We start from the raw sequence: 128,596 nt of genomic DNA, 5'->3' as shown, positions 1-128,596 counted from the left end.
ATGAAGTACGGATATTTGTTGTTACATTTATACAAACTTTACCCAAACTCAGAGAAAATGTAAATACAGAAAATATTTCAAAAACAGTTGAAGTACTTAATGTCTTGGACAAACACTGACAGTAGCTCAGATTTGAATGGTTATTTGGCCGGCTTATTCTTTCATGGAACATAATCTCTCTTCTGATCTGACTTGTAGAAGACATGTGCTTATGCACAAGTACAATTTTTTTTATTATGGAGCTTAAATATTTGTAAGGCATGCCCTGCATGGATTCTAGTTCTTACCACCATCACCATAGTCTCCCATCAAACACTAAAAGACATAGGAACTGCTAAAGCAACTTATCCTAAAATAACTGGCTTCTAAACATTTACAGCTGTAGTAAGTTAATGGTATCTTAGTATCTTAATAAAATCAGCATGTGCTGATAAGGTACATCTTTGAGCTTGCTATTCTTGTCTAATATATGTCACATAATATGCTATCGCCAACTTCAAATTTCCACTGTTCATTGCAGTTATCTCCAATGGATAAAGTACATTATAAGAATCTAGTTCATACATAAATCTATTGGTCACCAGAGGGCATTTCCTGACTAGAGAGAAAAATGTGGTTTCCCAAGAGGACTGTGATTTGAGAGTCCCAGAAAAGATCAAGTGGACCTCAATGCAGGTGACAGGTTTGCCACTGATTCTGGCAGTTCCTCAAAGCCTTCCTCATTGGCAAGGATCACTTTTAATTCCTCAGTGTCAAGGTGATCGTGCCACCTTTCTGAGTGCATTGCCTTTTCACCCAAGAGAGGCACAGCTGGAGTGTTTCCACAGACATCAGGAGACTCCTTTTATCAACAAGGCAATGACTCAGGATTTGTTATAATTCCTAACTTTTCTGTTACAGAAGATGATAGCGCAGTGCCCTATGAGACCAGAGCCCACCTCTGATGCAGTACTGTGAGAGAATTAAGTCCTTCTCTCTTAATTAACCAAGAGGGACAGAAACAGGTGAGAGATTCTGCCCTAAAAGACACAGCTCCCCGCTCCTCCACAAGCTGGGGCATGTGGCTGTCTCCAGTATGAGAGCCCTGGTGAGAAAACGTGAGTTATATGAAAACGACATCCTTAGGTAAGGCATACCCAGATGAAGAAATGCTCCCAGCTTCTGTGGGCATTTCCCATCCCACTTACAGGCTGAAGAGGAAGCACAGGATTAGGCAATGTACTCACTCCAGCTCAGGCGATGTACTCACTCCAGCTCATCTTTCAGTGCTGAAATTCCTGGTCCGTCTTCCCTGTATGAGGAAGGCCTGGCTGTTGCAGAAGCTCTTGAATCCAGTACCTCTCCACATGTGCTGAAGCTGTGTTTCCATTGCCATGTTGACTTCAAGCCTCGTGACCCATTGTGTAATCTGAAGCCGTGCGCATGGCAGCCAATCTTGCCCTATATACAGTGCATTGTCATTGGGAATATGAAGTGATAGCCTTTCCAGGCCACCTGGTATGTCGTATAAGCAGTACTTAACAAAGCCAGGCTCTGTTGGGAGTCACACAGACATCCCTCAAAGCTGCAGTTTGTGCTATCTGAGCTATCACCCATGCCTCATACTAGCTGCTCATGGAACTTGGTCTCAATGATGCTACATACCTGACTCCATATGGATACAAAAAAGCAATTCCATTTCTCAGGGTGTCCAAAAGGCTTCACAGTTGTCTGTGGAGCCAAGTATAGGAGAACTTAGGGCTGGTAGGCAAAAGAGTCTCACTGTCATTCCACAAGCTCCCACTGAATAAAATACAAACCTGTGCAGGAATCTAGCGTGGCCACTTACTCACAAAAGAGCTGATCACAAAGATTAAATTATGTGAGCAGCTCCACATGGAAAGACTTTAAAGAAACAGTTGCAAAACATCTTAAGGAAGTGTTTCAGTGTGTAAGGAAAGAAGTATTCTCCAGGAGATCGAGATAGGCAACTATGTAAGTACATCCTATTACATGCTAAATTAAATCACCATTGCAACATGATACTGTGCTGAAACTCACAGACATCAAAGACAAACGTGACTCTTAGGTCAGGTCAAGAAAACACAGATTAAAGAAAGACAAATTTGTAGTGGCAAACGTTGCTGAATATCCATTATAATAAATGTAAGGGAGACACATGTTACTAAAGCAGCTATTGCATGCAACTCTCACATAGTTTTGATATTTTGATCCCATGTGATGCAACGACTGAAACCTACACAGATCACATTGCACAGATACAACATGAAAAGAAAATGAATTATTCCCTGTATTTCCACAAGTCCAAAGCAATTATAAGCTCAGTCTGGCTGCTGGTAAATAAACTTGTGATTGACAAGGAGAAATCTCTATTGCTTTGGAGGCTAAACATTGCAGCTTCATGCTAAAAAACAGTGGGAAAGGTCAGGAAGAGCTAAAAGATGTCTCTGAAGATGTAACAATTTGTTCTGCTGCAGGTGAGGAAATCTCAGTGTTACAATATGAGCTTTCCCAGTTTTGCTATTTTGGCTGAAAAACCTAGACTTTTGCAGAGTTAATAAGAAGGCAGCAGCTGGATGTGAAATGCACAGTACATGGGAAAATAGAAAATATAAGGCTTTCAACATAAACCAAAATTTAAAGAATATAGAAAAAAAATAATTTCCAAGAGTGACATTAGGAAGCATATCTATACATATATATATGTGCAAATATAAAAGAAATGTATATGAGTTGAAAGAAAAATGCTATCAAAGGTCTGGACTTAATTACTTCATATAGAAAGAAAAATAATTACTAATTATGCTGCTAAGGTAGGAATGTTAATAAAACATTTTTATTCCATATTCAGAAAGAAACCACTTTACGTTTCATCAACGAATATGAACTGCTTTACAATGCATAGTCATATAACACATATTAAGACTGAACAGAGATCATTCTTACCAATTAGTGCCTAAAGTACAATCTAAGATTTTTGACTGTCTATGGTTCAGATATTTTAATTCTTGGGTTACCACATAACTGCAGAAAGACAAAAGAAAGTGAATATTGTGCCAATTTTCAAAAGTAGTAAGAGGAATATGGTAATGTGCCAGTAGTTTGTTTACCCTGGCTGCCATTGTCATAATGGGCCCAATATGTGACTAATTAAAAACCAGTTATCATATATTACCACTCCTGGTTCTCTTCTATTTCTCAAAATGTGGGCTGGCAGTCACACACACCAAATGCTCCATCATTCCTGAAGTAGTTAATAGCAATACTTATTTTAAGTCAAGAGTTTTTTCGAGTTGAACACATTCTTAGCATTTATGTTTCATACATTTTGTACAGCATTTGTTAATATGCATGTTTATATTACATATAGCTTTCAGCATACATAGCAATTATACACTGAAAACTGCACTCAGGGAGTATTTTCCCAAAAAAAGACTGTTGATATGTAATTACTTGGCCTTAGGCCAGTCATTAACTAGTACAATTTAATGTCTGGACAGCAGGTGGTTCCACCCAGACTAATTCCATATATGTATGTGTTATGTGTGTGTGTGTGTGTATAAAAACACCAGGGGAGATTTGAAGCAAAGATTTTATGTCTGAAACCTTTGCACGAAGGCAGAAATGAGGTACACACCTCACTTGCATATGAACTGAATGCCTAGCCATATGGTTCAGTAAAGAGCTTAATAAACATGGAAAATTTTTAAAAGAGCAGGGAAAAAGGACAGGAAAGCTGTTAGAAGTTGATATTAATAAATACAGATATAATTGTGTCTTTCTTTTTATTTTCCTTTTTTTTTTTTAATCTATTTCTATTAAGCTTTGGGAAAGTCTTACTTATATCTGGATTATGCACAGAAATTCTTCTTTACTTATCTTAGTATATGTTGTAGAGGTGATGCTAGCGTGCTGCCAAAACTGATGTGTGGTGTCCTATGAATGTACATTTCATCTTGCAAAGCAGAGTACTGAATCTGCCTCTAAGTGACCGGAGTGCAATGAAGCTGCAAAAGATGTCAAAGCAATTACAGGAAGTTCTACCAGTAAGGTGCATGGGATAGTAAAATCTTGATGCAAGGTAACTGCATGGAAAAGAAATCTTTCTGGAGTTAGCATTAGCCAGAGGTTCCCTGAAAAGTGATGAGCAATTTTGGTAAGCCCTGAACCATCTCTGGAAGCCAGTCAGTAGAAAGTAGTGTTTTTCAAGACAAAGAAGGAAATTTTGTTCTATCCTGCAATAGTAGATTTTTTTACTAATAGTCTATTGTGCAAAGATAGTAAGATTTTGTTATGCAAAGATTGAAAAGAAAGTATATATTACTAAGGTTAAGAATTTGTTTTCTAACTGATTTCAGAATTAGTTCTCAGTGAGAAAGATGTCTGAAAAAAGTTTTCTTCTGAGGAATTTTTAAGAGTTTACCAGTCTCAAACTCTATCTGTTTTTGTGAGTGTTTTAGACATAAACAAGGCACTCTGACTGCCAGATTTGCAGTAGAACAAAGATTGATGGAGTAATACTGTGGACAGGGCAATTATAGAGAACGATCTGACCTGCTTGATAAACTGGCCTGATTAACCATGGTAAAATCTAATGCACTGAAGTGCAAAGTTATGATTAAAGAAACGTCAAATGTATGTTACAATTACTCCCCCTTACAAAAGAGAAGAGTGTACTGTGGAAAACACTAATTCACCAGCTTATGGAAGGCAAACAACTTGTCAGAAGTCTCTAAAGGTAAATGAGGACAACTGGATTCTGTATATAGAAACTAGTAACTCATATGTGAGAACAGAAGAATAACAAAGCAATGTTGATCTCAGTGTATAGCAGTAGTGGAAAGGGTACTGAAGTCTACAGTTGATAAAGGGACAATGAAGAGTTGAAGGGAGTGCAAAAACAGAAATATAGCTGGATATAGCAAATAAAAGGATTTTTGTAATCAGAACATGAATGGTTGAATCTACTGGTTTGACAAAAAGAAAACTGTGATATAAGGTTGGTATATTTTATAAAATTGATCCTAATGAAGAAACAGTCATTATGAGATAGCTTTTAAATTACTAGGAAAATATGTAACATATGCTAATGTCTGGGCTCTGGCTAAATTAAATGAGGATGGAAACAAGGTGCATACTTACTGCTGGCACTACAATGTACCTCCATAAAATGTGGTGACTTCACCATTTCTGATATTTGTAGAAGAAGAGGGATCCATTTTCTTCAAGATAGTCTTTGGTCAGCCACAGGTGATCAGGATTAACATTTAAGTAGCTGCATGGCAGGTAACAGGTCTGACATCTAGCAAGTCTGACAAGATGATCTGATGGTAATTCTGGACTTTATAAGTCATGGAAAGAAATAAGATACATGTATAATCTAGTGCAAATACAAAACTGCATTTGCTATTTTACTTTGTTCTTCCATGGCATAGTAGGAGCTAATCAGAGCTAAACAGTTCAAGAGCTCTGTGCTATAAAACAGACTTACTAAAGAAGTGCAAGGTGGTAGGACCATTTAGCAAGCAAGACTGGGAAAGCCCAGAAAACTGTCCCCCAACATTTTGCTAAAGGCTTATCATGTACTTGCAAACAAGGAGTGCAAAGGCAAAGGATGCAAAAACCTAAATATCACTCTAGGCTTAGTTTTAGCCTGCAAAAGCTTTGAAGGCCTTCTTCACATCTCCTAAGACCTTTCAACCTTATTTATTGCCTTATTTCAACTTGTTGAAATTCCTCTTTGGGTTTCACATGTGAAAGGTGTAAAAAGCCTCCTTCGAGCTTGTTGAATCTTGAGATAAGCCTAACTGAGCAATACCGTGCCCCAGAAAATGTCTAAAATGACACATTTTTAAAATTACCAGAGTGGTTTCAAAAAGCCTATCCATTTCGGGGGAGGGAGGGGGCGGGGAGAGTAGGATCCTAGAAGAAAAGGTAAGCACAGAACCACAGGGGAGATACCCAGCTCCCCATTGGCATGTGAAGGGCTGAAGCATGAGTGATACTCTGCAAGGAAATTACATCTGACATGCTTGTAGTTGTAAGAACCATTCTTTGAGATGTGCACACTTACTGTGCAAAGAAAGTGAACTGGTCATGAGAAGATCAGTCCAGCCTGACTACCAGAAGATCAATTCTTAGACTTTAATTCTGGGAGAATAAATGTAAAGTAAAGAAGAGCTGAGAGCCAGAACCTGTTTGTAATCCACAAAAAATATCTTTAGAGAATCTACGCTGGATGAACCACACTGTTATATCTGCAACTTGTCAGCAGGACAGAAATAAAAGCATAACTATATCCAGAGAGCTCCCTTTCAGGAACAAGGCAGACATTTCCCAGACACCCCTCCCAACCACTGACACTTCTTCCCTGTAGTCCAAAACAGAGAGGTGCACAGAGCACTATTGTCCTTGGCTGGTGTGTCGTTGCAGAAACACTGTCCCACTCCCTCTGCCAGACTGATGATGCTATTTAAAGCTTCAGAGTGAAACGACTCAGCCAAGCACACTGTGGATATCTTCATCTTTTTGTTGGGAAAGTAGAGGTACATTTCTCCACGTTAACCTGACCCTCTGTTTTCTCTTCTTCTCTAGTCTGAACAATCCAAGTGACCTCAGCCACTTCTCATATGGCTTCCCCTCAAGACCCTTCACCATCTTTTAGCCCTCTTTTGGACACTTTCTAATAGCTTCATATCTTTCTTACATTGTGGCGTCCAAAATTGCTCACAGTGCTCAATGTGAAGCCACCCCAGTGCACAACAGAGCAGAACAATCACCTCCATCGACTGGCTGGTAATGCTTTGCCTGATGCCCCCCAGGACATGGTTGGCCCTCCTGACTGCCAGGGCACTGCTGACTCATATTCAACTTGCTGTTGACCAGGACCCCCAGGTCCCTTTCCACAATGCTGCTCTCCATCTGGCCTGTGCCTTTCTTTCTCTAAGCATTTGCATGCAATGTGCCATGCTGTTTGTCTCACCACCACCTTGCAAACGCAAAACACAAGCCGAGTTCATAAAGTATGCATTTAATGTGGTCTGCCCTGAGCACATTAAACTTAAACATTTAAAGCTCTTCTTCAAGGCAACTAGCACCATGTTTATTATCATCTTAGCACCTTCTTCTTTGTGGCTGCCCATCCTCTGTACCGTACAATGACACATACTCCACGGTTGTCGCTGAATTGCAATGAATTACTGCAGTGAAATTCTTTGGAGAAAAAAGTTTTTCTTCAGTCTCTTTTTTGTTCATCTGAGATTACCATTTAATAAGGTTGAGCAGGAATCCTTTGCAGCCTGCTGGCTAATAGTAAGAGAGCTTCAGTCTCTCTGCAAGTTAAGGGACATAAAAGCATCCCCGCCTTGTCTGACATTACTTCTTTATCTGCCTTTTCCGTGCCACTGCTGTGCGCAAGGCCTGCATAATGAGGTCTTCATTATTCAGGATGTTGTATTCACTCAGCTGAACCAGACGGTCATACGCCTTCTCAGTGTATTGAATTGAATATGTTGAATAAGGGGAACAGCAGCCATAGAGATCAACTTTGCCATCTTCCATCTCTGACTCTGAGCGTTTCTGACCTAGGAGGAAGGAGCGAGAATCACTGCTGAGAGAAGGGAGTTACTCTGCTCATAAAAAAGTATACTCTTAACAGAGGAGGGAAAGAAGATTTCTCTCCAAAGAGAGAGTTCGCAATCTAAATTACTCATTTATGTTTAATTTAGAAAAACCCCACCAAATAATTCTTATTAAAATTGACAGTTCAGTCCCCGGATAAGGTGAATATCAGCTGCTTCACATGAGGGGAAAGAAAATGGTGATTATTACTCTTACACATGTCTACCCAAGACTTACATGGGTACATCAAAGTTATCTGCAAACTAATTACTTGCAAGCTAAATAGCTTAGGGACTGAAACAGCATAGCCCTGGCATTGAATCTGACATGGTAAAAAAAGTAACTTTTAGCAGCAGAGAGGTTTGATGTACTGAAAAGAGCCAACAGTGAAGTTCAAGAGTTGGAATATTAAATACATTCCTTTTAATAGACTGTCCATGTTTTTTAATATGTTTGATTACTTACCTGGTGCTTTGTATTTTTGGAAAGTATCATTAATTAGTGGGAAAAATAACAGTATTGGTGCTCCTGGAGTCTCAGCACCATCAAAGAGGTAACACTCCTTCAGCTTTTTCCTGTCTTCTTCACTCAAGTCCACCCTGGGAAAAAGGATTCCCTGCTCAGAGCAGTACTTGCAGGTCTGGTCCAAAGGCTGAATGAAGGAATAAAGCAGTATTAAGACTTACAATAGGATTACAGGGCTTGGAGTACAGCAACAAAGCAGACACTTTCCAAACTTGTGTGAAAGCTCTGAAACCCCTATTGGAAAGCACTGTGTAACTGGAGAGAAGGCTTTTGATTTTTCTGAGTCTTAGCACAATACAGTTGTATCATACAAGAAAAAAGAGAATATATACAGCCTATAAATGATATATCACACTGCAGCATTAGGCTAAAAATGTTGGTGGTTAAGACTTTTAGTAAGAGCAATATAGAAAGCACCTAAGTGTTAAAAAATTTTAGGTATACACATGTTGAAGAAGAAATAAGGACTGCTTCAATTACTCTCACCTGTATCTGGGATCCTGCACTATAATTTAAATGCAGGATGACGTCCACCTTTCTCTCTGGTTTTAAAAGTGGCATTATGCTTGTATTGATGAAAAATCCAGTATCCACCAGAGACAGGAATTCATCTGATTGTGTCAGCTGGTTGGGAAATGTGTCTAACACAGTATCTAAAAGGAAAGATTTTTCTTGCTGTAAGTGCAATAGTGAAAAACTAGTTAGCCTGTTTTCTACCCTTACACCATGGCCACAGAGCCCTAACTTGTTACCATCTTTGGGGAAGGGAGATTTGCCAGATCCCTTCTCTTCTGCCCTCTCAGCTCCAGTCACATGCAGTTCTGGACAGTAGCAACATTCATGAAGGAGGTTTATTATGCTTCTCCACTGAGTGCATCTTTGAACAGAGGAAAGGAGACCCACTAGCAGGACCTGGTGGCCCAGCCTGAGGAGGTGTGCCACCAGTAAACCATTGGCATGTAGCTCAACACTACACCATATTAAGTCCTGAAACATGGCCAATCACAGATTGGTCTAATAGTGATTCTGCCCAAATCTGCCCTCTAATCTTAATATCAAATTTGATGTTTTCTTTTATTCACTTTGTTTATTCTCTCTCTAGGCACACAGGTCTACATTTACCTTTCCATCTGCAGAAGTGCGTGTTGTCCAGGTAGTCATTATGGATATGGAAACCCTTTAGGAAGTTGTGCTCCTGGGAAATGCAGAGGCGGTCAGTGAGAGCACTACGAAGAGTGTTGCCGAGGGGGCCCGGAGGGGTGAACAGACGAGTCTGCAGCTCGTGCGGCTTCAGTGGTAGGAGAGGTTCCTCCTCTGCACAGGAAAAAGCTGTTAAGTTCTATCTGCCTAGAGCAAAGTCATGACTCAAGAAGTCAGGGTAAGTAATAAAACCTAGTGCTTTCTCTATTTAAAAGACCTAGGATGAAAAGAATAACAAGCACAAATGACCAAATGAAAAAGAAAATAAAAAGCTACTCTTACTACTCAAATAACTTCCTTACACAATCCAGACTTGGATAAAAAACAAGATCTGGTATCAGGCAGCAATGAAAATCTGCTCCAGACATACACACATTCGTGGAACAGAATGAATTCAGGCTTTGGAAAAGGACAACTGATGTCCTTCTTTGTACTACCACAGCTCCTACTCGAAGCAGTCAAAATCATTTTGCTTTATTAATAATTAACAGACTAATCTTATTATTTCTGAACATTTTAATAATCTACCAACATAAGTGTTGAGCCCCATCTCCAGATCACAGGGCTGGAGATTTTTAAATTTTTCAATTGTGCTTTGCAGTATGAGACATCTAACATCAAGTCCATCTAGCAATAAATACACAGTAAGGAAAAAGTATGATCATTTACCTATATTGTCAATTTGGTCCCGGGTCCACCTGTGCCAGAAGTCTTCTGACGAATGGGACAAATTCCAGATATACAACACATTGAATGAAAACAAACTACTCCACATGCCTGTAAAAGGAAAGAGCTTTCTAATTCAAACATTCACATACCACGAATCTCAAAACTGTTATAGTGAATCTCAAAACTGTTACCATGAGATGAAATTTGTGAAGTTTATGCTTTTCCATAGTTTATTTTAAAAGGATGAGGTGTAATTTTTATTTGGCTGCTGATTGTTAAACCTTTTTTTTGATATCCAGATTTTGTTTTATGGTACTTAGGGCTGGAGATCTTTTTGAAATAATATATTTAAAGTTTTTAGGAAAAAAATCCAAGTATCATGAGGCTTTTATAAAAAAAAATAGATGAAAGGTTGCAATCTGAGAGATTTGATGAGAAATTATATTGATAAGGGCTAATGATCTTGTAGCCTCTAAGTTTGTAGGATTCTCTTTTTGAGAATAAGCCTGTTAACACATCGAGGCATCAGTTTTGACTGTGTATTTTTGAGCTTGAGAAGCAATTTCTTTGGTTACCCCTTAGGGTACAAGTTCTTGCTGTTTTTTGACTCAGCAAGTGCAAATGTATGCACACGCAGTACAGACTGAGGCTAAAATAGTACAGTACATACTCCTTCCTGCTAAGTGAAATGGCCAGTCAAAGAGAAGTTTGCATCTCAAATCAGTCACAAGCTGACAGCTTCTCTCTTTGACTGGAAAACACATATCCACACTCCACTTAAGTCGACAGCAGAAATGTTTTGAGTATGGCTGTGCCGTTTTCCCTCCAGTCTTGCCTGGGCAGTGTGGAAACTAGAGGCAGTGACATGCGGCCAAAAGACTCTCTGGACCAGAGGGGGCCTGGTATGCCCAAACACATCCCAATGCAGTGGAGAATCAACATGAAGGCTATGGAAAATGTCTATAGGGAGCATATGAAATACTGACTTATTGTTAGACTGGAAACAATACTTCATTATTATTCAAAACTTACTTTAAAAATGTAAATAACTATTTGACTGTCATTTTGAATTTTCTTTTTTACTGTAAACTGAATCCATTACAGTAAATATTAATTCAGCAATGAGATATTTATCCTCTCTGGTAAAACTGCCCTGTTATTCATGCACCAATATTTTATTAGTGCTTAGTTTATATAGCTCAAAAATAAAAAACAAAACCCCCCCAACAAAACAAACAATAAAATCATTTGATGTTTTTGATAGCTTACCTTCCAAGAAGCAGATCCTGGATTCAGGGACCTTCTTCATCAATCGTCCCATGAAGAACTCACTTCCAAAATCCTCAGTGCGAACAAAAACTCCATATTTTTGCAATCCCACCTCATATGGGGTGAACTCCACCCATTCTGTGAAAAAAGAACACAAAGAAGGGAGCAATGCTCTACTACAGCCCTCAAAATAATTTTTGTAGTTAATTCTAATATTTCAGATCTATAGCAATGAGTTGTAAGCAAGGTACAAATGAAAACTCACGAACCTGAAAAGGCTTTGGAATGTTTTTGAGTCTGTTGCACAGGCAGTCACATTTTACCTGACCACAAGGACATTATATGAACACGCATCAGCCAAGGTTCTGGTCTTTAAATGAGGGGGGAGGGTTTAGGCTATCTAAAAAGACAGTCTCAGGATTTATCACCTTAAATACAAAGACAAATGACTCTCAGAAGTGTCTTAATTACCTTTGAAATCCAGAGTGCTATAGTTGTTCTTGACATTGACTGCAGTATAGATTGGAAGTGGGTTCTGACCATGATCAATGGCCCGTTGCTGATCAGAGAGTCTATGGTTGTCTTTCTGTGATTCCAGAAATATGGTTAAACCGAGACAAAAATTAGCATGGGAACATTTTCTCTGCATCTAAGCTTGTAGGGCAGAAAAATTTGTGCCTCTAATGTATAATACGTGCTGGGCTTATATTCTGAAATGTTCCATATTTTTCAAAATTCCCATAAGCATCTGAAATATCTGCAGACATGCAATTTGATGACAGATTATTTGATGATTCATTAAGATGAAAGTGAAGGGAAATAATGAAGAGCAGAAAGCAATACTTTTGGTATAAAACATCTTAATTCATTATGCTGCAAGTTTATGTAAGACCTCTCACATCTTTCAAAAGTCTGCAGGTCTGTTTTTTAACACCTTTCATGGGTGTGCATAAAGTCTGCGGTTTTGTTATTTCTAAATAACTAATTTGCAGAATACGAAAAAAAATTAAATTATAATATTTTTTTCAGAATGTTAGTCTTGGAGTTTTCTCAGAAAAACACATCCAAAATCTCACAAGCAAGAATGTTGATTTCCACCGTGGGTGAGTATATAAAAGGCTGGCACCAAATGTTTTGGAAATGGCCATGCATTTGTATACACACAGTCTCGTAACGAACTACTGCTCTCAGAGGAAACAGAAAAATATCTTCTCCAGAAACAAATTTTCCAAAAATTGTAAGCCCTGTAAATGCTGCTTTATGACATACTGTACCCCATCATGCAACAAAGACTCCAGGACAAGACCCCAGAGGTCTATAAAAGTTGTTCTGCGGCCCTCTCTTTTCCGTTGGCACAGCTGCTTTTTGTAATACTTCAAATACTCCAAGGAAAGGGAATTTATTTTGCATTTTGTCATATGTTTTCGAGCCTCACTGATTTGCTTGTCGAGATCCTTTTGTGACCAGTCAGCATCTCTGTACAAGTTTGACATGGTCCTAGGAAGAGGAAATACATATTGAAGAGAGGAAAAAAGCACACCAAGGTTTGAAATAAGCAGTAGCCACATTTTATGTTTCTATTTCAAGTTCTTAATTTGAAATTAAGCTTTCCTGTCTTCAGTTCCCTAAGAAACTGTCATGTTCCCTTTGAAGTTACAGTCATCATCCCTGTCAGAACAGCTTGAGTGATTTTCCATAAACTGTTCTTAGAAGAAGGCTTGTTTTTATATTTTTGCAAACTATGTGACTTTCCCCCACGATAAGACTTTAATCTGCCAATTTTGGAAGAAGATCAGAAAAGTAGGACTGGTGAGAAGATATTATAGATAGACTCCTGTACATCAGCCCCAGCCTACTTCAGCACATCGGAGTCATGAGGAAGACTCTGGCCAAGAGCTGCCCAGTCCTACTTACCATGTAGTACCAGACAAGCCAGTCAGGTACGTGGCACAGTCCAAGACACCGAGTTTCTTGAGTCCCCGCAGGCTGCCATACAGTGCTGTTAAGGACCTCATCCCTCCTCCTGTAGTCATGATGGCCACCACTGGGGTCTGTGCAACACATGGACAGAAAGGGCTAGTACAGTGATCTGCAGCTGACTGGGGCTCTCAGCAGAGACCTCATGATACATAAAGCCTGACACCACCACACATGCCCAGACACAGATTTCCTTCTAAATGATTTCTACTGAAATATAGGCTACCATTCATTTCATAAAGGAGAACAGGAATAAAAGCAATGACAATTTTTGCTGAGGTATCTGACACTTGTCTCCAATGTGTTCAACATAGATGTTTGGTAAAAAACAAACAAAAATGCATTAATTCTAACCAAAAAAGAGACAGTGAGGGAAAAAAAAAAAAGCAGTTGAAAAGGCAGGAATTAAAAAGAAATCTCACAGGTTGAAGAGAGGAGAAGGATTATCAAAAAGAAAGACAGTCATAGGGTAGTGATGTGGAAGAGGCCATTTCTATATAAGGAATATCTAGCCAGGCTTGCAATGAAGGGGTAGAAGGAGAAGGGTTAAAATCAGGATAGCAATAGCAAGGGGCACAAACAGCAGGATGATTTCAGAGGTATGGCATTATTGAAGGTGTACATAAGTTTTAAGATGAGGAAAGACCAGGAAAAAAATTAGCTGGGAAGAAAGAGAGGTCATATTATGCCATTATGCCCTCTCTGCTAAGCACTCATCAGAGGTTTTGAATATTTGCATGACAGACCTCATGGTTCAGCAGATCCTGTTGCAGCTGCAGGACTTTCTTCAGAGCAGGAGCAACGTAATTCCACCTTTTGCATAGAAAGTCTTGTTCCTGCATGCAGAGATCAAACCCTAAACGCACATCAAGGTGGTCTGGGCTGGAGCAGAGATCAGAAAAAAGGAATATTCTGTTCTACTATTGGTAGACAAGCTCAGAGTTTCCAGTACAATAAAATAAATCAGATCCACAAAGCACCACATTTGCAGGAGAACCCTTTTCTAAATTCCAAAGCAGGTATAAAATGCAGCATGAAAGAATCACAGAAAAAGGGACTACTAAATTTCTCAGCAGCTATCAAAAGAAAACCTAAGGAAAGACATTTCTGCAGCTAATTTCTGAGACATCTGCTGTCTGTATTATCTCATATTTTAGCCTGTACTGAGAGCTGCTAGTAAAAACTTCTGATATTTGTCTTGAATTTGGCAGAAAAGTTTACATACTTCATGATCAACAGTGCTAGGTGATCAGCCATGCTCTTGCACAGTGTAGAAATGGTGAAAGACTATGCTGAGCATAACACTGGGTAGCATGATTGGCTTGTAATATTATTTTTTCTATTTTATGCATCTTTTTCATTATTCATGTCTCAGTATGGGTTATCTGCATGTATTACATTACATTACATATAGTTGCTTTCAGCTTATGTGAACATCACATCATTTGATCACATAACCTATTGTCCTACTGTGAGTTCCTCCTCCTCATTAGTAAAGAGCCAAGGGTGAGATGAGTTCAGCAAAGTACAAGTTAATCTCCAAGAGTGGCCAAGTCTCTTACCAGTCTTCTGCCTTCGCATATAAATCAAATCCTTTATCCTGGAAAGCAAGAATGTGAACAATGTGAGTGTTACAACCTGCTTTAGCACTTCACCTCTGCAGCCTCAGGAGGAATTTTAGCTTGTGCCATTCTAGCAATGCATAATTGAATAATCCAGCAGTGTATGTGAATTGACTGTAGTGTTTTACCAAAAGGGAGGCTGTTAAGTAATTCCTAATGTTTTCTAGTAAATGTAACATCTGAGGATAACTGCTGCTTACAGAGTAATGATAATACACACCTTACCCATTTTTACTAACAGTACCTCTCTTAGGCAGACAGTCAGGCTGCAGCCACAACACCATTCTACACAGCAGCATTTGCTTCTCCCTTTCTGTGGCTTGTACCCCAGAACAGCCGTGGTCCTTTCATTCTATACGGATTTTTTTTAACCATGAGTCTAAAAGTGGTTTTGCAAAGCATGGTCAGAATCAGCAGGAGACTGAAGCTACCTCAGACAGTTCAGGTGCCCCATGGGTGTGTTTTTCTCAAAACAGAGCCTCAAAATTTAGCGTGAAGTAAGATCAGGGTGTAGTAACAAGATGCCCCATATTCCCACATCCATTCAAATAGAACGAGGCACAAGCTGAACGAATTGCCAAAAGATCTACCACTGTTTGGTTGTGTCATTTTTGTCTGCAGGCTTTCATTGTCAGAATCAGCCCCCTGGTAATCATTAGGGGGCTGCAGACTTTCACATCCAGGTTTCTCAGCCTCTCCTACACAAAAGCAGGCACTCACCTCTGCTAAGATCATGTTTTCTCCACTTGGAATGGAATGAAGTTCCACGTTTGGAGAGCCTGTATCATAAACACGTGAGCACTGACAAAATACAAATACATTGAAGTTTATATTGTAAGGAATGTTACTATCTGTCCACAATGCCAATTAATGTTACTATATATGGCTCTTGATATTTTACATGCCATTATTATGTTTTATAAAGCTCAGTTGTAACATACTAAGGAGGGAGGTCGTTTCTTCCCTGGTAGTGTAACATCCAGCGTTGGCTGCTTGTATCTTGCATAGTGGAATTTGGCAGGAGAGGAGGAGCTGAAGACCAGATCAGATCCCAGCATAATGTCTTGGGTGCCCTCGTAAGAGCCTTGCACTCTAAAGGAGAATCGTTTCTCTAAGGAAGCAACATAAAAGCAGACACAGAGTAGTTTTATCATCAAAATTGGTAACAAAGATTCATGCAGAGACTATCACAAGGCTGTTATCATATTTTGGATTTATTGGGGTTTTTTTCATTCTTACATTAATCCAACTGTCTTCACAATATTAGCACATCAGCTAAAAATAGCTGCTGGAGAAATAACCTTACTTGATAAAGACTTTTTCTCCTTTTTCTTCTTCTTCTCAACCACCTGAACTTCTAAGCAGCAGATTTTACGAGACTGTAAGAGATATGAACAATAAAATACCTTATGACAGAGAATTTTCCAGTCTGACATTCTGTTTCCTAATCTAAATGGGATACAACCAGGACAAGGTAGGGGTGCAGGGTGGATGAATATGGCTTACAGAAGGGAGAAGATAAGGGCAAAATGAAAAACAGCACTCTGAGGATCCCAACAGAGATTCAGAAGACTGATCTAGACAGAAATAATGAGGAAGCAAAGCTAATAAATGAGCAAATGTCATGGTTGGAAAGTCCTTGTGTAAGAACCACAGTTATGAAGGCAGGAAATGACGTGTGCCATCGCTTTGGCAATATGGGAATTTCAGGAAGAATTCTTCTAAGGAAGAATTCACTGCTGCACTGATGTCTCAGATCTAAACCACTTCCATGTGCCGCCCTTGCAACAGCAACGGGATGTTGGCATGGGGATCTCCCTGCTATTCCAGCCTCAGCCTCTCCAGCAGTGCCTTCCACAAGGATGTGTTGTGATGAAGTGGGAAATGGCAGTGTTTCGGTGCTGGGTTTGCTCAGTCAACGGGTATGTTGTACTATGACTGTGAGTCAAGTGAAACAAGTGTGGCAACAGGACAAGAAAGATTATGAAATACAACACTCACCACTAGTACTCCATTAGTAATGATGGTTTCAGGAGGACCTGAACTAGGAAACAGAAAAATACATTTATAATAACTCACTAAAATTGCAGTATAGTTCATGAGCCACACCCTTCTCCTGATCTTCCTCTTGTTTATTTTTAGCTGCACATTGGATTTGAAAGAAAAGTCCCAGGAGAGTCATGGTACAAATTTTCTCACTCTACTCTGTCAAGGCACAATTGTCATCCTACTGGCTCATCCAGTCCTGGAGTCAAGCAAAAAAAAAACAAAACCCCAAAGGTTCTGCAAGGCCAAACCATGTAGGGATTTTATACAAAGCCCAAGCTGAGTCCATGGATGGTTTCATGGAATCCATTTTTTTAAAAAATTACAGTTTGTGGGAGGATGGGACAGTAAAAGCTATAAATCAGAAATCCAGTGCATTATTCCATGTTGTGCTTCAAGGGAGGTGAACCCTCACGCTGATCTCAAACACAAATGCATAACAAATCAGCAATATTTTGGTCTTAAATAATATTCACTGCACTAGACAAAGAAAAGGTATTAGGATGCTTTTCCTGTCTCCCTGAAGTTCATGGGAGGTCATCCTGGCATGCACTGATTTGTTACACAGCTCATAACACAGATTCCTTTGGAAACCATGTTCATCAACAGCATCATCAAGGAATGATGCACTGCAGACAATTAGACTAGATTATTTCATGCCTCTAAATTGTTGATTCTTTTTGCTACGGGTTATGTTGCATTTCAGGTTTACTCACATATTATCCAAGGCAAATCCCACCTCTAACTCCTCTTGTCTCTGGAAAATGAAGAAAGAAAAATGTTTTTGGCACTAGTTTACTGGAAGTCTTCATAATGCAAGTTCTCATTCTCATTGTATAGGTATGCATGCATTATATGTGACTGGTAGAGCATTTAAAATAGAAGCACCTACCACTTCACATCTGTGTGTCTTGAGCCTCAAGATTCTTTATTGATAGGAAGTTTGTGGATGGCTGTGATAGCTGTTTTTAACAAAGAAAATGTTTGGCTTGCCTGCTTCTGTGGAGCACAAGGGACAGACCTAGGCAGAGATGCTGTCTCTGAGAGAAAAAGGGGATCGGCCGAAGGGACCGATCAGTCTGGGGAAGAGAAATGGTGACATGCAAAGCAGCTATGGAAGAGGAAAATCACTTTGTTTGGCAACATGTTGAGGGCTTTGGGTCAGAGGTAAATCTGACATTAAGGCCTGAACTGTGGAGTGGTAGAAAAGAGTATGATCCCTAGGGGGAAGAAAGTACAGGCAAGAGGAAAACGAAAGTGAAGGCAAAGAGATGATGAACAGTGAAGTGAGATCATACTATGGGTTACTTAGTTGCTCAAATTACCCATTGAATTAAAGACAACAAAAAGTTAATAATACAGGAAAAAAAAATTTACAAAGGCTTGAAGTGTATGAGCTCTTACTGCTGTAGCTGTGTGAATACTATAACAAAAGGCTTGAATATGGCGCCTGTAACCACTTAAATAGTAATTAGGTGGGTTACAGCTAGCCAGAATTTTAACTTTACCAAGGGTTAGTGGAAGTCCACACACTACCCCTCTGGTATTTTGCAAAGAAAGAAATTCTCAAATAAGGTATTTAAAGACAATGAACTACCGGGTGGAGTTCGGGTGCACGTAGATAAGGTAATTCCTCAACTGAATGGTGCATGACACGCACAAGAGACTAGGAGAAAACTGGAAAAGGAGAATGATAGACAGAACATACAGGGAGGCGAGATGTACAACTTTCAGTCTCCCTGGACATTCAAAATAGGATTTTTTCTTGCTGCCAAGCTGAGAGGCATGGCTTAGAAACCTTATTTAAACACCCATGCCACAGTCCATAATCAGGAACTAGTCTGGTTTGACACTTAGCTCTGATCACAGAGTTATTACTTCCTAATTACTAGGTTAAGTAATATGGTATGAGAAAAGCATCAAGTACTGGCATGGACACCCTCCTCAATCCTCAGCTGGGGCAATCTTAGCAAAGTGAGAATTTTGCCAAGACACCTGAAATTCATGAGCCTCTGTAGCCAATATCAAACCCTTCAGTGTGCCTACAGATTCAAGCGTGAAGAAGTTTTCTCATGTCAGACTGAAAAGCAACTTCCTTTATGTGGCTGGGCAGCCCATATACAAAAAGAAAAAAAGAGAAATTTTACAAACAACATTCTAGACAGAAAAGCAGACAAACATTCTTGCCAAGCAATTCCATTTCTTATTTCAGACCTCACCTGTGAATCACACTTGAAGTGCATGAAGACTTCCTCTCCAAGGGAAAGTTTGGCTATATCAAAGTACACTGTGAAGAGATGGTCATCTTGAGTAATGACATCCTTATCATAGAGCGCCAGCTCCAGCACATTCTGGGAAAGGAAAGGAAGGACTTTAGAAATGTGTAAGGTTTTATTAGAAGCAGGAGGTCCTGGGGACAACTGTTTTAAGAGTTGTGAGGCATGAGAGGACATAAAAAGGACAAGAAGGGAAGGAGATGGAGAGGAGATCAACTCCATGTTGGCATCAGCCTATGAGGTGGAATGAGATGAAATCACAGACATCTCAGATGCCATATTCTACCCATGGCTGAGAGAAACAATCGTCTTTCATGTCATGGAAAAACCATCATAAGGACACGTCTTATTCTCACATCTTTCTGCATCCCTCCTTGCCTCTTTAGAAAATTTCTTACATCCCCTTTGCAGAAGGACAAAACCTGGCAGTTGCTCTCTAGGTCACAGCAATAGGGAAGTCCCAGTTCAGTACCTTGACCTGACTCTGGATCCTGAAGTAGAAGGTTTCGTTCCAGACTGGATCTTTGCAATTCTTGATGGTTTTAGTCTGAAATTTGTCATTTGAAGCGGTTGGCAGCCACACGCTCACATAGCAATCAGTCTGGCTTACTGTATGTTAAAAAACAAAAACACACCCAAAATGAGGATTTGCTCTAGAAGAAAGAACTAATTGAACCACATAAAGTTTTGTTTTCAAAGCAGGGCACTATGATACATGATGGTATATTTTTCCAACATAAACATTGAAATTCAGGTAATAGGAATGGAGGGAAAACAGAGTGACATGATTCTTCTCTGAATAAATGTGATCAGAGATATAATAAATATGTTAAAATCAAAGGGGTTTCTCCGTCTTCTATGTAATCAAGCAATCACTTGATCAATCAAGCAATCAATAATCCAGGACAAACGCAACAAGGGTTAAAGAAACAAAGTGATAGTTTCTCTTTTAGCCAAACAGAATGTTAAAAAAAACCCCAAACAAAACACTATAAAAAAGCTTCCTGATTTCTGCATAAGTCAAGATACAATCTTCTCATATATTTTAGTTGCAGGTCAGCATAACAGAAGTTACAAAATATAACAACACCTGATGGGCTTTTGTCTGGGAAAGCTGGCACATGGGGAATTGTGGTATTACTTAGCACTGAGGAAGCTTTGAGGACAAACTAAATTTGAAATAAGGCTACTCAATTTTCAGTATTTACTCCATTATCCCAACTATTTTGTCTTCTTTGTTCCATAAATATACTCCAGAGGATAACATGGGAGATCTTTCTGCATTTCTTGCTTTCAAGAGACTGCAGAGCTTTCACTGCTTCCTTTAGGGACACAGAGAAATATGTGCAATAGGCACAGTTGTGACCTTATAGAGTTACTTCTGCACAGAACAAGGGCTGATGCAAAGAAGAGCTGGAACCAGCACACCAATGAGAGGACTTTCTCTGTCCATGGAAGAAATCTAGAAAGCACTTTTTCTTGAAGCAGGACTAGCTAGTAGCCTGTGAAGGTGAATGGGACCCTATAGAGCACTACAGATACTTACAGACATCTGCCTGGTGGATATTTCTTGCTCGTATGACTCTTACAGTCAGTAAGTAACACAGAGATGATTCTATCTGCAGGAACAAAACCAAACATACAAAAAACAGGAATGAATGCTAAAGTAGGTAGCATTTAGAAAACAGAAGTGATCAAGAGAGATAAACACCCAACTCATGAACAACTTATTTGAATTTTCTATGCAGCTATGAAATGGCCAGTAGGTTTATTCCTGCTAATTTCTATATCAAGTACTAGACAGAAAGACTTCCCTACATCTATAGCATGATATGAGGATTTGTCTTATTAGAGAATTTATTTGCTTCTTATCTATAATCTAGCTGTATAAAGTGACAAAATTCAGACCCAGCTTGGGAGAAGATTTACTTTTGACATTTCCAGCGTGGAAAAGATGCCTTAGCCTTTTTGCAAGTGATAAAATTATCATAATGGTAATTACCTCCTATCCAATTATTACACATATTTGGTCTTCTGGGCTATGGGACATGATTTTCTCATATCCCTGCTCTTTTAAATGTACCATACTCCCAGAGTGAAATGCTGGCCTCTGATCCCCCAACTGATTTTAAGGTCAGAGAAAGAGATTGTTGCTTTGCTTTGCTTTTCCACCATGCTATGCACTGTGTATGTGTTTTTCATTTACAGTGTTATAACTGCCCTCTGGAGCTAAGGTCACCTCTGATTTTCTCTCGTGAGAAGTTTATCTCTAGTTATGAACCTCATAAACTCTTCACGTCTGGAGTTTCTTTGCACTGTTTTGCATAAGAAATGCAAACAGTGTTTTACACCTGATAGGAAACTCTTGTTTCTTCCCTTTGGCTTTCCTCTTTCATATTAGCCCATGTCTCTGACCTCATGACCTGCATGACTTCTTAGCCTCTCATATTGCTGCTCTGATCTCATATTGGAGTCCAAACATGAGTTCATATCTCTTCTCCTTTTACCATAAAATAAACAAATAAATAATTTCCACTCAACCTTTCATTTCTACTGTCACATACAGGAGGAAAGACACAACATGCTGGAATATAAATCAGCAGAAAAAATTTGCTCCAAAAGACCTAAAAGGCATTTATCACAACTACAGGACCATGCACAGGTAGTGACTCCACCTATACTCCTCCTATACTGCAAAATTACTATAAAAGACAACTGCCTGTCCTGAAGTGGCATTAGCATGACACTGACCTCATTAGACCCATCGAGAAAGGTGTGTGACACAGGTACTGCAGGAAAGGAGAGCAGGACTTTTGCTCTAGTTGGTCTGAGCAGAGCAATTTGGTATGTACTCTGTTAATAATGTGCTAGGCTTACCATTCGTAAAAAGTGAAGAGCATCAGTGTTCATAGCCTTTGTGGAATATATGTCCATTTGATGTCTCTCAAAATGTTTAACCTAAATGTATTAACGCATGCAACTGGGGCTAATGAATATATGTTGTTGAGATTGGGGGCAGTTAGCAAGTAAACTAATGAAAAAACAGGAAAAATCAGCCTCTAGGCAACTAAAGTATTCCCTTCTAGGAAAAATCACCAATGACACTCATGCTGTTCAGCTGCACAGCAGGTCACTGTTTGTGTAAATCAAGGATGTCAAACCACTGCCAAGAGTCCAAAGAGTAGCTGTGGATCAGACCATCAAGGGCACTTGTATTCATGTCTAAAACCTAAGGCACAGAAGTGAGGCAGGTACAGAAGGTGTTCAGTAATTACAGAGCCTATAACTGATGCTGCCAGTGGCTGGCTTTGGAGAAGGCAGTTCTTGGAAAGGCTTAACTCGGTGTCATGGTTCAGATCCCTTGCACCCACCTTCATGCTATGTGATGAGTCCAAAGTGCCAAGAAGGCAGTACAGACTGAACAAAATACTCAGGCTTGTCAATGTGCCCTGTCATGACCAGGGAGCCTTAGCTTAGACATCACAGAGCTATAAATAACAAATGGCCAAAATCCCTTCAGCATTGTGAGTTTTGCCTAAAAAATTTTAGATGTTTGATGCCTTCTTCTGAACCTATGACCCCAGACGTATAGAGATTTGCATTTTAAGGTGTATTTTCTCATCTTTGGGTTTTCCATTCAACTAATGAACAGAAAGTGTTGGCTGTTCCTTAAATTGTAAGCACAGTTGCTCAGCAAATTAACTCATCGCAAAACAGAACAAGGGGGAGTTCCTAGTTATTACTAAATGGCCTCGAACTAGAGAGAAGGACAAAAAACTTTTCTAGCATATCTAGTCCTCTGATTTCCTAGAGGAAAGATGTCACGTCTGAAGTCTCCTTGAAAACTACTAGTTTTTTGTGGAAGCCAGAGAATGGATCAAATTGAGGAAATCAGCTGTTGAAAATCCACTTCAACATTCTGCCATAGTCTTTGTGAGAATAAATGGCATAATTTCCCAGCTATTACAATCTACACTGGCAGTAATTTTGCCCTTGGGCCTTAACAAGACATATGTAGAGAAAGCCTATTCAAACTCATCCTTTAAAAGATATTAGTCTTGTTAAAACAGAAGTTGTTTCCCATGTGCCAAGGACAGGAAACCGCATTATGACTTTAACATGAAGCAAGATTATGTAAGTGGAGTGATCAAAATGATAAGCAGGACTTTGTTTCATGGAGGGAACTGGATGGGTTAGAGTAGCTAATTAGACTGTTTGGCAGATGCTGAACCCTGTTTTCACCCAGACTCCACCCAGCTGGAAAGTCCCTTTTATAGTTTCCTTTTGAAATTCTCCTTTGTGGTACCTTTGTCAGAGAAGTCCACTGTTCCCCTTCAGAATTCAGCCACATAGTTCTGTCTCCTGGCCGAGAGGTTTGAGAGATCAGGTCCTGCAACCAGAAGGGCCAATGTTATCTCTGGAAAAACCATCCTGTCTCTTAATGGTAATCCTCATTGGGAATTGAGAACTTCAGAACCCCAGTGACAGGGAGCCCATGATCAGTGCTGGCTGTAGAGCCTTGGCAGGTACAGGGGTTTCCAGCAGTGCCTGGTGCCACTGCCTATGCTGTGCTTGCCCCAGTAAGCCTGAGCAGAGGCGTAGCAGCCAGCTAAGGTCCACCCTTTGCATGACACACGGGGAGGGGAAGCAGCTCCTGGCTCCGGCTGTTAAAGGAACAGCAAACCTGTCTCCCATAAACACACCCTGCCATTAATCTTTCACCTTGAAGTACACCTCCATGTTATTTAATACTTATTCTAAGGTTGCATATATTACATATCCAAAATTAAGAAAACCCCTAAATTTTCAAAATGCTCCCTTTGTAAATAAGTTCTTATTCCCCAAGGAGTTTTCACTTCCTTCCTATGGTTTACTATAATTTTTAAATTTTCAATATTGAGATCTTGAAGCACTGACTTTCTTCATCCTATGCAGAATTATTATAGTCAATGGTATCCCAAGAAAGTAGTATCATCTTTGCAGTGTAACCAGTTGAGATCCCAGATACCTTGCTTTGCTCTGTACCTTTCTTACCTGAGACAAAAGGCCATCTTGTTCCATTGTGGTTGCAGTCACATACAAGTCCTGTGTTATCTGCAGCAATGCAATTTCACATCTCTCAGCTTCCACAAACACCAGTAGTTCAAATGTCTCATATGCAGGTGAGCAACTATTTTATAAACTGACTCAGAGCCCCACCTCTGACTGGTTTCTTAAAGCCAGTTAAACCCTCCCATTTTCTTATGGTAGGAAGATGAATCCTGTGGTCAAATAAGTAGGAAAAAATACTTTTGCCTATATAGCGTGTGGAAGTATGGTATTTGAGTCACTTTGCTCCATACTGGTCAATGGCAGGTTTATAACTAATGGTAAAAGAAGGATGCCCTTTTATCTGAGCACTGAACTTTCAAGTGAGCAAGACCTCAAAGTCTACAGAAGTACATACTCTATAATAAGATACAGCAAAGTACATAAATTGAATTTAGGTTGTCTGTGACAGTAAGCAGATAGAATAAAACATCTAATGAAAAAAAAGAGACACAACACTATTGCTCTGAGCCTAAACAGGTTACTGCAAAAACCAGTTTAAGACTTTCTGAACCATATGCCCCTACAACCCCAGGTCTAGGCATGCAGGACAGATACACTTGCATGGTGGTTTATATCTACTCAACCTAGGTTCAGCAGGGCTGGGTCTATCCTAAAGTCACTGTATTCCTTCCCTCTTCTTTCTTATGGCATGTTATTATTACTTACATGCTTAGATGTAGAGTCCTGAAGCAATTACTTTCCTCAGCTTAGCTTCACCCCCATGAATATTTCTGCATCACTTTCCAGCTCAGACTGACTCCAGCTGCAAACTAGCTACATTTAAGTGCCCACATCTGACCCAATGAAATCTGCCAGCCAGAGGCAAAACTCAGCACTGACCCTGTGCTGCCTTCCTAAAAGTCCTCATCACACCTGTGAAACCACTGCCAGAACAGTACACCTGCCCCTGTGAGCACCCAGCTGACTCCTATGCCACCAAAACTGGCGTGACTCCCAACTCACCAGAAGAAGATTAAAAAAGACAGCCAAATACTGTTGCATCTACAACAGGTCAAAACAGGACAAAATCTCTGAGGGAGGAGCTTCCTTTGTTTCCCTGCTCCCCCAGTACATCGTCTATGAGCAAAAAGTGCTCATTCTCTGAGTATTCTTCAGCTTACTGGTTAAATGCTGCCACCAGCCAGTTCCCCTTTGCATATTCCCCTACAAAATAACATCAACAGTCATCGCAGTCAACTTGGTAGCATAAATTTTTGACATAGGCTATGGTATTTCATAACACCACAGAGGGTTGTGTCTACATATATGGCATGTTTCATTTGTGTGCCAGTTGCAATGATGTAGCTTGATGAAATGCATTTTTCATTAGGTCACAGAAAACCCTTGGCAACATCAGCATCTTTCAGTCATAGTTAAAGATGGTGCTTTATAATGACACTTCCTTGGAGGGCAAAGCTATAAACCAAACTGTCCTCCAGGACTGGGAGTCTGAGGCTGTAACTCCCACAGTGCCAGGGGTCAAAAAGCTCTCATTTTCATGAATAGTGTTTGCAATCCACATTAGAGACAGCCCCTACAGGAGGGAGGGACCATGGCTCACTGTGTACCCCTGCAAACTGTCTCTGATACATTCCTTTATCCACAATGCTCACAGTAAATATTTTGTGTGCTCTTTGCAGAGATAACAACAGTTTTGTTTTCCAGGAACAAGGAACATACTGTGAACCTGGAGCACATTATTGAAATGTCTGAATATGTGGAGCAAGGCAGAATTTTCATTTTGCAAACAAGCCTTTATTGTCTGGTACTGTATACACAAAGTATTTTCATGTAAATAACATTTAGTCTGAACTGGAGGTGGCATGAGTTTATGGCTAAAAACTGTGTTTATATTTTCACAACAGGATTTTCAAGTAAAAATGGAGGCAATTCCCAGAGTTATATGCAGAACACATAGCATCCTATTTCTGATTATGACTAGTGAAACTACCATAGAACAAAAAAGATACCAGCAGAAGTTCAGAGTCATTCAAAACCTAAAGTTTTGAACGTTAATATTTATCCTGTGATCTTTAGGCTTGTAACATTAGGCTAAAGTTGCACAAAAACATAAGGTTCGGTTTGACATCATGAATGACAAAAGTGTTGGCAAAAGTCATTGTGAACCAATTTGTAAGATAATTTTTCATTGCTTCTTGCCAAAACAAAAATCCTCAGAGAGTCATTTTGAAACAAGCCAAATATATTATTTGGCTGTAAATGAAACCTGTTATTTTCAGGTTGGGTTCCCTGGGCTGACGAGGTAGGCAGTCTATTAAAAAGAACTTATGTTTCAAAACAAAGATGTTTTGTAAAATATCAGCATGAAATGTTTCAACTTACCTAAGCATTTTACCTGGTTTATTTTAGCCACAGATTATAACATCTAGTTGATAGATTTTTTTTTTTTACTGAAGAGACTCTTTGTTCAAAATTTTTGCAGTTGTTGCTAGGACAACAAAGTGTATTTTTAATTTTACTTGCTCCTGGAATGCGAAAGTTATTATGGATTTATAGTTTTTACACTCTCAGCACAGTTCAGAACAGTTCAAAAAAGATACTTTCCATAAAAGGAAAGAGGAAGAAAGTTTAAAAATGCAAAACTACAACAAATATTATTTATGATCTTGTGCTAGATCCCATGGATGGTTTGTGCAGATTAAGATGGTCTTAGTTGCTGCAGACTACTGATTCACTCCCACACAGTTTGTACAGGCAGAATTGAACAAATAAGTAGTCTTGTTGATAGGCATATGTCCGAAACTGTTTGCATTGAGTAAGACAACAGAGTTTTCATTATCTATTGGAAGTAAAATATTTTCAAGCACCTTTTCTTTTTAATTTAAGAAGGGTATTTTAATATGAGATGTAATTCAACTGGGAAAAAAAATTAAGGGTGTTTTATTTTGAAAACTTTGAAATAAAATGTTGAGATTTTATATACTGTCTCGGTACAAAACAAAACTGACATAAATTCACAGGAAATTTTGATGTGCCCAAATTACACCCTTTGCTGTAAAAAAAATTGTATGAAAAGTGTTATGCCACTTCCTCCTAAGTTGCTCCTTCCCATCACATATGATTCATTCACAGCCCAAGAGAGCCCAGGATGTGGATGCAATTCATAGGGCTGTCTGTGTTCACACATTCGTCCCTCCTTCCTCCTTCCAACCTCTGTGGTTGCTCTTTGGGATGCTCGCAAAACAGAGTTGACCCAGGGATCCAACGCTAGCTTCCAGTTGTGTCTCAGGTTCTCTTTGTTTTCCAGGTTGTACCTTATGTTCCAAGAAGAAGAATTGTGGGAGCAGAAGTTTATACTCCCTTCTTAGGGCCTGTAGGTGTGTTGGCTGCATTGCATAACTGCAGCACTCTGGTGGTAAAAAATTATTTTCCTTTATGTCACATGCTATAATCAGTTAGGCCTAAAACACTCTATTTTTAAAATCTAACAAGTATTTTCAATAAAGAATGTTCTACAGACAATCTTACTTCAGAGAACAGAACATATGTAAAAATTTCTCAGGCAATATCTTTGCCTATAGATGCCACTTCTTGGAATAAAAAAAACTCTCAACAAACCACTGCACCACCTGGGGTAGTTTCTTTCTGTGGTGCAGAATGGCCAGTGTTGAAAAAGCTATGAAAAACCCCTCTGAGAAGATAAGGGCAGTTGGATGGGTGATCAGCACATCTTCTGCCTTCTCCTTTGCATTGCTATCTGCAAGGCCTGCATAATCATCTGAGAGTTGTTCAGGATATTGTATTCGCTGAGATTCAGCAGCTTGCGGTAATTGTCATCGGTGTACCTGACCGAGAACATGCAGTAAGGGGAACAGCAGCTGGTCAAATCAAGTTGTCCTCCCTCCATCTCTGAGCAACAGCGCTTGACACCTGGAGAGAAAGAGTTGTTGTTGCTGTAACATAATGTTCATCTCAGTCAGTGTCAGGCTGCCCACAAAAACTCAGAGGGGACTTTTCTCCAGAAGAAAATTCATAGGGTTTAAATGCACAAACAATGTAAGTCATGTATACCCACCCCTAGTCAAGAGAATGTTGTGGGCCTGAAGTGAGGGCAGAAGGGAGAAGTGAGGGATTGCATTGTAATGGTTATCTACAGCTTACTCCTAAACATCTGTCTCGTTAAAGCCATGGATCCAGCAAGGATGTCAGCCTGAAAGGGCACTTCAAAAACCACTCCTGGTGCACTTCAGGTCTTATTCTGAGCAGCTGGGATTTCTATGAAGCTCAACTGAGGAAGAAGTTGCTAGCAAGAGAATAGAATTTAAATAAGAAAGGATCAATAGAAACATATGGAAACTTAGAGTTCCTGTGATCCCAAATGTGGTTGGATGGATGCCAGCAGGATCCATCTTTTTCTTTCCATTTCCTGTGTTGCCCGAATTCCACAAAAGCAGAATTTTAGACTTAACCTCCCTGCTGCCAAGGAACAGAACAAATGCATTCTAGTAATCCGTGCTAAAGAAGAGGAATGCAAAGCAGGTGGCCTGGAAGAAAAAGAGTGACAGGCCCCCCATTAACCCAGTCAGTAAAGATAGCCAGCAACAAAGAAAAAGGCTCCGTGTGAGTCAGGGAAGCAGGCAGTGTTGTCTTTTTTTTTTAATGCTTTGCCACTACTTGTAACTTACCAGGTGCTTTGTACTCTTGGAAAGTATCATTCACGAGGGGAAGAAAAATCACAATCGGACATCCTGGCAAATCTGAATCATGGAAGAGGTAGCACTCCTTCAGATTTTTCTTATCTTCGTCAGTCAAAGAAATTTTTGGGAATGGGATTTTCTGCTCTGAGTAGTATTTACACGCCTTATCTAGAGACTGGAGGATCACAGACATGGTCAGCAATGAAATTCAACTTTGTTGTCTAAAGGCCCCAAATTGTCATCTAGTATTAAGGTTTAGTGACTCAGATCCATTGGGTGAGCTCTTTCTTATCAAAAGTTATTCCATACATAAGTACAGAAGATAGTAACAACATTTCTAATCACAAGATGTAAACAAAACTTCAGAGTTGGAGAATTCATCAAGGACAATGCTTTTTTCAAAAAATTGAAGCAATTTGCAGACGTTTAGGGTAAAGCATGAGTTTTAGCAAATAAAAGAGCCTATGTTTAATATATTGTATAGAATTAACTAGAAAAGAAAATGACAGCAAGAAAATCTTTTAGGCATCTTATTATGTACCTGGAAGCCAGAAGATCAGAAAGTTAATTTTAAATGCGCAATTATGTCTCTGCCTGTGCAGGCACAGTGTTAATTGAGATTGACAGTTTACTGAGAAAGTCTGAAGTTCTAGGCTATACTGTATCTTTTCCCTGAAATGTTTAGTAAAATACCACGTCCTAATATGTACTGTGTTATTTACTCTGCACCATCTAATAGTGGACACTATCAAGCAGAAAAATTTTCTCCTAAAATGTTTAAAACTCTAGCAAACTTTCTTCCTAAATTTTATCTGACAATGAATGAGATTGAAATTAAACTTCATTAATTATATGTCTCATGCAACATACAGCTTATTAGGGGTAGTGCAGCTGTTCTCATTCAGAAAAAGAAATTCCATTTAGGTAGGCCAAGATGGCTAATAATGAGTTTCCAATTAACCTCAGTTTCTGACATATAAAGGCCCAAACTTCTTTACTGCAAGCCCTTATGGATAGCTAATTTACTTCATCTCCATGAAACTGGGGTTTCTGCAGGAAGATGCTTGTCACTGAATTTTACTTGTAGCATCTTCTTTGTCAGCTCAGAAATTATCTGCTTCTGATATCCATTTAACCCTTTTTATATTCTAATTTAAGTCAGAAGAAATCACTTCCTCATCTTTATGAATATTCCTGTGCAGGGTCTGGAAACCTGCTTGAGTCAGCATAAAACAGAAGAGGCTCTTTCCATCATCTGGAAGAGACCATGCTGATGTTCTCTTGAATAATTTGATGTATTCATAAACCAGAAAGAAGGATTCCAGGAGTGACAGGAAGAAATAAGAACATTAATCCCTACGGTGAAAAACAGGGGAATGCAGACATCAAAAACTGAAGAGTTGAAATAACCAGCAGTTCTAAATGTTACAGGCTGGACATTTACAAGTAAAAGGAAACACAACACATGGTAACAAGAATGTCCTCACCGATGTATGTGATCCAGTTGTATAACTTAGATATATGATGACATCTACTTCCCTCTGTGGCCTTAAAAGGGGTGCACTGCTGGTATTGATGAAAAATCCAGCATCTATCATGCCCAGTTGATCAGGATTTTGCACCAGCTGGTTGGGACGTGAGTCTAGCACAGTGTCTAAAAGGAAAATATTTCTCAGAATAAGAATTGATCTGCAGGTATTTTGACTGGAAAAAAAAAAAGTGTAAAGTGGAACTGACCATCCCAGAGGCCTGGTTCAATTTAATTGCCATACTACTGGACTGTCAAACAAGTGCAAGTAGGACTGCAAAATGCCTAAACTCCTGTTCTAAAAAATCTTCTGTGTTGAGTTTCCAGGCAATATATTCCACTAGCATGTCATACTCGTTAGTGCAAGTAAGCTACATCTAATGATTAACCTAAATCTGCCTTGCTTAATTTCAATCATTGTTTCATCTCTTATCTATCACTGATTTGGAGAACACAATATTCTCAATCCTTTGTACATTTGGATTTGTGCCTCCCCCTCAGTCCCCTCTTCTTTGGACTACGAAGTCCCATTCCTTTCTCGCTTTCTCTCGTAGGTGACATTTTCTTGGATATTCCAGTTGCATTTGAAGTTAGAGGCATAGTCTTGCCAAATTAAGCTTTCTCCCATGTTCACTCTGCTCTCTGCCACTTTAAATTTGATTCTGCCAGCCGCAAGCCTACCCTATCAGTCTGGACTGCAAAGGGCTCAGCCAAGCAAATAAACACATACGTTTAAAAAGAGTGGCAACACTGAAGCCTTAGTATCTTATTTCTGTTCAGAAAATAAGCATTCTCTCAGGAGGTTCTTTTCCACTGCCAAGCCTGACAGGCTTCTTTCCTAAATTGTCCACCCTGAAATTACCCGAAAATTATGCCAGTCCCCATCACCTTTCCATTGACAAAAGTGCTCATTCTCCATGTAGTTGTTATGCAGCTGGTAGCCCTTCAGGAAATTGTGGTGCTGGGCGACGGAGAAACGATCTGTCAATGCTCCCCGTAGGGCACTGGACAAGGGGCCAGGAGGAGTGTACATGCGAGTCCTCAGCTCATGGGGCCTTGTGGGCAACACGGGGTCTTCATCTAGAGGAGGGCAGAAAAGCTGGTGAAGTGCTTGTTAAATAATGTTCATTTCTGGCTGCCCTGGTGTACAAGGTCTGTTCTGGGATGATTCACTGCATACACACAACCTATTCCAAAGGAAAGGAGTGGCTGCTGAACAAAGCTCTGCTGATGGTCTTAAGCTTTGGCCTAAAGACAGTTCATCAGAAACAGTCTTTTGTCCTGGAAAAGAGACACCTTGGGAACTAAGAAATTCAGAGAATGTTCTGTCAGAAGGAAAGTTACATGTCCTCACAGGAAGGTATCAGAATCAAAGGTAAGCATGGAGAAAATGGGGCTGACGCATATGCTACTCCTCAGTCAGATGGGCAACAACAGGGTCTATTGCAACAGTGACAGCTGCTACCTGATATTCACTCCGGGCAGCATGAGCATGTGCTTAATCAGCAGAGTGAGAGCAGGAAAACCTGGGGCATGCATTCATATCCAGAAACTATGTCTAATTTTTAGGGTGGGTACCTGTCGTACTTCAGCAAGAGGTGTGGTTTTTTGAAATCACAACCTGCTTTGCTGGACCAAGAGGCTGACAATGCAGCAGGAGAGACTTGGTGGTTTCTATGATTGCACAGATGTATTTCTGTATTTTTCAGGATGTCTGTAATTATAGTTACTAACATATTAAATGATTTAGCAATAAAATCATGGTTTCTATATTGCTTCGGAAAATACCCTCTGGGCCTTATTTATCTTTGTGCCCGGATGAATCCAATGCACTAATTACTCTACTGAATAATAAAATAAAAACCCAGGAAATATTATTTACACCAATTGATATTCAGGTTTATTTTCTGCACAGGCAGTAAAAATAACCATATTTTCTGCCACTGGTTCTTGGTTCTGTATAGCTGAGAGTGGACAATGCCAAAACACTTCTTGAGAAATGTCTGACCCCTCTAAAACTTCTTTTTAAGGAATCAGTAGAGCTTTAGTAAGTCTTTTGATTACAGGAGCCTTTCTCTCATTACCCCCTATTAGTCTATAAAGCATGAGGAGAAGTTGCTATCTCTTAGGAAGATCCTATGATACTAGGTTCAACATAGTTGAAACGATGATGCCAAAAGTTATCCAGAAGAGTAAATGCCTAAATGTCCATAAATGAAAGGCTTAATAATTTCTCACCAACTTCTTCTATTCTGTCTTGTGTCCATCTCTTCCAGAAGTCCTCTGAACTGTGGGAAAGTCCCCATATTTGTAACAGGTTCACAGAAAATATACTGCTCCACATACCTGTAAAAGGAATTAGTGAACACAAGGACACATTCTAACAAGAAAATGCATTTTTCCTTCTATTTTGACCTCCTGGCTTCATTTTTGAATGGGCTTAATACAAATATATCTGAAGTTTCACACTGTTAAATTCCTCTTTCTATGGCATTATTCCAGGTCATGCTACCATTAGCTTTGAGCCTAACCAACTGCATGGTTCTGCTACATGGTAAAGAGAGAAAAGAATGTGAGACAAGTAAAGGAGAAAAGACATGACTCACTCAAGAGACAAAATAAAAGTTTATATGACACAAACATCACAAACATATCCTTTCCATTCCTATCTTTCTTACTCCAGTTTTTTTTTTCTTCGCATATTTTGATCACCTTCCACACACCCTGAATTTTTTCAAAGTGGAATGAACTGGGTCTTCAGATGTTTGGTTTATATGACAAGATCTCACACCGCAGCTTGTAAAGGCTCACAGATGCAGTGGACTCTAGCTCCACTGTGCACTCTTTTCTCCACCCAGGATTGCCCCTCTCTGCTTCCCCACTGGGGCACTGGTGGCTTTATTGACAAAACACAGTGCCATCATTTCATCTGTCATTTTAAATTTAAATCTGACTACCACAATTGGTCTTAAGTTGGAGTGCATTCAGAGAGGAATCAGAAGAATAACCAAAGAAGTGGGAAATATTCCTTACAAGGAAAGAATTTAGGAGCCTCATCTATTCCATCTCAAAGACACAGATATCTCATCTACCAAGACAGTGACAAGAAACTGAAATAAGACTTCAGGTTTTTTACTGTACTTTTTTGGACAGACTACCGTTCCCATTTCCTAGCAGGCAATATCATAGCAGTCCTCAGTATGTTAGAACAGAAATATCTACCCTCTGGTTAACAGCGTTGCATCCCTCCAAAGTGCTTCTGTGACAGGACAATGCAATACATTACCTTGAAGGTAGCAGATGCGGGATTCAGGGAGCTTTTTTAACAAGCGTCCCATGAAGAACTCACTTCCAAAATTCTCTGTGCGAACGAATGCGCCGTACTTCAGAAGTCCCACCTCATAGGGGGTGAACTCCACCCATTCTGTAATGCAGCCACAATGGGACACTTAGAGGGCTCCCACATGGGTGTGGAGAGAGGGGCAGCTAGGGTATAAGTTGATTACTATGCATTTACTGTGTGTTTACTATGTTGAATTTTCAAAGCCTCATTTATAAATGACCCTCTCCAGGACAGGCAGCTGAGCTCAGACTCAGTGGCAATGGGGAGGCAGGAGCAGTTTACTGTTAATGATGGTGTTGCCTAAGGCAAAAAGTGCACACTGGAAGCAAGGCAAGTCTCCAGATCTTACACATTCTGTGGGTTTTCCAGCATGTACAAGGTTTTGCTCTGCCTTTCCATACACCACATCTAGGTGACAGTACTTCCACTGTTACCGATACAGTCAATTTAACTTCCTTTAAATAATTTGTTTAGGTACAAAGACAGGTACTCAGCTCTTCAGAAACTGTATTTTTATAAGAGACCAATTCTACTCTTTATGTGCTGTACCAAGGAAGAGGAAACTAGTCCTTGACTTTATTGGATATCCTCTCCAAATGAAGCGCAGTTGTCCGATATAACTGCAGTGTGAATGAAAACAGGGACAGAAATGGCGTAGACCATAATTTCCTTTTCATTCAGAAGTGGTTCAATTTTTCACCTCAACCATAACAAAATTTGATCTTAATTTTTGTTCTGCTTCTTCTCCTCATCTATTTCCCCTCATGGAAAAAATAATAGCCAAAACAAGGAGAGAAGAAACAGATTTAGTAGGGAGTAGGTTGGAAACCTTCCCAAACTTTATCATAACTATGTGGTCATTATTCATATCGAAACTATAACTGGGAATTAAGAAAAAACAATTCTCAGATAATTCCAATAGTCCTCATTCTAGGTAGGTCCAATAATATTTCAAAAATGGCATTTCTGGCAGAATTTCTACAGTGTATGTCTAGACAGTGAATGTTGCTCCCCAAACCCCTTGTATTAAAACTGTAAGGCATGGAAGTGAAGGTTATTTTCTCCAAAAAGCAGAAGAACACACCACAATTGTTTTCTCCAAGTGCTACCAAGCAGAGAAGAGGAAATCACAGGAACTGAGATGCCAGTTTTAGCCTCACATAGTCTGAACCACCATCCTTACCTTTGAAATCATTGGTGCTGTAACTGTCCCGGACGCTGACTGCCACATAGATGGGCAGTGGGTTCTGGCCATCACAGAGTGCTTCTTGCTGCTCTGAGAGTTTGTGAGGGTCTTTCTAGTTTTGAAAGGTAAAAAAGAGGAGAGAGAAAACTATTTCTGCATACGTCTGTACATCCTAGAAAGTATTTCCCTGACAAGTAGGAGGAGAGGTAAGCTGCTCCTTAGGCTGAGGAGTGTAGTAAGCCATCCTTGTTCTTCTGAATCTGAAAGAAGCCCTTGAATATGTTGATATTTCAGTTTCCTTTCTTACTACACAACAGCAATCTCAATCCAACCTTGCAAGGGGACTGGAATTTGGCATTATTTGCATCCCACTCAGCTTCTTTTCTGAAAAAGCATATTCTCATTGAAGAGGTTTATAGAAAACATATGTCATGAACTACTGAAAAATTTAAGAGCAGCTAGTTTTGGAAGATTAGCGAGAGGTTAATGGTTACACACCTATAGTAAGCACTGTTCAAAGGGAAAAATGCTTGGCTAGATTGTGAGGGGGATCTCATCTAGCTGAGAGTAAAAGGGAGGCATCTATCTAGCTTATACTTTTGTTTGATACCAAGTGTTCCTCTCTGTAGGTATTTTTCTGTTTACATATATATAATGCTATATATGTGCTTATATAAAAATAAATAAACAAACACAAATGAATGGTTGAATGACTGCAGCATTTCTGCCTCCACTGGAGGACACTACTGCCCAATCCTCAACCACTCACCTTTTTTCAATTTCCAACTGCCAAAGCACATATCTTTGAATTGTGATCCAGATAGGAAGAAGAGAGAGTGGACTGTTGTTACCGTAATGGTAGAAACCACTTCCAGTTACAGAAAAGCAAATTTGTAATTACTTCTAAAAATTAGTATCACTTAAACCATATGAATAGTGCTTCTCAGTAAAAGCAAAATATGTACTTGCCTCCAGTGTACTTGCAGATCAAGTTACCTGCCAGTGTATGCAGTTCACCAAGAACTCCAGTTGTTTCAGACTTGTATTTTGAACTCTTTCTGCACGAGTAATTTGCATCTTAGACAGACTTCCTGAAATTGCCTTCACTTCTAATTAAATATCAGCCAGAGTTCAAATGGCTGCATCCAGAACCTAATTTATTAACATATAGAATGCATTTATCCCTAGGTAAACTAATAAAGGAAATCAAAAAATCTGGTATTTCTTTAACGTGGAGAATGATACTATATTGAGGTACATTCTCTGAAATGATGGACTAGTTTCCTCTCTATCCACTAAGGGAAAAACACATGATTGAAATGAATATGCATCATACCCCATCATTTAGTAAGTACTCAATCATGAGACCCCAAAGATCTATAAATGATGTCCTGTATCCCTCTTCTTTCCGCTGACAAAGCTGCTTGTTGTAGTACTTCATGCGATCCATAGAGAAACAGCCCATCTTGCATTTAGTTGCTTGTTTCTGGGCTTCACCAATATGCGAGTCCAGGTCCTTCTGTGACCAGTAGGCATCTCTGTATAAGTTGGCCATGGTCCTGGAGAAAGATAATACAGACAGCAAAAGTCAAAAGGAACAGAGGTTTACATTCAGGGATTCACTCCTGCTTGTACATACTCTGTTTTTGCTGCTCCATCTAGCAGAATGAACATTCTAGAGTTTCTGTGACTGTTTTTAAAGATGGTCCTGAAGAATAAGGTGTGTTTTTTTATATTCTTGACCTGTTTTTTAAGTAGAACTGGCAGAAGCCACCAGCTGCTCTCTCTTGGCTTTGATTCACTTAGTGTTAATCTTATGATACCTTATGATATCGCTATCCTTTATAAACACTGTCCTCTATTTTACCAGCCTCCTTTGTATGAGATAATCACATATTAGGCAGCTGTAGGTCCTATGAGCAGGGAATAACACTGCCCAGGAGAATCTAGTCCTTTCACAAACTGGCAGGTTGCACTGATAAGTGTGCACTATCCTGCCGTTTTTTCCACATGACTAGCTAGAAGTCAGGACAAGTCTCAGAAGTTAATGGGAACCATAACAGCTGGGACATCAGTGGAGAAATGAAGAGGCATGATGCTATGGCCATCCACAGTTACACCCACGGTAACTACTTAATTAGAAAACACTTTTACAAGTGTAGTTGTCATATGCACATTTAACTGCTGCAAACATGGAGTTGATAAGTGCAGTAAAGAACTCTTTATAAAAACAAGAGTTCATCAAATCAAGGTAATATTTAATGGCCTGTTACTGAGAAACAGCTTGTTTCTATGATGTTTGAAGAAAATCTGATCTTGTCCACTTTTAAAGCTACTCTCTGCAGCAGTGCCACCCTCAAACGGCCTGGTCAAGCCTCCTGCTTGAGTTGGTTTACCATGTGGTGCCGGACAGCCCACTGATATATGTTACACAGTCCAAGAGATTTAATTTCTTGAGTCCCATGAGGCTGCCATACAATCCTGTCATTGACTTCAGTCCTCCACCTGTCGTGATGATAGCCACAACGGGGACCTGTAGGGCAGAGGGAGGATGGGACATTCACACTAACAGCATTCAACATTGCATCCCAAACTGCACTGAGGCCTGGTCACCACACTCCACCCAGGTCCTGATCACAGAGCCCAGATGCATTTTCAAAGGATGGACTCCAAAACCAAGCAATGACTGCTACTGTTGCTTCCCTTTGGATAAACATGGGTTCGGATATTAACCCAAATCTGGGTTCTTGCCCATCTCTAGGGCAAACAGGGGCACAGATTAATAAGAAGAAACCCTTCTGTAGAAGGAACAATGTATTTTCTCTACATCTCCCACTCCTTCACCACTTTTTTTCTTATTTCACACATTGACTACTACTGTATGAAAATCTCCATTCCAATCCCATGAAGAAATACACTCTGTTCACAGCCACTGTTGTTATGTTACCCTCTTCAATGTCGTTATTCTTCAGTATCATGAAGTTACTCTCAAATAAATTATATTTATTTTAAGAAATTTCAAAACTGCAAGATATAAGAAGATATAAGAAGCGCTCAGAGATGTTTGCCCTAAACTCCTACAAACTAGTGAAATTTGAACAAGGGAAGAAATCTTTGCTGTGTGATATATTCAGCCTTTCTGAACCAAGCCAGTAATAGCATAGCATGGCAGGAACGAACACACCTCAAATATGACAAATTCCAAATTGACGGTAATGAAGGATGAAATTACTGCAACTAGTGATTCTTGCAATAACAAACCTCAGCAGTACAAGTAAAATGTACTTAAGACATATGGACAACCTGGTACCTGCATAACAGATGCATGCGGCCCATTTTGCTGATCACTCATTTAGAAGCGTACATGAAGGCACTAGGGATTCAAGTTCTACCCCCTCAACACAAACATACCTCTTGATCCTGCAGTTCCTGTGGTAGGTGAAACACAGTTTTGAGGGCACTTGCTACATATCTCTTTCTTTTCCCCAGGAAAGCCCTCTCTTCTGAACACAAGTCAAACCCAAAGCGCATGTCCAGGTCTTGGTGGCATGAACAATTACTAAGATAAAACCAGACATATATATTAAGTATTAACACACATCAATCGTAGGACTTTCACTAAAGATGGACTACATCACCCTTCTCTTCAAACAGGGTGATGCAACTTGACAGGAGTAAGAGAGATTATTCTCAATTTTTTTTTTTTAATTAAGAAACTTATATCAATTAGTAAGCCTAACTAGTAACATTATACTCCGTTATTACTAAATGATGAAGAAACAATGTACAATACTTACGAATAAAACAAAATATTACAATAAATATTCTAAAACTAAAACAGTGACAAGTTTAGAAAATCTATTCCAGTGGTCAAAAGGGAGTGTATTGATTCCCATTTCACATGTTATTTTCTCATTTTAAATCTAAAATAAATCCCAATTTTCAAATGTTGGCGTTTCCAACGCGAAGGAAAATTCTCCTTTTAAATAACCGTAGTGGGAACACTTCCCCCTCTAGCGGTGAGCATCGCTAGGAACAGTGGCTGCGGAACTTGGCTTGCTGAAGGAGCCTCGGTGACATCCAGCCCCCGGATGAGCGTAGGCGGGTCACTGAGTTTAGTGGGGCAGCATTTCACGCTCGATACTCTGTTGTGTCCGCACTTGCACAAACTGTGTCACAGGTCAGTGCTGGAAGTTCTATTTCACATCAACCTTGACTCAAGGCACAATATTTCTCAGAGGAGATTTCATTGGTGTCTCTTCTGAAATTTAGTTAGTCATTCCTCAACTCCCCACTGTTGCAGTTTATTTTCCTGGGCATTTGTGCTCTTCCTCTCCTGCACCTACAAGCCATCAACGGGCAAGATATGGGGTTATGGTCAGGTCAGAGCTACCCATGGACTGACTGGCTGGCCAGCTAGCCCTGGCCAGGCACTGTCAAATGGCAGGGGCTTTCTTTTTCTTTCAGTGCCAGAATTATCACTTCTACTGTGTCCATAATTCCAATTAAACTAGTAATGAGTTTTCTTCACCATCAGATTTGGATAAAATCAGCCAGATTATTATAACCTTATCTGTAAATGAAGATATACAAGGGGAATTGAGTTAGGTGGAGCTGCAAAAGCCTTTCTCCATTGTAAATCAAGATGCAAACAAATTGTTTTTAAAGTTCTCTGAAAGTAAAATAAATCAGCAGGAAGTGTTTTTCCTGTCCTGGAACAACACTGGTTTTCCTGTTGTCATTGATCACTTGCCTTTCTGAAACAAATGGTAGAAAACACTGTTTGAATTCAAAATTAGCTCATTTTCCCCTTTTATTTCTTAAACAGGCACACACAGAGAAACATCCGTTTGCCCAGTTCTGTGTGTTACAAGAAATATCTTCATGTTTACTGATGAGTATTAATGAGCACATCTATAGATGTCAAATCACAATCCGTATTGTTTACCTTATCATTATATAGTATAACTGGACATAACAGAATACAAGGTTTGTTGCTACTGAATATTGACAGTTAAGCAAAAAACAATTCATAATTTCTTATCAAGTTAAATGTTTACTCATGTCTATTCTTGTTTGGGTTTTTCAGATTGCTTTGTTCTTTTTGTGAATTTCAGAGACTGACATTGACCAAAAACAATATTTTGTGGTCAGAAGGAGAGGGATAATGCTAAAATAAACACATGCTTATCAATGTTTATTGACTAACACCAAATCTTCCTAAGGCTAATTATGTATAATATATTGTGCATGTATTTTATGTTTTATTATAACCTCATTCTAGTTTTCAGACTGAGAGTGCTGGCTTCTGTCATTTCTATGTGGCTAAAACAATAACAAAATTGATGAACCAAGTCTTTAAAAATAGGAGATCTCTTACCAGGTTTGTGCTGTCACATTTAAGTCAAATCTTTTCTCCTGGAAAACAAGAGCATGTACTGTAATTTTTTAATTTTAATAAGACAGAAATTTCTTTTATCCCTTTCTGTCTTGGGGTCAGAGCTTGATTTATACCCCAGCAAGTCTGGCAATCACAAAGCTAAACGTCTGAGCTCTCGGCATATATTTCCAAAAGCATTCACTTACCCTTAGTGTAATATCCCTACCTACAAATCCCAAATCCCTCCAGGATGCAGAAACCATTAACAATCCTAGTATAGGAGGTTACCCAGACTCATGCAGAAGGTCCCATTTCATGTGTTACTCGTAAGCTTTTTGCAGCATCCCAAATTACCATTTTTTGTGTGTTTCTTGTTCTTTATGTTTTAATACACAGCATATGTTTGACATCCTGGCCATAGTCTCACAGTTAAGAGATTGCAAGTCTGCATTTGCTTCTGCCAAGGCTTCATCCTGTCTTAAAATCATTATTGCAATCTTCATATTAACTGACAAAAAAGTGCTTTGTTCCGAGAACGTGTTTTAATGATCCTATTCAAGAATTATTCTCATTATGTTCTTTAAAATCCATGCTCTGCCTGATATTTTCAGTATATTTTAATATATTGTCATTTGAAGTACATGGTTGTCTAAGGGCAGGTTTATTGACATTTTCCTAGCTTGTGCTCAAGGAGCAGCTTTCAGTTTGGACCCTAGGCAAAAGAGGAATCAGTGAGTTTTTGGGTAAGCTGAGAGATGTACTGAACGAAGCATCTTATTTTCTGACATCCTTGTTGGTCTCCATATGCACTACTGGCACATAATGGAGAGTAGTAGAGTAGTAAAGAGTAGCCTCTGTGGAGAAAACATCTGGAGAAACAAAGCTCCTGTTTGTTCAAATTCCAAGAAAAAATCGGAATGCTCTTAGCAGCTACCTGGGACAACATTATGGGGAATGGTTTCTACTTGCATGACCTTTTATTCCCAACAGCTAGAAGTGATGCTTACCTCTGCAATGGTCGTTTTCCTTCCCATGGGCAGTGAATTCAGCATCACGACTGGGGAGCCCGTCTCTGTACTGAACTTACAGGACAACTGGAAAAACAACATGCTTTAGGACAAAACCAGTAATGAGTTTACCCTCTCTTCCCACTCCCACTTCCTTGAGAGACACTCATAATCACTCCATCACTGAGGCCACTCAAACTTACTGGGTGGTAGCGCCTCTTCTTTGGCAACATGACATCCAGTGTTGGCTCCGCATACTTGATGTAGTGGAACTTGGTGGGACATGATGGGTTGACCACTCCGTTGGGGCCCAGCGTGATATCCTGTGTCCCCTCAAAGGAGCCCTTCACAGTGAGGGAAAGTTCTTTCTCTAAAGTAGCAAAACAGGTTGTGAGAAATGTTAATATGATTTTACCAGAAAATTGCGCTGGTTTGATTAAAAGTGGGGTGCAGGTAGCAGAGCCGTAGAATTTGGACCAATTGGGAAGCCCTCTAAAGGGAATGCTGGCAGGAGAGGGAAAGGAGCAAAGCAGATGTTATTTTCATAGAAAGGTGACTCTGAATGTTCTCACTGTGATATGGAACCAGTATTTCAACTTCAATGCAGATCTAATAGGCCTAATTGACATATATCTAGATGCAGTCACTGGAGTCTATAACAACTTAATGTGTTTACCTGGCATTAACTTCACTGAATACTGTAAGTACTATTTATTCCACTAATACATTATATGAAAGGGGCATTTCCTTATCACTAAGCATGCAATTATTGGTAAATAGATAATAAAACAATAACTTTACTTGATTTTTGCTTCATCTTCTCTGCCACTTCAACTTCCAAGCAGCAAAGTTCACGACACTGTGAAAGACAGAGTGCAGGAATCTGTGAGAAAGATCACATCTCACTCTCATTATGGAGAGCTATGAATCCCTGAGCTTTTGGCCATGTCTAGTCACCTGAAATTCTTGATTTCCTGACATTTCTGGGCTTTTTTCCCATGAGCCACTAAGGAAACGGAAAAGCTTTGGAGGGAGATGTATGCATCCTCCAGTGACAAGGACACAGTGAGAGGAATTTACAAAGGAAGAAAATCAGGAGCATTTTCAGGATAGTAGCATAAATCCAATGGGTTAAACTGGGAAAAAATGTAGAAGAAAGATGTGTTGCTGAGAGATCAAGAGTCAGTAGTAGAGGGAGGGCTTTCTGAAGAAGGATTGCTATTAATGTTTTGTGTTGGTTTCTTTTTTGTTTATGACACTCACTCTTCTTTAACATAATACAATTATGATCGGTTAATATTTAGTGCAGAATTTACCCACAGAGCTTGGCTCATCTGCAAGTGTAGGAAAGGGCAAGAGAGGTTGTCAATAAGTGGCTGCACAGCATTTTTACCATTGTTCTCTGATAGACAGCAGTACCTATTTTGAAGTACCGGCACAAGAGGAAAAGTCTGTGGTGTGTAGAAGTATACAATAAATAGGAAATAATGGAATATCACCAACAAACAGGTAAATTAAATACTCCATTCTCAAAGTATCTAAATAGGAAGAGGGAAGAAAGAGGAAGAAGGGGTTTCTCTAACCCCCACCCTGCCTTCCCCTTTATGTTCAGGAATCACTTAAGGAAAATATCTTAGGAAAGACACGTACCACCAGCACTCCGTTGGTAGCAATGGTTTCATGGGGACCAGAACTGAGAAACAAAATGAAAAACATGTATTTTTTAGATCAAACAAATTCCACTCATCCTTGCCCAGGATGTTGCCCTTTCTTCCCTCTTAGAAGAATGACAGAGAGACCCCAGTAGGTATGTAACAAGCAGGACCCCAGCAGGTGTGTAACAAGCTCCTTTCCATGCTTGCTTGGACTGACCACTGCTCTGAGGGGACTCATCTCTGTACCAAAGCTGAGCAATATGTATCATGGCTATCTTTTTGCAATTCAATCTCATGATCACCAAACATGGAATCTGCAGTTAGGCAGTCAAATTCTTCTCATTATAACATGTAAAATAAATGTATTTCAGCTGTAACATGCTAATACACCAGCATATTCCTGATGGGAAACCAGTTATATGTATTTGCTGGTATGTAAATTATAGAATCATAGAATATACTGAGTTGGAAGGGACACACAAGGATCACTGAGTCCAACTCCTGGCACTGCACTGCCCCAAGAATCCCACCATGTGCCTAAGTGCATTGTCCAAACACTTCTTGAACTCTGGCAGGTTTGGTGATGTGACCACTTCCTTGGGGAACTTGTTTCAAAGGGGCACAGGACAACGGGTACCAATTACATGGGGGGGAAAAAAGCTTTCCAAATCATTCAGGTGAAGTCAGGAGATGGTGTGGAGTGACTTGACTTCTGGCCTTGGCTCTCTGCTAGTATGAGGGAGCCATGCCTTATTTATCTTGTTGTAACATAGAGACAAAAATACTCATTCAAATGGATGGCAGGCTGACCATGCTGGAGGAAAGGCCTTACACTAGAGTTTCCAACATATTGTCATTATGTTGGGCAGAAAGAAAACAGAATTACTAGGTCCCAAACAGTGCTGCAAGGGAAAATTGAAGGAATCAGAGATACACTGGAAACCTAACCGGAATGGTTCAACACTAAGAGTCTGTACTATACATAACCTGAAACAGGCAAAGAAAAATTGATAGACATTAATGCTCACACACTCAGAAAGCATTCTGTCCACAGGTAGACAAATCAAAAAATTATAGAATGGTTTGGGTTGGAAGAGACCTTAAATATCACATAGTACCAACCGCCCTGCCATGGGCAGGGACACCCACTAGACCAGGTTGCTCAAAGTTCCATCCAGCCTGGCCTTGAACACTTCTAGAGACAGGACATCCACAACCTCTCTGCGTAACTGGTAGGTGTGTCTTTGAAAGCAGCTAAGCTACAGAACAAGCTAATCAGTCAGTTGTTGGGGACTGCAGTAATGATGTAGGAGAAGGGTGGCACATTTTTACAGAAATACCACAAAGCATGACTTCTAACACTGTTTCTTTATCATATAATGATTTTTGCATTTTTAAAATAATATCTATATCACTTACGCGGGCTCCAATTTGAATTCAACCTCTAGCTCCTCCTTTGCCTGAAAGCAAGAACAAGATATTAAATGAAATAGCTACATATTGTTTTTCCTTTGTCTAAACCCAGGTCCCTGATGGGCAATATTGAAGTGATTGGTTGCAGTGCATAGCCTCTGATATATATTTCAGACTGAGTGGTCTGAATCAATATTTCAGCCAGATAGTTTAAGGATTCCTTCCTCACCTCCTTCCTTCCTTGAGGCATCATCAAAACAACCTGTAGTTCTATTTCTTAGTGTGAAGCTGCTGCAGAAAGACAATTTGTAGCTTCCTTTATATTCTGAATTCTATCTTTTTCTGCCAACTATTCCTGGCACTGTCCTGCCATGACTTACTGTACTTGCTATTATCTTGGAAATTTAAGATATTTTACACCCATCACTTTAACCTAATAAACAGAGACTGGTAATAGTGAGTGATTCAGAGTTAGTGTTGTGTAACCTCCCATAAGGCAGTGTTGAACTGCATGAGTTGGTTGTGAATGACCTAGATTGGTTACTGGAAGCAATTTGTACATGGTAGCAAGAAGTTACATGCGAGATATTTTGCTTATCTCATCCTTAGATCTCAAAGGGAATCAAGATTCTTTTCCCCATTTTATAGATGGTAAACTGAGAAACAGAGTGAATCAGCCTTTCAGTGTGGGATGCACAGCATGGCAACTTCATCTTTGCTTTTTGGGGTGAAAGTAGATACAAGAAAAGGGGCAGTGGTACTGATTATGAATTACATGGGGAAAAAAATTACAGATTATTCAGCCTTCAACAGTTGCATAGCCTTGGTCTTGCTCAGAGGTAGCTCACAGTAACAGCTCCCCTACCTACCACACTGTTTCAGTCTTATGGTCTTTAATAATTTATAAAAATATTTGGAAGAGTGTCTCAGGCTCTCATTTTTTACAACGTTTTTTGTGCTTATATTTTGAATGGCAATTCAAGTACTCATTATTGGGATAAGTCATCTATGGCAGGTTCAGAAATATTTTTAAGTGTTGTAAAACTCTCCACTGGTTTCTTGATTGCTTTAGTTGTTTAATTGCTCTCACATTTGGGCTAGGCTTAAAGTACAGGACCACCGTTCTTTCAATCGGAAGTTTAGCTGTATCAAAGAGTGCACAGAGGAGATGGTCATCTGGAGTAGCAAAATCCTCATCATACACTGTCAGCTCCAGCACATTCTGGAAAAAGAGAGAGAAGGTTTTTTTATAGTTTCTACAGTCTGGACATCATTGGCTCTAGGTAAGAAATATTGTTGAGGATGTTCTTGAGAAGAAAGTTAAGAAATTAAGTATCATCCTCCTTTGCAAAAATGTACTTTAAGTAGAATATTCATTCTTGCCTGGTTCATTTTAATTGCTGTACCATACTATATTGGCTATAGCTCTAAAACAACTTAGTTAACTCCTGGATTCTGAATCTATCTTGCTCTGACTCATACAAGTCTCTGGTTTCCCTAAAACTTCAGTACTGAGCTCAGTTTCTGGCCCTCCTGAGCAGAAGCATCGATCAGACATAAGAATTTGGTTATCTCTGTTGTTATACAGTTTGAAAAGTCCTTTATCATGAGTCATCCCTTAAACAATTCCTGGGAACAGTTTAGAGCATAGATACACAAAGTCTTCAGGTTGCATCAGGCAGATGACTTTAGATCCTTACCTTGACCTGACTCTGGATTCGGAAGTAGAAGGTTTCATTCCACACTGGATTGTTGGAGTTTCTCACAGTTTTAGTGCGTGACTTTTCACATGTCGCAGTTGGCAGCCACAATGAGACATAGCAATCAGCCTGGCTTACTGGATAGGGAAGAGACAAAATAGTTGGGAATGTGGCTAAGTCGGAAGTGCTGCTTGACACTGGAAAGGTTACTCTATGGTACCAACAACAAGAAAAAGTTATTTAAAGACAAAAATGCCTGTTATAACGTCACTCTTTTCAAGATTTCCTTCTGTAATGGAAAAAGTACAGACCATAAGATGACCTAGAACAGAAGGTGCTTTCTATTCTTCCTTGCGTGAGTTGCAGACAACGGTGATATTGTATATAAAAGAAAAGGGTGAGAATTTCCTCTTCTAGTCAGCCATTTCAGTTTCTCAGCCAACAAGATTTCCTGTGCTCACATGTGCATGCACACACACTCCACTGCTGTCTGATAATAGGGGCCTGGGACCCTCCTCCACCTTTTGAGAGCAACTGCAAAAAGTCTCCATCTCTGCTTTGCCTCCAGTCATTTTCTTGGTGAGGGTTTGTGAAAGCAGCTGCAGAACCACCGCTGCTCTATGAGATGTCAGAGGCTTCCTCCAGAAGGAGCTCATTGAATTAGGCATTATATGGTAAATAATTGCCACGTGCAGGAAGAGAGGGACTCTCCCAAAATGCACTGATAGAGGGTTAATAAAGGATTTTACATCCCATTTCTCAAAGGCACCTAAATTAAGGTATATCTCAAACAGGTCTAGCCAAAAATGCCATGTACTCTGTGCTGGGGGAATGCAATGTTTCTTCATACAGGCTATGCAAAGTACTTCAGTGCCTTGAAAACCTCTCTTACACCGTTCTTAACAGTAATTAACGTGAAAATAAAAAAGATGATGATGATTAAGATGATGAAAAAATTATCAGATTCAAGTTGTGGAGAAATCAATATATTCCTACATAGTCAAAAAAATATTCCTCTGACGGAAAAGTTTGTTTCCAAAATATTCAGTAAGTGCTAGCCTTCTCCCTCTCCTGCCCTTTTCCACATTCCGTATCTTATTTTGGATTAAAAAAAAAAGGTTCTGACAGCAGTTTCACTTTACTTGTCTAGAGTCATATTATCTGCTTTAGTTCTACCTTCCCACCACTTTTATCTCTTGGTCTCCTTCCCTCTACTTTCTTCCTGATTGTATTAATTGAGCAGACATTTCACCTCCAGTATTCAGGTTTCCTCCTCTCCTCTTCCCCTCCCCTCATCTCCCCTCTCTTCCCCTTTCTGCTCTTCCCTTCCCTTCTCCTCCCCTTCCCTCCCCTCCAAACCAAGTCCCAAAAGGAAGGAAAAGGCTGCCTTCCTGCTGTGTTCAAGCCCACAGGTAGAAACAACAGAAATTGCCCCAATAGCATTTGTTATCCCTCACACAGATTGTATGGTGTGCTTTGCAGACTGATTACCTGAGAATCGTGATTCCCAGGCGTGTCTTTTCACTTCAGACACCCATGCCCACTTTGCACATAGGTCTGGGAGACACAGCCACGTTTTACCACTGCTGTGGTACAGATAAACAACAAGCAGCATCAAAAGACCCACATTTTAAGAAGAAGGAGGTGAAAGTCCTTGAATGCATTCAGAGGAGGGCAACAAAGCTGGTGAATGGGCTGGAATGAATGTCCTGTGAGGAGCAGCTGAGGACTCGGGGATTGTCTAGTTTGGTGAAAAGGAGGCTGAGGAATGACTTCATTGCTTTCTACAGCTTTCTGCAGAGGGGACACAGAGAGGGAGGTGCTGAGCTCTTCTCCCTGGGGTCCAGGGGCAGGGTGTATGGGAATGGTCAAAAGCAGCACCAGGGGAGGTTTAGACTGGACATTAGGAAGCATTTCTTTACTGAGAGGGTGGTCAAACACCGCAGCAGGCTTCCTAGAGGGGTGGTCAATGTTCCAAGCCTGTCAGTGTTGAAGATGTATTTTGACAATGCCTCTAGTAATATGCTTTAATTTGGTCAGCCCTGAATTGGTCAGGCAGTTTGATTAGGTGATTGTTGTAGATTCCTTTCAACTGAAATAGTCTCTTCTATTCACAACAGCAAAGAAACAGTGCAATGCACAGGTGATGCATGTTGCTACAGGTTACCAGCAGGAGACTGCTAACCATTGAAAACATGGTCTGCTTATACCAAACATCTCCCCAGTAAGGGTAGGTCTAGACAGCCTGACAAGTCTGGCTGCCTTACATAGTTTGCCTTGTTTAGGCACACCAGAAAGAGGAACACAGAGTCTCACTTGCACCTTCTCCCTGCAAAGGAAGTTACTTGCCTTTATGTCATTTATAGACCGAGTTGATTTAAGAACAACATTTAAGGCTGCCCTCCTTCTGTCTTAAGAAAGCACTTGTAACTGCCTGCTACTTGTGAAATTCCAAAATTAAGTCTACACATTTCCAGGAATATGTCTCTCTCAAACTGGGAAGTCTCATTTGGAAGTGTTTAGCTTTTATCCAGAGATGAGACAGAAGAAAAAGAATGAGGTCTTTTCACATTTAAAAAGAAATTCTTAATCACTTCACTGCCAGGTAATAGCCCTTGTACACCTTGCTCCAGAGAAGAAAAAAAGGTAATTCTAGAGCAGTACTGCACCTGATCCACCCTCCATCTTTCAGGGAGATCCTTACTTTGGCATTTCCAAACAAGAGTTTTCATTTTGAATACCATGTTTAATAACCCTTGCTAGACTTATGTTCCATGAATAATTTCTTGTTGAACATACATATTTTAGCATCCACAAATTCCTGTGGAGGTAAGTTCCATAGTTTCCTTGTATGTTATTTATTTTATACTTGCTGTTTGATACTTTCATGAGCACTCACATTTATTCTCACATTGTGAAAAACAGGGAAAGATTGCTCCTTATTCACCTTCTTTCCCTATTTCTTTTTGAAGAAACAGCTCCCATGACCGCCTCAATAATTTTGCTTCTAGTCTTTAGGACTGTAGCCTACTTAGTCCCTCTGGATGTAAAAGTTGTTTCAGATCTGTCATTGTATTTGGTCCCTTTCTACAGCTCCTTTTGTTACTCCATTTCCTCAAGTGTTTTTATTTATTTTTTTCAATCTGTGAAATTCCATGCAGATAATAATGCTTTGAAGAAATTTGAAACTGCAAAAATAGGTATTGGAACGTATTTGGAGAACCTAGAAGTAATGCTACTAATTTTAAAATTCATTAAAAGTAATTTTGTATAACTACCATGACTTTAGATTTATCCTTGGAGATCAATGACTGTTGCCTGCTTGGCTGGCAAAGCACTCTGTTCTACTGGTGTGATTCATCATTGCTGCATCTTAATTGTACTTTGAGATACAGAGCATATCAAGCAATCCTTAATTATATGAGTAGATGCAGCCAAACTAGTCAGCTGTGTATTTAATGCAATATTGCCTCAGTTCTGCTTGCTCAATCTCTTTCTACAACCTCATTATTTGTCTTGTTGCCTGACACACAGAAGATGAGACCTTGAAGAGACCTTTCTGTGCTGTCGCTTCATCACACATGTCCCACCGCCATGGACAAGGAGGGAGGTGCAGAGACTGTGACCCAGTGATATGACCTCAGATACAGTTGATATCTCTCTTACTCGAAGCTGTGACATGGGGAAGTCCTCTGATGCATCTTTCAGAAAAACATGTGATAATCACAGGGTAAGATGGGAATGGTACTGCATAGTAAATCCGGACCTTCATCTTTCAGAAAATCTTCCTTGATTTTTCCTGTGCAAGAGACTATGGAACCAATTATTGCTGCTTACAGTGAAACAGGAGAAACAAAAGGATCAAGAGATAATTTCAACATCCTTTCATCCAGGTGGTCACATAGTTGTATTCACTCAAACAAAACAAACAGTTAATTTGTCTATTTTGTGTAAAACCCCTCTCCGCGCAAGAGGATAGTCCATGTTCTTCAGTGGTGTTTTCCTTTCCTGCTTACTCACTTCCCACCACTTTCCTGCCATGTGACTCACAGTCTTGCTCAACTGCAAGGCTGCTGTATTAGTGTTAGAAGGAACAAAGCATCCAGCTCTCAGTCAGCACAGTTTGTTTGACTGTCATTTCAGGGTAATTAATAATGGCTTAGCCTGGTGGTAATGATTGTAGAAACCTTCTTTCTGTTCATTTCATCTTTGTCAGAACCAAGATTGAGGGGGATGAAAAGATTTTCTCCTTCCAGACACATTTCCCAAGGTGCTACAAAGCATTACCAGAATCACCTCTTGTTTTTGAAAACACACAGGGTGGTCTTTTTCATCTACCTGTAGCAGAAACTCTCCTTTCTTTGAGAGAAAGTACTTATCCTCAGAAAGACATTCAAATCTTGAAACCAGTCAGAAAGCACAGACATAACACTCAAAAAGACAGCAGCAAGCAGCACAGACTGACTGGTTTGTAACAATTTGTTTACATAAACAGTAGGTTATTTCAGAAACAATAAGAAAAGGTTGCTATACAATTATAAAAAATATTATGTTGCCTGTATCCCAAGACACCACTAAGAATGGAGATACTTACAGGCATCCACTCGCTGGAGATTTCTCATCCGGATGATCCTTACGGTCAACAGGTAGCAGGGAGAGGATTCTATCTGTAGAAGAACAGTACAAAATGGAGTCTGAATAAGCCTTTGGTAGGAAAAAAGTTTCAAAAGTGCAAACTAACCGGATGCTACAATAATACAGTTAGTAAAATTTGGGTTTAGCATCTCACTATTCTGCAGAAGAAAATCTGCAACATAAGCTTCTGCTGATAAAGAAATCAACATTTTTTATATTTCACTGTCTTTTTGCTTTGTTGTTTTGAGTGTGTATTGCTCATCAGAGCAGAAAAGAAAGGGATAAATCACTGAAAACTCATACAGCCTGTGAGATGCTTGCAAAACCTCTTGCTCTGAAACTGCTGAGTTTAGCTCCACAACATAGCTACAGTAAGTCTCCTGAACAGAGTAAATGCACTGGTAAGAACCATGGTGGAGTTGTCAAAATACTGTCAGTCTTACTCAAAGTTACAGTCAATCCTCTTAGTAACCACCCATGAGGTGCCATCGCATAGAAAAAAGTCCTGTGGAGAATATCTGTTGTCCTGGACTCCCATGGGATAAACCTGAAGTACCAGTCTTTAAGAGGTGCTTTTGCCTTCTGCTTCAAAAACATAGATTTCTTTGTTTTTCCATTTACAGTTGTAGGAGAAAATGAGTAACAATAATCTGAGCTTTTGTAAATCATAACTGTGAGATAAACCAATGGCTGAAAATCGTTTCCAGAGGATTTAGAGGGCAAAGAGTTAGGTACGGGTTGCCGTTGGGGAAAAATAAAAAACACTACCTTCCTCCAAAAAATCTTGAAGATTGAAAGTGCCTAAATTCCTTTGTTCCCTTTGAATGTCTCAACCTTAATCTTCTATAAAACAAGTCTCTCAAAATTTTGTGATTGCAGAGATCTCTTCCTATTTATTATTGGAAGATAAATGTGATTTCCTTCTTCTAAGGAATGCGATTTCCTGCTGGCTCATTACATAAACCTGTCTCTAGCTCAGACTTATCTGCAAAAGGCTTTTCTGACCAAGGCAATAAATAAATCAGCATTTCCCGTGGCTGTGACACACAGTCATTTCCTCACACTCCTAGAAACATTTCCACCTGCATAAGTGGTTACAACAGTCCTCCAAATCATTCTTTTTGACAACTGTCATTTTTAACAACTGATTTCCTCTCATTTAGGAGCATCCTTCTATTTCTACAGCGCTTCAGAGACTTCCTATAATGACTATAAACAAGCAGACAAAATAGATGTTAAGGCAGATAAAGATGGAAGAACCTCACTTAAAACAATATAAGTAATGTGGCCAATTTTTTTTCAAGAGAACAGAGCAAAAGGGCCTTATTTTCAGATGGAAAGACAATTATGCCTCCTTTGTGACAAAAAATTACTTTTTCAGTGTGTAATTAAAATCCTCTCTTCTCTCTAACACGTCATGTTATGCTAAAATTTCTTTGCTGAGCTCTTGAAAAGCATTCCTGCTTCCACCCATCTTATATGTGCCTCAACAGTTCTTTGGGTTTTTTTCCTTTTTCAGTGCTTCTTTATGATTCAAACTAAGAAATCCATCCACTTTTTATTTCAAGTGTTCTCAAAGGAGAAAAAGCCTAACAGAAGCTGCAAAATTTGCAAACTACTGATGAAAGGGTATGTCCTCAGAGCTACCCCATACAAGGACACTGGTTCACATTTCAGATACAGTATAGCCAATATAATACAGTTCTACACCCGGTTATTAACCCTTCTTCTCAGCTGGGTAATTAGCAAAAGTGGATCACCACACTCACATGTTAGGAATGAGCTTGGGCACCTCAGCATATGTCCTAGAAGGGACAAACTCATTGTTTCTTAGGATCTGAATAAGCACAGGGGAAATTCTTGCAGGCATTTATCTCTAGGGATTGCGCAAGGTGCTGCCAGCTCCTGGATCAGCTCCAGATATGCTTCCTCTGACAAGTGGCATTGCTTGAGTGAGAATCAATGAATTCAATATTTGCAAAGCAGTTTGAGATTCTTAGATAGGAGAAAAGGTGGGGGTTTTAAATGATTTTTACATGGTTTCTGCCATCTGATCACCTTCCTCCTGGTTCCCATGTAATGACTTTCTAATATGTTAGCCAGAGTTCCCCATCTGCCATGGGGAAATAAATTCTCAGAGATGCGGGTTTCACAAAAAGACTTGTTGAAATTTCACCAAAAAAAAAAATAAATCAGTGGCTTAAATCTACAGAAATCAGGACCTGTGCTTGCACTAGGGGACAAGTACATGCCACCAGCCAGTTACCTGAGGAAAAGGCAGCAGCCAGGCAGCAGCTGTCCTGGCAGTCCTCGCATGTGCCAGTGGGAGTAGCAAAGACAACCGGGAGAGTAGAAATCACCTGGTGATCAGGCCTTGCTAGTTATTCTGCTCACAGGAGGATTTGCTATTTTAATTAATTCCAGTAACATCTTAAACAAAAGAAATGTATTTAAATAGCAACTGTGACAAGCATAACATGATGTACTAGGATCTAGTTATAGAGACAAAGAAAATAGCAGTCGTATTTATGAAACAAAAGACAGAAGTTCTGTTATTCTGTTTACTTAACTTGTATTATGATCACTTAAAAAAAAAAAAAGAAAAAAAAGGCTGCTGTTGTACAATGGTATTCCACATATGGAGAGGTTTCCACCACAGCCTTTAATGGTGCTAGTCTCCAAGCAGCATCCTGCCCTCATGTGTAGTGACATACTAAAGCCATTTAGCACTGTCACATAGCAAGTTTGCTTTTCATGACTCATGTAGTCACCCTGTGACTGTTTCACTGATTCTCAATTTGTCAGCTTGTCCTCAGTTTTGTGCTTTTCAAACTGTGCTCATGTGTGTATAGCACAGCTGCACGCAGTAGAGCACTGTGCTATGCCAGTGCATGAGCAGGGTAGGCATTGTTAGTTTCTCTGAACCCCCAGGGAAATTAAGTTTTACTGGGATTTTGCAAACAGCAGCTCCAACTGACCTCGTAGTCTCCAGAGCAGACTTCCTGATCTCTTCTTCCTATTTTTCAGTGCTTCTTGTAAAAAACAAATCACTATATTGGTAAGGGATTCCTCGGTCATGTGAATTATTCCAGCTTTCTTCCACCAGATGAGTAAGAATTTGAGAACAGAATTTCTCTGTCATGAGCACTCTGGTGATGCAGGCTGTCTGCATTCCTGGCAGATTTGTGCCTCCATAGGTCTCTCTCAGCCCTCTTTAAAGTCATGCTTATATTAAGATGTAGGTATGTGTGGCATGCATCCATCTTCAGAGCCACTGCTGTAAATTACTCCACTAGTTTAGCTGTATAATATATCCTGTCACATCACAAGTGGTTTTAGAGCTCTGAAATGGCAGTACTCCTTACTGAGGCAATAGTTTATGAGACCAGAGAAAGGCTATACTTCTTCACCATTTTTTACTTGCTTTTCTCTCAGTACTTTTCTTGATTCAGCCTTTAGGGTTCTTCATCTAACAGACTCTTGAACCCTCAGATTCAGCCAACACATTCTCAGACTTGACTGTTGCTTTTAGATTGGCATTTATTTCAAAGCAATCATAAACTAGCAAAAAAAAAATAATGCAGATCATGGAATTCGTATTCCATTTGTGTGTGTGAAAACCATATCATCATCAAAAAGCATCCAAGCAGGTGCTTTTCTACATGAAATGTGGAATGTCTTCCATCTGGTCTCATGAGTGGGTGGCCTTTGTCATGCTTGGGGAAAAATGGTGATGAGGAAGCAGAGAAAACTATGTGTCACAGTGTGCTGGTACTATTACCTATTTAAGTACAACTGCACCACACACTACCCCACAAACCACCCTGCAAAGATCAGACAAGATTTAAAAATATCTTCAGTACAATTAGTTTACTTTTACAATGGCTGAAAAAGGCCATTTCTACAGACCAACCTGAAACAATGTGTGTTAGCTACGTAAATCACGAAAAGAACTTCCTCTCTATCCACACATTCCCGGCAATCACTGAGTAATAATGCCTCTATCTGTTTCTATGTGATCTACTAGCACAGCAACCTTTCCTGGCAAAGATAGTTCCTTGCCTTGACTAAGGTACCGCTGCATTCCTGGCCCTGAGCAGCATTCTGTTGAGATGAAATCACTCCCAGGATGTTACAGGACACTCCTTTTTTCATCTCCAGGTGCTAACTTAACTAGATGGTAGCCAGGGACCAAATCAAAAGAATGAAAATACTTCACTGCTGATGGTGCTAGAACTGGTATCTTGAGCTGACTGAGAGTCAAGTCTCCTTAAAGAGTGTGCATCCTTAAGTTTTTTACAGTTGCAGGTGAAATGCTGCAGGCTGTGAACATCACTCAGCCAAGCCCTTCCCCAGCCTGCTAGAACCTATCTCCCACTGTTGTCGGATGTTCCAGGGGTCCCCTGTGGCATGCTGCCCAGGCTGAGCGCGGTTGGCTGCTGCATTTGGCCACGTCTCTTCCTTGTTCTTGACAGTCTCAGACTCCACAATTGCAAAGCAGATGCTCTAATTGCTTCCTTCCTTCACCTCCTCCAGGCACTGGGGCTGGGCATCTCAACAGAGGGCTGTGGGGCTGTGTGGGTGCTGGGAGTGCTGATGATCACTGCTGCCACAGTGGTAGTTTTCACAAGTTGTGTGTTTCCTGGTTTTTATTAATAATATATCTTCTAATAAGACCACCTTTTCACCAGAATTATAGGAAGTCTGGGTTGGATATTGGTGAACTAAAAACTCCCACATCTGGACAGAAAAGCCCCTTTCATGCATACAGCCACAGTAATCCTGATTGTAGCAGGGAAAATTTATCTGTGTTCACAGGAGCATGACAGGCGTATGCAAGGTCACAAGAATTTTTTTCAATTATGGATCGACACAACATGAATACTCTCAGGGCACAGTGATCCCATCAATGCAGAGATTTGAAATTAATTTATTTCTATTTAACAAATAAACAAATTATGTATTTATTATTTCTATTACTTAGTATATAAATCTGCAGAGATTTATGATTTGATTGATAATTCAGGCTAGCTGCATAGCTGTTTCAGTACTGTCAACATTGCCTTCTATCTTTTAGTGTTTACAGATGTTTAATAATCAGACTTTTTCAGGTTTTGAAAAATAGGTCTATTTAAAAACTTAGAGCATTCAGCTGCATGTTCAAAATTATTTCCATATATAGAACTGTAGCCAGGGGAATATGATAGTCCATCTTAAAAAAAAACCAGTGCCCTTTTATAGTGCTTTGCCCTTCCCAAGCAGAACAAACCCAAGAGAAAGAAATTAGACTGAGCATTAACCATCTGAGGATTGAGATTCTTTACACCTAATTCCAGATAGCTTTAAAATAAGTGTTTACATCTGACACCTGTTGAGCATTTCTGGATTCTCATCCTAGGGTAAACATTACCACAGGACATGAGTCGTATTCTGAAAATGTCTATTTCAGAGAATCACCCTACTGATTCTCAAGGGTGTATAGAGGTCTATCTAAGACACAGATGTTCTTAATTTTTTATGTCAAACCATATTTCAAACTTATGAGCTGATGGAAGTGGCCTCATTTGACTTTATGAGGTTCATTTTTTAAGTGGGAGGTGTGCTGGAACATGTAATTTCAGTAGTCTGTATTTTAGGCATCTCCATACCACCACTCAGGGTGGCAGGAGAGGCACCTGGGCTCAGAACAACTTCTGCAGCTGAGCAGAGCTGCCGCTGGTGTCATGTTCCTGCAAGCACCATGGGGCTGGGAGTAGCTCAGGAGATGTTGACTCTTTTCTTCCTAGTTGCTGTTGAGCTTGGAGCTGGAACTGCTCCTGACCGGAGGCTCTTGTCCTTGTGGGACTCAAGGAGCCCATGCTTGGCGCCAGCAGGGACCCAGCCCTCCTGCCTGCCTCAGCCCCTGGTTCACATTACAGAGTCTGACCTGTAGTAGAAGCAAATGTCAAAACTTGCTCCTAAACTTGCTATGCAACATGGCAGCTCCTCATTCTTCTCATGATCTCAATAACTACTTCCAGCTTCCAAAACCCAGCAGAAGCCAGAACTCCTACTTTGTACAAGGGTGAGAGCTTAACCTGCCCCTCTTCTGTTAATGGGCTGCTGTTCTCCCAGCTGCACAAACCCTGCAAAAACAAGGAGCCCTTGCCTGGCAGGGACATGAGGTATGACTTGACCTGAGATGCAGTGCATCTTACTCTTGTTAAAACATGGCTTATGCTGAATTCAGAACTAGGTATCCAATTGTTCCCCTTACCTTCCCTCACATGCCTTATTATATGAGACCTCCTGCAATCCTTATGTATTTTAATATAAACACTGATTTTGGATATACCAGAGCTGGCCTTGCCTGCTGCTTTTATCATGGGGCAAAGTACCAGCCAAGGCCCGAATAATTCAGATTTCTTAATGTAGATAAAAATCAGCATGTTGGCAGAAAGGCACATGGAGTTGCTGGAATATGTTGTCATACATTTCTAACAGGCAATCCCTTTTAGCAGGCAGAGACCTTCATATCTAAGTCTTCTAGAAGTTTCAGTGATGAAAAATTTGCATTTGAGAAAAACAGAGCAGAAAAGTGTGTATGTGTTCTTCACATGAACATATGATACATTGCAGTAATCAAGTAATGATCATGCATGTGCATAGGATAGATCCCAATATTCTGCTCAAGGATGAAAACACAAGGTCTCTGTAACCAGATGCAAGAACAACAATTCAGTCCCTCACCAATGCATTCTCATGAATTTTTGGGATTTTGAAATGGAAAAACTAATCTAACAGTGTGAGACAGGGGCAATATAGTGGTCCAGAAGAATGTTATGGTCCCACACTCATCAGAAGATTCTTTTGGTCCACTACTGTCACCCCTGCCCCCTCGAAATTTCATGACCCTTAAATGTCTTTGATCTAAATCTATATCCTGAGCACATAATGGAAAAACAAACACATTGCTGTGTGGGATTAAGAAATGGAGACAAGAAGTTACTTGTCATAAGTATAATTATGATAAATAATTATAACCCAGGAGTTCAAAACTTTTTTCTTTCTCTCATCATGATTTTAGGTTCCTTACCCCTTGTAAGGAGCAGACATTAAACCAAAAACTGATCAATAATTTTTTTTCAGTTTTTACTGCCTACAAAATTCTTCATCCTATACATGGTCCAGAATTTCAGTATCCTACCAAGCTGAAGATACCAGATATCATAAGCTAAATACTTGCAGGATGAAATGCCACAAAGACCCCAGACTAATAGAGTATATCCTGTGAAAATACAGTATAATCTTTTAGTAACAGTGATTTTTATTTTATTAATAATAATCCTAATATTGGGCAAACACAAAAGCTAAACTTTGAAACGTGCACGTGAAAAAACCAAAAATACTGTGAATATGAATTCGTTTAAATTTCTTGGTGCCTGAATTCTACCAGGACTACCTGGTAAGCAACTTATCACAAAGCTCACGTCTGCCTGTTCACACTATTACTTCAGTTTTCAGATAAAGCTCCTTTTCATCTTGATTTTGGCTCAGCAGAACTTGTCTGCATGAATTATAGTTCAAATTGCACAGAATTATCTGCTTCGGAAGCAGATATTTTGTGGGACAACATTGTAATACCAATCACACTTAAACTTCTCTGATCTTGACATATAGGAAACAAAGCTTATATTTACTGCACAAACAACAAAGTAGCAGAATGAGAACCCCAATCAAAATCAGTAATGTCTAACAAAAATAAATCTATGACTGATACTCGAGCACAAGAAATAGCCCTACTACATTCAAGCATCATTCCTTTTACAGAATCACTTGTTAGTTTTTTCCTGATGGAGCAAGGAAGTGCTGAAGCCTTTACAGCAGAACATGCATCACAGTTACTTTTTACTCTTTCAATTACAAAACATATTGTGGAACAGAAAGCTTATCAATGGATTTCTTTTACAAGTAACTGAGGGATTAAGTAGTAGATATTCTGCCTGCTCCAAATAAAATGTAACAGAGAAATACAACAAGTAATTATGAAAACTGAGCCACCTGGTCTGGTTGAAGGTGTCCCTGCTCATTGCAGGGATTTGGAACTACATGACCTTTAAAGGTCCCTTTCAACCCAAGCCATTCTATGATTCTATGAAAATCATAAATATAAGTAGAATAAAATGATACAACTATAGACTTAAGGGTGTTTCGCTTGTAACACACAAACTACTGTCATCATTATTTGTCTACCTGAGCCTTTTCCCCATTTGGTTCTAAATTCTCTTTTTTATAATACCTTGAAATCACCTTTGTCTGGCACAGAAGTTTCATCTTTCTGTTCTTGAGGTCCACCATCTCTCAAAGAACCGAAGTCTGAGTCTTCATCCTGAAGAAAGAAAGAAATTATAAGCAATAGCGTTAAAACAACAGCAGAAGTATTATCAGGGTAGATAATTAATTTCTACTTGCAATAATTTATGCTGAAACCTCGATTAGAACACCTGTTGGTTACACCCAGTTGAGTTACTGCTTTCAGATTAATGAACAAACCACCACATAGTTTGGCACACACTGGCACAAAATCTGTATCAGGGGTACCCTTTCAACAAGTCAATGAAGGAAGAGCCATCACAGCTGTGAGATAACCTAAACGTGTCTCTGTAATTATTCTGTGAATAAAGGTTTGCTTTTTGTTTCGAATATTATCTTTTGGCAATCTGCTCCTGCTCTTAGCTGTGTTAAACCTCAGTTTGAAATATCCCAGAACATATTCTCTGGGTTCAAACACAGAGTGTGAAACTTGTTGCAGTTGCAAAATTTTAAATTTAATGTTTCTGTTTTTTTCAGGAAATGAAAGTTCAAAAATAATTCTACAATGTAGGGTGCCTCCTTTTGAAACACTTTGTAGAACACTATTAAAGGACAGTTCCTACCAAAAAATTTTGAAAATATTCTGTTTCTGTTTCCAGAGTACTTCCTGAAGTGATGTGCCTCCATTCAGTCAGGGAGCAAACAGAACAATGCATAATGTACTACTAGTTTAAACTAAAGGCAGATCTTGAAATGATGAAGAGAATGCAAAGCAAAATGGAAAAGTCAGAACTAAAAAGGGAATGTGTAAATAAAATTCAGTTCTCTATTCCTGGTCTCTATCCTGTCCTTATCCCATTTTTAATAACAAAAAATATGGGTTGGAGACATTATTATACATGTAAAAATTTTGTTATTGATACACAAATATGAAGTTTTTAATAAAAGTAGCATTCAATTACAAAAGAAAAAAGGCATTTTAAGTCTGGGTCTGGGTTCAGGCTGGTAATTCAGCCCCTAAAGAATGTTTCCTTCCCTGTTCATTTTTTCCACTTTCTCATCTTTTAATGTCCCCTTAAGACCCTGACTTCTCTCATTTTTTCTATGAAGATGAGTTTTTTGGTTCCTGTGGATTCAGGAGGACTTTTGCCGCTGAGAGCCTTTCAGGGAATATTTCACCTTAAATTCCTTAAGGCAGAGACATTGCTGCCTAGTCCCATCAGACAGCAACTTTGTACACTAGTTTGAATACAAACATGCTCACAAAGCAGGATTTTGTTTTCTGTCAAATGCAGAGGACCTGAAGCAAATTTTTGAAGCCATTTTCTTACCTCTAGTCCTTTTGTCTTTGATGACATCATGGTCTTCCCTGGATTCATGTAATAGAGTGTTTCTGGCACCTCTATGGGCAGCAATTCTTGGGACACATTTTCAGCATTTACTTCTGGCACCTCTACAGGTAGGAATTCTTTAGACAAGTTTTCAGGATTTACTTCTGTCACCTCTACGGATAGGAATTCTTTAGACATATTTTCAGGATATACTCCTGGCATCTCCATAGGCAGCAGTTCTAGGGACATCTTTTCAGGATATACTCCTGATATCTCCATAGGCAGTAGTTCTAGAGATGTCTTTTCAGGATATACTCCTGGCAACTCCAAGGGCAGCGGTTCTAGAGATGTCTTTTCAGAATATACTCCTGGCAACTCCACGGGCAGCGGTTCTAGAGATGTCTTTTCAGGATATACTCCTGGCAACTCCATGGGCAGCGGTTCTAGAGACGTCTTTTCAGGATATACCCCTGGCAACTCCATGGGCAGCGGTTCTACAGACATCTTTTCGGGATATACTTCTGGCAACTCCATGGGCAGCGGTTCTAGAGACAGGTTTTCAGGATCTACTCCTGGCACCTCCACAGGCAGCACTTCCCAAGACATGTTTGCAGGATGTACTCCTGTGGGAGTCAATGACAAGTTATTTTATAAAATGACCTGAGGCCCCACCCATCTCATCTCTATAAGTAAAGGACTCCCCTCCCACTGCCGAAGACAGTGGCGTGCCAAGGATAGACTGCTCCAGGGAAGGACCTTGCAGCACAAGCACAACAGCCAAAAGGAACATGGTATCTTCCTCTGGCTGGGAACCTCTCCCAACCTGTGCCTGCCCCATGGGTCCTGCACTGCTGCCATCCTTTTGCTGTGGTTAGCAGAGTCATGGGCTGTCCTGCCAAGCAGGGGAGAAGCACAGAGAGCACCACCTCTGAGACCTGCTCCTTCAAAGCCATTTCTTCCCCACTGTGGCGTAGGGACTGTCCTGAGCAGAGACAGCTCCTGTATGGGGGACATTGAACCCTGAAAAAGGCCTCTGAGTGTAAATAGCTACCACTGACTTACCTGTGTGCAGGCACACGCCTGTGCACTTTAGTCAAACCTCCCCATAGGTGGGGGGACCTGAAAAGAGATCCTGCTGCCTGGAAAGAGGCATTGCCCTCTGCCACACAGTAACCCCCTGGAAGAGGGCCACCCCCACTGCCTGACAGATCACTGCATGGACCTGCACCTCCCAGCTCCTCCTGGGCTGCTCCCATTTCTTCTTCCCAGGGGAGCAAGGCTAGGGTGTGGGCACAGGGCTGGGTCAGTTTGCAGAGGTGAGCTATAGGTAGAGGAGGTGAGTGAGGAGCATGGAGTAGCAGTATCAGATTGCGTGTGATAGGACAGTGGGGGAGAAGGTGTTAACAAAGGTCTTAAAGTCATGCAAGCATGAGCCAGGATTACTGCTTCATCTGGCAGTACCTTAAATACAACCAAAAAAAGCAAGGAAATCTGTAATAGCTGTGAAAAGCTGGTAGAAGTTATGCTTTCATAAATTTTCCAGAGAAAGGCAATTGAACTTCACATGACAACTGCAGAAAATCTCTGTCAAGATGAATGGAATATATTATCCAGTGGTTAAGTTCTATTAGTTTTATTTTTACAGAGATTTTGTTCAACTAAAGAGCATGAACGAACAAAAGAGCACATGAACATCTCCAGGCATACCCAGTGAAAATTATCATCTTCAAAGACAGAAAAACAAATAAATAACAAACTAGCAGCTCCAGTAACTGTAGGTTGTGTCATAGCATCTGCATTTGCAGCATGAAAAGTAGTTCTGCCCACACTGGAAGTTCAAGAGCATCTTTTGGCCTCAGGTCATGGACACACTCTGCTGCATCCTGGAGAACTCCTTTTGCAGCTTAATTTAAAGAACAGCAATCATCTTTTTTTTTTTTTTTTTAACCTGATCAGAAAAGACCTGGTTGACCTTGGAAGACCTGTCATGGGACACTAAAAATACCATGATACTGTTATTAGAGCAGGCCAACTTTGCCCAGGTTGATTAGTTCAGAGAATCATTAGCATAAGTGATGTAACAGAAACCCCTCTAAAACTGATGAACCTTACAAAAGTTGAGATTCCTTGTCCTCAAGAAAACCTGTGGAGAAGAAAGATGGATTTTGTGTAGAGGCTTCCATATCTGCAGAGTGAATTCCTCATAATACGCATGCTTAGCTATCTAGAATGATCTTGCGACCTTCAGCTAAATCAAGTGCTGAAGTCACTACTCTGAGTGACTCCACAGGCAATGCCATAAAGAAAGAAAACTCCAAGGCTCTCATGAACAACTGAATGAGTGTTATCTCATTTAAAATCTGAATTTACAAAGCTGGATGGTTTCAACTTGTAGAATGAAAAGCAGAGTCTTCAAGTGGAATGATTTTATTTATTCACATTTCATATTTCAGTAATTTAAGGATAGATTAAGCAAAATAACCCACCTGTTTCAAAGATTTAAATGTAGTTGCCCTGGCAGCAAACCACACACTACTCCTTTAGTGTAGTACTTATCACAGTTTTATCTTGCTTATCACACAGAATGTGCCAAAACCAGTACAACCTTGTACATCCTCTACTGCTTAGTTTTCTTACTCGCACTACAATGCAGTTTGTAGAAGCATCACTAACTTGGCAGAGATACCTATATTACATCTGACTGCAGAGACAAGCTGTGGAGAAACGGTAGCTCCATGACAAACATGTTTTTCAACATGTTCAGATGTAGCTTTGTGATTTCTTTTGTCATAATCTTGGACTACTTTGAAACTGCTGATAGCCAGGTCCCCCTAAATGCCTTTCAACAGTATATGCTTGCCTAGCTTTCAAACAGGCCAGGCAAAGTGAGCCTGAGGTTATTCTGACAAGGTGGAAACACAACCAAGACTGGCTGTGACCATCTCACTATTCTCTGACATATAGATATTTCTGCACTGGAGAGCAGAGTCAGATGGACATTCTGGCTCAGCTACATGCTCTTTCTGCAGGAGGAGTGGTGTCTTAGGCCATCAGTTTAGCAGTTAGCGAAGGAAGGAGATGTGGAGCAGGAGAGAAAATTCGCAGGATACAGGGGCACTACTGCTGTTTGTTATCTTAGCCATGTAACAAGTAAGACAGAATCTTCTGGAAAATTATTTTAAAGTAAGTTTAAAAGTGCTGGAATATATCCTAGTTAAGAGACAGTGACCATACTGAGAAAAGCATGGCACTTTATATCCATTATACAAATGCAGCAGCATTTGTATACATGGAGCATATAACTAGAACACAGCTTCGATACTGAGAGTTATTACTTTCCCAGTAGAGATACTAACACCATTAATGACTTTGTACATCACTGCACTCTCAGTTAAATAGTCTTTATGTTTCTTTCATGCTACAGTTACTGATGCACTGAATAAAGCCCAGAACTTACCATACCAGTCTTAGAGCTGCCTAATTGAAGTGTAAATTTATGCTCCATTTTATCTCTCTCAGTTTTTATGCATGGTGCATATCTACAGTCCTCAATGGTTACCTGTACAGTGAGAAAGTCCTCTGCACCTGGAGTTCTCTCACTGTGGGATGTTTTTCTATACTTGGAGAAAGTTTCCCAGGACTGCAGTAAACTAGATGAGCAGTTCCCAAAGTTTTTTGAATCACTGTTGACTCTCAACATTTCTGCAGGCTTACATGCAAGTTTATCATATCCTCATGAGATGGAAACCAGCAATATGACCAGTATAATGCTTCCGCCCACTGTGGGTTACAGACCATCAGTTCCTGCACCTGCAGAGATCATGGACTAGAGATTAAGAGTGACCAGGAATATGAAGGATTTTCTGAATACTTATCTGTATGTGGGAACAAAAGATTTAACCTTTAACAAATTCTAGGATATCTCAAAACCAAATTACGTCATATTTGGGTTAGTAGATACTAAGCCAAAAGAAATGCAGCTTGAGGAGGAATTCGGAGTATGATTTTCTTTTAAGACTGGGTGACATCCAATTGAATAGCAGAAATTGCAAAATTAAAGAAACAACTGTCAATTGCACAAGATTTAGAAGCACATATTAACTTATGTAGAAACTTGCAGCTCCTTACCTGATAGTTATCAGCCTCTGAGGATACTCCATTACCTCAGCAGAAGAAAGGAAATAGAAGGGGAGCAAACTAATTTACAGATTATTAGCTGAGGGAGAGAAGGGTGGAATAAGCAGCAGCTGGCAGGAAAAGTCAGTCTGCTAGAGGGCAAGGCACCATCTTTTCCCAGTGTTTAAAGGCAGAAAAAAAGAAGAGAGAGCTGGGAGCTAGGAAGCGCTCACAGTGTGCATATCAGGTGTCTGTAAAACCAAATGATCAGAACCCCAGCAGTGAGATTTAATGCTATGACATTTTCTGGATTAGAGATTTTAGTTGCTATTCTTTTTAAAGGACCAGTCTACCAAGACTGCTTTGAAGAAACTAGAGTATCTCCATTTAAAATGTTTGTCTTCACCACCTTTTGTTCCTGATTTCCTCTTTTGTTTCTTCTTTCCATTCCTTGACACCTTTTCTTTACCATTGACTTCTTAGATTTCCAAAATATATATTTCCTTCCTTTGTCCATCTCAATACCACATAGCTATAATTCAATTTTTCACTTTTTCTTGAGTATTATAGGTTTTTTCCTTTCTCTCCTTTCTCCTTCCTTGCTTTTTATACCCTCTGTTTTCTTAATCTTTCCCCTTTGTCTCACATGTCTCCTACATACTGTAATTGTACCTCTGTAAGCTTCAAGTTTAAATGATGAAGGTTTGGTCATATTTGGAATAAGCATGAATACTACAAGAATTGGGGCAGCTGGAATCAGACTGTGACATCTGGATAAGCAATAGTGGGTTGAAGTGAATATAAAGGAGACCTCAGGGCCCCGGGAGGAAGCAACTGAAGACATGACAGGACATCCTAGAGTTTTGATATCATCGGATAGAGGGGTGAGAGAAGTGCTTTATGAACACTGGGCTTCAACTGGAACCCTGCAAGGGACAGACTTTCAGGAGGAACTCAAAGGTACAAAATTTGAATGGCATGAAGGACACACAGCTGTCAGCCATTGCTAACTGCTGACCAGCATACCATGGCCAGGTATGGTATGCATGAGGTATGGTATTCTTCCATGAGGAAATGAGGCCCTGATGGCCTCCTCTGCAGCATTACCACTCTAGAAGACAGTGAGATATTGTACACACATAGCAGAGCTATACATGTAAACAAGTTTTGGCACAGGGTTTCTCAGAAGGGAGTCCTCTACCATCCATGTTCTCCTTTATCTGCTGTGGCAAACACATTTCCCATCACTCATGTGGTGCAACCCGTAGTCACAAATGAATAGATCACTTCACTTAGAATGTTTGCAGTAATCTCATTTGATCACTTTTTGTGTTACAGAACAGTGTAAAATGCTTCTGCTTCCTAAGTGGCGCTCACCCAATAAGACTGTTCAAATTCTCACATGCCTTGTGAGGGGTTAAAGAATCCCACTGCTGCTTTCCTTAGGTTCCTATGGTCTGAGTCACCCCACCGAGCTGCCCAGTTCTTCATGCACCTTAGTGACAATTGGAAGGGCTGGGGCAAATGTGCAATTGCATGCTAATCCCTTCACTTACTTGTAGATAATGAATAGGTAAGAAGGAAAAGCCAGACACAGAAAAGATGCAAAACATATTAATTACAAGTAAGGAGGTCAGCGTGTTAGTTTGTAGTTCCTATTACCACATCTACCAAGAGTTTTATCTTCTAAAACATTTAGGAAAAAAAAAGTTAACTCCTCCTGATGCTAACACCATGATACAGCGTGGGCTTAGATTTTTGCATTGCTTCTCTCCCCTCTATTGTATTTCCTCTCTTGAAGGGATAATTCCATGAAGACACTCCTTTTTCCTGTAAAAGGGGACACTCCCAACCTGCAAAACCCAAAAGGGCTTTTAAATGCCCATATTTACAGCTGTTACCTACATTCTTTCAGTGCCTCAGTACAGCCGAGAGACAGAGCACAGGAAACGTACCCCATTAGCAGCTGAACCAGAACAAAAAATGCCAGCAGACAAAGCCACACTGGCCATGCTGGCCTGAAAGAACAGATTTCTGCAAGTGTTCTGTGCAATTAGTTAATAAATGCAATGATAAAAAGCAAGCTGAACCCACCAAATTAACCAACTCTCTAAGTCACAAACAAAGCACATCTACTAAACATGGACCGGGAGTGCTGATAGATGGTAGTCAGGAGAACAGGCCACTGCTGAGGAGCAATCACCTGGAGACACTTCTACAGTATCTCAGAGAAGAAGAAAACAACTGTAGATGACATGACGGGGCTGGTGTCTTTCCCCTCTGCTCAAGGGGTTGCTACGTATCGCTGGGTGAAGGCACCTGGTGCCCCAGGAAAAGGCTGTCTGGGTGCAGGCTTGAGCCAGACCTTTTTAAGGGTCTAGCAATGCAGGACATGAAGGTATTTTCAGGGTAACAAGCAAAGGCTTTGCTTGTAACTCAGGTGACTGTGGGTTTATCTGAAAGAAGAAAGGCATGGATGTTTCAGGATTGCAGGGGGGAGAATTGACAAGAAGATCCAGTTATGGTCTAAGAGCTTTTCCCACACTGTGAGCATCACTAGGAGCTATCATGTGGGCCTAGTCAAACTGCTGGGAGGTGGGACAGACTTAGGCACTGGCAGGTGCAGCAGTGGCACACTGGGAATAAATGGGACCTCCCTCTTTTAAACTAGCTGTTGCTGGTTTAACAGAAGACATCAAGGGAAACAAAAGGGTATAGTTAAATGCAGAGATGGGAAGAGAGAGGCAGGCTTCTTGAAATTTGATGTCATCAAAGGACTTGGATGTTCAGGGCAGGAACTTCATTTGCAGACCTTTAGGATGCCCGAAACCTCAGCTCCAAGATGGGCTGCTGAAAGAAGTAACAAACACATGTGTCACACCAAATGGGTTTGTCATAATGATACTCACGGAAGCCTGGGAGGGAGTTAGAGCTGGGACAGAGGAGAGGCGATGCCCAGAGGGACCAGATGACTCAGCAACAGAGATCACAAAGTGGGGAGCCCTTGATGAGCACGAGCAAGTAAACAGCCATTTCAGCACACTAGAGGTTTGAACCAGGACTGCAAATTGGACAGAGGTGTGAGGGCCTGGAAAATCAGCTGGGGTAAGGACACAGCACACCCAAGGGTCTGAGGTCATCAGAGGTGAGACTAAAGTCAACAAAGGCTAGAGGAAGACATGGCATAAAGGAATGCTTGAAGGAAGAGAGACAGATTAGGACAGCAAGAGGGAAGAGAAATTTTCAGCCTTTTTGAATAAAAAATTTACTTTCTATTTTGGTTTAGATACAAGATATTCATAGCTCTGTGTTTGCCATTACATGTTACTTCAGCACAGACAAGTTGCTGCATTTCATTTAAATTTTAAGTAATTAAGGGCTGACTGCAGCATGAAATTCTTTTTTTTATTAGGTTAGTATCTGTTCTAATGAAACAGGTTTACATAGCATTTTTGTTACTAAAATCCTTCATAAAGCAAATAATTATTTTGGTTTTCACTTAAAAAATAAGCCGTTTCAACAAATTACCTTGTGTTATTTATAGTAGTTGCACAGATCCTGTGTTGCTTGTAGACAGTCAGGGATTGACAATGTCATTACCCAGGAATTACCCATGGATATCAGTGTAAAGCATTTAACTTGCCTTCTGACCACAAAATCTGTCTCTCAGTTTTTGATGTTTTAATTCTCACAGCATCCCATCCCATAATAACAAGAAATACTACAAAAACTCTTGAAATTAATGGGATGTGGATACTGGGCTGAATCCTCTAAATACCACGACTATTCAGTGAAAAGCAGAACCCTGGATTAGGCACTTACGCCTGCACTAGAAGAGCTGATCCTGACTCACAGTACAGTTTGAAACAGTAATTCCAAGAGATTTTCAAAAACTAAATACTGCTGATGTAATAAAGCTTCTACATTTAGAAGTATAGAAAATCTGAAATCTCACATTATGTTTAGCTTGCGCATTATTTCTAACAAAATTTCTTACTGACACTATGGAAAATATAGTTTTCATGTTCTTTGAAATTGTCCAAATGTATTATGTATTTTTCTGTTGCGCTAGATTTGTAATAAATTAAATATCTGTAGCTAATTTGTTTTCACTTTGCACATAACTTCTGGCAGTGTAGCGAATTTTGAAAGAATTTGTACTGCTGTCCCAGATTCATGCATTTAAAAAGTTGCCAATAAACCCTATATTTCCTAATCTTTAATTTACTGCATATACACATATATGCATGGAAAAAAAGTTCACCAGCAGTGAAATCCAAGATAAATAAAGCACAAGCCTAATCATTGTTTTGTTTGATTGGTTTATCTAGGATTGCCATGTGGTAGAGAGAAACCACAAGTCTGTAAGTTTCCAAAGTTTATTGTGCTCATTCACAGACAGGTCTTGATTCTTTTGCAAGAAGAAAAAAAATCATGCAGATATTTTTGTGGAACTCAGGAGAGTGTTTATTTTTTGCGCTGTCGTTTCTGCTCTATGGCGGAATTCAAAGCCTGAAGGATCAGGTGTTGGTTGTTCCGAATATTGTAGCTGGTCAGTTCTATCAGCTTGTCAAAGTCCTCCCCTGTGTAGGTAAAGCTGTTTAAGCAGTATGGGGAAAAAATGGTAGAAACATCGACGTTGCCCTGTGCCATCTCAGCAGGGCTGCGCTCCACACCTAACAAATAAAGAAAGGTTGTCAGTGGGGTAGAGATTTGGGCCCACCTCCCACTTTCCAGGTGGAGCACAAGTTACTCTTCGCTGCCTTGACAATTGCATTTCTCTCCCATGGGAAGGACAGCAGGGGAGGGAGGAGACCACACTAGACCATGTGCCCCATCCCAACACAGCCAAAGGGCAGGCAGGTGGTGGGAGGACCACCTCTGTCCCATTTGCTTACCTGGCTCTTTGTATTTTCTGAAAGAGTCATTCACCAGTGGGAAAAACACCACTGTCGGTGCCTCTGGGGTCTCTGTGTCTTCAAAGATGTAGCACTCCTTCAGATTTTTCTTTTCTTCTTCACTCATATGGATTTTGGGAAATGGGATTCCCTGTTTTTGGAAGTACTTGGAGGCTTCTTCCAAAGGCTGAATTCAGAAAAAAAAAAGAAAAGGTCAGAAATTCTGCCACACCCCACCACTTTTCCTAGTGCACAATGCATCCATCAAAAGATTTTCAAAAAGATATAGAAGCAGGGTTTGCTGTCATTATTTCTTCTGTCCTTGTCTCTTACGTGAGATATTAAGTACCAGTTATTAACAGAACAACAGTTCAAGGCTCAGCCTCCAGCTTGCACTCCTGATGGTTGTTCTACCTCACCCTCCTCAACAGCCTTAACCTACAACATAGGTAAGATGTTCAAGGCTGTGGGAAGGGTGGCCTAGAAGCTTAGGACACAGAAACACACCTCTCTTGGAGAAAATCCTAAAATGAGTAGAACGGACAGGAATCTGAAATAGCATGGTTTTTAAACGCAGATTCAGAGAAATACAAACACTTTTTTGACTCAGTATAAAAATATTTAAAAGCCTCTGTCTTAGATGCCTTAGGATAGTTCTGAAAAGTGATGTAAGCAAAGAGTGATCTGGGAACAAATACCATCTAAATGTTAATCTTGCAGTAATTTTTGAAAATAGGATTCTTGTTTCTGAGTCTGGTTGGCATGTATGAAAATTTTAATCTTCAAGAACTTCTGTCTTATCCATATTTAGTAACAGGAATTATATACCAGATTATTAGCTGGTATTTGAAACAGCAGATATGGTGTCAAAGGACAATTCTTTTCCATAATTTAGAATAACAACAAAAAAATCAGTTACTGTTCTAAAGACAACTGGACAAATTACTTCTAATTATACTGTATGTGGATAACTTCAGATGAATATCACAAGACAACCAAAATGAGTTAATCAGTGGTGGTACTAGTACCAGATAAGCACTCCATGTGAAGTTTTGTCTTGATAGACATATCAAGATCACAGGAGCACACACGTTTAGGAGATAGCATTTAGCTATTAGAGGGTTAATTCAAATGAAATATTTAGAAGAACTGATACAACTTCTGTTCTCTTTAGGAGATTTTCCATGTTTTACCAGCACCACTTGAGACACCTAAGCATCTGCATAATGGAATCTGCAGACCAAGAATCCTTCTCTCCCATCAGTTTATTCTACGTAAATTATTCTGAATTCTCAGAACATAAGGAGGGCTAAGAGGACTAAAAGGCAGCAGTCATTATAAAAAAAAATAGAGTGGTCATCGCACCAATGTCTGTGATCCAGAAGAATAGTTTAAGTGCAGGACAACATCCACTTTCCTCTCCGACCTCATGAGTGGTGGATAGCTAATATCGATGTATCCTGCCGTGTCTGCCAGGCACATGAACTCTGCTGTTTCTGTCAGCTGGTTGGGGAAATGCTCTAGTACAGTATCTAAAAGGAAATATTTTTTACAATGAGCGATTCACTGAAGTAATATCTCTGTTGTTTGACTAATAAGGGAGGAAAAATTACTCTTGACTCCCCACTACATTTTCTTTCCAAGATCCTGGCACACTACAGAAGCTCAAACTTGACACAGAAAAGAGAGACCTGTTCAAGGTAAAAAGACAAGGCTCTTTCAATTCTCTTGTTGCTCTTCTTTCACTCCGATGAGCAGTAATTTCCTGGAATCAAGGGAATTCCTGAAGCTGATTTAGCTGGATGAAATTTAAATAGTTATCTTGAAATATTTGTTTTCAAATGTTCATCCTCTGCCTTCCCTGATGAAGACACCAACCATTTAAGAAGGTAATAAATAAATTCAGGGGTGTTTACCTTTCCACATACAGAAGTTTTTGCTTTGAAGGTATGCATTGTGCACTTGGAACCCCTTCAGGAAGTTGTAGAACTTTGAAAAAATCACCCGCTCTGTCAGCAGCCGCCGAATAATGCCCATGATGCCACATTCAGGGGTCACTAAGTAAGTCTCCAACTCATGACTCCCATCTGGTGGAGAGGGTTCATCTTCTGAAGGGTAGAGAAGATGAACAAACTGTTGTTTTGATACAGTTCTTTGCAATACTTAAAATATCAGAAGGCATTTAATACTTGCTAGAGAAAAGAAGATCCTAATAAGACACGGCAACATACAATTAAATAAATGTAAAGTAGGAACAAGAAGGAAATCAATCTTCAGTAAAGCATATTCCATGAAAAACAGAGTCAAAATGGCAACAAACTTGCTAAAGCTGGAAAAAGTGATCTACTGTTTGACAGAACCCATGAGCTGATTCCCTGCGTGAAGCTCAGGGTAGGCTGAGAATCTGGACCCATTTCTTTCAAAATTGATACAAACTGACTTTGCAAAAAAGTGTCAGGAAACTTAGACATCCAGAAAAGAGCATAGAAAAAGGGTTGTGCTAAATGGCACCTTATCAGATTGGGAAAGAGGGCCTTTCTATCACAGGTATTTATTGAGCTCAGGATTCTGCAACACTTCCCTGGAGAAACTGATGAAAAGTCTGTAAACCAAACTCACTAACCACATCTGGACAAAAGGACAGTCAACACCTCTAAGGAAAACACAGGTTTACAACAAGATCAAAGAAAATTGGAATGGAGCTTCACATAATTGCTATATCAAAGTCTTCAACAACAACATAAAAGCGCCATCTGCTGAGGCAGAGAACACAGCACTGGGATGTTTGTTAGAACGTGAAGGTTCACTGAAGGGCCCCTGGCAAAGACTGTTTATAAACTTCAATAGTTTCATATTTGCATAAATTCAGTTCAAAGGAGACTAATGGAAATAATATTGCTGTGAAAGAATTCAGAGGGTAAACCTAGTTAGATGTAGCTGGCAACATGAAATCTTGGAATTTATGAGATAAAACAGAAATGTTACTAACCAACATCAACAACCCTGTGTTGGGTACACCTCAGTGAGCGTCTTTCTGTAGGATCTGACGAATGCAAGGCATCCAAAAGATTGTAGGAAAAGACATTGCTCCATAGACCTGTGCAATGGTAGAGAACAGGGAAACTTCTTCAGAAACATTTTAATGGGAAATATCCCCCCCCCCCCCAAAAAAAAAAAAATAACCTCTCAGCTTTGCAAGGGGTATTGGAAAGCCTCAAGGTTTTCAAATTATCACCAAAATCTGTATGAAGTTCTTTTCAGCAACTAGCATTCTGTCCTCAAAGAGGATTCTAAAAGTTTAAAACATTGTGCAAGGCCTTTAGCCACTATAATTCATTGCCACATAAAAACTAACATTTTCCATCCTATAAGCAATTGTCATCAGAGAGCAAACCCACATCATTTCCTATAAAATAAGTGTCTGGTCTACAAAGTATGTCATACACAAGTGGATACTCAGTTAAAGTTTGGAAGCTGCTCCTGGACTGCTAACAGTCAAATGGTTAGAGCACAATTTGGGATTGTCTTTAATAAAAGACATCTTCACTGTCCCTTGTAAGATTTCTCTTGTGAATGAGATTTCTCTTCCTCTCCTTGTTATTCTCATCCCCATAGTGCTTCTTCCACTTTTTCTCTCCCACTTAAAAAACATATAAAAATATCTCCACAGTGCAGAAATCTCCAAAAGTCTCTTGAATCTTGGAAAGTATTTCTTCCTCTACAACTCTGCCACAGGCCCTGAGAGGAAGAAGGCAGTGCTGCACTTTGCCTTGAAAAATCTCCAGCAGTGAAAGCTTTGCAAAAGCCATACATTGCAAAGGATGCAATAATTTGAGTTGTACAATACAATAATTATTCATTCCATGAATTAGTAACAGATATAAAATTCCCTTTTAAACCTTGTTTGTTCATGAAGTGGGACAGGAAGCCGAGGGTGTGCTTCTAGGAAGTCCTTGTAAGACTAGGACTGACATAAGAAAAGTTAAAAATGCAAAATTAAGAAATCACATTAGGGCTCTCTAGCTATACACTTAGAGGTGGCAACCAGAATTCATTTGCATATAATTACTGGCTAGTTTCTGTCAAGACAACCTCCTCTCTCTGCAGCTTGAGAAGCTTCTGTTCAGCCCTGCTGTGAGAAGGCAACTCCTCTGGTTTCTCCTGTCTTCTCTTGGTGTCTTTTCACTCCATAACTCTTCTGGCTCCCTCAGTCCTGGGACACTATTTCTGCATTTTAATGTCTTTCAAACATTGCTATCTCTCCAGAATTTGGTTATAATTATGTAGCAATGTTGCCCTAATCTCTTGCACTGAATTTTCTTGGTACTTATATTTGCTGAAGTAAGAACTGTGGAGAGAGACAGTATCTTTTACTAGGCTGGCAGAGTTGAAAAGAGCAGACAAGCTCTCATACACACCAAGCATTCTTCTGGAAACCTGAGGGTCCTGTATCCCCATAAGCTCATCCAGTCTTTCCAGATCTAGCCACTGCTCTTATGAAAGGTCTTTTCTCTTTCTGCAAATGACACCTTGCTTTTATCCTTAAACAATCATACTATCACTAGTAGTACATTTTATCCATAACCCAAGAGGGCACTGCATGTGGTATCTCTAGATGGCAACATTGCTTTAACTCTCCACCTTATCCTTTATAAAGATACACCTGTGGCTATGGGGTCACCTGCCTCAGGTGCTAAGGTTGAGAAGAAAGCTCTGCCCAGGTTGGATGTGTTGTGTGTGCTTGCTATCTGGACACCTCAGGTATGAATACACTACCCCACTGTTATTGAGAAACTGCAATGGATAAACACCAAATAAGGAATACTACCTGGTGTTGCTGATTGCATGGATTTTTCACTTTAAAAGTAAACCATTTCTTGCCAGTATCTTTGCTGTTCTGTTGGGTGATGTGCTTATTTACATGTAAAATATCTGTTGTTAAAGGGTTTAAGAGTAGACAGACTTGTCTACAGACAACTACACCCCAGAGAACGAATGTACAAAGGGGGGCAGTAGAGATTTCCAGTATTAGCTAAAATTAAAAGAAGAATTCCCTAAAAGCCGCAAAGCTGTTTTTCATACATTGCTGGATGCTATCTACTTTACTGAAATAAGAATAATAAAACTCACTGATTTATCATGATAGCAAAATTGCAAAGAATTTAGACTACTATTAAACTTGAAAAAATATCAGTAACAGTTCAGAAAACTACTAAAAATTGCCATATTTTATAATAAACTCAGTAACAATCTTGATTTTTGTTATAAGATCATGCCATTCATAGCCAAAATTGATTTTAAGATTACAGTTTCAAAATACAAAGTTTTTTTGTGGAACTCTGCTGCTGACTGGTTCAAAATGAGCCTAACCTTTTCAAGCAGCCCTGAAGCTTCAGGGCGTGATGGTCACTGTTCAAGACAAAAGCAACAGTGAACAATGTGATTTGAAATTTTCTCTAAGTATTTTTTAGCTCATCTCCAGTGTTTAAGGAATTCAGTCAGAGGTGAGAACAACATGCTGTACAATTGGTTTCAGTCCTGCACGATGCCGGGCGCTGGTTGCAATATTGCAGGGTTTGCATTATTTTAAAAATAAAGGACATTTTTATGCAATTCAAACTTTTGCAATGGAGCACATCACCTTTCATGAAACAAATGCGGGATTCTGGGAGCTTCTTCATAAGGCGACCCATGAAGAACTCACTGCCAAAATCCTCTGCACGAATGAAGGCACCATATTTTAAGAACCCGACCTCATAAGGGGTGAACTCCACCCATTCTGCAGAGACATGAAACAAGCTTTAAAATCTCATTCCTATCCCTACTTCCCTGCAGGAAGGGCTCTGAAATGGTAAAAAAGCAGCTGCAGGACAAACCCTATTGTCAAGGCAACCACAGCCCGGCCCTCCTCAGGGTAAGGAAGTATCATTCAACAGGTTTCAGCTGCTCACTCAGTAATCTTTCCCAATCTTGTTCATTCAGAACTTTCCAATCACCCTCTCCACAAAGAACATAAGTGAAGTTTATACCAAAAGGGGTCAGCCTGTTACCCCACATGTGGAGCTAAGGTCTGTAAGTACCTTGGCTGTCCTTAAACACCTCCCCAAGATTTCTCATGTCCCCTAGAAGATTAATTCCTCCCAGAGCCTAGACACAAAGTTTAGAAATTGAAAAAGAAGTTAAGGAGGAAAAGAAACTGTTTATAAAAGCTATGGTTCAGCAGTACAAGAGGTTGTGGCACATGCAGTAACCGATAATGCAGATCATTTAAACACCGAACGAGCCCAGGTTTGCCATCACCTTTGAACTCTGAAAGGCTGTAGTCTTCCTTGATATTGAGGATCATGTAGATAGGTAGGGGATTTTGACCCTGATTCAATGCCTGTCGCTCATCTGAGAGTTTGTGGTTATTTTTCTGTAAATTGATGAGAGACAAAGGGCAAAATCAAGGGACTTTCATGTCTATGGGCTTGCAAGATTACAGTAAAATAAATATCTGTTTCCCTCTTAATTTCCTTATCCTCTATACTCATTTTGTGTCCAAACATTTTTTAACCAAGGAGTGATCTAAACATTTACACATCCACATCAGCTTATTTAGTTACAGGTAGAGCTGTAGGACACTTTTTGAAAAAATGGTCTCCTGTTCTTCCCAGTAAATACATCCATTTTACATGGATATTTAAGTTTTCACAAGGAGGAACAGAGGAAAAGAAACCAAGTAAGAACTCTGCATTTAGGTGCTCAGATACTCCTACTTGTAGAAGGAGACACAGGTTTTCTGCCCTACAAAATACCCTCTCAGCTGCTAATTATGCGTTAAGAGATATGTGGAGAAAAAACTCTCAGCAAGTTTACAGATGACACTAAGTTGGTTGGGAGTGTTGATCAGCTGGAGGGTAGGAAGGCTCTAGAGTGGGATCTGCACAGGCTGGATCAGGGGTCCAAGGTCAATTGTATGAGATTCAACAGGTCCTGCAACTGGGTTACAGCAACCCCATGCAGCCCTACAGGCTGGGGGAAGAGTGGCTGGAAATCTGCCCATCAGAAAAGGACCTGGGGGTGCTGTTTGACAGCTGGCTGAACACAAGCCAGCAGTGTGCCCAGGTGGCAAAGAAAGCCAATAGCATTCTGGCCTGTATCAGAAATAGTGTGGCCAGCAGGACCAGGGCAGTGATTGTCCCCCTGTACTCAGCACTTGTGAGGCTGCACCTCGAGTACTATGCTTAGTTTTGGGTCTCTCACTACAAGAAAGACACTGAGGTGCTGGAGCATGTCCAGAGATGGGCAATAAAGATCATGAAGGGTCTAGATAAAAAGTCTTATGAGGAGTGGCTGAGGGAGCGGGGGCTTGTTTAGCCTGGAGAAAAGGAGGTTCAGAGGAGACCTTATCACTCTCTGCGACTGCCTGAAATGAGGTTGTAGACAACTGGAGATTGGTTTCTTCTTCTAAGTAACAAGTGATAAGACAAAAGGAAATGGACTCTAAGTTTTGCTGAGAAAGGTTTAGATTGGATATTAGGAAAAATTTCTTCACTGGAAGGCTGGAACAGGTTCCCCAGGGAAGTGATGGAATTACCATCTGTGAAAGTGTTCAAAACGTATGTACATGTCCCACCTGGGGACACAGTTGAGCAGTGAACGTGACAATGACAGGATAACAGTTGGACTTGATGTTCTCAGAGGTCTTTTCCAACCTCAACAATTCTGAAACCCCTTTGTTATTCCACAGAAATCATCTGCTGGATAATGCTGGCATGCTCTCAGGCTAACAGCTGTCCCTGGAGCTTCATATTCTATACAACAGTATTCAGTAGCTGTTAGGGAAAACGCTACCCCATCACTTAATGCTTTTTCCAGAAGAAGCCCCCAGAAATCAACACTAGAGATCTGGTAACCCTCTTGCTTCCGCAGTTTTAGCTCCTTGGCATAGTATTTCAAGCTTTCCAGGGAAAAACAGCTTAGCTTGCATTTGGTCATATGTCTGCGGACTTCACCAATCGGTCTGGATAGATCCTTATGTGACCACGCAGTGCTCTGATACAAATGTGACAAAGTCCTGCAGAAAAGAAAGGAAGTACATTGTCATATGCTTGCAACCCATTCCACTTTTTAGACTTAGATTTAAGGTCCACATCAAATGAAATTGCTGAGGTTCATTAAAAACACCTTTTGGGCTCAGTTTATTATTGAAGAGAAAAGATTTTTTGAGTTAGAGGACTTTCACTGGTGAAACCTGAGGACTTGCAAAAAACCCCTCCTTGCTATCAAGGTTTATGCACAAGGCTGTGATTTACACCAGAGTGACTCAGCAGGAAAGATCCTAGAGCTGAAATAAAAAGTCAAGGAAATTGTTGTTACCTGGAAGCAGTGCCTACACTGGCTCAGGCAATGTGCTCCTAATGCAGCAATGAAAAAAGCTTGAGATTGAACCAGTAAACCTTCTTTACCAAAATGAAGAGGATAAATAACTTACACAGCAGGCTACAGAAGTGATGAATGATGTCTATGTTCAGGATCTCCTTACCATGTGGAACCAGATGACCCAGTGATGTATGAAATAGCATCCAAGAGACCCAGCTTTTGAAGACCCAACAGGTTGCCTAGCAGAGATGTCAATGCCCGGGCGCCACCTCCTGTTGTCATGACTGCTACAACTGGTACCTGTTTAAACATCAACACAGCAGTGGTAAGCAACACCTTTTTTACCAGCACATGTGATCAGAGCTGAGTAAATTGTAACCTTTATGTCCCACAAGAAATTCCAACAGTTCACCATTTCCTCAAGTCGGGGGTAAAAAGATGAAAATTGGGTATTTTGCACAGAAAAAAAAAATGTAAATAGCTGATTTTGAGGATTTTGATTAAAATCAATAATTTTTTATTCTAAATTTTTGCATGCTGGCTTATCAAAACAGCTCAAAACTTATGGTTTCCAGGCATCTCAATATTAGACTGAATTTTCCTTAGCAAAATATCATCACATGAGAGCTGTATTTTGAGAACAAGCAGAGCTCATCCTCTCTTGTAAGTAAAATATAACGGCTAGATTACATTTCCTATAAAGTACCTAGAGTATATAATTACAGCGATGAAGCCTAATTGCATGGAAATCTCAATTGTGTAACAGGAAGACAAATTCCTCCAAGGAACCCACTGAGAGAAGATGAGCCAATTGACATTTCCTACACACATTTCCAGGCAATTGCATCAAAGAAATGCTCAACTGTTTCCTGATTCAAATCAAACATTTCAGGTCAAAGCAAAGAATTCTGATTTGGGTTTATCTGACTATAAGGAAATATTCACTTGCTGGAAAATCTGGAATTAGTAGTTAGAACTACTTCCCCCTAAAAAATTCTTATACTTAGGAAACTGGTTTTTTCCACTGAAATTAGTGTGCCAGTGAGAAACAATATGATCAGTTTGTGAGCAGGGGCATCATCTATGGTGTCCAAAGTGACGCTGTCATGCATTGCCTAACATGTCTTTAGTCTACCTGTCCTGGACAAAGGGAAAAACACAGATGAAAGAAAAGCAGTCTCAAAATGAAAATTTCTTTATTTCTGAAGTTCCTGCTCACAGATCTTGTTCCCACTCTGAAGCTCCAACCATCCCCATGCCAGCATGGGCCGAAATAATACAAACAGTGACTCAGACAAGCAGATCAGAGAAAAATGTTGTGTTCAGTGTCTTGTGTTGTTTGAGGAACTACAGCTGAGATAATGATCACCAGAGAAGAGAGTCTGTGATAAGAAGCCTCATCAGCCAGTGTTATGCATCACTTTAACTGACAGATTTTCTCCCTCCAAAAATCCGATAATATAAAATACCTTATGCAGCCTTCGTGACTGAATGGTCAGCTAAAAGAGTAGGACTATTCAGGTCTACAATTCACAGATGAAAAATAAATAAAGCAAAAGAAAAAAGCCAAAAAATGCTGTTTTATGGCATTCTATTTTCTGGATAAATATGTACTAAGAGGGTTTGATACTACCCTGGCTCTCACATTGCTTCATTTAAACATTTCTCAATGCTTTATGTGAATGTGATGTGGGCAGTGAATGTATCAGGGATAGTTAAGGAATAATATGTGAATGGCTACAAGAATAACACATTCCTGTTACACAGCATGTTACAGTCCCTATGGTCCTCCCCATACCTCATGATCTTGAAGGTCTTGCTCTAAATGAAGTGTTTTTTTCAGAGCAGAAGCCACAAACTTCTTCCTTTTCTGTAGGAAATTTTTCTCTTCCTTACACAGATCAAACTCCAAACGAACATCTAAGTTTCGTGACCTCAAACAAAGTCCAGAGTTGAATAGGGTGTGCATGATCACTAAAAATTAATGTCTGTACCCATGCTTACAAGTCATGACTGTATTATTAGGCTTAGAAAAGCTGCTACTGTGGCCCAACAAAAGATATCACAGATAGTATAAATAAGGTAGAGACAAGGCTGAGAAAGTGTAAAAAGTAGCAAAATCTTACAGAAAGCAACAAGTGTTCTTTCTTACTACGCTGATTTTCAAGAAGTATCTAACATAAATACTGCAACTCATATATGGATACTGTAAACAATGGGATATTTAGAATTTGTTGCCTCGGGAACTCCGGATTTTATAAATACAAATACTCTGGATTTTTTACAAGTAAGGAAAGTGAAGTATAAACATGTTTTTCTAAACTCATAGCTCTACAGATTTTGCAGGTAGAAAACATTCTCCCCAACCAAACTGAACTTCTCTACAGTAGCATAACAGGAAAATTCACCCAGCACAGTTAACCACCTTCTGGACATGGGTAATGAACTTGGGGTAAGTAGGTAAAAATAATCATTGACTGAATGCTTTCTCCCTTAGAGAAAAAGGTAATAAGGCAAAAAACTGTGCAATATCTTTTTTTCACAACCACAAAACCCAAAGGCAGAATTTCTTACCAGTCATTTGATTTCATATGTAAATTGATTGTCTCACCCTAGGAAAAAAGCAAAACCACAATATAAGCACTGGACGTTATTTTATGCTCTTTCCTTTCAGTCAACTCTGAAGCCCTTCCCTTTTTCTAAAAGCCATGTTGAGCCACAAAGCCATAACAATCAGAAAATCCATCTAATTTTTAAAACTCCTCCAAATCCACTCCATTTTATTTATATTGCTTTATACTAAAGATAAAAAGAGCAATCTACAGTAGAAACCAACACCAGCTCTGCCAATGTGTTCCATTCTGCATCACCATTTGCACTTGCTCTGATCTGCATTAGTCCCCCCGCTAGTCACAGAAATCCCTCTGTCAAATATTTGGCTGGGATTTTTGGTTCTACCTGGTTCTTATGAAAATGTACAGGTCCATAACCCTCTCTGTTAGGAATCTAAGGGCACTTGTAGCTATGTATCTAGACCCCTACTTCACACTGATCTAATTAACTCACGCCTATTAATCTTTGGTCCATAACTTCACATTTATTCTAAGAAGTGGATATCAATCACCTTTGCTACTGCCACTTTTTCATTGAAAGGAAGTGAATCCAGAGGAATAGTGAGGGACGCATGGCAGTCTTTTTTCTTCTCACCTGAAGTACACTGAAAAATAAATCATGATGTAGAAAAATATTTAATGTACACACCATAAAAAATGTACTGTCTCCAACTTTTTATATGAGTTCCTCATTCAGTTTTCAAGTTAGTATCTAATATTTAGATGTCTTAGGGGTTACAGTGCTCTTCCAGAGGTGAATTTCATGAAACATGGCTCTTAATTAAAAATACATCTTTCCATTTGCCTCGGTTGAGTGTAGAAAACCATGAATTTACTGTGCTTACTCAAGCTAATGATCACATACCGAGTAGAAAGGAGGCTTCTCTGCCAAAGCCATGCGCAGCTCTGACAGGTTGTACTTAATGTAATGGAAGTCCAGGGGCTTCATGGGTTGCCAGAAAGAGCCCAGAGATAGCATCTGGGTCTCTTCGTAGGATCCCTTCACTGAAAACAAGAACTCTTTTTCTAAAAAAAAAAATCATGAAAAGCATACAGGGAAATTAATGACTATGATCCTAGAAATGGAACTTAAAATGATCATTCAGAAGTTGTCATTTTATATATATATATATATATGTATACCCTTCAACAATGCTTAAAAGCCTCCAAACTATTTATCCATCAAAGGAACATTGCAAGAAGAAGGAGGAGAAGAAAACAGGCAAACAAACAAAAACAAAAGATAAAACATGAAAGAGTTTATAAACCAGCAGTAACTGTTAAAAACTGAGACATACAGGCAATTGGGCAAAATGTAACTTGAGATAGAAATATATATTTACTGCTATTTTACAGCACTTTTAAGATCCATTGTCTCTCTAATCATTCCCTTTAATTTCAAAGTCCAGTTTTTATAATTAGTTAGCATAGACATGCTGTAATTGTTGTATCTGTGAACCTGTCTATAGACCCCTAATCATCCAGTTCTTGTGCTCCATTTTAAGAACAAAGTAGGAAAATTACTGGATAAGAAAATAACAACAACAACAAAAAAAAATAATTTTTCAGTTTTTTGTTTCTAGTTTGAAGTCTAACCTGAAGTTTCTTTCTTCGTCCATCTGTTGTCCACCAGGACTTGCAAGCAGGAAATTTCACGAGCCTGTAGCAGGGATGAACAATGAGATAATTAAGTATATAAAACATGCCATCTCTGACTCACTTCACTGCTACCTGCCTTTGGTCACCTGGCTCCCTGGAGTCTGGAAAACTGTTCACCTTGTGTTTGTTGGGCTGATAAGAGAAAGACTTTGGCACTCTGAAAATGCATCAAGTTTCAGCTGAACGAAAAATTGTTGTGGTGCTTTGTTCATCCAAGCACCATCCCAAGGACGGGAAGAGAGGGAAAATAACAGGAGAGGGAATAGGAATGTGCTGAGGCCTCCTTTAAATAGTGAGTTAGGGGCAGCTGAGGAAGCAACTTCCATATCATCCTATGGAAGCTGGGTAAACAGGATGGCCATGAGGGAGTCACAAAGGAAGTCCCCAGAAGGAATAACACAGAGGCAGTAAGTCACTGAAAGAGCATTTCAGGCTTTGTAAAGAGGCTTGATATCAGCTGGTGGTGGTGAACAGATCTCTGGGTATCACAAATGACTGTGTACATTCTTTCCTAATATATCCTCCCACAGTGAGCAGCACAACAGGATGGATGCCTGTCTGACCCCCATCTCCCTCCCCTTCAGCCTTGCCTGCAGAGAGGTGTTGGGACACCTGCCAGATTCACCACATCCCATCACTATTATGAAAACAAAGATAGAAAAGCAATAGTTTAAAATTACCACTAATACACCATTAGTGACAAGCTTTTCAGGAGGGACTGGACTGAAAGAGAAAAAAGAATGCAATTAGAACTAATATGACCTAAATACATCCTTACATGAACACCAAAGAATAATACGTTCCTTAAAGTTTTTCTTGGCCAGCATAGTCTCAAACATGTCACTGTTTTTTAATTTTGGGAGACATCTGAAATGTGTATTCCTTATTTTTAAGTGACTGAACTTCTCATTACCATTCTCCCTCTTCCAGAAAATAATGGGATAAATTAATAACCAGGATGATTCTTGGTAGATAAGGAACACGGAGTTTTAGCCAATATGCAACTAACTTGATCAATACCAGCTGTTACTGTGATGCTAAGCATTTTAAACTATATTATACTAAATGTTAACATGTGTTTGACTGCTTGCAAAGGACAGGTTTTTGGTTCCATATGTATTTTACTCACATGCTCTCCAATGTAAACTCAACCTCTAGCATCTCCTGTGTCTGTAAAAGATCAATTTATTATAAGCATCTGAATTAAATTTTCGTTCTCACTAGCTGGTTGTTAATGATTATTCTGGCTCTTGAAACAGTTCTTCAATCAAATCAAACTTTCCTGCAGCTCTAGGGTATACTAAGATGAGTGAAAGCAATCGAGTTAAAGTGATTTTGAAAAGTGTTCTCCCTCCTGTGTTAACCATCAATCCCCAGGCCAACTGCTCTTTTCCATTTGGTGGTGAGGTACAATAAAATGGCAGACAGTCCTAAACCTGCAATACTGTTGGCTTAAAAATGTATAAAGCCTTGGGTTTTTTCTATGTAATGTTATCAAAAGACTGATACTGTTGTATAGAAGAGGGTATTCTTAATTCTTCTGATCAAAAGAACTCCTATAACACGGACAATGGGAGTGCCAGTCACCAGACAAGTTAAGGTAGACAGCCTTCTGAAATCACTGTAGAGCTGAATACCCATACATACCCTATAAGAAAAGTCAGTGAAACAGCAAATCTATAGTCATATCTAAATGGAATACCCGTATCCCATGTTAAAGTCATCACATATGTGTTCAGGCACAGTGAAATAATGAGATAGTTTGAGCAATTGGCCATCAACAGATTTTAGCACCTCAGTATGGATATCTGTGTTATATTCAGGTATATACAAAAGAATTACAGGGCAGGGTATCAGTTTAAGTGAATACATCTGTGCCAGAATATGACCAAACTCACAAGTGCTGGTACAAGGAAAAGAAATTCTAACAGAGGAATTTTGTTGAAGGTGATGAAGTTTTGTATTTCCAACGAAACCTATTTGAGCAACGGAGTCAAGAAAGAGGAGGGAAGAAGGAACTCTGGTGTCAAAAAAAAAGCTGCTTAAGAGGCTTGAGGAGCTAGTAAAAGCCTTCAGGATTATGTTCAAGGTAAGGAGGCAAACTTTGTCTACTTTGCTGAGTAAGGTTCGGAAGGTACTTTCAGGATGTATGAAGTGCAAACCAATAGGAAATAAACCCTCCCACCTACAATTGCTTCAAAATATCTTAGAAGGTAATATCAAAAAATGTATTTCCTTCCTGTGACCAAGGCAGTTTTATCCCTCACCTTTGGATTCAGCTGAAAAGTCAAGCGAACAGTTTCTCCAAGTTGGATTTTAGCAATATCAAAGAGAACAGTGAAGAGGAGGTCATCTTTAGTGGCTGCATTTTCATCATAGACTTTCATCTCAAGAATATTCTGCAAATAGAGGCACAGAATTAGGATCTTAATTTGAGACTTTACAGAGGCATAAGGTGATGTGCTCAGCATGTTAGGGAAGACAGAGAAAGGATGGGGAAAAGTGAGAGATCATGTGCAACTTTTACATCCACACAAAGAAAAATATTCTGAACTTAAGACAGAGTTGGGTTTGTTGCTGATTTGCCCTGCAGAGTAATTTAAATGACAAAGGCTAGTAGAATCACTGAATATTGAGCTTCCATATTGAAAAACATGTTTGGCCTCTAATTTGGTCTGAGGTCACCACTTTACCCTGAATTGTAGGAAACCAGCCAGCAGTCAAGACTTTATTGCTATGGGTGGAACAAAAAAATCCATGGATATAAGCAGCAATTAAAATTTCTTAAGGATGTACTGTCTAACTACTGCATAATTGCATAATTTTATCCTGTAAATTATTAAACAGATCGCATGCAGATAATTATCATGGAATCTACAGAAACTGATATATTTTTGTTAAATTACCCAAATCCCACTTTATGAATCTCCTCCTCTCCCCCCACTGTCATCTGCCTCTTTGGATGGACAGGAGAGGGTAACAACCACCCCTGTGCCTAGTTGGTATCTAGTTGGACATGGGCTGGCTCAGAAGTGCCTCCCAGAGCACTGAGGAAATGAACATTAACTGCTGTTTTCCCAGTGGGGCAATAATTGAGACCTCTCTCAATATATTCAGCAGCTCATTTTCATATAAATTACAGGGAGTGCTTATCTCAGATTTTTATTTGTGCACCAGATTTAACTGAAACTTGCTAAGAGGTTTGATGCTTACTAAAGACACAAAGGTAGACACATGATCTTATACACAAACACATAGACAAAAAAGAGTGAGCATGTGAACTCTGTTACTTTAGAAGTTCATAAGTATCACAGAAAGGTCCACACCAAAATCTAAATAAGTGATTGAAGGATTATGCTTTGAAGCAATACTTTACAGCTAGTAGAAGACAGGCTTGCACTAAGGAGCAGATCAGTTTTCATAGTTGTGATATTGCGATAGACAATCCATACTTGACTAAAATGACTGACTTATTTTCTTAATGACCAACTGATTTGAGTCCCTCAGTTACTCCCAGCTAGCCAGGAGGGACATGCGTAGGGTGCTGGATGGCTAAGGGGGATCTCCCTCTGCACCACTGCGATGCTGTGTGGGAAGCAGCCAGGGGGGTCTGGGCAGTTGACTGTTTCTATCTTCTCCTGACAGGGCATCGTTGGGAGCCAGGCAATGAGCAGAGCCAGCTGGCAGGGCTGTGTGCCACAAACTCTGGAAAGGGTTATCCTCCTGGAGCATCATGCGCACAGCAGAAGCCTCAGAAGCCCTTTCTAGCTGACTGTCAGACATTCATCAAAACAGATGCCCTTCGGTAAACACTGCTGTTCCTGCTGAGAACCAGCAGAACATACACAAACCAGTTTTTCTCTTCCACAGTGGTAGTGTATTATGTAGTTTTACTGAGCTCTGGCTACCGTGATTTGGGAAGTTGAATACCTCAACAAAACACATTACAGGAAAGGAAAAAATAACCAGATTAGCAGACTCTGGTTCTGCTCAGAGGGTAACAAGCAGAGCAATTGCAGTGTATACAGAGAAACCTGCAAGACCCTTAACTTAGTCTGCTGAGCCCAGACAGCAGTGAGACAGCAGTGACAGATGTGCCAGAGTGCTCTGGCTATCCCAAATGCTCAGGACACATCTTGTGCACCCTACACTGAAGCCACAGCCACCACCACCACCATGCTGCTGTTGCCACACACTGAAAATTACCGGGTCTAATGTCAGATGTCTTATCTCCTGCTGCAAACTTACTGTAAAGTAAATGTAAGGTCTTCCCAAATGCTACTACCTAAAGGACTAGTTCAAGCAGCTTCCTGTGACTAAGATACTTTTCTAACTCCTCTGTGTGGTAATGCAGTTTTGAAAAACCTGTCAGCATGAGCAGGTGCTGTGGTGCAAGAGCAACAGATCAGTGGGTGTTTGTTCCCATGCAATGTTTTTCCCTTGCCTTTCGCCTTCCTGATAAACCTGCAGCACACTGTGAAATTGTGTCTCATCAGAATTTTGAAAGGAGTTGGAATTTTTTTAGGTCGGCAGGGAAAGCACTGGCTGTGTACAGATGAACAGCTATACCAAACAGGACCAGTACCATCCAACCTCTGTGAAAGCAAGCCTGAGAACATGTATCATGGGCAACTTCTGCAGTTGTAGGCAAGAGGGATTGTTCACTGGAATGTAGCAACAGTTCGAGCTATTCTGAATACTCTTTTGGAGGAGTTTATCAATGTTCGAGAGAGCCAGGGGACTGGCCTGCTGATTTGGCACTTGAGAGAGTCCTGATCTACCACCAGTACTGGGAAATGAACAGTGCAGGCTGTTAAACAGAGATGGATTGGTCCAGATATGAAGTAAGCTTGGTTTACTTGGCCCACCACTGATCTTTGTGAATTGCTAGACCCTGATGTTGAGGCTGTCCTTCTGAGGGAGTAGACAGTAGGACTTGCAAATCTTCTAAAGCTTTAACATTTATCATCATAATAAAAGTTCAGCTAGTTTTCTTTTACAAACTTCAACTATTTATTTTGTAACTTTTTTATTGCAAGTCATTACAAAGGAATAGTAAAAAAGTACAGCCCTGTGATGCTTCCTCTGCTAAGTTCGTTTGTGTGTTTTACGTTACTGAATTTACTCTAAAATTTTCACTTTTACTCTTGAAAAGCAGTGGTTAAAAAAAATGGGAAAAAAAAGAAGAAAAATTAAAAGTATAGAACATTGTATGAATGGTTGTGAAATATTGTGGTTATTTTTTTACATATCGGAAAATCAAATTGGATTTTACTGCTGCAGTCTACTCCAAATCTCCTTACCTATATCCTTGTAGTCCCTCACATGTATTTATTTTTATTTTACCCTACATATTTATCACTGAACGACATCTCTGCCCCAAAGAAAAACAAATGCACTCAGCATCTTACTTTTACTTGGCTCTGGATCCTGAAGCAAAATGTTTCATTCCACACTGGATCTTTGCAGTTCATGATGGTTTTGGTCCGGACAGTCTCAGGGGAAGCAGTGGGCAAGGTCAGGCTTACATAGCAATCAGTCTGACTAACTGTATTGGAAAAGATATATTGTAACTAACAAATTACTACAAATATCTTAAAGCACAGCCTTATAGCACTGTATATATAGTACGCTGCAAAAAGGAGATACTGCTTCTATTAGATTTCTGACAGCTGCTTATTCAATAGCATTTACTCGATTTGTTCCCTCCTGCAGGTAGGAACTCTCGTCATTATGGAAATGCAGAGAAACTACTGCAATAGAGACAACTGGTAAGAAAAACGTACACATAGCTACTTAACAAACACATTACTGGTATATCCACTGCGGGTTGCAAATCAAGAGGTTTCTGTGATAGAAAAGAAAAAGGCCTACATTTTAAGAGAACCTATTTAAAGGGTAAAATACTTATTTAACTTTTTGAGCATTTAGACAAGAGTCTGACTTTTTTCTTTACTTTTGAGAGGGAAACAGAAGAGTTCAAAAGGGTCTGGGTACAAAGAATCTTCCCTATCTGGTCTGCTGCCCCCACACAGTTGTAACCCAGCCCATGTATTGAGCTGACTGTCTTACCCAACATGTGATCACAACCCTTCACCATCAAAAAGTACATAAAAATACCAGTGCACTTTCATATTGCTGATTTAAACTCTGAGCCTTGATAGTGGAGAAAATTCTAATTTCTGAGGAAGGTGGTAATGTAACAGAAAGTTGCACAGGTAGCTACAAACACGACATTAAATCTTCATAATACATGGGGATTGCTTTGAAGTGGGCTCCCAGGAACCACTCCCAGACAAGCTGGGGCAAGTAGCCTCCTGACTGGACAAGCACAACTATCGCAGAATCGTAGAATGGCCTGGGTTGGAAGGGATTTTAAAGCTCATCTAGTTCCAACCCCCTGCCCTGGTCAGGGACAACTTTCACTCGACCAGATTGCTCTACATGCTGGGCACTGCCACAGGGTGTTGATGAGTTGCCTCTTGTGGGTTGCCAGAGCTTTTGAGGGAGAGGTAGGCTGGGTGCAACTAACTTTTCTTTTGTGTATTAGCCTGGTGTATGTAGAATATTTGTTAGTGGTTAGGATTCTCTCTGTTACTGCTAAGAAGGGGTTTTTAGCAAGGAGCAGTGCAGGGCATCTGCTCCTAAGAGCATAAAAGAGCTGATGCCTCATGAACCTGTGGTAACAGAGACCCTGACAATACAGTGAAGAATGATGGGACTCACTCGCTCTACCCTGTTAGTCAGCCTTCCCAGCACACCCATTTTGAGCAAATCTGCTGTCCTTCGTAGACAATGGACATATCTTTTGTCTGCCGGACAACTGCAGCTGTTTCTAATGCCTCCAGCTCTAAGAACTTGTTGTGTATTCACAGAAACAGGTCAGATTGGGTATAACAGGCAGTGTGGTACTGTGGGATACATACTGAGAGGAAGCATGACCAATTGGATAACCTGCTGGAGAAGTCTCATGACACGTTTGCTGCAGTCCCAGCTCTGCTCCAGACTGCTAAGTCACTTGGGGTAATTGCTTCCACTTATATTGCTTCTCTATCTGCATTTCCCCACCAACAAAACAGTGATAACTATCCTTTCCTCTTTTGTAATCTGCTCGGAACATCTGATGATTAAAAAAAATAAAAAATAATTCCTGTTATTAATATTCCCACATGACCCACAGAAAGACAGTGCCTTATCAGTAATTATATTATTCTTTCTCTACCAGTCTCTTGGCTCTCATTCCACATTTTCTTTAAACTTGTGGTATAAACCATGTTGCAATAAATAGGTGTTGCTTAAAGCAATTTGTGCAATCAGGTTATGTATGATTTATCTTTCAAGTCTTCTGATACTGTCCAAACAAGAAACATCTTCCAGTTTTTCAGCATGCATTTGATGTCCATAGGAGGTAAGAAATTGCTTTAACATTGCAAATGCAGATGTCTCTAATTCTTGTGTGTAATATTAGGATATTTTTAGACTTATTATTTCAATCTTAAAATGCAATATACCCATTGGTAACAATTTATTGGTAAAGGAGGTATTAAAATATTTTCTTTAGCTCTCTCCCACACAATATTTTCTACAATTCTTCTATTGATTTTTAACATTTTAAAAAGATAATATTAACTTTGCATAGTTACTTCTTCAGATGGTGCCTGAGAAGCAGGCTATCTGTCAGTTATGCACTAATGATGTATGTGTGTTTCAGAGAATTTGTTCATTTATGGTCTGGGATATCTCTTTGTTGTACATACTAGCTATGACTCCCAATTAAGAAGAAAGGTTTTCGATATTGTCAGAGTATCAAAGAAGCACTACACTTGAGACTTATACTCTTGTATCTAGATAGAGCTGTGGGGTAGATCTCCGTTTTCCCTCTTATTAAGGGTGAACAGCCTTGCTAAAGACTAGACTATCTTCTCAGGTTGGCTATGGGTGTATTGTATTTAGAGAGGATGAAGGACTGAATAAAGTCCCGCAACCTGATGATCCACGTTTAAACACCAACTCAGCAACTAATCACTAATTACAGATATCAGTCACACTGGGTAATGCATAACTGGCTGAACTGTCTTGAGGAAACCAGAACAACCAGGAGAGATTTTGAGGTGTATAAGAAAATCTGTTGGGATCCAATGAACAAAAATGCATTTAAATGTATTTTTCACCTTAAAATAATGAAGATAAGAAGTTGCACCTTTTCCCCATCAAAGGAACACCTCAAAAAATCCTGAAACAGTTGCTGCAATAATTAAATACCTGTTATCAATCTTCATGTGATTTATTAATTCTTTGAATGTCCAAATAACAACTAACAGTACTGTCAACACAGATCTGCTGATATTCAATTTGTGGTTAGTGTTTAATGTCAAGCAAAATCTCTTTTGATCTTAAACTCAACACACAATTGTGCAACAGTAATCAGGATTAGAATAAAATATGGTCCTTATCAAGGATGATCAAAAATTCCAAGGTACAATAATTTCAAAGAAGATGTGGGAGACTGTAAGCATGGAAAAAGGCAATGGTCAGCTCAATTTCTTAAATGGTGAGAAGGTCTTACACAAGTCAGCCCAAGGAAATTTGTAAATATGGAAATCCTACTCAGGAATCAAAGCACATGCTTCATCATAGTTGTCTGTTTTCTGAGTGCAAACTAGAAAGTCATTCCCTGATTGGAGTCTGCTACTGCTTTTTAACTCTGCAAGCCAAATGACAGAGGAGGAGTGAAGGATCTTGAATCACCACATGGACCTGTGTCCTCTCAAAGTACTGTGTGGTTTCACATTTCTGCCATCATCACCTACTCATTCCAGTCTCTCTTCTCCACCCAAGCTTCCACCCTTCGTTCATTTCTTTTGTCTCCACTCTTTTCAAACCTGTTTTAAAACAGGGTTTGATATTTTAAAATATTATAAAACATTCTGAAAGCTGTTTCAATCACTTGCTAACTAGAAGCCTCCACTAAACAAGAGAATAATGAAGTCTACTAGAAACATGTAATACCATCACAAAAGGCTTTAAAGTTCATACTTGTTCAATGAAGGATAAGAACTTCAATGCCACCTGCACTGGTAGAGTATTAGAGAGCACAGTAACTGCTCTCACCTTTGCCTTTGAGACAGAGATGAGCCAAACATTTACCTAAGGTTCTTTACTTCTTTTATCAGTATCTCAGCTGGTAATCGGGTCAACCTCCTAGTACCCTTACTGAAGTCCCTGCATTGGAAATGAGGAACTAAGGTTTTGAGAAACTCATTGTCTTCAAGGTTACACCAAGAATCTAAAGGAAGTCATGGGGGAACATCACACATAATACCTTTAACCACCAGATCAGCTTTCTGTTCTTACACACAGAAGTCCACATGGCTGCAAGAAGATGCATGTATACCTACATACAATCCATTGATATCTAGCAGTAGAGATGTAATTATTTCCACAGCTGTAAGGAGGTACCCTGACCAAGAACCCTAAACAAATAGAACAGTAATGATTCTTTGATTATGCACAGCATTGTACTTTTTAGTGGAAGCTTATGCTGCTATCACGGCACAGAGGAGGGGTTTTGTCTCCACGCTACTTATTATGAATACAGTACCATAAAATTGCATACAATACAATATACACTACACTCTATACACTACACTCCATTGTGGCCATCAAAGGCTTGAGAAAGGGAAAAAAATAGAAATAATCTTTTAGATTAGAGAACACAAAATGGGTAACCTGAGGGAAACTAGGTTTTTGTATGTAGCATATTGTAAGTAGCAATGAATGGAGGAAGAGAGTGAGAAGACTTGGTTAGCATGAGTAAATGAAACCAAAAAGAAGACTGAATAGAAAGAAATAGAGGCTGTTAAGAACTGCAGCTGTGAAACTAATTCACATAATATTCACTGAGATTATCCCTTTATTTATTGCTCATATTAGTAACTGTGGTTACGACTTTATTATAAATCTCAGTCAAGACCAGGACTCCATTTCAACAGGTACTTCAGTAGTTATGTAATTAGTTCTCATCTTGATCTAATCAGCTTATGATTACAGTAAGAAAAGGCCTGCATCATGATATGACATAACAGGGAGGATCTTCTTGTGATTAGCAGCAGTTCTTATACCTGTTTCAGTTTCTTAACCAGTTAAGAAACCCTTATTTACAGGCCTTGTTGCAAGTTGGTAGTTATCCACATAATGAGTTCTCTGTTCTTGTTCATATTCCTCTTGCCCAGCATTTGTCCTGGTCTGCTTTTAGGATTTCTCTCTGTTAAGGCAAAAGCAGCCTGTCTGAGCAGCCAGTGACATCAGGAACTTACGTGAGACGCCCTGAAAAGACATCAATGCTCTTTTTCAAAGGACCATGTCCCAGAATGACTCTTAACCACAGCAAGCATCAGTGACCATGGGAAGCAATTTCACCCTAAAGCAAGCATGCCATTAGCACTGGCCAGCCCAGGCATCTGCCTGTTGGCACTATCCATGTCTGCCCTCTTTGCACAAATGCTGCTACTGCCCCCTCACGCCATTGCTACAGTCAGAGATAAAGGTAAAGAAGTATACACAGCACTTTGCAAGCATGTCTTCAATCAATCCTTGTCTCACACAATAGTTTCCTTTGGAGAGCATGGCACTGAAAGGGATTTTGTTATTATGATGGTGTTACACAGGTTGGTGTTACAAGTTGCCTTCCAACTTTTAAAATCAATAGGCAGTATAGCATTGGGAGTTTGTTATTAAATTGCATAGCAACAGGCCCAGATTTAAAACTATAGCTAAAGAAAAGCCTAAGGCTTTATCTAATGAGAATGCTGATTGAGATTAGCTTGTCATATTAAAGAGAAAAAAACCACCAACAAACCAACAAAAGTAACCATAGGCCATTTTGTGAAAAGCTTTCTGCAGTCTTGGACTTTGCTAAATACCAAGTAGGACAAGCTACTATTTATAAAGACATTTTTTGTCTCCTGAATGGAATATTTCTGTGAAATACATGTATGTAGAAGAGGTTAACATTATATTTTATTTGTAGCCCATGAAAAAACCAGGTTTCTCTCCCATATGTATCAATTTGCTGTGTAGAAGTTATTTATTTTCCCTCCTGGAAGATCAGTGAACACTGCCACCAAGAAAAGGGCCATGAAAAACCAGATTTGCCAGCTGTGCGAGACCGCCCATGCCCTGCTGTGACTGCAGTGGCAATCTCTGAGATCAGTGAGTGCGGGGTGTGCTCAAATGGGACTGTGCACAAGGCAGGTCTGGACAGCCATGCTGAAAACAAGATCTGCTCTGGGGAATTTACACAGCACAGCTGGGATTTGGATTAGGGTCTAATTCTTGCTATCAGCACCACGCAGGGGGTGAAATGCAGTGGTACTTGGCCAGCTGAGAAGTCTCTCCAGGAAGTAACTGTGCCATGGTTAAACTGTGGAAATGTAGAGCCCTGCATAAAGTTAGCTTGAAGAAACTGGGAGGGAAGACTTGAAAATGAAAGCTATACCCTCTTCCAGTGATCTTGTCTGGTGGACAAGCCTTTGGAAAACAAGAGTTTTGCAACAACCAGTCCATCCCTACCTGTGGGAAACCTTCTGAAAGTCAATCTCCACTACATTAGCTGACGTGGGAAGTCACTGGATGACAGAACAAATTCAAGGCCTTTCAGAACTGAAGGTAAAACAGATTTTTGCCACTACACGGGTGAGGCTTTGAATTGCAGCAAAGGTTTTTGTGAGATGGAAACCAGAGGCTGGACAAAGACTGTTGCTGATGCATAGAGTCTGTGTAGGTTCGAGAGTAGACTAGAGGTGTTGCTGCATTCACACAGAAAAATTGTATTTCACCTGGGAAGTTACTAACTCTGAAGTGATAAAAGGCTGTGGGAGCACACCATACAGAGTGCCCTGTATACATTCCCTTCATTCTCAAGTGCCCCAGGCACCTGCCTTTCACCACCCTCAAACACAGGGCAGGAGAGACCTTGGACTGATCCAGCACAGCTGTTCTTGTGTCCCTGTGCACTGCAATGGGGGTGCAGGAATATGAAGAGCCCAGGCACCTCAGCTTGTGACTTTTGCGGCTGATGCTGGCACTGGCTCCCAGTGTTGCTGGTGCTGCAAACTAGCCCTGTTGGACAGCTTCCTCCAGGCTGATTTTGCAGAAATGGTGGGTACATTTATGAAGATTTGTGACCATCATGAAACTTTCTCAGTTTTAAAGCCAGAGACAGAGGCAGCCATACAGCTATTAATGATAAGTATTCCACTATATTTGGAATAAATACAAGGGGGAGGTTGTCTTGGTATAAGAGCTAACCTATTTAATATGCAAAAAAGGGCTTTTCACCCCAGCCTGAAAAGGATCTGTTTTTCCGAAGTAGGCATTTCTGCTGCCCGTGCAAGGAAAGAAGAGAAAAAAAAGAAATGTCTGTAACTATTTAATTAGCAATATAATTATATAGACCCCCCCAAAGAATAACATCTTGAAACTGGGCACAGTGTTTTCCTGTGACACTGAAAAAAAGTGTATCTGGGATTCCTGTTCAGTGCAAACTGAGATGAAAGGTATCAAAGAAAGATCTCTTAGTGGCTTCCAGGAGCCAACAATTTGGGGTATGACAATTAAATGCAAACACTACTTTTGACTCAAGAGCCAGATCTCTAAGCCACAGACCTCATGAACCACAGATCTCTTGGGAGAGTGGGCCAGCTAAAAGCATGGTTCAGCATTTGTCCTACCCAAAAGCATTTATTATAAGCCAGTTCTGGGGACATATTTTTGATCCAGATGAAATTTTGGACTGGTCTGATATCACCATTCTTACAAATTTTCACAAGAAAAATTTAGTCAAACTCAGACATTCTTAGAAATTGCAACAGCTATGTCTTAGGAATGATATATATATACTACTCAGATTGTAGTTACCTGATAACCTATATAACGTGGGAGCAAATCCTTTGGTTTGTGAGTAAGCCTTATTCCTAACAGACTTAAGCGTATAAGAGTAGCCTAGTACTTATTCTTACACCATGTACAAATACAACTGTTTGTCTGACACAAACAGAAAAGGTTAAGAGATCATGATTATGGATGATTGCCACAGCTAACCTATAATAAAAAGTCAAGTCCTATGTTACATGACATGTGCAAGATCTAAGGAGACATGGACGCTGTGGGTAGCAGTCCTCTGCACAAGGAAGACACGCTGCCTGTCCAGTGCCACAGCTAAAGAAAAGCAAAACATACTCATCTTTGACAGTCAGTCTTCCAAAAAACAGCTTGCTCTAATCAGACTCTGACTCCAACAAAGCACCAATGGCTCTTTGCAATTGGAATTATTTCTGGGCCATCTTTGAACTCTCTGTTGTCATTTCTGTCTCTCTTAACAATTTCAAATTACACAGAAATAGTGATTAAAACAATAAACATGAGTGGGAAATATAATCTTTTCCCAAAATATTTTGAGCCAAATATATTTTAAAAATTTGCAAATATTTTAACAAATGCATTAATTACATGACAAATACATTCCCACAGAAATATCTTTAAAAAGTCAATCTCCATGGAGGTAAATATCCTTGGTACTTATTTATCCTGAAAAGTCTACTTCAAATACATTCCAGTAAAGTTTTGACAGAAAAAAAAAATTGTTTGACAATAGGCTCTATAATGCTCCTTTTATCCTTTTTTTTAAAAAAAAAAAAAGACCAAAAGGAAATTCAAAAACTGCAACTGAAAATTAACACTTGAATTTTTTCATCAAAACTTGCTCTGAACCTTGTTAGTTAAGGTACTCCACAGTACACCTTTGCTATTTCCACTAACAGTAACATTCTATAAACCAACAGATACTGTCTATACAAAACTGTACTCTAAGCACAGTCCACATTTAATTACGCATCAATATTTGAAACCATGGTGTCACTTCATACACAGATACCAGTCACAGTGCTTGCTTATGAACTGCAAAGAAAGACTATAATACTCACACAGATCTTTTTTTCTCAGATTTTTCATTCTTACAATTTTCACAAATAATGAACAGCATGGGCATTCTTCGCTCTGCAGAAAAGTGACAAAGTTATTACCTGCATTAATACTAAATTGCTTATGCTTTATATAACGTGCTCTCCCATAAGTGCCTTTTGCAATTTTCAAAGCCGAGCAGCAAAGTTGGAAGATAAACTGTTTGCATTGCTTTGGACATTAAAACCATGTCTATGTAGAGTTAAAAAAAATTAGGAAATATTCATCTGTGTATATCTATGTCATAGAGAGAAGAAATAACAGTAAAATGGATAACATAGTGAAATGGTTTTTAATAAATGCTTGATCTACATGACAGAACACATTAATTTAAAAGAAATCTTTATCAACAATTAATCTAGAAAAATAAGCCAACAGAGAGTGAATGTGCATGAGAAGCAAAACCATCAAACATCTGTAGATAAAGATAAAATAAATTTAATTCTCTTAAACAGTTGTTATTTCACATGGAAAATATACTTTCTTCAAATAATTTTATTTAGTAAAAATTCCAAGTTTCCATTTAAAATCTTTATCAGGAATATTTCCCAGAAATGGTGAAGAGAAAATAGATTAAACGTTGTGAGGAGTTCAGCTATTGTGACCAGGAAGAGGAAAACAAGGGATAAAAAAGACTGCACAGAAACAATCTGTGGTAAAACATATAATCACGATGCTGTTGACTTATCTATATTCATAAGCATCATGACCTCAGAAGAAAAAGGCACTGTTAGGTGAGTGAGGTAGCACCAGCACAAACACAGCAAAACTTATATGAAAGAAAACAGCTTTAAAAGAGGTGCTAATGAAACGTCCCCACCCAAATCAGGTGGATATTTGCAATAAGTATCATTAGCTGAAACATCAAGCACAGAAGGAAGGACAAATAACCAGACATGACTCAAACAAATTATTAATTCTTGCAGATTTTAGTACCTGAAACTTTAGTTGTTGCTTCACTGAAAGTATTACCTAATTCTTCTCCCATTCCCTGCTAGAAAAATGATTCCATTAAATCCCTTAAGGGGCATTGGGTCACTCCTTTTTCCAGTTAGGAATTGATCCATCTGAGAAGCTGGATGCAAACCCTCCTATCATTCTTGAATTATGGTAAGGTGACCTTGGTCTGTATTTTGGGTCTAACTCCAAAACAGAAGGGCATGTTTTAATGTCTTCTATCTGGATTCAGGTTCTGGATGAAATAAATGTCCTGTCCCTCCCCTCACCAAGAACCTTCTACTTTTATTCTCTCTCATGATGCTGTTTCAGTTGGTAAGGGCAAGGGAAAGAACAGAGAGGATAGTCTCCTTCCTTGTTTTCTATGCATACTTTCCCTGCAAAGACAGGCTCTGTTCAAAAGGATGAACTTGTAGATCCTTAGTGTTTCTTTAACTGGTTTGGTTAGGCATTCACATGTGTTATTTCTTAAGCCAAGGGGATCCCACATTTGAGGTCTCCAAGCATCAGTGCACATTTATCTTAACACACCTCCATGTTATGGAGAAAAACTCTATAATCTCCATTTTACAACCAGGGGGCACAGCAGGGTTAAATAACTTTCTCATAGACAAATGAGAGGTTTATTTCAGAGCTGAGAAGGGAACAGAGTATGTTCACTCCCTGGAACCCAATGGGCCATTTTAGGGCTTTTCCTACTGGCTTTGTTCCACGAAAAAAACCAACCCCCTCCCCCCAAAAAAAAACCCAAACCAAACAAACCAAAACAAAACAAAAAAACCCAACCCCTCCTTTCCCCCCCAAAAAAAACCCTTCTCAGACATTATGGACAAAGACAGACCAAGATTTTTTCATGGATCAGTCATGCACAAATATTAAACTAGGATCATCTTTGTTTCCATAATTAATCACTGTTTTTAGGCAGTAATCTTCCTGCGTACTGGCTGCTAGCACAGTTACCTGGACATCGCGTGTGTTTATACTCTTAGCTGGCAGATGCTGGGCTGTGAAAGAGCCAAACCTGCCTAATGCTTGAATCAAACCACAGATTCAGCCCAAATCTACAGTAGGTTCCTGTGAGGCACCTCAGACTGCTTCCCTGACTCCACGTGAATCACCCACTGTGGCTGAAGTTCAGTACCGAAAGTACCTCCACAGGGCAGCTGATATCAACAAAGGTGTCAGCCATCCTGATATAAATAAGTAAATACATACATGAAATAGGACTAAAAGCTCACCAATAATTGGATTAAAAGGTCACCAATAATTGGACTAAAAACTCACAAATCCTCTTCTAGGCAGCACAATCCCAGCCAAAAACCCACCTCAGGCCATCTTCAGCTCTCAAGAGCTTTTGTATTCTTACCTCACGAGCACTCCAGTATGAGCCCATCCTGCTCCCAGCTGCATATAAGTCAGATACAGATGTCAGTTCACTGTTAGAGGCAACAGGTGGTAATGATTCATGAAATACCTCTGCAAACTTTAAGGAGGCACCTGCTGGGGAGCAAGTGGTTTATCCATGCTCCGCCTTCCTCATTGCCTGAAAGGGAAAGTATGAAGAGAGAAGAGGAGGGAATTTGCTGAGTTTATTTGATAGCTAAATATGAGAGGTGTGTGTTTGGGGAAGGCTGTACACACCAAGGTGCCAAGAGTTATCAGCAGTTCAAGATAAGGGAGTGATGACACATAACTTATGCATGGATACCTATGACTTGGCAGCCTAAGCAATGAATGAACCAGAGAAGATAATAGTAGCTACATGTAGGCTGGAGGAAACCAGTTCTACAGCACCCCAATCAGCAAACAAAAATATCGTGGATGAAATAATGTTATAAGACCTTTTTGTTCAACAAAATTTTATTTATTTACCTTTTCTTGGAGGTAGAGAGGCTTGAGTTGTTTGCTAGTAGATGTTTCCCCAATCTAATACATATATTTGTCAGTGGGATATACATTTTCCTGCTTTCAGAAGCCTTCCACAAACACGAAACTTCTGAGAAACCAAGACAAAGCCCCAAAAATTCTCCTGCAAATTAAAGCATATATTGATTCATCTTAAATATTAACATCTTGATATTTTAAGTACAATGCAGTGTCATCCAATCAGGACACAAAGATGACACCTAACTCTTCATATTTCTGGCAGAGAACTATGCAGCAGCAGATATGCACATGAATAGCCCTTGCACAAGTCCTGCTACTAACTTGCCCAGATATCTGAAATGAAACTATCACTTCAGAACTAGGTGGTGATAGAATCAGGAGGTGATACTGTATGCTCACAGTACCCACAACCTGTCTTTCCCTTCCACACACACAGACATCAGGAAAAAACAAAATAAAAATAAAAAACAAAATAAAGACAACTGACAACTTTACATTGAATGAAAATTACTTTTAGTCATCAACCATTTTAGGATTAGAAATCTAACCTCAATACCCTTTCAATTAAAGAAATGTCAAAGCTTCAAAACAAGCTTGGCCAGCAGACTGGGAGAGGTAATTCTCCTCCTCTACTCTACTCATTTGAGATCCCACCTGGAGCGCATCCACCTCTGGGGCCCCAACACTGGAAAGGTGTGGACCTGTTGGAGCGAGTCCATAGGAGGTCCACGAAAATGATGAGAGGGCAAAAGCACCTATTTTATTAGTCTGTTCTGCAGCAGCTGAACTGATGTTTCCTGAGCCATTCCCCTGGGAAAGTCTAACTGGGGGATGAAGGGCTGCAGTAGCACTGAGACTCTGGAAGATGACGTTTTTCCCATAGGTAAAAAAAAAACAAAAAAAAACCAACAACCTCCCCCCCCAACAAAAAAAATAAAACCAACAAAACAAACACACACACAAAATTGCACCACCAACAAAAAAAGCATACAAAGCAAAAAAAAACTCCCACAACCAAAAGCAAAACAAACCAGAACAAAACCCAAGAACTCTAATAAACACAACTGAGAAGCTGTGGTGCTCACCAAAACATCTCTATCACACCCTCTTTTCAGCTGGACAATGGAGAGAAAACAATGAAAACTTGATGAAAGGCTCGTGGGTTGAGATAAGGTGAGGAAGAGATCATTCACCAACTACCATCATGGGCAAAACAGACTCAATATGGGTAATTAACTTGATTTATTACCAATCCGATCAGAGTAGGATAATGAGAAATAAAACTTAAATCATAAAACACCTTTCCCCCACCCCTCTCTTCTTCACAGGTTTAGCTTTACTCCTGATTTTCTCTACCTCCTCTACCCTAGCAGTTCAGGGGGACAGGAAATGAGAGCTGTGGTTAGGTCATGACACATGATCTCTGCAGCTCCTTCATCTTCAGTGGAAGGACCCCTCACACTGTTCCCCTTCCCCAGTATGGGGTCTCTCCCATGGGAGATAGTCCTCTATGAACTTCTCCAACTTCAGTCCTTCTCACAGGCTGCAGTTCTTCGCAAAATGCTCCAGTGTGGGTCCCTTCCCTGGGGTGCAGTCCTTCAGAAACAGACTGCTCCAGCATGGGTTCCTGCCAGCAAACTTGCTCCGGTGTAGGCTCCTCCCTCTATGGGAGGTCTTTCCAAGGACGTGCTCTAGCACAGGCTTCCCACAGTGTCACAGCCTCCTTCAGGCATCCACCTGCTCCAGCATGGGGTTCCCCAGAGCTTGTATGTGAATATCTGCTCCACCATGGACCTCCATGGGCCAGAGGGGGACAGCCTGACTCTCCATGGTCATTTAACAGCTGGTTAAATAGTTAACAACTGTTCAGCACAGGCGTCAGGTGAACCTCAGGTCCAAAGCCTTGAGCACCTCCTCCCCCTCCTTCTTCACTAACCTTCATATCTACAGGGCTGTTTCTCACATTTCTCACTCCTTCTCTGACTGCAATTGCTACTGCACAGCATTTTTTTCCCCTTCTTAAACACCTTATCCCAGAGGCACTACAGCTGTCACTGATGGGCTCAGCTTTGGCCAGCAGTGAGTCAACCTTGGAGCCAGATGGCATTGGCTCTGTCAGACATGGGGAAAGCTTCTGGCTGCTCCTCACAGAAGCTACAGGGGCTGCCTGCCTACCAAAACCTGCCCATGTAAACCAAATACAGGAGTGTTCAGCTGAGGTCGGGAATGACAGTATCACCCCAAAACAGCTGAGAAACAACCACTTCTGGGATAACTCAAGGAAAGAAAATGGAGGACCAATCTCCAGACCTCTGTCACCTCTCCTAACCAAGGGGTAGGCTCTGCGGGAGTTTCCTCCACAGTACGTGCTGGAGGAAGCATGGAGCTGGAGGAAGCCCATCCCAGACACTGGCTGTCAAGCGCCTCTCCTTGAAGAGAATCTACTAGCAGTCCCAGAACAGGACTTGCGACAAAACATCTAGTGTGAACATATGAAATGCCACATCAGCTGCTGAGAAGATACTATTTCTGGTTTAGTTCAAATTACCTGAGATTTTAGGGTGCATCACAAATTCTGAACAGTGACGTACAGAAGGTGGAGCAGGCTGTACAAGGAATCCTCAGAGAACTGTTTTCATTGTCTCAATAATACATGTTTTCTGACCAGTCTGAGGCTGGTAAAACCAGGAATGAGCAGGAATGCTCGCCATTCACAATCAAAAAGTCCACAAGCAAAGTCAAGCAGAGTATCTAATCCTGACAAAATATCCCCAACAGGTAAAAACAGCTGAAAAGTGAAATTGCACCAGAGTACCTCAGGGAGCCTGAAGACTTGGCAAAGTGGATGGAATACCTAGATCTTAACAATAGCAGGAGAACTTTGATAAATATGACAATATCCTCCATGGCAGGCATTAAGGAGTCAGTCACTATGCCCATTTTGGCAGTTCAGGTACCTTACTTTGAGCTCATGAGTGGTGGATCAGATAAAACAGTGAATGGAATTTTAGAAGATAAGGTTGAAATTGTCTATGTACCTTGTTGGAAAATTTGTGGAGAAAAGAGACTTCTGTAGCTCTTACCTACTTGTTTTAGGCCAGGATCTACAAAGGAGTTGAGGTACTCCTGTAAGTCTCATCTTGGCTGACCTTTGACAAACTCCCAAATGCCAGCATCTACCTTTCTTTCACAATGGTTCTGTAGGACTATTATCAAGAAGTCAGCAAAAAATAACTTCTTAATCAGCTCCAGCTCTAGAAAAGAACACCTCTCTTTTTTGAGTTACCTCCGAGGAATAATTCACACTAGAAACAGAAGCTAAACATCTCTCTCTGCCATACTCTTGGTCTTTAGTGTGTTTGTGTGATGCACTGGGATGAAGTGAGCAGAATATTGGTATCCTACTGCATTTCTCCAATATGGTTCTCTTGTGTAATTATACACTCTGCAATCCCTTTTACATACTATCCATTTTGGTAATAGTTCAATTCACTATATTGAACAAGCTCCAGATGATGCTAAAGCAAAATTGCATTTTAAGAAGATAACTGCAGAACACACATGTGATCTGGGACAGAACACAGTTGATTGTGACAGGAAATGGCAATAGTCCTTCAAGACAAACCTGTAAGTTTGATTTAATTGATAAGAACAGATGTCGCCAAAGACCTAAACGGCCATGGATCTGTACCTTCATTTTCTAACACAAATTGGAAAAAATCAAATATTCTTCATAAGATATTTATTTCACAACAGTTCATGACAAAAAGCACCTGGAAAACAAAATTCTTTAAAGGCAGAAGACCATTTAATTCAAGTTATTAAAACCAAGTAAAATTATTTCAATTGATACTTCATGGTCACCACCTTCTGTGTCTGAGGAGGGCTTTATGGACTTGCTACCAATAGTCTCAATGAAGTGCCGGAATATTTTGCATATGCAAAAATATTAGCAACTAGCCACCAAGACAATAGGAGGTTGCAGACAGAGAATGCTAAGCTATTTCCCTATCACACACAGCTGAATTTTTGCCTCTTGAACATCACAGTGAGATGGGGTTAACAACATAGAGTGCTGTGTTTGATACTACAGCTCTGAATCAGAAAGCAAGTACTGCTTAGTAAATTAAACTACATGGCTTGGAAACAAACACTTCAAGTTTTCATTTTTGAGAAGTTTACTTGGAAGGAGATGGCCCCTGTCAAGCACAGTGAAGTAGCTATCACATGTACTATCACAGTAAATATTTAGGAAGGGAGAGGAAAATGCTATTCAAGCAGAGGGCTGTGCTTGTGATACTGGCTGGCTAAGGGCTTGTTTCTTCCGTGCCACAGCCATGCGCAAGGCCTGAAGAATCATGTTCTCATTATTCATGATGTTGTAATTAGTCAGCTTCAGGAGCTTGTTGAAATCTTCTGCTTTCAGTGAGACCTCTCTGGTTGAGTATGGAGAGCAGAAACTGGAGATATCAACCTTGCCCTGTTCCATTTCAGCAGCAGTACGTGACATGCCTGTCAAAGGAAAAAAGGAATGTGTTTGTACAGTCCCACAGAAATACCATACTCTGATAGAATACATCAAGAATAACTAAGAGAGATCACAGGTGCAATTACTATGATGACAAGTGCAGTGCTATGCTCTCTAAAAAATCTACTTCTGAACAAAGCCTATTGGAATGGAAAACACAAACAGTGGTGTCACTAAACGTCATTCCATTGCAATCAGCACCTTCTACTGGTCAGTTCATGGCACATCATTTTATGTGGTCACTAGTGCTCACATTTTATGCTGCACATTTTTGAGTACAGTACAAACTAAAAGGAATGAAGAGATACACAGGACAGGAGGAAGCAGAATATTAGTAGCCTCGGAAATCATCATAAAAGCAACGTCTCAAATACTCACCCAGAAGGACACAGTACATATCACTTTATGTACTATTGCTTTGATTTTCCAGCATAGTCAACCAACACATTAAATGGCCTAAATAGAAAGCACAGTGGTACTCCACAGAACCATTCTATACTGTGATTCTCCCCTAGATCTGACTGTCATAAAAATACATAATCTGAAAAATATGCTTTGTTCTACACATTAAAGTAAACATTTGGAAATTACAAGGAAAAAGTAGTTTCCATTCCTCTAATTGAGGAACATGTTCCTTCTTTCACTGAATTACATCAAGACTCAAACTAAAATTATGCACAAGATTTCACCAGATTTTGCAAACAGTTTGAATCATCACATTTTGCAGTATAATCGCTAGTAGGAACAAGCAAACAAAGGAGTTTTGTATTGGGATGAGGAAAAAGCACCCAGAGAGTGAGAAAGCTCACTGAATCATTAAAATTATCTGTGTACTGTTAACTTACCAGGTGCTACATATCTTTGAAAGGTGTCATTCACTAATGGAAAATAAAGCAGCAGAGGAGCTCCTGGGGTGTCTGCACCATCAAACATGTAACACTCTTTCAGGTTCTTCTCGTCATCCTTCAGTCCAATGCAGGGAAATGGAATTCCCTGCTCTGCGAAGTACGTGCAAGCCTGCTCCAGGGGCTGGTTGTGGCCCAACAGCAGCAGCATAAGGAACAGAGAAGATACCCAAGATCAGACTGCTGCCAAAGCCTGATAATTCATGCCAAATTGCACAAAAAACAGACTGAGAGCACTGGACAACCAACAATAATGTGAGCACCTGTAGCCCCAGGGACTGCTTTTCTGTTGCCTGAGGAGACATTTGGAAATAGTCTTAACTAAATTTGCAGTCCAAGACAGTAAGATTCACAGTCACATTATCTGTTTATATAGCAGTATAACTTGTCCATTGACCTCAATAGATTTTAGTAGGGTTTTGAGACCAACCTACCCATTTCTATAACCCTGAATTTCAGAAATGAGATTTCAAGCTAACATATTTTAGACCTCAAAATATAGCACTAAAAACATTCATCAGAAAGCTCATTTGTGATGACCAATTTTGTTAAATTATCTAACAAAATACTATCACCTCAGTTGGAATTAAATATTTCCAAAAGAATTCTGAGTACAAGAAAAAAACATAGTGCAATATATTTTTTTTTCAGCTGCAGTACAGAGACTAGTATTTTTTATGTGGCTTCACAGTGTAAGAGCACCATTAAAGTCTCTTCCACTCAAAAAAATGACAGAACCTTAACCAGTGAAATTCGTGTTTTCAGTGGTGTCCCTCAGGGTCAGTTTATAATTACAAGTCTACATTTTGAAGTCTAAATCTGTCTGTTTATGTGTGGAATATCACTTTCAAAATCTATGTAACCATTTTAACCAAATCAGATTCCTGCAAACATAGTAAATGCATTTGATATCTTGTTTAAAGTCCACTATTCAAGAAGAAAAACTGTATTTGTTAAAAGAAAAAGATGAGGAAATTCTTCACTTGCTGGGTTGTTCCTGGACAGCTAGTAAATCACATAAAAAGACAAATAAAATTTTACATGCTTAAGCAAAGTACAGATTAAATTCAGCATCCAAATCACTAAGTTTTTCTGGCTATGTTTGCGTTATTAAATCTTACATATAACTATAATAGAAGTTGCAGCTTGACCTTCATAACTTCACTATGCTGCTCTATATTTCACTTGTGAAACACTTAGGGCTATTTCAAAAGTAGCTTGAGAAAAATAGAGAGATTTTCTTCTCTATAAATTTCCATTCCTGTTTTGAGATTTACAACAGCATGTTACTAAATTCCACTAAGTTCCACGTTTTGTAGACACCTGTCTAAAAGTTGTGAAAAGCAAAGGAAAAGCTGTTACTAAACAAAAACAGTTTTGAGACTTCTCACCAAAGTCTGTGATCCCCCTGTGTAATTTAAGTGTATGATGACATCCACTTTCCGCTCTGGTCTCATAAGGGGTGGGTAACTGGTTTCAAAGAAGAAAGCTGCATCCACCAGCTCCAAGTGTTCTGAGTTGCCTCTCAGGTCATTAGGACAGGTGTCTAGCAAAGTGTCTAAAGAGTAGAAGATTCAGAGCTATTAGCAAACTGCAGAGATATCTGTCAAGTTAGAAAGCAAAAGGAAGGTGAGCTTCCCTCCCATCCAGAATCTTCCTTTACTTTAGGGTAGCATGCAGCAATCCTAAAGCTCCTTCACCCTCTCCACTCAAATTTTGTTAGTGTTTCTAAACCCATGAACTGCACACCAAACTCTAGGCAGATGTTGCCTATGTCCAGAGCCCCACCCTAGCATTTTTCTTCCCAGTGAGGACTTCGAGTACCAAAATGACCCAAAAACTGAACAGCTGTATTATTGAAAGTGAAAGGTGTGATGAGTTACTCAGTTCTCCCTCTTGTCAGTAAACATAAAACTCATTCAATTCTCTTCAGGACATACAAACGTCTCTCGCTAGTTCCCAGCCCCTGAGCCTGCCACAATGACTGCTGAGACATGTAGGCAGGAGAGCTGACCACACCTTTCCATTTTGTGAAATGTTCATGCTGGATATACTCATTGTGCATCTGGAGGCCTCTTAGGAAGTTGTGGTACTTGGAGACAGCAGGGCGATCTGTCAGGATATCCCGGAGAGTTGTGGAGAGGCCGCTCGTAGGAGTGAAAACGCACGTGGCCATCTCATATGGCTTCTCAGGCAAGTCTGGTTGTTCCTCTAGAGGTATATGGCATAAATGACATGCAACTGAATTATAACCACAAATAAGAAGAGGCTAGACACAGAGAGGAGAACAAGTCTTCTGTACCAATAGTAATCATGTGTTCCCAGCTCTTGGCATTGTGATAGTTCTAGTTGGTTCAGGTGTGGACACCTGAATTCAACAGAAAATTGCAAATTATTTATATAAATCCGAGCATAAAGTTTGGAGGTTTCTTTTTCTGAAAACATGGTCCACAGGAATGGTACATAAGTGTGTTCACTGGCTTTGCTTGAATTTTAACATGAAGATGCTCATGAGTATTTTCAAGAAATGGTCTTTAAGTATGGAGCTGCCTCTCTCAGCTGATGTAACAGAGCTCCACTACATTTACTTCATTTGACCTCTACTAAGTCTTTCGGTTTAGTTAGATTTTGAGAGAGGGTTGTGCTGTGTAGGGCAAATAGATGTTGAAACAGGAACACTCAAGCTTCTCTCTGGCTGAAAAATAGGCTTTGACAGAAGGCTTTGACATGAGGCTTTGACAGAAGTATTTCTTTCAAGCCTTTTAAACACAACGCTTTAGGGACCACCTGATGTATCCATCACTATCTCCAAGGCCTGTCTGATGGTGCCTTTCCTTCTTATCACAGTCTCACTATTTATGCAAAGCACCAACTATTCAGTAAAATCAAATCACTTGAGTTTTCTGGTGTGTCCCATACCCAGAGACTGAGAGCAACAGGATGACAGAAAAACTCAAAAAATGAGAAATGTGAGTGCCGTTAGCCTGTTAGAGGGGCCTAGAGGAGGGTACTTTTATTTACCTATTTCAGTCACTTTGTCTTGGGTCCACCTGTGCCAGAAGTCCTCTGAATTGTCAGCTGCGTGCCAGGCATCCAAGAGGTTTTTGGAGAAGATACTACTCCACATTCCTAGAAAGTGGAAGAGGCATAATAAGTAGTGTTGAGGTAAACACAATTAAGTTCTTTTAAAAACTGCCTTCTGTTCCTTCTGCAGCTCTTCTGTAACTTTTTCATATTTCTACGCAATTTTTGCACAAGTCCAGACACCTATTTCAGTGATAGATCAAACTCCAAAGGTAAACTTATTTCAGAAATAAATTCAAAATCTTTTCCCTCCCACTATGTTTTATCTGGAACATTTTTTTTTTTTAATTTTACATCGTCATTTTCCTGTTTTCATTTCCTTTTTCTGTTGATAAAGGAATATTTTCAGCTAGCTCCTTCTCTGATTACCCTCTTTCTTGCTCCATTTTTTTCTTTTTAACTTTTCCATTAGCTTCCACAAAATTTCATAGATTTCCAACTTCGAAAATTTTTTGCAAGTTATGGGAAATAGTGATGCCTCAAAAGCACTCCCAAAGGTACATGACAACTTATTTGTTATTTTAGTTTCATTTTATCATAGTCCAAATGATAAAACCACCTTTGCTAGCAAGGGTAGTTGAATGAATCTCAGGAAACATAGAATTATGGAATATCCTGAGTTGGAAGGGATCCACAAAGATCATGAAATCCAACTCCTGGCCCTGCACAGGACAACCCTAAAAATTACACCATGTGCCTGAGAGCATTGGACAAACTCATCTTGAACCCTGTCGGGCTTGGTGCTGTGACCACTTCCCTGAGGAGTCTGTCAGCTGACTGACCCGGTACCTGTGCTTCCACGTGCATAACAACAGGTTTCTGGGGACTGATTTCCTGAATTACTGGTGTTTGTATTAAAATCTTGCCAATCCCCCAGGCTGGTGAGTCACCTTGCATGAAACAGATTCGGGACTCAGGGAGCTTCTTCATCAGGCGCCCCATGAAGAACTCACTGCCAAAATCCTCTGCACGAATGAAGGCACCATACTTCAGGAAGCCCACCTCGTATGGTGTGAACTCCACCCACTCTGCCAATACATGCACAAACAACATTAGCTCCACTACTGAAAAGAGTGCAGTTGCCAGTCTTGGAATAAACTTTTCAGGTGTCAGCTCTTGCAGGTAAGCTGGCTTAGCACACATCCTGAGTAAACCCTGCTGACAGCCACTTAACCAACTATCTCACTATCTATGAGTTTGTGAAACAGCAATGTCAGAACTAAGGGAAAATTTTAATTCTTCTTTCTTTTTATCTAGTGAGTGCAAATGTTTCTCATGAAGGGTGGACTAGAACACAGATTGATTTCTATTGCTTTTATTGCCTTTAGCCAAGCATTAAAAACATAGAATCATAGAATGCTTAGATTGGAAGGGACCTTAAAGATCATCTAATTTCAACCCTCCTGCCATGGACAAGAACATACATTAAGCAAATATAAAGGTCCAGTGAATCCCTTTCTTTAAGAATTCTTAGCAGTCCTGAGACTGTGTCATAGAATTATGTTGTGTTATTAGTCTGAAATTAATATCTGAATATGCACAATCACATGCCAAGAGAGTTTACAAAACACTGAACTGTCACTGTCTATCCTGTGGCTGCCCAGTTACTCTTTACATTTCGGAACAGCACTTCTAGTGGCTTTGAATGAGAATTTAAAACAATTCATCATGATTTACAGTATCCCCACAGTGTATCTCCCTAGTTGAAAATATAGCTCTTTTTCAGATTTGAAACATTACCTCTAAAATCTTTGGTGGCAACTTTGTCCTTGACATTCAGGGCGAGGTAGATGGGCAGAGGGTTCTGACCTTGATTCACTGCCTGACGTTGATCAGAAAGTCTATGGTGGCTTTTCTGGATTTAGAAAAAACCTGAAGAGTTAGCTGATGATCAGTTCTTTAAAGACATCAGCTTATAAAATCTGACATATGATTTTCCTAAATTTCCTCCTGAATTTAATTCCATGTGCTTGAATAACAGAGGACAAGAAAATCATGTTAGCAGGAATAATTTCTGCTAAGATAACCATTCATGTTTTGCATTCTGTATACATTGACAGCAATGAGTTGCTTCACATGCTTCTAGCTTTACATTTTTAAATGTAAGTCAACAAACAGGGCAGATCTGAGTAATTCAGCTGTTACCATATACTTCATCTGTTAATCATAAGGGTTCTTCAAGGCAGCATGTTAACGATCCTTCTAATCTTTTTTTTTTAAATACTATATTGAAAGTTAACATCCACAGAGGAAAAATCCTTGAGCTGTCCAATACTAAAAATTTATACATGAAATGGAGATTTTGAGTATACTCCAACCAAATTAAATTCTAGAAAGTTTTGCTATGCAACACTGAGGTTTGAAATACAGTGTGAAATATGATATGAAATGAGATTATTTCATTTTATCTGTTTCCTCTAGACAAAACATAAACCATGTTTAGAGGATTTAAAAATAAAATAGCTTTTTCTCCAGCTATTTTCAGGCTTCTAGTTTATACGGAAGGTTTTGCTTGTGTCATTACAACAAAATTAGAAACTGGAGGTCCAGAGAGATCAAATTCAAAGTGGCTGAAAGGCACCTGCAAAATCATAGTTTTGGCAGTTAAGATGTCTCAGGAGCTCTGGATCTATATAGTTTCTTATCACTAAATCCCAAAGTTCCATACATATGAGGTACATCTGCAGTACATTCAAGTTATGAGTGCAGCTAGTGTAAATATTGCAGCAAGGGAGAGATAAAAACATGGGGCCATAAAAAGCACCTAAGAAACTTAAAATTTTCTTGGACAGATACAGTGTTAATTAGTTGGTTACTTTAGAGCTAGTCTGAGCATTTCTATGTTACATTCTATGACACTTTAGGCTCCAGTGTAGACATAATCTATCTCCAAGTTATTAATGTAAATAAGTGGTGTTCTGCCTGCATACCGACTACAGTGTTATTGAGCAGGTTCTCTTCCTAGGGCTTTAATTTCTTATAATGGTCATAAATATTAAGTCAACAACTTTATGAGAAGAAAGATGTATAGACATTACCCCATCATTCAACATGGATTCAATCATGAGCCCCCACAGATCAATAAAAGAGGTTTTATGTCCTGCTTGGGTCCTTTGGCTCAGCTCTCTGTAATAATTCCTTAGACTTTTCAAGCAAAAAGCCCCCATCTTGCACTTGGCTGCTTGCTTCCGTGCTTCAATAATTATTTCTCCGAGATCCTTACGTGACCAATCAGCATCTTCATATAGCTTTGTCATTGTCCTGCAGGCAGGAAACATGATGGAAAGCAGGGGAAAATGAACAAGATCCTTTTGAAGCTCAGAGAATACACTTTGCAGAGCTTTGGGCACTTACTGTTTTATCTTTTAGTTACTCTCCTCTTTGAACTTACTTTGAGCAGAAATGCAAGTCTAAAGGCAACTAGTCAAAAATCACTTGATCTGGGATCCAGCACAAGCATCTACATGAGCTGTCTATGCTGTTTCTGTCCAACAGTAAATAATCATAAAGCATCATTTTTGCATAGGATTAAGGATGTTTACCCTTCCAATAAAGTCTACTCTTTTGGTTAGGGATAGGTTACTTCAGTGACACTAAATGTATGATGTACAACAGTCCTTTCATAGATGACCTTGGCATTAATAGCCCAAAGATGGAAGCAATAATTCAATTCACCACCTTTACCCTGAGACCAAGACAAAGCATGGATTTTTCTTAACACAACAAACTCCAAGTAACAGTATCAAAATGTCTCCTCACCATGTTGTGCCAGATGAGCCACTGATGTACGAAATACAATCCAGAACACGCAACTTTTGAAGGCCCAAAATGCTGCCATACATGCCAGTGAGTGCTCTTATCCCACATCCTGCTGTGGTCACAGCCACTATAGGCACCTGTTCAAGACAAAAAAAAAAAAAAAAAGAGAAGAAAACATAGATGGAAAAGTGGCATTAAGAAACAAACAATATAAAAAAATTACAGAAATGCAAAAGTAACATCCAAACACTAGTAAAATAAACACATACATTAGAGATAATGCAACATCGGTCTATAAAGCTGCAGGGCATCCCTGTGGAATATATTAGATCTTGGCACTTCAGGAAGGATTTTTATGAAACACAGGCCAAACCTATTGTTTTGAAGCTCCCTTGAATGATTCAGTTGAAAGCCAACTAGAAACAGAAGTTCTGATCATCCAAACAGACAGCTGAACTGTCCGGTTGAGATCATTCTGGTGGCAAACAGCACCCTGGAGGAGAAGCTCCTTTCACTCATTCAGATGGAGGTAAAAAATCACTTCTTATCTCCAGGCCTGAGAGAAAGGAGAGAGAAAAATCCTCCAACAGTACCCTTCCTGATTACCTCATGCTCTTGCAGATCTTCCTCCAAATGAAGAACATCCTTTAGTGCAGCAGCAACCACCTTCCTCCGGTTTTGCAGGAAATTCTGTTCATCAGTGCAGAGGTCGAACCCCAAGCGGGCATCTAGGTTTCTTGGCCAGAAACACAGACCCTGAGTCCTGTGACCAGGGCAAAAATGTTCTTATTGTGGACAACTCCAGCTGTGCTTGTGTGTGTTTACAGACCAGATTGTGGACAGTATAACATAATAAATGAGAAAGAACAACACACTTCTGGTTTTATTTGCTCATATAATTATTTTTTCAAGTTTCAATAGTTGCTGCCATACCTGCCTATAACTAGGCAACCACTGTCAACAGGCATTGCAGCTACCATGCCTTGAAGTCACGTGTATAATTCAGAAAAATCATTTCTTTGCAAAGCTGCTCTATCCATCTGTGGGCACAGTAGTGCACACAAATCAAGATCTATTACTGAGATGCACTAGCAGTTTGGAAATTTGGAGGAAAAGGGACTCGTGATTTAATTCACCATCAATGTGAAAAGGAAAACCTGGCAAATAATGAACTCACATATCTGCTTAGAACTGGACTTGCACAGCCCCCTCTGATTTCAAATGAGCTTTGTGTAGGAGCAAATGTCTCCTAGTTAGTGGACCAGGTCTTGCTGGAGACTCACTTACCATTCATTTGCCTTTGTGTACAAGTCAATTGTCCTGTCCTGAAAATCACAATACAGACAGTGTAAGCAGTGTAACCTGTGCCTTCCTTCCCTATTCCATCTAGGGCCTGAGTTTCCCTGTCTTGGAAGTATGAAACATAGCTGGAGAATCTGGCCAGCAATGGTCTGGGCTGTGAGGGACATTAACAAGCTCCAGCACTGCCTGAGTTGAGTAGAAATGGGCCATTCACAGAAGCTAGGTGGGCTTAGGGCTCCTCAGCTTCTCATAGTTTAACCTTCATTTTCTGGGAGGGTCATTGAAAGCTGGACATCTGAACCACACACATATGGATGTTCTCTGTTTGATCTTCTGCTTCAAGCATTCCCTTTGCAAATGTATATCTTACTTGTCATATCCATTACTGTTAGTTCACATACTGTGTTGATGAACATACATATTAGACATGTCCCGAGGAAGTTAGTTTAAACTCAGAACAGGATTACACAGGGTATGACTGGAACCACGTGCAGAATAAAAGAAAAAATAAATATTGCATAATTGCAGAGTGACTGTCTTTCACACTTTATACTGTAGCATGCTTCATGTCTCACAGGAACTGAATCACTGAACTGTAAGACTAATCATTCATCAAACTGATGGTGTTGGGCTAGTTCGTATTAGGAAAGATTTGTTCTCACCTCTGCTATTGTTATTTTCTCTTGTATAGGAAGTGAGTTTAGCGGTAGAGTCACAGACTCGTTCATATCCCTTTCATTTTGACTTGATGTAGACTGGAAAAACGGATGAGAGAAAAAATAAACAAGACAGTTACCTATTATACAAAAAAAAAGGAGAAAAAAAAGTAAAAGCAGTCTCCCCTGCTCACTTGCATGCATGCACTTATCAATTCCCTACATACACAGATTTGCACAAGCATTCAGATCTTAGTGGTCCCCAAAGAAATACACAGCAAATAGCCAGCTATATGTTAGTGGCAATTACGTACCCTGCTGAGATGCCTCCGCCGTGGTAGAGCCACAGTGAGCGCCGACTGACTGTACTTGATGTAGTGGAACCTGGCCGGGGAGGTCGGGCAGAGACAGGAGCTCAGTGTGTGGGTCTGGGTTCCTTCATATGACCCGTCTACGGTTAACGCAAACTTTCTCTCTGAAGCAAAGGTGTTTCAAACTTAAGTTCTTCAAAAAATTGGGGTAATTTCTTTGCACAGTAATGTAACATATGTTTTTCTTGAGTAATTACTTCATTTTGACACCCAAATTATAGGAAAAATAAATAGACTGACTCATCTGAGGGTTTCAGCTTTCGAGCTGGTGTGCAGAACGTGCCATATAGCTTTAGCATGACTGCACTTATACATATATGTGATTGCTGAGACTACTGCTGTATTCATTAGGTAAGGACTCACAGCTGATAAGAGTTTTGGGGGAAAATCACACTCTCTTCTGAAATTTTCAAAATACCTTAGTATTATACCAGACAAACATTTTAGTATTGCATACTGTCTTATTGCTGAGATGTTTTGAAAATTCTAGACTTGGTGGAAAAGCATGGGGTTTTGTAGCAGAGAAAAACTCTCTCTGGAATCAGTAAAATCTCAGTCCCTCTATTATGTTTTCCTTTCCTTCAACCTGTAATATTTCTTTTGAAATATTTCTAGCACTTACAAAAATAGTGTCTGGTGGTTTTCTGTCTTCATGCAGTAAGCCTCAGATATGTCTGTTCAAGTAATTAAAAATGGTCTTTACATAGAATATCAGCCTAAGTTCAAGGTGAAATATACTCTGTAAATCCACACACTCCAAAGTATATAATCAGCCTTCAAAAGAATTATCCCACTCAAGCATCTTCAGTCACATCTATCAAACTTTTTCACTGCGACAGTTGAGTTCAACTGGATCATCCACGTGCTTAAGCAGTGTGCTGAATTGAGGTCATAAGGAGATGTCAGAATGAGATGTTTGAAAAGTTGCGTAGGAGGTACACAATTCCACAGGTCTGGACTTGACATGGTAGTGATACACTGCTTGAAATGTGCAACAAATGTCTCTGCTAATATACTGTGAGTCTTGTGATTCACTAGTGGCATGTTTAATATTGTTATACCTAAAAAATTTTACTAAGTTAAATGGTAAAAGAGGCCTAATCCTCTTTCTGCCCATTTCCTTTTTCTCAGAATCCAGAAACAACAGGAGTTAGCTTGAGTGTAGGACTCAAAAAAATTCAATCCCTTGCACAAACACTTTGGAAAATTGCAAGCATCTGGCAAGATGTTATTGCAGAGGAAAATATTTTGTGGGGAAATTAGACCACATGCTCATCACACCACATTCTGGAATAATCTATATATTTTTGATCAACTACAACCCCCTCCACAGGCCACTGGCATTTTGTCTGGCACCTTAAATAATTTTAAACTAGGATGTTCAAGTATAAAACACTAAGTGCTTTCACCATAAAGTGGCAACCAGATTTCCTCATTAAGTCAGTGAAAGGCTCACCCATAGTGTCCTTCCTCATCCTCCCACCGTTCACCTGCACCTCCAAACAGGAAACTTCACGGGACTGTAAGAGACAACCAGGGCAAGAGATAAAGGCATTTGCTATCAGTAGAGCTCTGTCTCCTCCAATCCTTTGGACCATAGGTCTCAGGGCATGCACCTCAAGGGAGAGGTAATGTAAGACTGTAATCCCCCTACCAGGTCTAGGGAGATGGGATCAGGCTTCCACATGGGAAATAACAGATCACGTAGAGATGAGGAAAGAGAAAGGATATACTTGCTTCTGCCTGGAGGAGCAGCCCTGCAAGGGCCTGGGAGAGGACTGGCCACAGGAGAAGACTCTCCAAACAATGCTCAGCCAAGCTGTCCCTGGGCAGATGGAGGGATGTCACACACCTGAGCCCAGCTCAGTTTAGGCAAAGGCAAGCGCTGGCAGCAGCTCACAGTTTTCGCAGCTTCAGCCTCTCCCAGCATGAATCACTATCTGGGACCGCGTGGGAAAGCCAGAGCTAACACCACCTTTAGCCTGCCTCTTGGTCAATGCCTTCATGCCACCATATGGAGCAACTGCCTGGTACCTTTAATACTAGCTTTGCAATAAACATTCATATATGGCAGGGAAAAAGATTATGAAATAAAAATTACCACTAAAACTCCATTAGTAACAATGTTTTCAGGAGGATCTGGACTGAAAGACAAAATGGAAAACAACCAATTCAAAACCAACACACTCTTCTTTTTCTTTTTTCTTTTTTTTTTTTTAACTCTTCTTTAATGGTTATTTCATTATCTCTATCTTTAAAAGTCCATCTTTGGACAGGCAGCATGGACAAACAGTATCAGAAATTCTACCTGCACATTCAATCCATTTTGCCTCTCACAGGTTTGAGTCTGAACTTCAAACAATTTATGGACAAGTGCTGAACAGAGGAGCTCCTCACTGTATCAGGCAGGATTGGGTCCTGACACACCAAAGAAAATTTACACAGGGATGGCATATTTACAGGTATAATTACACTATTGCCCCATATTGTTCAGTTCAAATCTGTGGAATCAGAGCTAAAAAGCTGGTGAATTCATCCAACATTCCATTAAAAAAAGAAAAAAATACCATCAAATGATGGTACCTTAAAAATCAACAGCAGCACTAAGACTGATCTATATCATTCTCTCCATTAACTACACAGTCAGCACAGAAACACAGTAAAAAAAAATTTTTATCTCTTCCTAAAACAAATTCCAAGTATCATTTTCCTGTAATCTTATGACAAAGCAAATATCTGAGATCCCACAAGTAAGGAGAAAGAAGGGTTTTAAACTTATAACTTCCTTCTCTCATCAGAGACATCTCTATGCCTCCATCAGCACTTGTGCTCGCTTTTCTCTATGTCTGGATGCCCAGTGTAGAAGCATGCACATCATGCATGGTCATGCACCCCTTCTCCATTAAATGCTCTACAAGGTGTTTCCTGAACACCCAAATCTACCCTCTGCTTTATTTAGATGGTGACAGTGTTAGGGGGCTGCATGTGTAAACTTATGCTTTCTATCAGTAACCTCATGTCTCTGCCTTACATTTTGTTGCCTATTTCACCTCACGCACCTGCTCTCCATTGTGAATTCAACCTCCAGCTCCTCTTTTCCCTGCAAAAGAAAACGAAGACAGTCACAGCAGGTTGGTCTCCCTGCAAAGAGAGATACCCTACAGGAATCTGTGCTCTTCAGAGTTCTTTATAAGCCAGTGTCCACCTCTTGTTACTGCATATGCCACAATTTTATTCATGTTGTATTTGGATACTTCTAGTATCACATACTTCTAGCATCATATCCATTAATTTAGCAAACTCCTAGTTTAGACCTTTGCAGGACACATGTAATACGTACTACAGGGCCTCTTGGTGGCTGTTCCCCCTTTCTGCAGTCTTGGGTTCCCACCTCCCACCTGCATTATTTCACAGGCCACTTACATTTTCCCTTTTCTTTCTCCTCACATGGGTTCTCACCCTCCCCACTGATTCTTAGCACGTGTGAAAGTGGATTTCTCCAGTTCATACAAATCATTCTGACCCTCTCCCAGCCCTCACTCACTCATGCAGATGGGCCTGGTGGCACATTAACATGGTGGCACACTTGGCTGTATGAAGCCCAGGGTGTTCTGGAGGGTGCACTTTGGTTTAGTGGAGTCTGTACACATAGACTCTTTGTGTGCTCATCTTTATCTTTTGTAATTGCTTGTCCCTGAGATTTTCTTTCTCATTAGAGGTTTTCATGCAATTCCCATGATCTTCTTGCCCTCCCAGTGTAAGCACTAAGGAGAACATGGCACGGAGAGCCAGCCTTTCCAAAAGAGGTATCAGATCAAATCCACATTCACTCAAGTCCTTCCAGGCCTAAACGTTGCCCTCGAAACTTTACTATGAAGTTGTCCCAACCACACGAAATTGAGATCTGATGAAAAACACAATTTTTTAAATAATTCAGTTCTGCAAGTGTTATGTTCATTTTCTAAATTAGCTAAAAGCCATACTGGGGTTGGGTTTACGACTGCAGATCATTACTTTTGTATTAGCAAAACATAACACAGAGCTCAAAACCACCAGCTGCAACTGCAAAACTAGTGGGGTAAACTCATTTTGACATCAAGGACAGTAAACAGACAATTAGGTCCAATTACATTGGCCAGCTCTTTCTGTAGAAGCACCGTCCAAAATTTGCCATAATTACAGAAACAACTGTAGGTATGAACCCCTGCAACACACAGACATACTCAGGTATGGACAGTAAGAAAAGCTTGTATAGGACACATAAGAGGAAAGCTGAGATACTCATATTCTCACCTGACTCCACCCCCTTTTCTTTGTCCTTGAAATTTATCCATACCTGTGGATTCAACTGGAAACTTAGCTGAATGTTTTCCCCAAGCTGGATTTTGGAGACATCAAAGAATACAGTGAGGAGATGGTCATCTTGAGTTACATTGTCCTCATCACAAACTTTTAGTTCCAGAATGTTCTGGAATAAAAATTAATTAATTATTTAATTAATTAATTAAATATTAAAGGTTTAACAGACATAACATGCTATAGATATTTTATTTTAGCTGAACAAAGTTGAAAAAGAATTTCAAGAATGAAAAAAATATAAACATTGCAGTTGCTCTCTACATACTTTATTGGCTATGTGGGCAGATACAGTCTTACCCAGCCATCAAAAGCTAAATAGGCACAGCAAGAGAGTGTGAATACAGTAAGAGAGTGTGAATACTTCTCAAGGGAACTCAGAAAGACCCACAGAATGGAAGGGCTATATGGTGTGTTTGATATCTGGTAAGAATAGCTGGAGGTATCTGCACTCTTACCTTAACCTGGCTCTGAATTGTGAAGTGGAAGGTTTCATTCCATGTTGGATTCTTGCTGTTCTGGACTGTCTTGGTGCGGAAATGCTGCACTGAAGCTGTTGGCAGGCTCAGGCTCACATAGCAATCAGACTGAGTTACTGTTGAAGAGAAGGAAAGTAGGAAAACAACGGATCAATGAAACAATCTAGTACCCCATAAGGTGGTGCACTGTGCGAATTTTTAAGCTCAGTACATAAAGCAATACACAGAATGCAGACCAACAAGTTAACTGGGGTACCATCAGGCCACTGCTAGACAACTGTCTTGCTTTACTATTGTGAAAGCCTGGCAGTGTGCTTTCTTGAGAATTACTTTTTCTAAATTCCTGGAAAAATAACAAATGCTCAAAATATGCAATTGCGTGGCTGAAAAGCCATCCATATGGATATGGGTCCGTACACACAGCAGTATCACAGGGTTGGGCACTGTGGACCTTAGCAGCTGTGATAGGGGCTACCAAATGGACAGAGCCCATCTTCTATATACTGGGCTTCCACAGGTAGGCATGAACATGCCTTAGTATGTCTAGAGTAGCTCTAGATTTATGTTTTGTCTCTTCTACCTTCTGGAGCATCCTTCCTTTTTTCTGAGACCTCTGGCTGCCAATGCAGCAGGGATAGGTGCTCATTGCATTGAAGGTTCCCATGAAGCCCCACTGCTGTCACAGAAGACACGTCTTCCACCAAGGTACCTGCTCTCAGTCTGTTTTCTTCCCTTTTTGGAAATTTAAAGAAAGGGGAACACAGTGCACCACAGACCTCAACAGCACAGATTTTCAAGACAAAAAAATTCAAGAAAAAAATTCAAGAGCTGTGGAGATGAGAGGAACTGAATTCAATCTTCTGTAATGGTTTAGAATGAGCACGGATAAGAAAAGCATTGAAAAGTTGAACAGTTTGATGACTAACATTTGCTTTGAGAAGCAACTGTCCTGAGGCAGGGTTTCACCAGTAAAACTGTATAAAAATATATATTGCTTAATGTCACTATTTTCACCTGCATATCTGTGCCTCAGCCAGCACAGTAAAGGTATTTGCAACACTAAATGTGCAGGTGAAAGCTCGTCTGTGTTTCACCGCAAGGAGAGAGCTGACGTGGCTTCTCTGCATGAAATTGCATTGCTTTTGCCTCCACTAGAGGCGAGTTCAGGTCATAAAGTTCCCCTACCAATTTTAATGTTCCCAGATGTAGTGAGGACAGCTTTAGTCTTTTTATTTTCCTTTCTCAGCTGAAGAGGCCAGTTGTAGGGTTGAGCTTCCCACCTGAGCTCCATCATAAGTGATGGACGTTAAGGGCCAAAGTTTTGGTATGAAACAGTCGTTAGGAGAAGTCTGCAGTGCTTATATCATCAAGCACTTTCATTCTAAGATCAGAATAATCTACCTGCTAATATATTTTGTCATCATTATTAGGAAATAAAAGACAAATGTGAATAATGAGATTAACAATCCTGTGGACCCACACTCAGAAGTCAGGGATGATTACCCTATAGAACACAATCTTTTGGTTAGGGATGACAACATATACAAGTGGCAAAGACAGCATGAGGAGTATTGCCCATAAGTGCCAATTCCATTATTAGAATTGCATTTCCTCTATTTGTAATGCCATGTACTCAGCATTCTTGCTGTTGCATAGCAAACAAACCTGAATGGTAGTGGAATAGGCTTAAGTCTTGTCACACTTAGTTTTACTGGTAGACCTGATTTGGGGAAACAGAATAATTGTCTTGGCCCTTTATTGTCTCCCCATCTGCAACTCAAGGGTTAACAAGGCCAGCCTTTTTCTGACCCCCATCTCCCCTGAGGCTTAAGTCATCTTTATTTCTTTTTTAGTAACTCTAAATGTAAAAACAGCTACTCTGACTGATGAAAGTAGTTGTATACTCTAAGATATATGAATTCTACAAAAATATCAAAATGCATAGACATCACCTGAGCTTCTAACAATTCTAATAGCTCTCAAAATTCTGTGTGTATACAGGAAATGTCCATATGAAAATCTTTTTTGGCTCTTAGGAAATCCAGACTGACATTAGAACAGATCGCTGGTGGTTCTTGTCCCCACTAGAAGGACCAGAAGGACCCAAATGGATAAGGCTATTGGTGAACCAAAGTTTATTTCCTTGACACTTCCCAAATAGCAACACATTCTCTGACTACTCTGTTGCAAAGAAAAAAAGTACTATTTTGAAAGTCCATCAATTATTTTTTTTCTGTAATTGATCACTCTCTGCTACAACACTGTGTCATACACCTGTAAGAAATAACTACCTGTCAGACAGCAGAGCTCTGACTTCTCATTTAGATCTCCGACTTTCTCTAGGGCACTTCTGACCCAGTCACTATACAAGCATGCTTCCCTCTGCCCATCTGCCAAATGCGTTTGGTGATGTGTTTTGTAGTTCAGAAGTGTCCTCTGAAACCTAATTACTTCTTGTTTGTGACATATTTTCCAGATGTGATGAGGGAGGCACTTAAAACACCCAGGAACCTTTTTTTATACATCTCTGATACCTCAGATCCATATTCTGCCTGACCAGTTCCAGGTACAAGCAGATGTGAGAAATGGCAAACCACAGCATATCCTGTGCCTAAACTGGTTGGTCACTCCACAATATCCCATTGCCTTTCCACGTACACGCACAAGGCTCCCACTGCCAGCCACATGCAAGAAAATCATTGTCACCCTGGTATGTAAGCCTAACCACACCTAACTACAACAATTACACTCACACAGTATACAGACAACAAAGCATCACAACAGTGACCTGTTGTGTCCCTCCCCTCAGCCATGACACATGAACAGCCATCAGACATGCTTGGGGCAGCAGCTGTGGTATCACTGTGGGGCAATATCCTGCCAAAAGCAGGTGTGGCAGCAGGTATTTATGAAAGCATGGTCTCTTCATCCAGTTATTATGCTAAGTGTCTAATTATCTTCCAGTTTAATAGCAGGACTGGATCTTAATTATGCTTTACCATTAGAAAGCATTACAGCAATATGACACATGCTAAAAAACACCATAGCCCCAGCATCATGCTGTGTCCCAAGCAGTAGGGCACCAGCAATTCTGGCTCGAGATGAAATCTCACCTGTCTCAGAGAGAGGTCAAATTCAAGCAGGGCTAAACAAAGAAAAAATTATTCATTCCACCTCCTTTTTTGATCCGATATCCAGCCCACCTGTAACTTGGGCAGAAGCCTCAAGCATCTTCTCCTCTTGGACTACCTTTAGTTGTTCACTATTTCTAGGGGGTAGATTTTTCATTACTGTCATGGTATAGTTTTTTTCTTATTGTAGTGAAAGAATCTGAATCAAAACTGTGGTCTCAAACACTGTTTGCCCTGATCATCATCTTGATCAGGTCTCCCTGGATTTGGATCTATCCAAGTCATAAAATACAAAATATCATCACCAGCTGAGAGAAGCATTTTTCTTCTTCACATATTGTGTAGGTGACTAGATACCTGGCTGAAGGCAAGTGGACAGGCCAGGATTGCTGTTTCCTGGAGCACAGAATATTAGATAATTTACATAATTAAAACTTTTTTATATTCTTTTTTTAAATAAAAATGTGAGTTACTTCCGTGAAAGTAAACGTCGTCCTTCTCAAGGCCCCTTACAGTCAGACTATCAGAATTCATTCTGTCCTGGGAGATCAGTTCCTATCTCCAGGGAGCATTCAATATTAATCTTCTAATAGCTAAATTTCAACAGAAAGCTTCCACACTTTCTCCCACCCTGCCCTTCACACTGGGTGGAGCACATTATAAATATCCCTAAAGCAGTATCAGTAGTCTCATTTACACCCCTCCTTAAAACACCCCTTTGCTGAGATGTTGCTAAACAACCTTACTGTTTCTTTCCCGGTTTTTCCCTTGTTGGGCTTTATCAGTCCACATCCTCTGATTTTATAAATGTATTTCATGCAGCACCTAGAACAATAGGCTGTTGGTGCGTAATTGTAAGTGCTTAAATGGTGAAGTAAGTAATAAATAACAACGAAACAATAAGAACAGCACAAGAACAGAACACCAGAGGAAGTCTGCAGGTTCCTGCAATAAGTATCACACTGGACCGCAGTCCCTCAAACACTAATGTATTTCACTGATTGTATTTCTTTTCAGGATCTCAAGGGCCTTTGCAGAAACTGATCTGTGGCAGAACTGCTACTACAATCCTGTGAAAAAAATGTTTTTATAAAAATGTAAAATATACTTAATAATATTACAAAATATAGTATCAAATTGATGTCTTATATTAAAAAATCTAAAACTTTAAATTTCCAAAATTGAAAAGTATAATTAAAAAAAAATCCGTAAAAGCTTCAAAAATATAATTTTCTTACTAAGAAAATGCTGAAGAATATTTTTAACACCAGTCAAGGTTCCTTTAGTCTAGGGCCCACAGGCAGTGGCCACTGAGGGATCTTGGATGTTTTCAGGAAGCAGGAAATGATGGCTTAAAATTGCTCAGCACACTATCCCCATCCAGTTGCCTGCTTTTACTTTATTTATACCCTTAGTACTGTGTTTTCTTTTCTTCTGCATTTGTTAATTTCACTTAATGACTCAGTTTCTCTGTGGTATCTTGTTCTTTAGTCCCTTTGACTTCTTTTTTTTTTTTAGGGAAGGACCTTTGGTCTTGTTAAGGTTAGCCACCAGTGCCAGAAGTAAATATGTCCCACATTTAGTGATGGGTGTCTAAGGAAGAGTATAAGAGGGCAAACATCATATAATGCTCACTCAGCCCTCACAATTTAAGATTCAGACACTTCACGAGCCAATCTTCACTGGATTTTTTTCTTCTATGGACTTGTCCAGTTTCCAGCTGAAACTCACATAAACTTCTGGCATTTGTCACCTCCTACCAAGGGGAGTTCCCAAACAAAAGGCCATGTCCTTCTATTTGTTCTGGAGCTGTGGTGGTTGTCCAAGGTCTGTGAGAGGCTGAGTTTGAAATCTGAAGTTCTCTGCAGAGAAAGCTGTGTTTTTAAGGGTGGGTTGGATTGGTGCACATCGAAGTCTCACCCCAGTAGGGAGTTAGGATGCATAGGGGACACACACCCAAATCTGGGAACTGGCAAGTGTTCACAGGTCCAGGAATATCAAGAGGCCTAATGAGCCTGATGGGGATGTGGGTGTGCTCAGTGAGAGACAGGAATGTGGAGAACATAAACAAGTTAACTAAATTAACAGGTGTTATCAATGATATCAGCTATGCATCAATACACAAGTGGAAATTACTATTATAAATTACACACTGAGGGATGAGTGGGAAGAAAACACAGAATAGTGCAATGGTGCATTAAAAAGTCAGGGTTTAAAAGGAGGAATGAAACAATTTAAGTTGTCTTAGATAAAAATATTCTCTTATGCACTGAACTTCCACTAGAAGTCTTCTGTTATCTATTCCATAGGAACGTTAGTGAGGTTATGAGATTCTCTTGTAATGGATTAATTTCCCCATCTCCATTATTTGGAAAATGGAGAAGATAGACCAATAGTCAAGTCAAACTTCAACACCAGGTTGGGAGACTACTTAGACACTATATGAGTATTAAACAAAGTGATCCAAAAACTCTACAGAAATCTAGTGCAAGGTTGGGCACAACTGGCAAGAGATAGAAGAAGCAGTTTAAAACATCAAAAATCAATAAGGTGCCTGAAAAAATAGGTGACACTTGACAACCTGTTCTATCTACAAAATTTTGCAGGAAAAGGAAAGTAACAAAAAGAAAGAGCTGGGAAAAGAAAGAATTAGAAAAAAAAAAATCAGTGTTAGGAAAATGGTACTGTAAAGAAGTCCACTTCACTTGTGATGGAGGGCCACATGCTTCTGAGTTTCATAAGGCTGTGTCAAGTTCATCTCTATAGAACTGTAAAGATGAATGAATCAACCCAACAATATTCCCCCAGTTTTACAAACAAACCAGGAAAATTTTGCACATTTTTTTTTATCTCAAGACTCTCATTTTGCTGCTTCTCAGTGAAAGTCCTATAAAGTTATAAATATGTAACTTGTACTAGTTTTTACATTGTCCATAAAATTAGGCAGAGATTAAATTAGTTCATTAAAACTTTTGAAATATAGGCTTATTTTATATGATAAAGAGACTATCAATGAAATATATGATTTCTACAAGCCTGGCTGCACAGAAAAACATGTTCTCAAACTGCTTTAAAGGAAATCTTTCTGATAAATACTGCTCACAAATTTTATGCTCAATAAAATCAAATGTTATTGGAATTAAGCAGCTGTAAGTCAAAACTAGATTCAACATTTAAACATAAGCAAGGCAGTGTGCCCTGACTGGTATGGTTTTCTTTTCCCACAGGATGAATGTCCACAACAAGCAAAGCATTCACCTTTTGCAAGGATTTTTTCTGTTTTCTTTCTTCAAACTGTTTTTTCTCCTCAATATTTTGACTGATACTTCCATTTCAAAGAGAGGATAGCTTGCCAATGTTGGTGGGGAATGTTGTTCTGTTTTGCGGGCAACATCCAGTATATGCTTCACACTGTCAGGTTACAGCCTCAGCCTGGAAAGCCCATGCTCTGGCTTTACTGCTGCTTCAGATGCTGTTCTGCACTACAAAATCACATCTGTCATTCTAACTGCTCCTTTAAAAAGCTTTGTGGGCTGGTGGGACACGACTTGGACTGGGAAGCAGAAATGCCTGAGCATTTCAGTACCTGTCCCATGTCCTAGAAACTTTCTGATATTGTAAAGGACAGCATCAAAACATAGTAAACTCCATTCAGAATAAAAAATAGTTTCAAGAAGCATTGATCTAGATGAGAAAAAGGTGGAGAGGAAGTTTGGTAAGTTCATTATCATGCAGATGGTTTAATAGAACATGATTATCTGGGGAGATACCTAAGGGCTGTAGTTTTCCACAGCTCGCTCTTTCAGTTCAGTGTGCATATTTGAACATTCAGATACGTTTTAGCTGTAGCAGGGGATTTCTCTCCAGACTATAACTGAGCTTCAAATCTCCTTTCTAGGTTGTAGAAGTAGTCCAGTGGGAAGGTTCATACAGATTCCTCTTCCCCATACATTCAGCATCAACAAAGTATCTTACTGCTCTTCAATAAATACTGGAGCAAGAAACTCTTCTTCACATGGTCTCTAGAGAAATTGTCACAGAACTTGAAGCAAGTCACATTAGAAAGGCACAAAAATATATCTTGTCTTGCATCTTTTTAACTGAAAAACTTTACTTTTGTCCTGTTCCTATACAAACTTTCTGGATTCAGACCTTTTTATCTGCATAAATGAACAGATGCAAGACAAAATCAGTCACCTCCTCAGACTGGAGGTGATTGTCATTCACACTTTTTTTTCTAGTGCTTTGCAGTTCAGGCATTTATGGACCATTAATAAACACTTATGTAACTATATTCCTGGGCATTTTGTAAAAATAATTAAGAATAGAAAAAGCTAACTGTGAACCCTCAATTAAGTTGTGAAACATGGCTGTGCCTATGGCTGAATCAAATTTGACAGTCCATAAGCTGTGATAGGCCCAGGGTTACACAGGCTAGATATTACAGTAAGAAGGAACCATAGAATGGAAGTTCTTATTGCAGTCTTTCCTGTGAACAAAAGAAAATTTATTTGCAGATCCAGATGTGAAATATTTTATCCATTCTATGTAAACATGTTCTGCATTACAACTGGTGGATAGACTTCAGTGTTGTATTGGCAAGTATGTAAGAATAAATAGTATCTTCTGACTGTGCTACCTCATCTTCAGCATACCATGATCACACATCTGATGTCTCTTTCCTTTTATAAATAGTCTGTAGTGTTTGTGACACTTGGTAATATTCAGAGTAGTTTTACAAGCACAAGGATGCTCCTCCAAAGATACTCACACAAGTCTGCTTTCCTGGCATTTTTCATCTGTATGACTTTTACAGTAAGCAAGTTGCATGGCGAGGGTTCTGTCTGTTGAAAAGTACAAAATGCATAGGATGAGCAGGCAGAAAGGAAGAACAGAAGCATAATCAAGGACAACACTGAATTAAGTTTTCAGTTCCAATCAACAAAACATTTCTAAACCGAGGTCCCTCCTTGAGTATTATCTTCTTCTTCCCAGAAGGTTTGTAACCAGGTATGGCCACAGACACGAAATGTACAATAACAGACCAAACCTCTGATGTTGTCCACTTTCCAATCTGAGAAAACTTGTGGTAACCCTTAGTTTGACGTGTCTGACTCTTACAACCAATCTCAGAGAAATGTGTAATAGAGAACCTTGTTGTGTTAATAATACAGCTGACACACATCTTGATCTGTGAAAATTCACAGAATGTCATATATACCCACTATATTACACAACGAACAGCAAACAATCTGGCAGGGCAGGAATTAGTAACGATATCATGGTGTAACAATGCTGCTCATAAGTTGATTTATAGCTACATAATACCAATCTTGATGTAGAACAGTGCTGGGTTTTAAACAATGAGGACCTGAAAAGTGCCTTTTAGAGACCCATCCCAAACTTCTCAGCAGGGCTGAGAGCCCCAACTCTGTAGTTATTTCTCTCTGAATAATTCGGTTCACCCAATCTTCTTCTAAGCAAAACTCTCAGGAAAGTATCAAAGGAAATATTTACAGCCTTCCTGTAGTTAAAGGGGGTTATAAAAAAGAGGGAGAGTGCATTTTTACACAGATAGTGATAGGATGAGGGGCAACAGACTTAAACCAAAAAAGAAGAGATTTGGGTTAGATATTAGGAAGAAATCCTTTACCCAGAGGGTGCTGAGGCACTGGGACAGGTTGCCCAGAGAAGTTGTGGATGCCCCATCCCTGGAAGTGTTCAAGGCCAGACAAGATGGGGCCCTGAGCAACCTGGTCTTGTGGGTGGCATCCCTGCCCATGGTGAGGGGGGTGGACCTAAATGATTTTTAAGGTTCCTTCCAACCCAAGCCATTATATGATTCTAATTTTGGGAAACCACCTAAACCTAAGTAGTTATCAAAAGACATTTAAAAAACCTGCAAGGAAACTGGTTTGTTTTTGTCATCCTCTCTCAGTCTAAGCAAAGATCAGACAAAAAGGGTACTTAATGAGTATATAGGAGCTGAAGGTGAGGTACTTTTTTCCCTAGATAAGTATCCTTCTTAAAGGAATAAAAGGAGGAAAAACTGCACATTTAATGATGTAAATGACAAAAAACTCCCAAAACAATAACAACAACAAACACACTCACACATAAAATCCAAACAACAAACAAACAAACCCTAAAAAAACTCCAACAAAACTACACCAAAAAACAAGGGGAGCAAAGAGGAAAGAGAAAAACTAAGTAGTGAAGCAACAAACACATATAAGAGACATTTCATGCATACTACCTACAGAACAGGGGGTATCACAGCAACAAATACATAGATAAATATATAAAAATGTGCAATGTCTTACCATTCATTCCCTTATGCCCCAAAACTGACACAAATTTGAGAGAACTACATTTAACACCTCACGTCATATTAGTTTCCTGACTTTACCTATGCACTCATTGACATTAATGATAACTACTTATTTTTCCTCAGTGAGTTGTTTTGCCTAGCCTCATTCAGTGGAAGCAAAGAGGTATCTTTTTTTTTCTTTCTAATTGGGGATTTTCAAAATAGATAAATTACTGCATCATTAAAGTCTTTGCATTTCTGAAGGCCAAAACACAAAGTAGTCACAAAACCCAGACAGCAGCCCTGCTTTGCTCTCAGCTTTGGTGCTGAAGAAGAATTCTCAGAGCAAATTGCAAGTGGCAGAACACCACCTCCTTCAGCAGGTCCCATCTGCCGCCAATGGACAGCCAGCTCAGCTCATTGCAGAGCCTCCTCTTGCCTTTTCTTACCTCACTTTTGCTGTAGAACAGTCCCATTGTGGTCTTTTCTGCCTCTGAGCCAGGTGTGAAAGGTGTAGATGGATGGGTAGAGAGGAACTTCTTGTGCTTTAGGCTGCCGGGAGCAGGCAGGCAGGTGAGTTAGTGCTTGACTCAGCGCAGCCTGACCCCGCCACCACCACTTGAGCAATTCCCGACTCCTCCTCTCCCTCCTCCTCCTACTCCTTGCTGCCCGGAATGTGAGTGCACGCTGCACACCTGCACAAAAGCACAGACACCCAGCCTCTGGCACTGCAGAAGGATGGTCTTTGCTGCTGTAGTTACAGAGAAATTGAGACTGAAA

General features: G+C 39.9%; 3 protein-coding genes across 3 annotated transcripts; all 3 read right to left on the bottom strand.

Moving 5' to 3' along the window:
* Positions 1-7,079: 7,079 nt before the first annotated feature.
* Positions 7,080-23,768, bottom strand: LOC127472919 (cytosolic phospholipase A2 epsilon-like). The gene is made up of 20 exons (XM_051791850.1): positions 23,511-23,768; positions 20,751-20,823; positions 19,677-19,813; positions 19,148-19,279; positions 17,645-17,685; positions 16,884-16,926; positions 16,189-16,261; positions 15,824-15,993; positions 15,603-15,683; positions 14,823-14,860; positions 14,007-14,142; positions 13,198-13,334; positions 12,558-12,780; positions 11,755-11,869; positions 11,284-11,421; positions 10,015-10,122; positions 9,268-9,459; positions 8,632-8,798; positions 8,086-8,272; positions 7,080-7,583 (listed from the first exon to the last, which is right to left on the bottom strand). The coding sequence occupies exons 1-20, from the start codon at positions 23,553-23,555 to the stop codon at positions 7,375-7,377; spliced, it is 2,445 nt and encodes an 814-aa protein (XP_051647810.1). The 5' UTR covers positions 23,556-23,768; the 3' UTR covers positions 7,080-7,374.
* Positions 23,769-27,977: 4,209 nt separating this feature from the next.
* On the bottom strand, positions 27,978-50,832 carry LOC127472923 (cytosolic phospholipase A2 epsilon-like). Its single transcript, XM_051791857.1, has 19 exons — positions 50,760-50,832; positions 46,166-46,302; positions 45,556-45,687; positions 44,472-44,512; positions 43,048-43,090; positions 42,199-42,256; positions 41,601-41,767; positions 41,398-41,484; positions 40,391-40,428; positions 38,422-38,569; positions 37,407-37,543; positions 36,347-36,569; positions 35,008-35,122; positions 33,768-33,905; positions 32,720-32,827; positions 31,370-31,561; positions 30,441-30,607; positions 28,942-29,128; positions 27,978-28,186 (listed from the first exon to the last, which is right to left on the bottom strand). The coding sequence occupies exons 1-19, from the start codon at positions 50,785-50,787 to the stop codon at positions 27,978-27,980; spliced, it is 2,355 nt and encodes a 784-aa protein (XP_051647817.1). The 5' UTR covers positions 50,788-50,832.
* An 18,174-nt stretch (positions 50,833-69,006) lies between these two features.
* LOC127472987 (uncharacterized) lies at positions 69,007-128,298 on the bottom strand. Its single transcript, XM_051792021.1, has 40 exons — positions 128,266-128,298; positions 126,278-126,350; positions 118,355-118,491; positions 117,877-118,008; positions 116,600-116,640; positions 115,642-115,684; positions 114,997-115,060; positions 113,484-113,644; positions 113,176-113,268; positions 112,499-112,536; positions 111,818-111,974; positions 111,212-111,348; positions 110,491-110,713; positions 109,193-109,307; positions 108,343-108,480; positions 107,390-107,497; positions 106,388-106,579; positions 105,760-105,926; positions 104,309-104,492; positions 103,222-103,447; positions 98,415-98,484; positions 96,055-96,127; positions 87,484-87,620; positions 84,340-84,471; positions 83,202-83,242; positions 82,753-82,795; positions 82,010-82,073; positions 81,279-81,439; positions 80,926-81,018; positions 80,375-80,413; positions 79,600-79,755; positions 77,965-78,101; positions 77,274-77,496; positions 75,738-75,852; positions 75,079-75,216; positions 72,427-72,534; positions 71,354-71,545; positions 70,803-70,969; positions 69,438-69,624; positions 69,007-69,215 (listed from the first exon to the last, which is right to left on the bottom strand). The coding sequence occupies exons 1-40, from the start codon at positions 128,290-128,292 to the stop codon at positions 69,007-69,009; spliced, it is 4,941 nt and encodes a 1,646-aa protein (XP_051647981.1). The 5' UTR covers positions 128,293-128,298.
* Between the last annotated feature and the right edge of the window lie 298 nt (positions 128,299-128,596).

This window comes from Manacus candei, unplaced genomic scaffold, assembly GCF_025592945.1.
Source record: "Manacus candei isolate 608988 ecotype Guabito, Panama unplaced genomic scaffold, ASM2559294v1 h1tg000033l, whole genome shotgun sequence".
NCBI lineage: Eukaryota > Metazoa > Chordata > Aves > Passeriformes > Pipridae > Manacus > Manacus candei.
This window is presented reverse-complemented; position numbering and strand designations above follow the sequence as displayed.

Bases quoted from the DNA above. Each gene is read 5' to 3' on its own strand.
- LOC127472919 (XM_051791850.1), bottom strand. From the start codon at position 23,555: ATGTGGCTGAATTCTGAAGGGGAACAGTGGACTTCTCTGACAAAG. The intron at 16,262-16,883 runs GTGAGTGTTGTA...TATCTCTTACAG, and splicing joins TTACTAATGGAGTACTAGTG to TCTCGTAAAATCTGCTGCTT. The intron at 12,781-13,197 runs GTAAGTAGGACT...TCCTCTTCCTAG, and splicing joins GGCTTGTCTGGTACTACATG to GACCATGTCAAACTTGTACA.
- LOC127472923 (XM_051791857.1), bottom strand. From the start codon at position 50,787: ATGAGAAATCTCCAGCGAGTGGATGCCT. The intron at 46,303-50,759 runs GTAAGTATCTCC...TTCCCTATCCAG, and splicing joins TCTCCAGCGAGTGGATGCCT to TAAGCCAGGCTGATTGCTAT. The intron at 36,570-37,406 runs GTAAACCAACTC...ATCTTTCTCCAG, and splicing joins GGGCTGTCCGGCACCACATG to GACCATGGCCAACTTATACA.
- LOC127472987 (XM_051792021.1), bottom strand. From the start codon at position 128,292: ATGGGACTGTTCTACAGCAAAAGTGAG. The intron at 118,492-126,277 runs GTGAGTATCTTT...TCTCTTCAACAG, and splicing joins TGCCAGGAAAGCAGACTTGT to TAACTCAGTCTGATTGCTAT. The intron at 87,621-96,054 runs GTGAGTATTATA...TTTCCAATACAG, and splicing joins TCTGAGAAAAAAAGATCTGT to TTAGTCAGACTGATTGCTAT.